The following is a 121896-nucleotide window of genomic DNA, read 5'->3' on the forward strand; positions in this document are numbered from 1 at the left end:
AACTACTGGCAACGCTTGTGGGACAGGGAAACAAATAATAAGCTCCACCTGATAAAACCACTGTTACGATTCTGGCCCTCTACTACAAAATCGCGCCGAACAGATGTCCTATTCTGTCGTCTCAGAATAGGACACACGTTTGGCACCCATAATTTTCTACTCACCGGAAGTGAGCCTCCAAGCTGTGGTAGATGCGGGGAGAGGCTGACCGCACTTCACGTCCTCCTAGAGTGTCGGAAAGCCGAATCTGAGAGGAGACATTTTTCCTTAGCATACCGTCAACACATTCCTCTTCATCCTGTAATGTTTCTCGGTCCAGAACCGCTTTTAATACAAACACTGTCCTAGGTTTCCTCAGAGATGTTGTCCTACACGTTATTAGTCCCATACATTCGTAGCGCTTCCTCTCGAGAGAGGATGCCGCTGTGATAGTCATACTGTATAGCACATGCCTCCATGCCCTTGTGTTTCAAGGGCTCTGGCGAGGCAGTAGTGCTCCAGGTAATTTTACCATCTCACATATCTTGTATAATGCATCATTCTATAACGATGGATTTTATTGCTCCTAGAACATGTCATTATCATCGACATAATCTTATAACAGATAAATTTTATGCACTCTAGAGCGACTATATTTAAGGCCCCTTTACAGCCACGTCACATCAACCTCATTGAACTCATAACTACATTGCGAATTCATCAACACTGGCTTGGCGCTCTTTGGCCATACCTGGCCCTTGCGCCAATAAAAACCAAACATTCATTCATGAAATGTCTTAAAGCAAAACGTCTGAAAACGATGTACTTACCTAAAATCCTCTCCCACAAAACATGCGGTAGCTACAGGAAGTGTTTATTGAATCTTTACAGGAGCCAGGTTGGATCACGATTGTACTTATGGTGCCGCAGTATATCACTCTGCCGCCCTGAGCGCGCTAAATATGTTAGACCCTGTCCAGGATCTGGGCATCCGCCTCACCACTGGTGCATTTCGAACAGGCCCTGTCGAAAATATATACGTCTATATAATCTATATAATTTATATCTCGTATATTCGTATCTATATAATCTCTATGACACTACCTTTATCACTGTGTTTGAGATAGCTTAGAGAAGAAATAGATGTCCCTATTCTGGAGCACCGCCTAATGCCTCCAGGTAAGATATTACCGCCTTGGGAGTTGCAGGTAACGGAAAGCGACGTATCCTTTGTAGAGGTCACACAGCACACTCCTGAGCTCGAAATCGCTGTGCATTTTCGTGAAGTTCAATCGAAGTTCTCGTGCTCGGATTTCTACACAGACGCGTCAAAGTCACATGCTGGCATATCTTACGGTGCTGTAGCCCCGTCTTTTTCTATATATGGCGTGTTTTACGCTCTAACAAGTATCTTTACGGCAGAAGCCTATATAGTATTGTCTGTGGTAAAACATAAAAAGAAATTGAAACTTGACGGAGCAATAATATTCACAGGCTCGTTAAGTCTTGTAAAAGCGTTATTTCTTTGGAAAAGCATACAAATTCATTGTTCAATGAATTTTACTCACTCTCAAGCAACATTTATTTATGACATAGACATGTAGTATGCTGGGTGCCTGGCGATAGAGGCATCGCAGGTGCTAGCTGACAAAAAGACCACATCACTCACAATGCAAGTTATTTATCCTGCGGGTGCTGTCCCTGTCAGAGGTCTGAAGCCTTTCTTGCGAAAGAAACTGTGAAGCCACTGGCAACGTTTATGGGACGCGGAAACAAAGAATAAGCTTGACTTGATTATGCCACAGTTAGGTTTCTGGTCCCCGAAAGCGAGAACACGTTGAACTGATGTCCTATTCTGTCGACTCAGAATAGGACACATCTATGGCACCCTGAATTTTTTACTGACTGCAAATGAGCCTTCAATCTGTGGTAGAGTGGTGAGAGGCTGACCGTCCTCCACGTCCTCCTGAAATGTCGGCAAGCGGAAGGTGAGACAAAGAAATATTTTCCTCTTGTATATCGCCAGCACACCCTTCTTCATCCCGCAATGCTTCTTGGTGCAGAACTGTTCTTCGACACCCAAGCAGTTGTAGGATTTTTGAATGATGTCGAACTGCATGTTTTTAGCCTCATAAATTTATTGCACATCCTCTTTCCAGAGGATGCCACTGGTCGTTGCAGTTTTGTATAGCTCTTGCCTCCAAGCCCTTGCATCTCAAGAACTCTGTTAAGGCAATAGTGTTTTTGCAAATGTTGATCTATGACATATCTTACTATATCATCATTATTTCACAATGTATGTTTCGTGTCCATTGTACAGCTCATTACCATTATCATAATTTTATCTCGTATAGGTTTTATGCACTTTACAGCGACTGTTCTTTAGGCCTCTTTACAGCTACCTAATATTTACCTCTAGTTACTCATAGTTGCACTGCGAACTCATTAACACCGGCCTGGCGCTCTTTGGTCACATTTGGCCCTTGCGCCACAGGGCACAACATTCATCATCACCATGCAGTAGCAATGGCTCGGTACAGGCAAACTGCATCCGCCGGAAGCCACCACTGTCGCGTTGCTATCAGCCCTGCGTGCTCTGCCAGCCCAACAGAAGCCCGCAAGGCACAAGGTTGTTTTCAAAACTCATTTTCGCATGACTTCAGTGACACTGACTGCCATTAGTACGAAACACTGCATTCATTTCAGCAGATCAGGCTGAAATACTGCTTCTGGGTAACCCTCTCATGCATTAGTCGGTGTCGCTGAGGCATCTTTAAATGGAAGTCGTCAAAGCAGCCTATGCATTGCGGACTTCTGATGGGAAGCTGAAGTTGGCGGTGCTTCCGTACATTCACGGCTTGTAACATCGACTAAAATTTTGGGAAAAGGGCGGACGTTCTGGTTGCTTTTTCCACACAGGACAAGCTTCAAATAGTGTGCAGAATGACATCCAGGCGTGTCACACAAGCTTCGTTGCAAAAAGAAGCACTAGGAGAAGTTCGTCAAATATCCGGAATTGACCGATTTATTGTAGCCCGACAAATATAGGTGAAAGTGCGAGATTTGTAAATGACCGCCTCCTGTTACACCGTAGAAATTTCAGGGAAAAGTGGGGAGGGTTTTTCGATGTGGACTCTACGAAGTATGAATCTACTGATGATTTAAGTGCCGTGCCCAGTCCCGGGCAAAGTGCACATCACTGCGTGAAATCGAGCTGCGTGCCAATCTGTCTAAAATGAATCACTGTCACGAGAAGCAGGATCCATCTCACGCATGATATCATCGAGGCAGAGATGATTGATAGTTTGGGGATAACTGTGTGTGCAAGCCATCGACTGCTTTACCTTCGAAGTAATTAAAATACTTGCATCGTCACTGATTCTCTTGATGTAGGGCCACGACAAGCCTTTATATTTTGCTTAGCGGTTCTTAACAAGCAGTTGCAAATTAGCGCTCCTGTGCCTCCCGTCTTCTTTGACCGTCCTCGTCTGGTTGTGCGCTCAAAGTTTTTGTTCATGCGCTAAGAGTTTACATGGGACATGGGTGAGCGATATGGAGCTGTAGTTTAATGGATTAGCTATGCCGCATTGCTTGGAGATAGATACAATCTGCCCGCCTTCCAGTCGCTGGATAGGACACCACATTCTAAAGACTGTGAAAATAGTTGTGCCCATATAATTCAGCAACATGCAGCGGTTTCTTTCAGAAATTGAGCGGTAATTCCATCAGCACCAGATACAGAGTTTTTCAGGTCCTATATTAGATAATTGGATCCACATTAGGTAAATCAGGGCAATCAAACTTAGGAAAGACGATGTTAATTTAATTAGAAACTGAAAATTGGAATACATATTTAATATGTCATAAGCCGTGTTGCTTGCGGGATGCAACATTGGGGGAAGCAACAATAAATATTATGACGGGCCTCTTGTTTGCGTCCGATTTTTGTACACTGTACTCATTATTTTACCACAGGAGCGGCTTCCTCGAAGTCTCCCGCGAACTTTTGCATCGCACAAACGGCATCATCACCCAATGGCTCAACACAGGAAAGCACACACATATCGAGACGCATTATACGTACGGCTATCTGTACCAACTCCGTAGATGTGCCAGTTGCCAGCTCTGTTGTGTACGACATTGCGCCGCAAAACAACAAACGCAACACATAAATGTCCTTACTACAAGAAAAGTCGTCATTGCTCTATGAAATGAAATTCGTCTCCTTGGCTCTTTCTTCCTTTTCATAGCGAAAAACTTTCGTTAGATTTTTCACCAAGTTCTGTACTCGAACGGCGACGTTCGTCGCTGAACGACTGTTTGAGACGCACGTGGTTTGGGTCGTCTGAAAGATTACGTCACGTTTTCGGTGACGGCGCTTGTCGCATTTCTCCTCCGCTAAGCATTTCTTACCTTCAGGCTCTGGGAGTGTACTCTACTGCCGTGGGAAATACGTATTTGGATGCCACCTATTGCTTGCTAGCCGATTTGTGACTACCCTCATTCTCCCTGTGGCACTCTGAGGCTGATCCTTCTGCGGGAACCTAGATTCGTGCAGAAATCAAAAAGTACTATTTTTTTCGCAACGCTAGTCAGCCGCTGATTATTAACATGCTTGCTTTGTGTGTAGGAAAGAAAACATTCTAATTGTGTGTTTTTTTTTCTTATGCAGCCTCACCACCACAAGTTCCATGCAACTGCACGCCTCAGTCGGATGAAAAGCCGCAACCCGAGTTGCGGCGTACTGTTAATGACCATGCAAACAGTTGGCGTGTTGCAGTGGTTGGCTGCGCTGTCATTATGTTTGCCACAGGCGTGTTTTGTACCTCGGGCCTTTTCTACGTCTACTTCATGGAGGCGTTCTGCGTCAGCCGCGAAACCGCTTCGTGGCCAGCCAGTGCAATGGGTGTGACACTTAACTGCTCAGGTAGGTGCGCACGGGACATTTATCACCAGGTGCATTTTCTTGCTGTCACGTTTCGGCAGCAGTAAACTCCTTAACCCAATCTACCGCACAAGCATCGCATATATATTTAGTGCAAAAATGCGTTCAGTGCTTTTGGCTGGACAAGTACTATTCAGTCATCTGTGGCTCACTTATTTAACGAGATCAGTAGCATAAAGTCACAAACTTTTGCAATTCAGTGCACACGTGCAGTAAATTGTCCTCATGTACCTATGGATGCGGATGTCTGTGCGAGTGCCTTAATTGCCCCGATAAAGAAATGCCTCGTACGTGTATTTGGTGTGCAATGCTCTGGCATTATTGGCGATGATGAAGTACACTACGTGATAGCATATATATATATATATATATATATATATATATATATATATATATATATATATATATATATATATATATATTGTCGCGAGCTCTGTTATGATCCACAGCTGCCGCGCAGACAACGGCGTGGAAGAAAGAAGAGAACGACGTGAGCCAAGCTGCCTCGGGACCGATAAAAACGCGCCTATGAACCAGATTCATCTGGTTCTGTATTAAACACCTCGTGTGTAACATTTGGTGGAGGTGGTGGGCACCTGAGCCCTCTAGGCTAATGCGAGTTCCGTACGTTTCTTTTTTGCATCCGAGTCACCGAAACACCTCTTGATCTCTTCAACGAAGCGTGTCCGCGTGGTTGTCGTACCATACCAACGCTGTGCCGGCCAAGAAGAAAACAACGTTCCTAAGTTGAGTGGAAGCGTTCCGGTTATTGTATTGGCTTACCCTTTCGTAATGGGTTAGCCACTCGTCCACATCCTCCTCTGCCTTCGCCGAGAACGTGCGTGGCTCTCGGCAGTGCTGGATAGGGACTGGGCTCGCCAAGGCACTGCTGGTGAGGCTATATTGCTCTGTGGCCATGATTGAGTGCGAAGGCGAAAGTCCGGCGTTCCTAGCTAGTCACGTAGTAAAGCGAATTGCAAGATCCTTGAAATTATTTATCTTGTAGCAAGATATCGACTCCTACAGGATAAAACACTACTGTTGTTCAATCGTACTGTGTGCTCCTCAATAGGATTGTTCTTTTCCTTGTGTCGGCTCGTGACAGACGGTCACAGAAGACTGCGATTGCTCTTTAAAATTTCTTTAGCGTTGCACTGCTCCAAGTAGGTTTATTAGGCATAAATATAGGCATATCGAAAAAGGTTTGGATTCGCTCGCCTTATCTTATATATATTCTATTTAATATTTCGGGCGGTGACTCTCCTCATGCTATATGTCGAAATGTGTAACTCCTTATTAACACCACCACCGCCCGCCGTGGTGGTGCAGTGGCTTTGGTGTTGATCTGCTAAGCCTGATGGCGCAGGATCGAATCCCGGCCTTGATGGCCTCATTTCCACGGAGGCGAAATGCAAGAGCGCCCGTGTACCGTGTATTGGGTGCACGGTTAAGAACTCTTGATGGGAAAGATTATTTAGTGGTCCACTATTACGGCATCCTTCACAATGACAGTGTGGTCGTGGCACGTGATACCCCGGACTATATTTTTACTTAAATTACTCGTTATGGCGTTCTTCAAACAATGCGCAATTCAAGAGTTTGGAAAGCCTGTGGCTACATCTCGAGCTCTTGCGGGGTCGTGTGTCGCTGGCTTTGGTAAAAAATGTAAACCTGAGCATGTTCGTATACATTCACTTGCAGAAGAAACCGCCAACAGATAAAATGAAGCGCCGGTGTTAGCATTCTACAATTCGTCCCTTGCCGATTAGTGCTTACTGCGGAATATCATTCTCGTAGTCGCCAAGATTCTGCGTCTTCTTTCTGCTGCTTCGTCTCCCCTCCTGTAGACAACAAACAAGGCTCAGTGAAGCCGTCCTGTAGCTGCCGTACTTTTACAAAGTCTGATTTACAAGTAATCAGACAGGTAGCACTGTTCAGCCGTTGACACCAGAGCCACAACGAAAAAAAAATTGCTTGTTTCTGTTGTGTAGACTGTTCCACGACACCCACTACCGCCCCTCCACAGCGAGCATCCCCCCTTCACTTTCAGTAGCTTTGGCTTTTTTGATAGTTAAGCCACTGAAGTGCAAATAAAACACGCACAAAAAGAAAAGCTGACAACGCGGGCGCTACGATAGCTTTACCAAATGTCGATCATGCAGCCCAAAAACAAGTTATTTTGTACGTTCATTCTCTTGATAAATCTTGAATTCAAGGTAAAGCGTGTATTTTCTGTGAGCATGCGCAGTGTCGATTCCGCACTAGTCGATTCCACTCACAGTCCAGGTCATAAAAGTGAATACATATACCCCGAAGCGTAGAATTCCGAGATATTTAAACTAAGTTGAAATGGAATTCTGAGCACCTTGAAGATCGTACCAATATATAAAAATATGTGGTTGAAAGAATAGAAGCACGTAGGAAAAATAACAGAACTGTACTGACGTTTCCACCGGGATCCGGCCTTCATCAGGGCTCTGGCGTTCATTAAATATGGGCGTATGTGATAAAGGTAACGCTCAAGGATATACCGTTCATGTATTGCCTTACGAAGGCGGGACCACGGCCCAAACGCAGGAAATAAAGTACATTTTTTTTTCCTACGTGCGTCCTCAACCGACAACTGTCTGTTCAACTACTGGATCCCGGCCTACTCTCACTTTACATATATAATAAAGGGGTTTCATCGTCATCAGCCTGGTTACGCCCACTGCAGGGCAAAGGTCTCTCCCATACTTCTCCAACTACATCGGTCATGTACTAATTGTGGCCATGTTGTCCCTGCGAACTTCTTAATCTCATCCGCCCACCTAACTTTCTGGCGCCCCCTGTTACGCTTCCCTTCCCTTGGAATCCAGTCCGTAACCCTTAATGACCATCGGTTATCTTCACTCCTAATTACATGTCCTGCCCATGCCCATTTCTTTTTCTTGACTTCAACTAAGATGTCATTAACTCGCGTTTGTTCCCTCACCCAATCTGCTGTTTTCTTATCCCTTAACGTTACACCCATCATTCTTCTTTCCATAGCTTGTTGCGTCACCCTCAATTTAAGTAAAACCCTTTTCGTGAGCCTCCAGGTTTCTGCACCGCACGTGAGTACTGGTAAGACACAGCTGTTATACACTTTTCTCTGGAGGGATAATGGCAACCTGCTTTTCATTATCTGAGAATGACTGCCAAATGCACCCCAGCCCATTCTTATTCTTCTGATTATTTCGGTCTCGTGATCCGGATCCCCAGTCACTACCTGTCTTAAGTAGATGTATTCCCTTACCACTTCCCGTGTCTCGCTACCTATCGTAACGAGACACTAGAAGTGGTAAGGAGTTTATTGGAGGTATAATAAAGGGGTCTATTGACTGGTAATTGAGAGCGGCTAACGCGGCGGTATAACAGAAGCAAGAGTCCCAGCATGTGCAGCGAAACTATGCCCACGCTGGTCATGATGATTAGCCAGAGTTCGTCGTGTTCACCACAATTACCCCCGGGGATATAAAGGAACCGCTCTCGTGACCTAGGAGTTCACCACGACGAATGGGGCGTAGTACATCTTGAGGCTCTGCACATGGACAATATGTCGTCCCCGAAGGCGCAGGTCCGAAGAGGGCACGACTGGTTCGATGACGTAGTTCACAGGAGATGTGCGCTCGATTATGCGGTAAGGGCCTTCTTAGCAATAGTTTGGGCAGTAGTTTCAAAGAGACACCAGCTGCACTGGAAGGAACTGACAGCAACACAAGTGTGCCAACAATGAAAGCGGACGCGTCGGTGTTGTGGGCCCGGTTGCTCTTCTAGTATTATTGGTTAGTTGAAGTTAAGGGCTGTGCAAGTTCGCGGCACACCTCAACATGTCTCTCAGCGACAGAACCCGGCGCACACTCGGATGCATCGGGCTGTATCTGCAGAATTGTGCGGACATTGTGCAAAGGGTGGCGACTGCCCTATACGAAAAGGGGCAAAACACCAGTGGTGTTCTGAGGGGTGGTGTCGTTTGCGTAGGTGGCGAAGTGCAGAATGAGATCCCAAGTTGTGTGTTCAGTGGCGACATAGATTTCAACAATGTCACCAAGCGTATGGTTAAAGGGTTCATTTAGCCCTTTGGTTTCATGGAGGCATGCAATTGTCTGGTTTATAAAGTGGCAGTGAACCCAGACGGCCTCAGCTACTTCGACAGAAAGCCGCGCCCGCGATCACTGAGAAGTTCCTGGGGTGGACCATGACGGAGGATGAAACTGCGAAAGAGGTTATAGCTGTCGAGTGGGCTGCGGTTTCGGCGTATCGTGTGATATGCTAAAGGGCAACGATGGCCCAGCGGTTACCAGCAGCTGTCAGGGGGATTGGCCCAAAAAATCAATACAGGCACGCCCAAACGGCCGGTTAGGGAAAGGTAGAGGCTGCAGACCGGCTCAGGACTGCTAGGCTGAAAATTTGCGACGTTCGCTATCCGCGCAACAGGGATTAAGCTTTTCTACATAGGTGTACACCCTTCGCAAATAGCACCGCTGTCGAAAGCGTTGGTAAGTTTTGAAAACTCCCGAGTGCTTACACTGTAGATCAGCAAATAAAGAGTAGCAGATTTTGGAACGCAGGCTTCGACGTATTGCGAGTAACCACAGGCGACAGTCTGAGTAATAATTATCCCCGTGAAACGGTCAACGCGAATTGCGAAATACTCAGCTTGACGACGCAGCGTGCCAGTTTTCGATTGTGCTGAGGAATCGGAGGGAAAGTCTATAATGGAGAAATGACTGTTTCTTGCGGTGCTCCGACGCGATTGTCCCAATCTCAATGGGCAAAATGGTATACTTAGACGCTGAGGAACAGCAAATGATGTCGGGCAAGGTGGAGCATGACAGGGCGTCGGCGTGAGCGTTCATTTCGGTACAAGATGCGGATATTGAAGTCTTGCAGCCGAAGTGCCAAGCAACTAAGCCGACCTGAGGGATCTGGCAATGATGAGCGCCAACAGGCTGCATGATGGTCTGTGACTACATCGGAAGGGCGCCCATTTAAACAAAGACGGAACTTAGTAAGGACACAGATGATGGCTAAACACTCTTAGACGCCGCCACAAACCTTGCCTCGTGAAGTCGCATTGGCGACGTTGACGGGCGACGCGGAAAAGGGCAACGGCGAGAACGAGCGTCGGTCCCGCAGCTGATGGGGTCAAAGATGGGTCGTGAGAGCTGCAAAATTGTCCTGACACGCCTGTATCAAGGAATATCGCGGATGACGCGGCACCAAGCGTTTGGCGCTTCGACAGTGGCGGGCGATATGACATGCGTGACATGCATGGCCACACGCAGAGCATATTTGCCGATCGTGAAACGTACGCCGCAAGTTCACGACGGCAGTTCGAGTCCACGCCACAGGGCGCGGTGTACGAGGTTTCTGGTGACAAAACGGGACGGCGACTGCCCTTTCGGGCTTGGGTACAACGTCGTCGTAACTGAGGAGCGGAGCTGCAGGGAACGGTTGCGCTCTGGTGACGACTTCAGCATAGGCGAGGGGCGCCACTACTGGGAGCTATTGGCGGTGAACCAGCAAGGGGTCGGTGATATTTCGCTCAATCGCGTGGCGGAGCGTAGGCACAAATTTTGCTGCAGGCTGCTGTATATGCTGCGGCTGAGCGATGGGCACTAAGTCAAACTGGTGGGCAAGTTCCTCGCGCACAAACGGCTTTATCTACGCGAGCAGCGTTGGCTCGTCGGAAAAGGCAGGCAATCCAGCGAGATGTTGGATGCGAAGGCGGCAGACTCTTCAAAGATCGCTGCCTTCGCAGTTCCTTGCAACTTGGGCAAATAACAATGATTTGTGCCACAGTGAGCGGAACCTTCGCAAACAGCACATTAAAAACGGAATGCCCTGTTACCTTAATTGCATGGCATGCTTGATTCTGCCCGACTTTGTAACTATCTTGCACAAGTCTTGTCTTTGATGTAGCTCGTGAATGATTCCCCCGGCTGCTGTGCTGGTTCCCGCAAAGACTGCTCTGTTCGCAGCTTGCGAAATGCAGGGTGGCCGGTAATGACGTCTGAGAAAGAGGTCTTAAACGTTGACCACCTGTTATGGTTCTTGTACTGTAGGCTGCTCACACACGCGAGATAAAAAAAATCATTCTTTTTTCAGTTTTAAGGCGTCGTACCGTTTGTTGTACACGCTTGACCGATCGTACGACAAGAGCAAGTGCTCCAGGTCGTAGCCAACCACGCCGGTGAAAACACCAGAGTCCCTTTAGCGGAGCATTTGTTCGATGGAGGAGGAGGCGCGTGCGGGGACATGTTGTCGGGCATGATTGACGGTAGTGTGCCGGTTCAAAATTACAGCTTGTATGTTTTGAAATTGCCCATGACCTTCCACCATTTGGAAAAAAGGTTTGCTGACTGGGAATTGAGAGCGGGGAAGGCGGCGGTAGAACAGACGCAAGAGTCCCACCAAGAGCGAGAAGCCCGAGCCTAGCGCTGGTGATTATTCGCCTGCGTTCGTCGTCTTGCTTACAATATATATATAACACTACCACCTCTATTAATTTTTTTCAGTGCAAGCGCGTGTTTTTCTTAATCGCCTGCGACATAGCGCGTTGCCGCTTTTCATGCACTTTTCAGAACGAAGATGAACTTCGGTGCCTCAAGAACCTAAAAGTCCTCATAGCTAGATAAAAAGATTATTTAATGCAGTTTTGAAGCGTCCGTCTAGCAGATTGAGATGATGTCACTTGGAACACCACTGCACGTTGCAGGAAATATTAGGAACGCTATATTGGCAGTCATGCTAGTCGCCGCATGTCTGCTGGGCAAACTTTACTAGACCTCGGCTCTGATTATGCAGTTGTGACACGTGCGTGAAAGTGCATAATTAAAGATTTAATAGGTGAATCGTTTAAATTAGCTAACTCGACGTTGAAATAAGTAGTGGAAGTAACGTAAGCTTCTGAAGGCAATCTACTCGTATAGACCAATTTGCACTATGCCATTTTTTAGATATCAGTTGGATATAAAATATAGTTGACAGTCACTTTAGCGTGTCCTAAAAAGGATGAAGGCGAAAGCCTGCCAGCTCACGACACATTCATTAAATTACGTGAGATTCTCATTCGAATGCGTTATTACTTCCTATTGCTTGTTTTCCTCACCGAAGGTCGTGTGTTCGACTGCCACAAATGGTCGTGGGATCGAGCATCGATGGTGGCACCATCAATTTTGTTCCAAATGAATTTGGTCCCAGCAAAGGTCGTGGGCTCAACTTGCTTCATTATCTTTGCCTTAAGTAAGACCACAAGTTGTGGGTTCGACTGCCTTGATTAACTTGCCTCTAATTAACACCAAAGATTGGGGTTCGGCTGTCTTGATTAACTTTGCCTTAATTAACCAAACGTCGGAAGTTCTACTGCCTTGATTAATTTTGTCTTAATTGGTTGTGGGTATGTGCCATGGCAATGCGTTTCATAATTTTTCTGCTGCGTGTTCGTGAATGATTTTGCAGCATTTTCTTGCGAATTGTGGCCTAATGTTTACACCAGTCGATCCGTAAAGATACCAGGACTCCGTAGACGCCTCATTTTCAGGTGGGATACTCCATTTCCTTGTGCTACGGACATTTTCCTGTGCTGCGAACGTTTTTGTGAATCGCCTGCGCCGCCCCCGCGCGTGCACGCCGGGCGCACCGGATGCGCGGCGCGCACTCGAGCGAGCTCCGTATCACCGATCAAGTTTCTCTGCCCCAGCAACGAGCGTGGACCTCGAAGTGGCCGCCGAGACGGGCTGGCGAACAACTCGCCTTCGCCAACCGGCGAAGCTGAGGGACGACTCTTCACCCCAAACTGACTCCACCCAAACCTGAAGCACTCGTTCTCGTTCCAAGACCAGGCCACCAGTCAAAGCACAAGTTCTCAAGGCTGGACGCATGCCTCCGCTACCTTCCAACCAAATCAAGATTATCATTCACCCCAAGGGAGCCCTCAACATCGCCAAAATTGGTAGTCCTATCGTGACTACAGCCGTTCTCTAAGCCGCACAGCTCAGCCCAGCTGATATTCAACAAGACACGGTGTGCCCCAACACCTAACAAAACATTGTCGTTTTGAGCACGCCAAGTCTGCAGAACCCCGACCGGTATGTCTGAATAAAATCCATTCAAGTCAATGGGGTCACGCACGATGTTAACGCGTATGAGACGGCCGCCGAGGACACCACGAAGGGAGTCATCCGCGGAATCCCCCTCTCCGATACCCCACAGCAAGTCAACGCCAATATCGTCAATACTCGCAACCCCCTCGCACTAGCCGCAAAACGCATTGGAACGACAACCACCGTTGTTATCGCCTTCACTGGCCCCGACGTGCCATATCTGGTCCGTTACGGAGCTACCTTAATCCCATGCTCATTATTCCGCAAGCAAATAGAAATTTGCTACCAATGCGGCCGCCAAGGACACCGCATGGATGTCTGCCCTTTTCCCAATAACAAGATCTGCAGAGGTTGCGGAGTCCGCAACCCACCTACCGATCACACTTGTAACCCCAAATGCTCACTGTGCGGCGGCCGTCATCTTACAGCGGACAAATCGTGTACGGCTCGCTACAAGACACCATACGTTATTCGCAAGCGCATTGGGGAACGCCGAGCTGCAATGCAAGCCACCCTTCAAGAAAGCGACTTCCCGCCCTTGAACACCAGGCCCCGCTCCAGATCCCGGACTCCATCACGCTCGAGGCAACATTGTTCCCGGTCCCCTTCACGTTCGAGACAGCACCGTTCCCGATCCAGATCTACTTCTGCCCCACCCGCCAAGTCTCCTACTAACAAGGTGAGCTTCGCAGAAGCCCTTAAGGGCGCCTCGCGAGAGGGTCGCAACACACCTTCTCCACAGTCCACGAACACCAATGATAATGCAGAAATAGCTCACCTCAAAAAAGAAAATGCCATCATGCGCGACCTAATTCACAAGCTCTCTCAAGAGGTTCGCGATCTTAAACAATCCACGACACCCGCTCCTACACCACCCGCCGAAGCGTCCCACTCCTCTAGCCACGACGCTCCACTGACACCAGCCCCCAAAAAGCGGGCCCTCCAAGAGGAAGCCACGGGCCAAGTGCGCTCAGAGGTTAAAGACATGCTAGTCTCACTTCAAAGCGCGATGACCACACTCCAGAACGCAGTCGAATCCATGCAACACGCCGTTCTCGCACTGGCACAGCGCGTAACAAACATTGAAACCCACCTACAAGCTCTCCCCATGCCCGCTCCTCCTACCCTCCAAACCCCAGCACTGCCCCTGACGGCATCCCCCAATCCCCATCATGGCCCACACTAACAGAGATACACTTATCTGGCAGTGGAACTGCCGAGGCTATCTCCGCAAACAGCCAGTCAACCGTCAACACCTTCGTACCGTCGCCTGGCAACCGGACGTCATCATGATTCAGGAAACCCATATCGATTCGGTCACCCTCCCACGTTACCAACCTTTCGTCCCGCCACATGCTTCTCGCCGTCTCTGCACTTTCGTCCACAAGAGAATCACCGCCATCGAACACAATCTCCCCGACCGAAACATCGAACACCTTCTCGTTGAACTTATCCCCACTAGGAGACGTAAGGAAAATATTTTTCTCCTTAACGTGTACAGCCATCCCTCTGCCAAAGTTCGAAGCCGTTTTCTCACCCTCTTCAAGAAGGCCCTTAACGTAGCTGGCACCAACCCCCTCGTTATCGGTGGAGACTTCAATCTCCCCCACACGGTATGGGGATATGGCTACTGGACGACGGCGGCTCAAAACCTCTGGAAAGACTCCCAAGACCTCGGCCTCACTTTCATTACAGACGCCACGTTCCCCACACGCCTCGGTAGCTCCACTTCCCGCGACACGACCCCCGACCTGACATTTACCAAGAACGTCACCAACGCCCAATGGAGCAACACACAACATGATCTCGGTAGTGACCATTACATTATTGCCATACTTATCCCTCGGATAGCTGCAGTTACTGCCAAACCCCGTGAGTTCACTTTGGTTGACTGGGATGCATTTCGCAAGCATCGATCCGCTGACCAGCACGCGGAACGCATAGCGGACATTGATGCATGGACCCGGAATCTCCACTCCGATACCAATGCAGCCACGCACACCGTTACCACCGATGCCCCCGTCGAGCGCATGGACAGTAGACTGGCCCACCTCCTCGCGGCTAAAACATCCATCCTATCCCGCTGGAAAGGGCAACGTCTCAACAGGCGCCTCCGCGCTAAAATAGCCCTCCTTTATAAGAAAATGAAAGCCCATTGCCTCACTCTGAGCCGTCAGCAGTGGAGTGAACTGTGCAACACTGCTGACAGACAGATCCATTATCCCTCTTCTTGGAAGCTTCTCAAACACCTCCTCGATAGTCAAGCCACCCGCTCTTCCCAACAAGATCGCCTCACTAAACTTCTCTATACAGAAAGGAAGAAACAGGGCCACGCCCAAGTCTTAGACTACCTCACCAACAAGTATCTCCCCGTGGGCCCAGTGCAATCTCACGGCTCCTACACCGGGGCCCCCAACCCCCATTGGACGAAGACTTTAGTGTCGCTGAGATCCAAGCCGCCCTGCATAAATTAAACAGCCGTTCTGCCCCTGGGCCCGATGGGGTCACTAACAGGTTGGATGATGAATGATGGATCTGCATGATGCCTCCGTCACCCACCTGACAGATTATATCAATGACTGCTGGCGTAATGGTGCCATTCCGCCGGCCTGGAAAACAGCAAAGGTCATCCTAATTCCGAAACCAGGCAAAGCTTCTAGCCTCGATCATCTTCGCCCCATCTCACTAACCTCATGTGTGGGAAAGGTTATGGAGCATGCCTTCCTCACGCGAATTAACACCCATCTGGAAGACACTGCAGCGTATCCTCACTCTGTTATTGGCGTTCGGGCCCACCTGTCGACCCAAGACGTCATGCTACAACTTAAGCACCATATTCTAGAAGATAGAAAACGTACTACTAAAGCTATACTCGGCCTCGATCTCGAAAAAGCATTTGACAGCATAGGCCATTCCACCATTCTTGACCACATCTCACGCCTTAATATCGGTGCGCGCGCTTATAATTACGTCAGAGACTTTCTGTCTAATCGCACGGCCTTCCTTTCGGTGGGGGATCTCCACTCCGACGCCGAGACTTTGGGCAGCGCGGGAAATCCCCAGGGCTCCGTTATCTCCCCAATGCTTTTTAATCTTGTCATGATCGATCTTGCCAAGGAGTTGCAGCAAGTGGACGGTGTCACCCACACCATATACGCTGACGATATAACCATCTGGGCCCACAAAGGCAGTGACGGCGAAATAGAAACGGCACTACAGTCCGCCATTGAAACATAAGGGTTGTGTTGGGCAATAAAAATTTGTAAAAGTAAAATAATTAAAATAGGAAACTAAGCCCTGCCTGCTGCACCGAAGTATTGCAGGCTGCCAAATTAGAAAAATAAATTTTTATTTTTTATTTAGTACATACTGCAGACCCTTTTCAGGGTCCAAGCAGGACAGGCATATATTCTTAAAACTCAAAAGATACAGAACACAATGAAAAGAAATATACATAAAAATAAGGAGACAAATATTGCAAACTATTAAGATGAAAATGACGTGGTCAAATAATTTTGTAAAGAAAAAGAATTGGGGGGGAGTCTACCACCAGGGGAACCACGGCCAAGGGAACGGATGGTTGCGGGATTTATTATTCATGAATATAATACATATTATCAATATTGTCTGTCTTGACGTACAATTGCTCTTCTTCTGTTCCGTAATATTGCATGCATACTTATACAATGTTTATTTCTTTGTTATCTTTTCTTGACTTACAATATTCTCTTTTTTCGTCTTCAATTGCTTGTGTCCTCTTGTCTTGTCGGTTATCTTCTGTCTGTCTTGTCTTGTCGATGTCTTCTTTCTTCTGGCGTCTTCTTTCCAGGGTGAAATACAAAATTTTTTTTTCTCTCTACCGGTTTCCACAGCCTACAGAAGCCCAGATTGCTTTAGCTGCCTGAATTAAATGATACCGATTGTAAAACCTAATATCTGAACTAATTCCTTCTCTGCCTTTTTTTTTCTTCATTCGAGTCTGTAAATGGTTGATTTTATGTTAGCTCGTCTTTTCTTTTCCTCAAAGTATTTAGTTTGTTTTGTTAAATGATACACCTATGTACTATGTATATATATATATATATCCATATAGATATAACAGTTCTACACGTATGTACGTATCGCATGCACGCACTCCTACTACACATATATATATTTTCTGTATTTTTTATTTTCTTACGTTCTTCATTTATTTTCTCTGTTGTTGAATAATAACTACTAGTTTAAGTGTTAATGTGTTATAGTTCTAAGGGAATTGAGAAGGTCGGATCTGGAGGAGATTGATGTGTTTATTACAGCACAATGCAGTATGGAGTATGGACCCTCCGCCAAAGGGTTAGTTCTGGCCTGTGACTTTACCTCCCTTCATTCAGTTTGATAGACCATGGAGAAGGCAGTTCTGAACTCGTTGGTGTTCAGTTCTGACATTAGTCAACCTGTTTATATGGGATGATTTTAGTTTCTGTGAGCCTCTCTTTACTCAGGTGGTAGCCGTGGCCGTCTTACCTTTTCAAGTGAGGACTCAACAGTTGGTATTCATCTGAGTTGGGTGCTAACCAACGCCGTCATACCGAAAGATGCAGTTGATGTTTTCTGCTTCGGTGGTAGCGTTGGTCGTCTTACCGATGATGTAAGATCTGCTTTTGCTTTTTGTTCCTTTTTCAAAACTTTCCATATAATCTTTTTGATGCCTTTACTTCGGTGGTGGCCGCAGCCGTCTTACCGTTTCAAGGTATCAGGGTTGTTGGACTGTTCGGTGGTAGCCGAGCCGTCTTACCGAGTTGAGAATTATTCCTCGGTGATAGCTTGGCCGTCATACCGAAGATGTCAGGTGATAGTTCCATTTTTTTTCTTGTTCTGCCTAAGTGATTGGTCTGAGGTATGATTGTTTATTAGGATGGGAGGTTGATTTTATGTTTAACTTGAAAGTATGTCCATTTAGACTTTTATTGGGCTTTTATCGCTTGCATGTGCTAGGTGCTTTGAGTCTATTTGTTTATTTTCTTGATTTTTTGCTTCTTAACCATTAATATATTTGATTTATTTCTTTATTTATTTATTTATTTGGTTTTACAAACCAAACAAACCGCCCCGCAGGGGCGTCTGCGTCAGCAGGCGTTTGGTGTGTTGCGACACCACGGACCCGAGCACACGAGGGTTGGACCCTCCCGCGTGTAGCCGTGCGCGGCTTAGCCCTCTCCGGGGAAAGGGGGATCCTGGGGGTTGAGCCGATGCCGGGTGTTTGGACCTTTAAGGCCCCCCGGCGGAGGCAACACACCTCTTTGGCCTCTGCTTCACGTAGACGGCACCCCCGGACTGACCCACCCGGGGGAAATCGGCAGTCGCCTTTTCCTGTCTCTCTCTTCGCACATCTACGTCTTTCCCTCTCCCTTTTAGTCTTTCCTGTCTTCTTTTCCTTCTGATAACTTCCAACATTCCTGGCGGCGAGGGTTAACCTAGTGTGGTATGACCTACCTTGCTTATAGCGTATGTGGTTATAGCGACGACGTACAGTTGGCATGGCAGGGCTTGTTTCACCACATACTTTGCCTTGTCCCCTTGTTGGGCTCGGTGGTGGGTGACTGGCGTTGGGTGACTGGGCTCGGTGGTGGGTGACTGGTGGGTGAGGCCTCTGCTGGTGCTGGCACCAGTCAGCCCAGCTCCGAGGTCAAGATAAACCCACCAACCACCAGGACGGTGGGCTCCAAGGCCTTGTCTTCAGAGACAAGGCCTTCGCGGAAAACACACCGCTCGCAAGAGCGCGTGTCCAGTGCCTCTCAAGAGGCCATGGACACAACACCCAGTCAGAAGGCGCAGTTGACGCCTAAGGAGCGGCGCGACTTTGTCGACCGCTCTAGGAAAGACAAAACTCCAATTACAGGGCCTCAAAAGGGCGCTGTAAGCTAAATCAAATCCATTCTCTTTGACACAGAGCACAACACTTATTCAATATGCATACACTAATTATTCAGTGGAATATTAGAGGCCTGCTTTGCAACCTCGATGATGTCCAAGAAATCCTTAAAGAACTAACTCCAAAAGTGGTGTGTGTCCAAGAGACTCACTTGAAATCCAATCATAAAAACTTCCTACGTCAGTATGTTATTTTTCGGAAGGATCGCGATGATGCTCCCGCATCATCCGGCGGCGTAGCCATCATAGCTGACAAATCTATAGCCTGTCAACACCTACGGCTACTAACACCCCTTGAGGCAGAGGCCGTTCGTGCTGTACTTTTAAATAAACTGATAACCATTTGCTCTTTATACATACCACCGCATTTTCAGCTTCACAAACAAGAATTCCAAACATTAATAGATGAGTTACCCGAACCATATCTTGTGCTTGGAGATTTAAATGCACACAGCAACCTATGGGGCGACTCACGCTGCGACGCGAGAGGTCGCCTGATTGAACAATTCCTTTTTTCTTCAGGTGCATGTCTTTTGAATGGGAAGGAGCCCACGTATTACAATCTGGCAAACAAAACATACTCCTCATTAGATCTTAGCATTGCATCTCCAACTCTTCTACCCCACTTTAAATGGAAAGTTATTAAAAACCTTTACGGGAGTGACCATTTCCCTGTTGTTCTAAGCACACCAATGTGTAATGAATGCCTTCCACAGCTACCTCGATGGAGAACTGACTCAGCTGACTGGGAAAAGTTCAAAAATCTTGCTTCTTTATCCTGGGACGACATGTGTGCATTAAGCATAGACGCTGCGGTTGAATATTTTACGGTTTTTCTCCTTGACATCTCCTCCAAATCTATCCCTGTAACAAGTGGATTGTCCACAAAACGCCTTCTTCCGTGGTGGAACGATGAGTGTCGAAAAGCGCGAAAGAAGCAAAACAAGGCATGGGCTTTACTTCGGGATTCTCCGACAGCAGAAAATCTAGTTAATTTCAAGCAGGTCAAATCCCAGGGTCGGAGAACGCGGCGACAAGCTAGAAGAGAGAGTTGGAGAAAGTATGTATCCGAAATTAACTCATACACTGATGAAACAAAGGTTTGGAATAGAGTGAATAGAATAAACGGTCGACAGCCTTACTCGTTACCTTTGGTGAATACGCAAGGCGACAGCATGGAAGACCAGGCGAACTTTCTTGGTGCACATTTCGAACAGATATCCAGCTCGTCGCACTATTCTGAAACATTCCAAAGGTACAAAAAGCAAATAGAAGGAAAACCACTAGACCGGAAAAGCACAAAATGCGAGGCATACAATAGACCTTTTTGCATGGCAGAGCTTCAGGCAGCCCTAAACAGCTGCAACAAATCTGCCCCCGGTTCTGACCGCATCTGATATGAAATGCTAAAACATCTGCCGCCTGAAACACAAGAAACGCTTCTTTGTCTTTACAATTCTATATGGTCGTCCGGCCACATTCCCTCTGCTTGGAAAGAGGCCATCAGAATTCCTATATTGAAATCGGGTAAGGACCCTTCTTTGGCAAATAGTTATAGGCCTATAGCATTGACGAGCTGCTTATGCAAAGTTTTTAGAAGATGGTAAACAGTCGCCTGGTACATTATCTAGAAATTAACAAGAAATTAGATTCATATCAATGTGGCTTTAGAGAAGGCAGATCGACGACAGATCAGCTTGTACGCATGGAAATGTACATCAGGGAAGCGTTTGTCCACAAACAGCTAGTGTTATCAGTGTTTCTTGACATGGAGAAGGCGTATGATACTACGTGGCGCTTCTGGATCCTTTGGGATCTTTCTGCAATGGGCATTCGCGGCAACCTGCTAAGAATAATTGAAAGCTATCTCTCTGGCAGGACATTTCGTGTTAGAGTTGGCAACGTACAGTCTCGACCATTTTTGCAGGAGACAGGTGTACCGCAGGGTGGAGTACTGAGCTGTACGTTATTTATTGTTAAAATGAACTCCCTCCACACCGCATTGCCTCGCACACTCTACTCCGTCTATGTGGACGATGTACAAACAGGGTTCAAGTCATGCAATGCTAGCATTTGCGAGAGGCAGCTACAACTTGGCTTGAATAGACTCTCAAGGTGGGCGGACGAGAATGGTTTTAAGTTGAACCCCCACAAAAGCACATGTGTCTTATTTTCAAACAGGAGAGGTCTACTGCCACAACCAGACATTAACCTTAATGGAGAAAGACTAACTGTTAGTCATGAACACAAATTCTTAGGTATTATCCTGGACACAAAGCTGAACTTCATTCCCCACTTAAAATATCTTAAAGAAAAATGCCTGAAGACCATGAACCTCCTCAAGCTGCTCTCTCGAACAACTTGAGGCAGTGACAGGAAGTGTCTCCTTAGCCTGTACAAGAGTCTCGTACAATCACGCCTCGACTACGGAGCCGTGGTGTACCACTCCGCAACAGAGACTGCGCTAAAGATTCTCGACCCAGTCCACAACCTCGGTATACGACTGGCAACAGGCGCCTTCAGAACGAGCCCTGTTGAAAGTCTCTACGTTGAGTCCAACGAATGGTCCTTACACCTGCGAAGAATATTCTTAAGTTTATCATACTATTCTAAGGTAAAATCAGACACCGAACATCCATGCCATTCCATCGTTAGCGACCTGCGCGCTCTCAGACTTTACAGTAACCGCCCATGTATTAGAACCCCTTTGAGCCTACGCTTGGAAGCAATGGTAGACGAAACAGACATCCATCTCCCAGAAAATATCCTGCCTCCCACTCGGCTTCCACCGCCTTGGGAATGGCAGACCATGGAGTGCGATATCTCGTTTGTCGAAATAACAAAACATGCACCTGAGGCACACATACGATCACACTTCCTCGAACCCCAAGCGAAGTACTGCTGTGCCGAATATTATACAGATGCTTCCAGGTCATCTGCTGGTGTTGCGTATGGAGCTCTTGGGCCATTTTTTTCCACCTCGGATTCTCTAAATCCTAACACAAGTATTTTCACGGCTGAGGCGTACGCGATACTCTCAGCTGCAAAACATATCAGACAAAGCAATCTCAATAAGGCCATCATTTTCACAGATTCATTAAGCGTAGTAAGAGCCTTAATGAGTTTACGAAAACATAAGAACCCTGTTTTTAATGAACTATACACACAACTATGCCTAGCATCAATGTACAACCAGAACATCATACTATGTTGGGTACCTGGCCATAGGGGCATAAAAGGCAATGTAGCTGCTGACGAAAGTGCAACGTCAGTCACCTTTAATGAAACGGATATGAATAAACCTATATAAGCAAAACAACTTAAGCCCTTCTTACGCAACAAACTGAGGAAGTACTGGCAGGACCAATGGGATAATGCAGTATTGAATAAGCTACACGTTATTAAGCCAAAATTAGGGAACTGGATAACTGAAAGAACAACAAGACATAAGGAAGTGCTTCTGTGTAGATTAAGAATAGGACATACGTACGCCACTCACTCCTACCTTTTGACGGGAAGCGAACCTCCGACATGTAGCAAATGTGGCAACAGGCTTACAGTTATTCATGTTCTTATCCAATGCACTGATATAGAGGCAGAAAGAAAAAAGCACTTTCCCTCTGCTTATATCCAACACATACCGTTACATCCAGCATTTTTTCTTAGCAATGAACCCCTTTTTACTTTTCAATCACTATTCAACTTTTTATTTGAAACTGACACCCTAAATGTGATTTGGCCAGGCTACTTGTAGCACGGCCTCCACCTGGAGGTCGTAGCTGCAATGAAAACATTCTCTAGAGCACCTGCCTCTCAGTCCTTGATTTCAAGGCTTTGCTGAGGCACTAGTGCTACAGATTACATAATTTACTGACCATCCCCATCTTGTGAAACATCTGCTGTCATCGCAGAAACGATCAATCACAGTCATTTTTTATACTATGTATATACTTGTATTTTACGTACTTTAGAGTAAATAAATTTTTAGGCCCTTTTACAGCCACATCGCACCACATGCATATACTCCGCTTTTTAGCGAATATTTTAGGCCACTATACAGCCGTGTTTCATTACTCCCCGCAATTAACACCCATATATCATTCAGAAGTACAGACCATCGACTTGGCGCTCTTTGGTCACATCTGGCCCTTGCGCCAAAAAACCCTACTAATCAATCAATCAATGAAACCAAACAAACCATTTTTTAGATTCTACTGTTTATCTCTTCTACCATCTCCTCCAAAATCGCAAGTGCTTCCCCATCCCTTAGAATTTCCACTTTTATCTTACTGTATTCCTGTCCAAATTTCATTTTTAATGTATCGCGGTAATTCCTAGTTATTTCTCATTTTTCTAAGTAATGTTCGAAGGAATCTGTCTCCTTTCCGCAAGTACATATTCTATTTTGCCTAATTCTGAACCTCTGGAGGTAGTGTGGAAACCGGCCATGGCCTGTCATGAATTGTGAACTATTATGACTGGCCAAAAATAAGGTTGGAATTTCCGTAATATTTTTGATCCATTCCTTAATATAGCTTTTATAAAAGTTGGGTTCTTGATTCCATACAGTATTCCATTTTATATATATTTGTTTATATAACTGACGATTAATAAACTTTTTGGATATGGGGAAATCTATTTCTTCCCCGTATTGAATGGCTTTTTTAGCTAGGTCGTCTGCATATTCATTTCCAATATTTCCCCTGTGGCCTTTTATAAACGTTAATATTATTTTATGGTTCTTGTTTACTTTTCTAATTGTTTCTTTAATTTTGTATATATATGGATTTAAGTTGTCTGGGTTGCTAATTCCTTTTAATGTAGATAGACTGTCGGTTAAAATTTGATAGCTAGCTGAGTTATTCTGGAAAGTTATATATTCTAATGCTTTTGTAATAGCTACTGCTTCTGCTTCGAAATTATTGCTGTAATTTGGCAAGGAGTATTGCTTAGTGTCTATTATTTTTACTGATTTTATGACTACGAAAGCTGATCCAGCTCCGTATTCATTAGAGGAACCATCTGTAAAAATATCATATTCGGCCTCTTCAGTTGGATTCTTATTAAAGCTGAATTTATATATGTTAGTGGGATGAGTTTCCCATTTATCAATCTTGTGTGTTATTTTGGTACGATCGAATACTTTATTGTTCCAAAGAAATTATTTTCCATTGTTGATAATATTGTGCATTTCTATTTCCTTTTCTATTTTTAAATGAACTGGTGGCAAATTTGCTAAAACGTTTAATGCATTATTGGATACGGTTTTATACGCCTTAGTTATTGATAATAAGGGTTTTCTTTGTGTTGATTTTAATCTTTTAAGAAGAATGTTGGTGCATTTGTACCATACTGGTGCTGCGTATGTTATTATTCTTTCGGTTCCTCTTACATATATTTCGCGAAGTTGTTTATTTTTAATTCCTCTATTATTGCCTGTAAACTTATTTAAACCCATTGTTAGGTTAGTTACCTTCTCTTTTATATAATCTAAATGTGGTATGAAGGAAAGTTTTTCGTCTATTATTAATCCCAATATTTTCATTTGTTGCACCATTTTGATTTTTTCATTTCCTAACTTAAGTATTGGAGGACTTTTTGTATACTTTCCTTTTAATATCATGAATTCCGTTTTCGCCGTATTGAATTCAATGTTTTTCTGTTTACCCCATTCATGTATTATGTTTAAAGTTTCGGTTGCTTTATCTTGAAGATTTCTTTTGGATGTTCCTTTTATTATAATGGTTAAATCATCCGGAAATGCTTGGACATACGTTTTTACTAGATACTTTTTTACTAAAATATCAGTCATCATTATTGTCCAAAATAATGGACTTAAAGGGGATCCTTGTGGTGATCCTTTCTTTAAATTATATGTCTTTTCTATGTCTCGATTTTTATATAATATTTTTCGATTCGTCATTACAGCTCTGATTAATTTTATTAGGTTATTTGGACATTCGTTTTCTTCGATGAGGTGGGCGAGGCGGCTGTCGACCCTGTGGACACGCTCGTCCGTCTCGACTTCCTTGGTGGCCTTTTCTACCTCATCGAAGCCAAGCAGTCCATCCTGTCAAGGTGGAAGACGCAGAGGACAAACAGAAAGCTACGCAAGAAGGTCGCCGAACTCAACCGCGAGATCGAGTCCCACAGCCGAGTGCTATGCACACAGCAATGGAATGAGGTTTGTAACGCAGCGGACGGCCAGATGCACTGCGGCAAGACGTGGAGTATGCTGAGGCATCTTTTGGATGCGACCACGACCAAGTCTCACCAGCACCACAAGTTGGCCAAGATCATCCACAGGGCGCTGACCGAGCACGGGGAAGACGAAGTGAAGAAACGCCTCGACGACAAGTACCTCCCGGTCACTCCCACAGACACGCACCCGGACTACCTAGGCGAAGCAAACGAGTGGCTAGATCGAGACATTGAAGTATGGGAAGTACGGGTTGCCCTGCACGATCTCAACAGCAACTCCGCCGCTGGTCCTGACCGCGTTACGAACAGAGCGCTGAAAAATCTAAACGAAGCGGCGATAGAGAACCTCACGGCATACTTCAACACTTGCTGGCGAGCCGGATCATTACCTCGGCAGTGGAAAGCAGCCAAGACCATCTTGATTCCCAAGCCGGGCAAGCCACCCAACATTGAGAACCTCCGGCCGATCTCGCTTACGTCCTGTGTGGGCAAAGCGTTGGAGCATGTACTCATGAACAGGTGGTAGAGGTACCTGGAAGATTCGGGGCTCTACCCAAACACCATCATCGGGTTCCGCAAGAAGCTCGGAACTCAGGACGCCATGATACAACTGAAAAATGACATCCTCGATGACACTACCAACACGAAAGACAAGCGAGCCATCTTGGGTTTGGACCTGCAGAGCGCTTTTGACAAAGTAAGACACTCTGCGATTCTGGCCCAGGTGTCACGGCTAAACATGGGCAAGAGAACTTATGCGTACATCAAGGATTTTATGACGGAGCGGACTACTGAAATCATCGCCGGTGACCTGCGGCTCCAAAAGAAGAAGCTCGGCAGTGTCGGGACCCCCCAGGGCTCAGTCATCTCGCCATTGCTTTTCAACCTTGTAATGATAGGGGTGGCCGAGCGCCTCTCACGAGTCGCGCGGGTCCGACACACCATCTATGCCGACGACATAACGCTCTGGGTCCCAGGAGGAAGCGACGGACACATCGAGAATACATTGCAAGAGGCGGTTGACGCTATCGAGGAGCAGCTGGACGGGTCTGGGCTCGTCTGCTCCCCAAGCAAGTCTGAGCTGTTGGTGGTTCCTCCGAAAAGGACAGCTAGGAAGACGAAAGGCAACGAGCCTGCGAGAGAGCAAGACACAATAAAGATCAAGACGAGCGGTGGTCACATGATCCCGGCTGTCGAGAAGATCCGAGTGCTGGGGATGCTGATTGAGCGCAAACGAGTCAACGGCGAGACGGTCAACCGTCTGGCGGCCAAAGTCACCACGGCCATCCGCCTCATTAAGAGGGTGTCGCACAGAACAGCAGGCATGAAGGAAGAAAGCCTCACCCGGCTAGTGGAATCCTTCGCTATAAGCCACATTAGATACGTTGCTGCTTTCTACAACTGGAGGCAGTGCGAACGCAATAAGATAAATGCGCTCATACGCAAAGCGTACAAGGCTGCACTCGGACTTCTCGACTGCACAAGCACCGACAAGTTCCTGGCCTTGGGAGTGCATAACACCCTGGAGGAAATCGCCGAGGCGCAGAGGACCGCTCAGCTCGCGCGGCTATCAGAAACAAGAACGGGCAGACAAGTGCTGCGTGACCTAGGCCTGGGACCAAAGGAAATGGGACCCGAAAATACAGAGGTGCCTGTACCGGACGCAATTAGTAGACGGCTACGGGTATGTCCGGTGCCAAGAAATATGAACCCTGAGTTCCACAAAGAGCGGCGGGCGGCGAGGGCCAAGGCGCTCATCGATCTCCATGCCAAAGACAGGGGTGCCGTGTTTGTGGACGCGGCAGAGTATCCCCATGACAGAAAGGCATTCGCCGCTGCAGTCGTCGGGGCATCGACCGGTGCAACTAGAACAGCGGCGAGTGTGCGGACTCGAGGGGCGCATCAAGCCGAGGAGGTGGCCATTGCTTTGGCCATCGCCGACCCCGAGTGCACGACTGTGCTCTGTGATTCTAGGACGGCAGTGAAAAATTACGCCAGAGCAAGGGTGTGTGGTGAAGCCGCGCGTGCGCTGCGTGTGGTCGATCTCGCGAGTGAAAGTCGGTGTGTGGTGATAAAGTGGTTTCCGGCCCACATGGGCAGTGATGTGTCGGATCGCGGCAACGCTAACCACAACGAGACGGCGAACGCGGCGGCGCGAGGACTAACCAACCGTGCCGCTGCTACTACAGCCGACCCGTCGTGGTGGTGGGAAACCAAGGACAAAATGACTTCGTACAATGAAATTGTGAAATGGTACCGACTAGAGCGCAGGACTATGCCGCCACCTCATCCGGGCTTGACCCGTAAGGAGGCGGTTTTATACCGACAACTTCAAACGGGGTCGTTATTCACCCCGGTGCTGATGAGGCACGTGTGTCCAAGTGTTTATGAAAGTGATCTGTGTTGTGTGTGCCGAAAGGAAAGAGCCACTGCAGCTCACATCCTTTGGGACTGTGCTAAGAATCCGCATGAAGCTGCAACACTAACAACGATCCCGCCGCGGCTCGAGGCCGCAACGAGATGCTATGACCAAGATCTTCAAACCCAGGCCGTCCAGCAGATCTCGGCGGCCCTCGAAAGGCAACGACCGAGCGAAACCGGAGGGAGGCTGCCACCCGAAAGGAGGGGCAGGCGCGGTCGACCAAAGGGAATAGTGCGGCCGCGGCCGAAGTAGAGGCGCCACACGCCGCGAAGACGTCATGGCCGCGTCACGGTAACGCCTCCCTAACAGGGGAAGGCTAACCGTTCTGCAGGCGTTCAGAACAAAGTTTCGTCACTCACTCACTCACTCATTCGTTTTCTTCTAAGTATTTTAAAATTTCATCTTTATCAATAGTATTAAATGCGTTTTTAATATCAATTGATATTATTAATGCTACTTCTTTGTCCAAAATAGTTTGATCTAACTTTTTCTTGATATTTTCTAATGCCTGTGTTGTTGATGTTGCATGTTTAAAACCATATTGGTTTATAAGGAATAGTCCTTTCTTGTTTAGAAAATAGTATAAGCGGTCTTTAAGTAATTTCTCTAGAATTTTGCCAAATATTGAATTTATTGCTATTGGTCGAAAATCTGACGGAGTAAGTTGGTTTTTCTTTTTTGGAATTAATATTATTTTCGATATTTTCCAAGTTGTTGGAAAGTGTCCTGTCTTCAAGCAGCTATTGAAGATATTTACAAAGAATGTACTCATGTTTTGATAAATGAATTGAATAATTTCGATTGTTAAATTATCTGGACCTGGGGAAACATCTTTCTTCAAATTTCTGACAACCGATCCGCCATTGAAACAGTCGAGACCTATATCCAAGGCACGCGGCTTCACTGCTCCCCTGCGAAGTCCAAACTCCTTCTCTACAGGCCTACTCTCCGTGGCCGCCGTCCAAAATACTCCACCGCTAAACGCCATTACGAAGACATTGCGCTTCATCTCACGGATGGCAGCCCCATACCCCTCGTCACCAATATCCGTGTGCTCGGCTTGCTCATAAAGGCGAACGGAGCGAATGACATGGCCCTCGCGAAAATCAAGATGAATACAGCCAACACCATGAGACTTTTGAAGCGGGTCTCCAACCGTCGTGGGGGTATGAAAGAGGAGAATCTGCTCAGATTAATCCAGTCATTCGTAATTTGCCACATCACCTACGTTGCTGCGTATCTAAACTGGTACAAGGTTGAACAAACCAATATCAAAATCCTCCTAAGCGGTGTCTATAAACAAGCCCTCGGCCTCCCCGGTTGCACCAGCACTGACCTCCTCCTTCAACGAGGCGTCCACAACACACTGGACGAGCTCATCGAGGCCCAACGTCGCTCTCAGCTGGAGAGACTCACTCTCACAGCGACGGGTCGCCATATCCTCACCTCGCACGGTATCACCTACCACCATCAAAACGGCCATAAGCACCAGATCCCCTCCACCATACGAGCTTGGATTCACGCCGATCCTATCCCCAGAAACATGCACCCCGAATACAGCCACGCACGTCGCACAGCACGTGCCACGGTTCTCACAAAATCCCTTACTCGGCACGACGGTGTGAGTTTCGTCGACGCCGCCGAATATCCCCACGGTACCCGCTTTGCAGCCGTCACCACGCGTGAAGGCTCTTTCCACCATGCTATCAGCCAGTAACCTCACACGCTGAGGAAGCTGAAGAAGTGGCCATCGCGCTAGCCACACTGGACCCAACATGCCATACCACCGTCTCTGACTCCCGCTCCGTCGTTATCAACTATATCAACGGTCGTATTTCACACCAAGCCTTGCGCATCTTGCAACAAGCGCCCCGCTCAACCGACCATCAGGTTACACTCGTCTGGTTCCCGGCTCATGTAGGCACCGTCCACCCGCACCTCCCAAACCTCAACGAGGTTACCCACTCCCTAGCGCGAGGCCTAGTTAACCGCGCGGGAGAAGGGGAAGCTGCCCCCACCGGTAGGGATCGCCTGACACGCTACAATGATCTTATGAGGTCCTTCTACTTAGGGCGTAGAACCTTCCCCGGCCCACACAACAAACTATCCCGAGCGCAGGCTACAACTTTCCGCCTGCTACAAACCAATACTTACCCCTCGTTACAACTTTATAACAAGATCTACCCAGACATTTACCCCAATCCCACGCGCCATATCTGCAAGACACAGCCAGCCACACTTCCAAACATGCTTTGGGACTGTACACTCCAATACCCCAACACTAACCCCACGACCCTCTGGTATAGATGGCACGCTGCCCTGCGTAGCCCCAACCTTGACGACCAACTCTGGGCGACCCAGCAGGCCTGCGAAGCGGCGGAGAGGCAACACCTCGACTTCCCCACGTGGGAGGCCTAGGCCCAGCCACCATCTCTTGCTGGTTTCAATAAAGTTTATTCAGTCAGTCAATTAGTACGAAAAGCTATGGGCTTCGGCTCCCACCAAAGGTCGAGGGTTCCACTCCCATCAACGGTCGTGGGTTCGGGGCCTTAATGAAATCTCCTAATTAGGTTCGCCTTAATTAGCAACAAATGTATTGGGTTTGGCTCCCAGCAAAGGCCGTCGGTTTGAGTGTGTTGATTAACTCTCTTAATTAAGTGTGGCTTATTTAACTGAGCCTTCCTTAACACCATAGATCGTGGATTCGACTCGCACCAACTTTCATGGGTTCGGTCATCAACGGTTCACCACCATCAATTTTCGTGCCATTGAATTTGGGTGCCATCAGTGGTCGCAGATTTGACTACCACCAAAGGCCGTGGGTTCGAGCGCCTTAATTAACCCAGGAGGCCGTGGGATCGACTTCCACCAGTGGTCGCTTGTTCGACTGCCACCGAAGGTCGTGAGTTCGAGACCCATCAATAGTTGTTTGAGCAGAAAGAGAAAACAATTTATTTGAAAGACGAAGTGGGGTTTCTGGCGTGGGGCACTCTTGTTTTGTGGGTGCCATTCAAACGGAGGTGACTGCCCTCAGTCCAGGGCGCCACAGGCAGTTGCCGCTCTGCGCTCCCTGTAGATCAAATTGAATTGATCGTCGAGGCTGTCGCTGGCCAGCAGGGCCTCCCACAACTCCACACTTGCTTTGTCTATAGGAGCAGTCCGTGGATTGCCCGGCATGTCGAGGTGGCGTGTAAAAGCGTTGGCTTCTTATAGCACCATGGGCAAAGCGCGGGGTGTGCCGTTGGGTCCATTTTATTAAGCATGTGTAGGTTGGGTTGCGTGCCTGTCTAGGTTAAGCGCCACCTGAGAGCTTCCTCCTTGGTTAGTTTTTTATGGGGAGCGGAGTAGATCCACCTTAGTCCCTTGTAGCAATTTAGGATGGCCGCGTAGTCGCACGGTACCGCGATACTCTTCGAGGGCAGGATCACGAAGTTCTCAGTCTCTTATGTATCCTCAAGCTACTGTCTGCCTCCTTATTTATTTGCAGTACCGCTTGACCCGACGTCCATATTATGCTATGCCGGATGGGAGATTTCGTGTATCTAGGGAGCCAGTAGTATCTGGTGCGCCAAGGAGAATAGTCATTGCTGTTCGGCGGACTCGCACATACAGGAAATTTCGGCAGGCCGCCTGAAAATCCGTACAGTTCTGCGACCGTTTGTGGTTGTTGTGTGGGCAAAAGATAAAGCCATGACCGGGTCTTCAGCCTCCGTGATGGAGGTGCAGCGAATATATGCGCTACTGATTTCGCGAAGATATGGTCGACTGCTGTGGCACCATTAATTATGGTGCCACAACCCCGGACAGTTATTTTTTCGACTCATGAGACTCTTATGGCTTTCGTCTTATTAATATTTCAGGTACGTAAGCATCGCGTCCTAATTGTGCTGTCACATAATGTACTTTACGAAGCGCTCATTAGTCACTCCACTCTGCAGCACGCTACTCTCACCACCCATGAAGACTAGGCCCTTCTAGGCTTAGGCTGAGCATTATTCCGCGCCTAACGTGCGTCCATGAATGCTTTATGCGGCTAGCATTGAAAAGTTCCCGTATTTCACCGCCACCGGTGAAAAAAAATAGTGTAGCGCTGTGTATGCGCATTCTTTATGTGCCTTCTTGTTAGCGCTACAACTTGCTCGTTTCAAGATTAACAACCAGTAGGCTCACATCGCCAGTCTCCTAGATGTAGCGCAGATGTCGGAATTTACGTGAAACAGCTTTAGCGAAGAGCTTGGTTAAGTGCCAAGCAACTACATCCGATGGGTAAAATCGTGTTTAGCGTCGGCACAGCGTTGCACTGAGTACTAAAGCCGTGTGCGATGTTTTTCGAGGGGAGAAGTGTAATCAGAGGTTCCGCTCGTTACGCCCACCCCACCGCGCTATTCAACGCGTTGCCTCGCTTTTGCGGTAAGATGTTTCTTTATGTCTCCAGAAATACTTTGGCTGCTTCTTGCGTTAAGGACATTGTTACCAAGACGGTGTTTATGCGCTGCTTACCCCGCAGGGGCGTCTGCGCAAGCAGGCGTTTGGTGTGTTGCGACACCACGGACCCGAGCACATGAGGGTTGGACCCTCCCGCGTTTAACCGTGCGTGGCTTAGCCGTGTCCGGGGAAAAGGGGATCCTGGGGGTTGAGCCGATGCTGGGTGTTCGGACCTTTAAGGCCCCCCGGTGGAGGCAACACACCCCTTTGGCCTCGGCTTCACGCAGACGGCACCCCCGGACTGACCCACCCGGGGGAAATCGGTAGTTGCCTTTTCCTGTCTCTCTCTCCCTCCAGCCTTCGTCTTTTTCTCACTTTTTCATCTTTCCTGTCTTCTTCTAGCTTCCGTTTACTTCCAATATTTCCAGGCAGCAAGGGTTAACCTTGTGTGAATAACCAACCTAGGTTATCTCATATTTGGTTATAGTAACAACGTACAGCTGGCGTTTGCAGGACCTGTTTTTACAGTCCCTGTAACGTCCCCTTGTTGGGCTCCATGGTGGGTGGCTGGCGTTATTGCCGAAAACTAAGTAATCTTATGGGAAATTCCTTCCCACCCCTCCTTGATCGCCCTCAGAAAAGAGGGCGCACCGAAGATGTATTCAAGTTCTTTGGTCGTGAAAGACCCAACTTCCCACGATTTCATGTTATTCACTCGGAAAAATCAGACACACAAGTACGCACAATCTCCCCATTTCTAGTTTCAAAGTCCTTAACTGAGGCTCTTGGTCAAGGTTACAAGGCAACAAGGATGGCAAGTGGAGATCTCCTCTTGGAGCTCCAGAATCTGGAACAATTTGAGAAGTTATCCAGTCTCGTGTCATTTCGGGACGTACAAGTGACGGTGACTCCGCACCGCACTATGAACACTTCACGCGGCGTTGTCTCAGATGATGACCTGCTTCAGCTGACAGAGGCAGAGCTCCTAGAGGGCTTGAACGAGCAAAATGTTGTTAATGTGAAAAGAATAAAGATGAGGCGCGATGGTAAAGAAATTGCAACCAAACACCTAATTCTCACCTTCAATTCAAGTGTCCTGCCCGAATCAATCGAGGCCGGGTACATAAAGCTCCGTGTCAGGCCTTGCGTGCCTAATCCACTCCGATGTTTCAAATGCCAGCGCTTCGGCCACAGCTCGCAGAGCTGCCGAGGCCGCCAAACCTGTGCTAAATGCAGTGCCAAAGAACACACCACTGAAACCTGTGAGAACGCTCTCCGTTGTGTAAACTGCGATGGGGAGCACGCCACGTACTCGCGGTCGTGCCCATCCTGGAAGAAAGAAAAGGAAATTGTTACAATTAAAGTCAAGGAAAATATCACTTTCAAAGAGGCACGCAGGCGGGTTTCATACCTGCCCAAGAAAAGCTTTGCCGAAGTGGCGCGTCAGGGGGCAGCGTCACAACGGCCTCCGGCGGCTGTCCGACCCACACGCAGTGAGTCGGCAGTTACGCCGTCTGCCCCTGCGGCGGTTGCAGCTAGCGCTGCTCCGCCAACCGTGGAGAAGGGACCATCGATCCCGAAGGTGGGCGCAGCCGAGGCTGCCTCAACCTCCCAGGTCCCTTCCAGCGCTGGCAACGGCCGGCGCAGCCAAATCCCTCAGGGAGCCCCAACGACCTCCGGGCTGTTGGGCGCAGCGGTCTTGCCCTCCAAGGCGGGACACTCCCTGATAACCTCTCGCTCGCAAGAGCACGTGTCCGGCGCCTCACAAAAGGCAATGGACACTACACCTATCCTCCAGGGGCGCCAAGCGCCTAAGGAGCGGCGAGGTTCACTCGAACGCTCCAGAAAGGGCAAAACTCCCGTTACAGGGCCTCGAAAGGGCTCTGTAATTTAACCACTGTAATTTCCATAAACACTAGTTCTGTTTCTGTACACACAGCACATATTATCTCCCAATATGGATACACAGATAATTCAGTGGAACGTCAGAGGTCTCCTTAGAAACCTTGATGATGTTCAAGAATTAATCCACAAACACAATCCCAAAGTGCTGTGTTTACAAGAAACAAACTTAAAACCCAAACACACCAACTTTCTCCGACAGTACATAACTTATCGCAAAGATCGCGATGATGCTGTCGCATCATCGGGCGGTGTCGCCATTGTTATCCATAAGAGCATTGCGTGTCAACGTTTACAGCTACAAACGCCTCTCGAAGCAGTGGCGGTTCGAGCTGTTCTCCTAAACAAACTCATCACCATTAGCTCTCTTTACATACCCCCACATTACAAATTAACGAAACATGAATTTCAATCCTATGTAGATCAATTGCCAGAACCTTATGTTGTTCTTGGCGATTTCAATGCACATAGCACCTTGTGGGGAGACTCTCGCATCGATGCGCGAGGTCGTCTCGTTGAACAGTTCCTTTTTTCTTCTGGAGCGTGCCTTCTAAATAAGAAAGAACCCACATATTACTCTCTTGCAAACAGATCCTTTTCGTCAATAGACCTTAGTATAGTTTCCGCGTCTATACTGCCTGAACTCAAATGGGAAGTTACGAGCAATCCTTACGGGAGCGATCACTTCCCCGTACTGCTAAGAACATCTAAAGAAAATGAATTTCCGCCACAAGTTCCTAGGTGGAAGATAGATACAGCCTACTGGGAGAAATTTCGAAATCTATCTAGACTTTCATGGGCTGATATGTCTTCTCTAGAAATCGATGCCGCTGTGGAGTATTTTACAGCGTTTATAATAGATGCCGCTTCTAAATGCATATCTGAAGGAAGCGGTTTGGCATGCAGCCGGCGTGTCCCATGGTGGAACGAGGAATGTAGGATTGCTCGTAAGAAACAGAACAAAGCGTGGGGGTTGCTACGCGCTTCTCCCACCGCAGAGAATCTAGTCAACTTTAACAAAGTAAAATCCGAAGGCAGGCGAACCCGCCGACAGGCCAGACGAGAAAGTTGGCACAGGTTTTTATCAAGTATTATCTCGTTTAGGGATGAGGCCAAAGCCTGGAACAGACTAAATAGGATTAGAGGGCGGCAAACACATTCACTCCCCCTAATAAACACACAGGGAGATTCACTAGAAGATCAGGCCAACTCACTCGGAGAGCACTTTGAGAGTGTATCAAGCTCAAATCATTATACGCAATCCTTCCTAAAATATAAACAAATAGAAGAACGTAAGCCACTAACAAGAAAAGGTCGAGAGAATGAGCCTTACAACCGTCCTTTCTGTATTGCCGAATTGAGAGCTGCCTTGAGCGCATGCAACAGCTCCGCACCAGGATCTGATAGAATCATGTATGAAATGCTCAAACACTTACACAATGACACGCAGGTTACACTACTCACACTTTTCAACACCATTTGGGATGCAGGGTACCTTCCAGCTGCATGGAAGGAAGCCATTGTGATCCCTGTTTTGAAACTAGGCAAGGACCCTTCCTCAGTGGCAAGTTACCGCCCGATAGCCCTCACAAGTTGCATTTGTAAGGTGTTCGAAAAAATGATAAATCGGCGACTCATCTTTTTCCTTGAACAGAGCAAAATTCTTGACCCTTATCAGTGCGGCTTCCGAGAAGGACGCTCCACAACTGACCACCTTGTACGTGTAGAAGCAAATATCCGGGACGCATTTGTACACAAACAATTCTTCTTATCCATATTCCTCGATATGGAGAAGGCGTACGATACGACGTGGCGTTACGGAATCTTAAGAGACTTGTCAGAAATGGGCATCCACGGTAATATGCATAATATAATAGAAAGCTATCTGTCAAATCGCACCTTCCGAGTAAAAGTCGGCAATGTACTTTCACGCCCTTTTACGCAAGAAACGGGTGTACCCCAAGGAGGCGTGCTCAGCTGCATGCTCTTTATAGTGAAGATGAACACGCTTCGTGCTTCATTACCACCCGCCATCTTTTACTCTGTCTACGTGGACGACATTCAAATAGCTTTCAAATCTTGTAACCTCGCAGTCTGCGAGAGACAGGTACAGCATGGCCTGAATAAAGTCTCAGTGTGGGCAGACAAGAATGGATTTAAGATCAATCCTAACAAAAGCTCTTGCGTTCTTTTTACAAGAAAGAGAGGCCTGGTTCCGGATCCTTCCTTAGAACTGTGTGGACAACGAATACCTATCAGCAAAGAGCAGAAATGCCTAGGTGTCATACTTGACTACAGACTCACTTTCGTCCCCCACATTAAATATCTAAAAGAAAAATGTCTGAAAACAATGAACATAATCAAACTTCTATCTCAGACTACATGGGGTAGTGACAGGAAGTGCTTAATGAATCTCTATAAAAGCCTCATTCGATCGCGACTAGACTATGGCGCCGTTATTTATCACTCTGCCGCCCCGAGCGCGCTAAAGATGCTAGATCCTGTTCACCATCTAGGTATTCGGTTAGCCACTGGTGCTTTCAGAACGAGCCCGATTCAAAGCTTATACGCGGAATCAAATGAATGGTCCCTCCATCTACAGAGAACTTATATCAACCTTACATATTTCCTTAAAATACAATCCAATCAACAACATCCATGTTTTAACACTGTTAACGATATGACCTGCACTACCCTTTTCCATAATCGCCCCTCTGTAAGACAGCCTTTCTCGCTACGAGTGAGGGAGCTTAGTGAAGAAATGCACGTTCCACTCCTTGAGCTTCGCCTAATGCATCCAGCCAAGCTGCTACCTCCTTGGGAGTGGCAGCTCATACAATGTGATATATCTTTCGTGGAAGTGACAAAGCATGCTCCAGAGGTTGAAATCAAGATGCATTTCCGGGAACTCCAGCACAAATACTCCTGCACGGAGTTCTACACCGACGCATCAAAGTCACACGACGGGGTGTCCTATGCAGCCGTCGGTCCATCCTTCTCGGAATCCGACGTACTGCACCCGGAAACTAGTATCTTTACGGCTGAGGCCTACGCACTGCTCTCGGCCGTAAAGCATATAAACAAATCACAACTCCCGAAATCAGTTATATATACGGACTCCCTCAGTGTTGTGAAGGCCTTGATGTCTTCCTGTAATCACAAAAACCCAGTATTTGTTGAACTCTACTCCGCACTGTGCAAAGCATATATATCTAACCAACATGTGATCATATGCTGGGTGCCTGGACATAGGGGCATCGAGGGAAACGTTCTAGCAGACCAGATGGCCACATCAATCTCATCGCATGCAGCTAACTCTACTGCTTCGGTCCCTGTCACAGACCTGAAGCCTTTCTTAAGAAGGAAACTACGAAACCACTGGCAACGCATGTGGGACGAAGAAATAAATAATAAACTGCATGTAATAAAGCCACAATTAGGTTTCTGGCCTCCTGTAACAAAATCCCGCAGGACAGATGTCCTATTCTGCCGTCTAAGAATAGGACACACTTTTGACACACACAACTTCTTACTCACGGGAAACGAGCCACCAACCTGTGGTAGATGCGGGGAGAGGCTGACCGTCCTCCACGTCCTACTGGAGTGTCGGGAAGCCGAACCCGAAAGAAAAAAACACTTTCTCTTAGCATACAGGCACCACATCCCCCTTCATCCTGTTATGTTACTTGGTCCAGAACCACTCTTTGACACCAACGCCGTCTTAGGTTTTTTGGAAGATGTTGTGTTTCATGTTATTAGCCCCACACGTTCGTAGCACTTCCTCTCTTCAGAGGATGCTGCTGCGATAATTTGAATAAGCACATGCCTCTAAGCCCTTGTGGTTCAAGGGCTCTGGCGAGGCTGTAGTGCTGTAAGAAATTCAACGTCTCGCATATTTTAAACAATGCATCATTCTTTTACGATGGATTTTAATTTTCACAGTCTTAGTCATTATTCATCGCCATAATTTTATAGTACATAGATTTTACGCATTTACAGCGACCATTTTTAGGCCACTTTACAGCCAAGTCACATCTTCCATAATACATCATTAACACTACCACCAGTCATGGCGCTCTTTGGCCAAACCTGGCCCTTGCGCCACAAAACAACACACATCATCATCATGCGCTGCTTACCTCACTGTATATGCATGAGCAAGGGCCTGCTCGTAAGCGCCAGTATTACTTGACGCGTTGCTTGCCATGACTGAAACATTCTTCTTGTAGTCTATGTCCTTGGTCTGTGTCTGTCAAGTGTGTAATCCAATGTTTTATCTGTCCAGTTCCTTATGTAAACAAGAAAAAAATTTGCTTTATGTATAAAACCACGGCTTCCTATTGTGTGCATCTGAGAAAATGACCTCAGAAACGGCAAAAAATAACAACACCTGTGATCGCATAAGCCTTGCTTAGGTTCTTCGAGATGCTTGGCGGCTTTTCCAGTACAAATGCTGCGATCGGCGAGTTTATTACGTTGTATCTACGGCATGCTTAAAAATGAAATATTAACTCTCTTGCGGTCCACTATAGACGACGTAGTTTAAAATTTTAACCAAAGCTAAATTAGAATTGAAAGCATTGCTATCGAAACCGAAACCGAAAGCAAAACAGGCCTATACGACGCTTCCCAAATCTCGAAAGGCAATATTTGCGGTCTGACCAGCCGCTCGGGACGCTGGCGGGAATGCAGTAGCTCGATCGCAGGGCCATGCGGGAGTGTACGCTCTTTACCTATATCTTTCTTTTTGCCCCACTCAGGGTTTCCAGGTGTGGCGATTTCTCGCCAAACTGGCTGCTTTCAGAGGCTCCTGGCGACGGAAATGTGTGCTTGGCAACTTCGCTACTTTTTGGCTATATTTAGCGGCGGCAATTGGTATATTTAATGTCCGAATGACAGTCCCCCCATGGCCCCCTCCTTTACAGCCATGTTACACCCCACCATCGCCACTCACAAATCAGCGCTTAACACAACATTATCAGTCATGGCGCTCTTTGGCCATACGTGGCTCTTGCGCCACTAAACAGCACACATCCATCCATCCCATGGCCCCCTCGAAGCAACAGCCCCAAACGCCCCAGATCTTGAAGGGCATGCTTATCTTGCAAGCTCGGGAAGCAAGTGCAGAAGCTTTACATATACCCTAGCCGCCATTTGGTGACTGGGCCTACTCGACTGGTCGTCAGCTTTCCAGGACTGCCTGAGATGCTTGAATCAACGTTTCGGGCAGTCCGGGACTCTTGTGGACGGATACTTCAACAGGCCTCTCAATTCAACAGGCCTCTTTTAATTGCTCTTAGTAAGAAAAACTGAAAAAAAATTGAAAAGAAATGCTTTTGTGTCCTTTTTACGAACGGAAGCAACACGCGGAGTCCTAATATCACCCCCCGCGACGGTTACCTCTATGAAGAATCTTGAAGACCCATGGTTCTTGGCACCAGAAGCGACTGCAACAACTGAAAACGTGCCATGGCAGCCATGACATTAAAGTTGTCAGTGTCTATGTGACTATGCCACTGCCTACCAGGGAGAGCAGTCATAGTAGTGCAGGGATGGCGTGTAGGGAGTTTATGTACTGAAACTGGGGACCCCCGCAGGGGCGTCTGCGTCAGCAGGCGTTTGGTGCGTTGCGACACCACGGACCCGAGCACACGAGGGTTGGACCCTCCCGCGTGTAGCCGTGCGCGGCTTAGCCGTGTCTGGGGAAAGGGGGATCCTGGGGGTTGAGCTGATGCTGGGTGTTTGGACCTTTAAGGCCCCCCGGCGGAGGCAACACACCCCTTTGGCCTCTGCTTCACATAGACGGCACCCCCGGACTGACCCACCCGGGGGAAATCGGTAGTTGCCTTTTCCTGTCTCTCTCTACCCTTATCTTCGTCTTTCTCTTCCACTTTTTATCTTTCCTGTCTTCTCATCTTTTCCATTCATTTCGACTTTTCCTGGCGGCAAGGGTTAACCTGGTGTGGCTGTCCTACCTTGGGTATACCATATTGGGTTATAGTAACGGCATACTGCTGGCGCTGTGCAGACTTGTTTTCATGTTCTGCCACGTCCCCTTGTTGGACTCCGTGGTGGGTGGCAGACGCCGTTGCCGAAAAACTCACTTTTTCCATGGGATCCTCCAACCAGTTTTCACCCGATCGTGCCTCGAAAAGGGTACGCACCGACGCAACCTCGCTGTTCTTACCCAGAAACAAAGAAACATTCCCGAAATTCCACGTCCTTCACTGTGAACAAACATCCACAAAAGCTAGAGCAATTTCCCCATTCCTTGTGGCCAAGTGCCTAAAAGAGACCATTGGAGCTGGTTATAAAGTAACAAAGATGGCAAGTGGGGATTTGCTCCTCGAACTAAAAGACAAAGAACAATACAACAGACTCTCACATCTCGTAGCTTTTGGTAACGTCCCTGTCTCTGTCAGCGCACATCGAACTATGAACATAGTCAAAGGCGTAGTATCAGATGAAGACTTAATGGCATTGAATGAAGAACTCCTGGATGGATGGAAGGACCAAGGCGTAATCCATGTGCAGCGCATCAAAATCAGACGGAATGACAATGAAATCGCAACAAAGCATTTAGTACTCACTTTCAGTTCAATTACTTTACCCGAGACACTTGAAACCGGCTATGTAAAGCTTCATGTTCGACCCTACATCCCGAACCCGCGACGTTGCTTCAAATGTCAGAGATTTGGTCACGCATCCCAGAGCTGCCGAGGACAGCTTATGTGCGCAAAGTGCGGCACAACCGGTCACTCTGCTGATGACTGCAAAAATAATGAGGTACATTGTCCGAACTGCGACGGCAGTCACCCTGCATACTCCAGAGCTTGTTCAGCCTGGAAGAAAAGGAAATAATTACTATAAAATTTAAGGAGAACATTACATTCCGTGAAGCACGACAAAGGGTATCCTCGTTATTTACATTGAAAACATCTTTCGCTGAAGTGGTGCAACGGGGGGCGGCACCACAACGGCTTCTGGCGGCAGCCCGGTCCACGCCTAGCGTGCCGAGGCTTGCGCCACCCGCCCCTACGGTGGGAGCAGCCAACGCTGCCCTGCCCTCTCTCGAAGTGTCCACACCAGTGGCCTCTTCAAGCTCCGGCAGCAGCCAGGGCACCGCAGAGGCCACAGGGGTCTTGTCGACCTCCGGCCTGGTGGGGACGAAGACTTCGTCGCTTGAGATGAAGTCTACGCGACGCACACATCGCTCTTTGGAGCGGGTGTCCAGCGCCTTGCAAGAGGCTATGGACACCAATTCAAGCCAAACGGCGCAGTTAGCGTGGAAGGAGTGGCGAGGTTCTCTTGACCGCTCCAGAAAAGACAAAACACCAATTACAGGGCCTAACAAAGGCCCTGTAAAGTAACGTCACTCTCCTCTCTCTCGACACACACAGCACTTTTTTTTCTCAACATGCATAACATCATACAGTGGAATGTTGGAGGACTATTAAGAAACCTAGATGATGTCCAAGAAATTCTCTCTAAGTTTAATCCTAAAGTGCTGTGTGTGCAGGAAACCCATCTAACGTCCAAGCACACCAACTTCCTCCGACAATATATGACTTTCCGAAGAGACCGCGAGGATGCTCTCGCATCATCTGGCGGTGTAGCCATCATTGCTGACAGAAGTATAGCATGTCAGCATTTCAAGCTCCAAACGCCCCTTGAGGCAGTGGCCATTCGAGCCGTACTTTTAAATAAACTCACAACCATCTGCTCCTTGTATATACCACCACATTATCACCTTCACAGACGCGATATAGAATCATTAATAGATGAGCTCCCGGAGCCCTATTTGATTATCGGTGATTTTAATGCACACAGTAGTCTGTGGGGCGATTCACGTTGTGATGCGCGTGGTCGCGTCATTGAACAGCTGCTGTTTACTTCTGGAGCATGTCTCTTGAATACAAAGGAGCCCACGTATTTTAACCTGGCTAACAAGTCGTATTCTGCCATAGATCTTAGCATTTTATCGCCGACGCTTTTATCTTTTTTTAAATGGAGTGTGCTTAATAACCCGTATGGCAGTGACCACTTCCCAATAATCTTAAGTACCACGGAACAAGATCAACTTCTCCCGCAGGTCCCTCGGTGGAAGGTTGACTCAGCCGATTGGGAACGGTACCGAGCTCTTACTCACATGACGTGGACTGAGATGTCCGGTTTAACCATAGCTGATGCTGTCAGATATTTTACAGCTTTTATACTTGATGCCGCCTCTAAGTGTATTGCTCAAGCGAGCGGCACTGGTTCTAAGCGGCGTGTTCCCTGGTGGAACGATGCATGTAGGCCAGCGCGGAGGAACCAGAACAAAGCGTGGGCACTGCTTCGCGACTCGCCAACAGCAGAAAACCTGGAAAACTTTAAACATGTCAAATCCCAGGCAAGGAGAACACGCCGACAAGCTAGTCGAGAGAGTTGGGCACAGTTTATATCAAGCATTAACTCTTACACAGATGAGAGAAAAGTCTGGAATAGAGTTAAGAAAGTTAACGGGCAACAAACGTATTCCTTACCTTTAGTAAACAGCCACGGAGAAAGCCTGGAAGATCAAGCCAACTCTCTTGGTGCACATTTTGAACACATATCGAGCTCCTCGCACTACTCCGAAACCTTCCTAAAGAACAAAACGCGAATAGAACAGCAAAAGTTAGAAAGAAAATGTGCTAAAAGTGTGGCGTACAACGAACCCTTCTCCATAGCAGAACTGCAGGCAGCACTGAACTGTTGTAATACATCCTCACCAGGTTCAGACCGCATAATATATGAGATGTTGAAACAACTACCCCCCGGAACACAAAAAACCCTCCTTTACCTCTACAACGCTATATGGTTTTCCGGCGAGATCCCCTCTGTTTGGAAAGAGGCTATTACAATCCCAATTCTAAAGCACGGAAAGGATCCTTCCTCCGTATCAAGTTACAGACCCATAGCATTAACAAGTTGCCTCTGCAAAGTTTTCGAAAAAATGGTACACTGTCGCTTACTACACTTCCTCGAAACAAACAAATTGCTCGACCCATACCAGTGTGGGTTTCGGGAGGGTCGATCCACCAATGACCATCTCATACGTATCGAGGCACGTATCCGTGAAGCTTTTGTTCATAAGCAGTTTTTCGTATCAATATTCCTAGATATGGAGAAAGCATATGACACTACGTGGCGGTTTGGTATATTGAGAGACCTCTCACAGTTAGGTATACATGGTAATACGTTCAATGTTATCGAAAGTTATCTGTCCAAACGCACATTCCGTGTTCGAGTGGGCAACGTTCTGTCACGAAAATTTGTACAGGAAACTGGAGTGCCGCAGGGCGGGGTGCTCAGCTGCACGCTCTTTATAGTAAAAATGAATTCTCTTCGTCTACACATACCACGTAACATCTTCTATTCAACATATGTTGACGATGTGCAGATAGGATTTCAATCAACTTCTCTCGCAATCTGCGAGCGACAGGTCCAGCTTGCTCTTAACAATGTCCCCAAATGGGCGGATGAGAACGGGTTCAGGCTGAACCCACAAAAAAGCTCCTGTGTCGTTTTCTCTAGAAAAAGAGGCCTGCATCCTGATCCTGAAATTGTGTTGCATGATGAGCGTCTGCCTGTAAACAAGGAACATAAATTTTTAGGCATAATTTTAGACGCGAAATTAACCTTTATACAGCACATAAAGTATCTTAAAAACAAATGTATGAAAACAATGAATATCTTAAAGCTGCTGTCACGCACAACCTGGGGCAGTGATAGAAAATGTCTTATGAACTTATATAAAAGCCTCATACGCACACGGCTAGACTATGGAGCCATAGTTTACCAGTCGGCTACACCAACTGCTCTGAAGATGCTAGACCCTGTCCACCACTTAGGAATTCGCCTGTCCACAGGCGCCTTCAGAACAAGCCCAATGGAAAGCCTGTACGTTGAATCGGATGAATGGTCACTTCAACTGCAGAGAACATATTCGTCTTTTATGTATTTTCTGAGAGTGAACGCAAACAGTGAGCACCGCGCGTATTCCACTATAAATGATTTGTTCAGTTCTCAACTTTTCCGCAACCGGCCCACAGTGGCAAAGCCCTTCTCACTACGTATTAGAGACATAGCTGAAGAAACAAGGGTTGCACTGCTTGAATACCACCTTATGCCCCCGGTTATACGGCCCCCGCCCTGGCAGTGGCAACCTATACACTGTGATACATCTTCCGTAGCTGTCACAAAGCGCGCGCCTGTCGCGCATATCCGAATGCACTTCCTCGAATTGCAGCACAAATACTCCTGTCCTGAATTCTTTACAGACGCATCGAAGTGTTATTCTGGCGTGTCTTACGCAGCGGTCGGTCCATCCTTTTCGGATTCCGGTGTATTGAATCCTAGCACAAGTATTTTCACAGCAGAGGCCTATGCGATATTGGCCGCCGTTAAACACATTAAAGAATTTAATATCCAAAAGTCAGTTATATGCACAGATTCTTTGAGCGTCGTAAACGCTTTGAAAAGTGTCAAAAAATATCAAAACCCTGTCATTGTATCTCTTTACTTAGCATTACTTACCACCTATGCGTCGAAGCAGCATATCGTCGTATGCTGGGTGCCGGGGCACCGAGAGATAGAGGGAAACGTGTTGGCTGACCAGCTAGCCACATCCGTCCACACGAGCGCTTCCAACACTTCCACGACTGTCCCTGTAATGGACCTCAAGCCATCAATAAGAAAAAAAGCTAAGGGCTTTCTGGCAGCGCTTGTGGGACAAGGAAACAGAAAATAAACTACACGTTATCAAGCCGTATCTTGGCAACAGGCCCCCGGTATCAAAGAACCGCCACACAGAAGTAACACTTTGCAGACTCAGGATAGGACACACATACAGCACACACGCATACCTCTTGTCCAGTGGCGATCCACCCACGTGTGATAAATGTGGTGAGCCACTTACCGTGCTTCACATCCTGATACAATGCAGGGAATTAGACACAAATAGGAAAAAGCATTTTCCATTCCCACATCGGCAGCGAATTCCACTTCATCCTCAAATGTTCATAGGTATAGAACCTCTTTTTAAATATCAGTCGGTGTTCGAATTTTTAAAAGATGTACGTAGTTTTCATGTTATATCACCAGGAAATCCGTAGCACAGCCTCTTAACTGAGGTTTCTGCTGCGGTAACTGCATTTGAGCCCAAAGGCTGGCGGTAACCCAGCCTTTGGGCTCAAAGGCCTTCCGGAGGCATAGGAGCTATTTCCATGTTCTTGCATTTTAGCGTCATGATCACTTATCAAGCGTACTATACCCATAGACAACTACATATGTCACTATCATAATTTTATACTATATATCATTTTACGCTTCTATGATACGCAATGATTTTAGGCCACTTTACAGCCATGTTACATCCCACCATCGAAACTCACAAATCAGCGCTTAACAACACATAATTAGTCATGGCGCTCTTTGGCCATCCCTGGTCCTTGCGCCACTAAACAATACACAATCATTCATTCATTTGAAACTGGGGACACCGCTTCCGCTATGAGAAATCAGGAAAGTGGGCGGCGAAAATTAACAAAAAACGCCAGCTGGTCGTTATGGTAAATTATGACAGAATATTATATGACAACATTTGTTTTCTGTTACTTTTCTTTGCCATCAGTGAACAGAAAACTATGTCTTTTTTGCTTTCTTTATTCTTTATGTTCGTGTGAAAAGTCGGCAATTGTTGGTTTGACGCACCTTGGCTACTTTATTGGCTATTAATTAAAGCTTTAGCCGCAGTTGGCAATTCGTTTTTCCACTTTACGGAATTTGTCGGCTTCTTTTGTTCTCCCGAAGACCTGGCACCGCTGGCTTCATTCTACGTTTGGTCCCCATTCAAAGAAGTTCCTTTTTCTGCTGCCTTTCGCGGCTCGGCCGCTGGCCTACTCCGTTGGCCCCGCGTTCGGCCACCCCGTCGAGGCAACTACTACTTATGGAAATACAACAACTGGCGACGAGTTGAACCTTTTTCACTTACCGGCCATGGTTGCTCATAGGCTATGATGTTGTGCTGCCGAGCACGAGTTCGCGGGTTCGAATCCTGGCCCCGTCGGCTGCATTTCGATGGGGCGAAATGCGAAAACAGCCGTGCAGTTAGGTGCACGTTAAAGAGCCCTAGGTGGTCGAAATTTTCGGAGTCCTCCACTACGGGGTGCCTCATAATCAGAAAGTGGTCTTGACATGTAAAACCTCTTAAATTTTGTAATCTTTCTTTTAATTCTGCGGCGTACTACTGCAAGCATGGACGACACCCTTCCCGCTACGTCTATTGCTCCTTTGTTGTTATGGCCATGGTGTTCGCGCCACCACCGCTTCTTTTCCTTCCTTCGGCATGTACACCTGCAGGACCATGGTTTCCAAACGTTTCTACTGATGGCCGGACTTGATGATTTACCGGAACAGAGAAAGAATTCCCTTTTGCTGTCGAACTTGGGCTTCGAGGACCAACGTCTTTTGTACGACTTAACGTCGCAAGCGGACCCCGCCACAATACAGTTCCAGGGTATTCCACCTACTGGATAAGCACTACGAAGACAACAGCCTCGTTCATCAAATTAGGAGACCGGCGGCAGTAACCGGGAGAGCCCTTCTAAGACTGGTACTTCGCTACATCGCTTGACTCTAGCCTGCGCGTGCGGAACTTGGCACGACGCTCCTCAACTAAATCCTGCAGGGAGTCATGTCGACAAGCACGCATGAGAAGCCTCTTTATGAGGGTCCATCGCTGACGGTCAAGAAAACCGAAGAAATTGGGCGAAGCGTCAAAGAAGTTCACAATGAACAAGAAGTATCGACCGGTATTCAGTGCAGCGCGTTCCTTCTCAGCGAGAATATGTCGTCGTTATCCGTAGCGTCCCTTCCCGGGCGCTCAAGGTGGCGGTCGTCGCCAAGCTCCTTCCTCGACCAGACGGTTTCAAGATAGCGCCCGACAACATGGAGGGAAGTTGCGAACGCGAGAAGCCGGCCAACATTGCGCTGGCAAGAATTTCGCAGGGGCAGCCAAGACGCCACTGTCTGCTGTTAGAGATACGGATCAATTCGGCACATAGCCTCCGATCCAGGCTGTCCGGCCAGGAATGTCGCATGTCGCACTTGCACGAAACTGGGACATTACGCGAAACATTGGCGTTCACGGAACCGTGCACATCGACAGTCTCCTGTAAGAGCTCGGCTGATTTCTTCGTCTGCTGAAGCAGGGTCAGCAGCCCTTCTGTGCTGAGCTCACAGGCACCCAGTCCCCGTACGGCAATTATTCACATCCAAGTGTTCGTTGCCATCATTCCGGTCAAGTTGCTCGTCGACACGGGAGCTGCAGATTGCCTGGTGAACATCGGCTTGTACCAGGAGCATTTTCAAGCTTTTTCGTTGTCCGCTCCAAGTCTCCGGCTCAAAAATTAATCACAGCAAGAAATATTACGAACAAGACGATTCTGTGTTGTGTGGTGGTCAAGTACCTCAATACAGCTGCAAGGATGACCTTCCATGTCATGGATCAAGGCACTTCCATGCTGTGCCTACATGCCATCCAAGCCCTGCGAATGAACATACAGGGATCTTCGCTCATTTATCACCAAGAGCCAGGAGCTCCGGCTGATCTAGACGCCGTCATCGCCTATGCACCAAATTGGTCCAGATGAATTTTCTTATCTATTCTAACAACTGAGAGCTTCATTAATGAAATGACGCAGCTGTAACACTCCGGCCTCTACACCTGGTGCTCGGCGAGCAAGTTTCAGCTGTACTGCATCAACAGAAAACACCTGAGATCATCGAATGGGTCCCAGTATCCGAGTGGATTTCACCGCTCGTCGTGCTTCGGAAGAATGGCAATTCCTTTCGAATTTGCGGCCATTTCTGGGGACCCAACGCGGCCATAGTGGTCAACGCTTTTCAGCTACCGAGAGCTGATCAACTGTCGCATCGACTTGCCGCTGTTTTCAAAAGTAAGTTCGATATATAATCTACCTATCATCAGGTACTGTAAGCCATGAAAAGCCGAGAGCTAACTACTTTCATTACCAATGACGGTCTTTTCTGCTTTAAGCGAGTATGTTTCGATTTGGCATCTACGCCATCCGCCTTTCGGCAGATCATGCCATCGGTCCTAAAAGGCTGTCCGGGTATATTACGCTAGCTCGACCAAGTTCTTGTTTGGTGTCACATTTAATTCATCATGACAGAAATTTGCAAATGGTCTTTTCCAGAATAAGCGATGCAGGCATGCAGTTGAACCATAAGTGTGTATTCAGTGTCCGAGAACTAACTATTTTGGGGACATAAAATTTCTGCAGACAGCATTTCGCCGGTGGGCAACATAATCAAGGCAATTCTTGTGACTCTGCAGCCAAATGACAAGGCGCTACTTTTATGTCCGGTCTCGGGATATCATGCAAAATTTATTTTGCAATATGCTGACTTGGTAGAACCACTAAGGAGCCTTCTAAGGCAAGCACAAGCTTTCGTCTGGGATCAGGATACTGAGTCTGTTAAGCATGACCTGTTTCGCGCCCTGTAGGGCGCATGTTTCAATCAAACGTACCCATTGTTGTTACAGTTGGTCCTTCAGATGTTGGTTTGGAAGCTGTCCTTCAGGAAAAATGCTGAAATTAACTCTTTACAGTGGTTCTTGCATATCATAATGTAGCCCCCAGAACTACGGTACTACGGTACGAACATGAAGCATTACCCTGCTTATAGTTTTGCTTGTAAAAATTGGCATGTACACTTATGCGGTCGTCGGTTTCCGCTTCGAACGGATCACCGTGCTCGTGTTGCATTGTTGTCTTACAAAGATTCTGGCCAGTGTCCTCTAAGAGTTTCTGGGTGGTGTACTCGACTCTTTCAATACAACTTTCACAGAGTAGTGCAAGCGCGATCAAAATTTAGTAGCTGATGCATTTTCGTGCCATCCTGTTCTTCCTGAGTATGAAATAACTCTATAGGAGGAGATAGTGTGCTTAGTTTCAGTGTGGGTAAAAAAGGCAGAGTTTCAGATAGCAACACTGGCTGATTCAGTGTTTCAGGCTTTAAGAGAAATGATAGTAAATGGTTAGAGAAGGGCTGCAGAGCTGCTGCCAAAATTCCAGGCACATGCATCCTTACAGTTCTAATTATCGTACGTGGATAACCATATCTGAAGAAAGCGTATTGTTTCACCAGCTTCGTTGCACCAGAAACTTCTGTCCTTTGCGCATGAGTGTTATTTGGGCACCACTTAACAGAAATCTCAGGCTTTGAGACACTTACTCAGGCTTTGAGGCACGTCTCACATGGATAGACAGGTTGAGGAACTTCCGAGAAACTGCTTTGCTTGACAACAAGCAAATAAGTTTTCAAAATATTTTTTCCTCCACTTCAACCTTTGAAATGTTGTCTTCCCCATGAGCAAAATTAGGATTAGACAGAAGAGGTCGTTTAGATCGTGCTCCACATTATGCACATTTTGCCTTTGTCATAGTTCACTATCATTCCAAGTGGCCTGAAGTTACCTTTATGTCTTCGGTCACATCCGAAGCTATCATCTGCTCTCATTTCTCTATTCAGTGGAGAAGGGTTTCCCCAATGCCATTGTGTCTGACAATGGACCATAATTTGTTTCTGCTGATTTGAAAACTTCCTCAAATAAAGAGGCATCAGGCATTTCCTGTCTTCCCTTTACTATCCGAAGGCAAACGGCCATGTACAGATTCAACCGCGTCCGCAAAGAAATCGTATAGATTGACATGTTGAAACAAGGACACCTTAGGTCTGCAGTGTTGGAATAGAGGACACTCTATAGGTTTCTCCACATGCGGCTACATGTGTTTCTTCTGCTATGCTACTCTGTAGTCTCCAACTGAGAACTTAACTCGATGTCGCAAACATGCCTCCGACTCATTCGGAATGTGCTTCTCCTCAGTTGCCCAAGGAAGCGCAAGGACGAGTGCTACAAAACAAGAAAATGTTAAAATGTTCGTAAAACGCCGTCGGGCAACAAAATTCCCTCAGTTTCGTTCAGAAGATTTTGTCCGAGTACGCAGCTCGGGAAACTCTTGCGCAAAATACTTAGGTCCATTGAACATTAACCGCGGGATAGGAACAAATAATTTCTAGCTTGAAAACAGCAACTGTTGGAATGCTGCCAAACTTGTGAGGTACGAGAGGATTCGCTTACGAGCTTAGATGAAAGGAGCAATTCTCATGACTACCCCTATCTTGAGAGTTTCCCGGCTGCTCTTCCAGTTCCTACTGGTACAGGTTCTCTGACTTTAAACACTTCATGTTTACCTCCTGTTTCCACCCCGCGCCAGGTTCATCGCCTGCAGAAGAATCTGCTTGCTTTCCGTCTGTTCTACCGTCCAAAGACAGGACTCCTGAAGGAACTCAGTACAGCGATACTCAGAATCCCAGCTCAACTACGAGTACTAAGTGTTCTAGTCCTACTCAATAACAGAATCAGTTCTCCGTAGGTCTACACGAAGTAGACTAACCCCGTTGCCGCTTAACGATTATGTGTTTAAATTGCTCTACGCTTTGGTTTGCTCAGGAACGTCCGTTTCACAATACTCTATCAAACAGTTTCTTTACAGTACATGCATTACTGGTGAGATCGTTTGTTTTGCCATAGCGTTTTACCACAACATTGCTGCGTGCAGCATTTAAGGAGGAGGAGGATGGAACTTTATTATTGCAGATACCGTTGCGTGGTTTATTCCTGGGCGGTTCCCTCTGACAGGGCTCCACTGGCGTTGGCGGCTCGCCGGGCCTGGTCGAGGGTCGCCAGCTGGCTTCCCAGGTCCAGTTCGGAGAATCTCGCCTCCCAAGACCACGTAGTGAGTGTGTGTGCTACGATTCGTGGCGACATTGCGTCATCCGGACGCTCGGTGCATTGGTACGTTATGTGCGCGAGTGTCGCTGTATGGTTGCTACACTAGGGACATGTCCGGGATGTATGTCTGTCTGGGGAGACTGCGTGTAGACGAGACAAGTGTGGGTATGTGTTCGTATGCAGGCGGCGCACGTCCTTGCCGGGAGTTTACTGAAAGCTTTGTGTGGGGGAGCGTATTGTCTTCTTTCGAGGCATTGGTCCTGTAGTATTTGTCGACTTGTGGTTAACAACTCGTGGGTCGCTCTTCAGTCTGTCGAGGGCTGAAGAACCCTGTGGTCTGCCGCTCGGCTAGTGAGACCTCGAGCTGCGCAGTCCGCCTCTTCGTTGGCCCGCAAACTTTCGTGCCCGGGGCACCAGACGATACCGTGGGTCAATTCTAGTGAGCGGCCCAGGATTCGAATGACTTTTATAGGGAATGTTCCATTCATGTATAAATGACAAGCCACTTGTGAGTCCGTAAGGACGCGGGCGGACCTTCCCTTGCTCTCGGCGTCGCGAAGTGCGAGAGCGATCGCTGCTGCTCCTGCGCTGCATGTGGTGCAGATGGAGGCAAAGGCTACAAGGTTCCCCTGATTGACGACGGCGATTGTGTATTTGGGCCCACGACGTGGTGACGAGGGATACGGGCTAGCATCCGTGTAGTATGTATCTGGGTCTCTGAAACAGCGTTTGTACAACATGCGGGCACTCGCTGCTCTTCTCTCTTGATTGTGGGTGGGGTGCATGTTCTTGGGGATAGGGTCTACTACAATGTTCTCTCTAATGTGATTAGGCAGGAGTTGTGTTTCTTCTTTGCAGGACTGGGATGTCAACGGGTACCCTAGCCGTTGAAGGTGCCTTGCCTGTTGTGTCTTGTTGAGGCGCTCCCTCTGCGCTATGAGCGTGGCACTTGCTAGCTCCTCAAACGTGTTGTATACCCCTAGCGCTAGTAATTTGTTTGTGCTTGTGCTTAACGGTAGCTGCAAGGCCGTTTTGTACGCCGTTCTTATAAGAGTGTCCATTTGCTCTGTCTCGCTTTTGCGCTTGACTTGATACGGCAGTGCGTGCGTGACATGGCTGAAGACGAGGGCTTTACTAGTGTTATGGTTTGGTCCTCTGTGAAACCATCTTTGCTGCGCGCTACTCTGGCGATAAGTGACGCGACACGACGAAAAGGCTGAATTCGCGTTATTGTTCCGGCATCTACAGGGAACGCTGGAATACCGCGAACGCCTAAATATAACCGGGGATTTTAATGCAAAGCACAACACGGGCTACTTGAAAGCAGACACCAAGGGCACCAAGCTCTTAGAAGCCACAGAGCGCCACGAATACACACTAATTACTGTACGAGGTACACCTACTCGAATAGGAAACAGCGCCAGCAAGGACATGGCCCGTGACCTCACCATCACCAACGATACCGTGGGAACAAGCTGGAGGTTCCTAGAAGACTCGCTTGGTAGTGATCACTACATTATCGAAATCAGCATCATTTAAGAAATTTTGTACACGAGTGAATCTCTTTTGCGCTCTACAGAGAGTTATTCCTCCTATACGAATTCGGCTCTTATGCCAAGAATATATTTTCTTAGATAATGGTTACGCAAATAGCAGCTTCGAAAACAAGGATTTTCCTGCCGCATAAACGTGCACTACGCACACCCCCAAGTCAACTATGGCAAACGAGCTTCATACAAATTCGGCTCTTTATGCCAAAAATGTCTGTTACATAACACTAAGGTCACATAGTATCCTTCAAAAGTGGGGATTTCTTTCAACATTCCCGCAACATAAACGTGTCATAAGCACACTGCCACGTGAACAACTGCCGCGTCAACGACGGTCAGGGACCCTCACTCTCAAACCAGGCTCATAGGGAATGAGCAGTGCATCCTTGTTATCCGAGTCACATAACACATTGTTTTTCACATTGTTCACATTGTCCTTCTGTTGCGTTGAGTGCTCATATTGCGTGAATTCGTATTTAATGTTGTATTTTCAATACGCATGCCCTATTTGAGTTCGCATCTTTACCTTATGTAAACAGTGTTGTGTGCAATATATTCCTTGTTCATTTCTCGGTATTACGTTTCGTGCGTTCCTTTAGGAAAGCGTATAGGGGAAACCAAAAATGTCCAATGTCAAACACTGTTGCGTTGAATATGTCTGTGATAACATAGACCTGTCCGCGAACTAAAGAAACAAAAATATGATGCTTGCTGCTTTTCTTTCTATAATGACGCCCATAGCATACTGCTCCGTCAAGGACGTGTGAGTAATACTGTCAGTTCACTATTCACATTGAGTGTTACCTTGTTTAAGGTGTTGTGCGGTCAAAAGCGTTTAATATTCACAACTGACTGCACGTAGAGTGCCTCATCAGTATAGCATTTACTTTACAATTGTCCATTTACTTTATTTTGTAATGTTAGGGGTTCACTCAGAAAAAAAATCGTTCACCGTGTAACGCATGCTATACCTGGTCTTCATATCTAAGACATTTGTTTGACTTTTAGTACTTCAAGACGATGGGCAAAACGAGAGCAAGGTAAAAGCGGGAGCCAACGTTTCGACAAGTCCACTTGTCGAAATGTTGACTCCCGCTTTTACCTTGTTTACGTTTTGCCCCTCGTTTGGATTCCATCTCCCGTCTTCCCCGTATTTTCCCTGGTTATTTAGTACTTGTTTCATAAGCGAAATAGCAGTCCACTCTTCTTATAGGGGATAGATGATGTATTATAAAGGCGATTGATGTCATATCTTCAGTTTAAGTTTCGATTTGTTCTGACTGCTAGCGCCACGTCACGTTCAATCTGGTAAGTGCACTGTGCCGTGTTCCCCTTCCTATTTCTGTAAATGAAGGTTCAGCTGGTGTTGCACTCTTGTAACACAAAAAGGCGAGAGCCTGCGGAAAATTTCCAAGCCTCGTTTTCTCGCTGTCTTGTCTCAGCCAGTTTTTGCTGCGCGCGTCGTCACTCGGCTTCATCCGCTCATTGTTCCCGTTGTTTTTCCGCGTCTCGCTTCCGCAGTTCGGGATTGCTTCGGAATTGCTTCGGAATGACCATGGGCAGGTTGCAAGTGCTAGGCGGCGCCCCGTCTTTCCGACCCCTAGCGCCATCTGACGAATAGTTGCGCGAATGTGGTAGGATTACTCACGGCGTCAGCAGCCCGCACTGCGTGTTTGGCGTGCTGTCAAACGATAGCGATGGCGCGAAACAGCGTGCCGATATTAATTTAGCCGGGTTTCGGGGAATTACAAGATCATAGCTTTTTTCGTGAAAGGAATTTAGGGAAAGGAAGTCGTCTATTTGAAGTGGGGCACGTCTACGACGTGAGGGAAGTGTTGAACTCGCACTGATCGGAAGCGACTGCTAGGTTTATTCCGCAAACGAAAAATAATGCACCAGCGAGATGCGTGAAGCTCAGCGTAATTTACTTCGTTATCTACGGTGTGGACGCATAAAATTGCAGGCGAAATTGATTCTTGAAGATGGGCGACAGCAAACAAATCCTAGCGGGGAGCTGCGATTGCCGTGCTCGCATCGCAGGGAAGTGCAAGGACGCCGCGGTAGTTTCCGTGTACATACAGGACGGCAAATACGAATCCAAAACATCTCATCCAGGAACGTGGAGCGTACGAACGACTCGTAAGACCTACCAGAGGTATTCTAACGTTGCTCTCCCCAAACACAAAAAAGGGGATGAACTTATCAGTTGTGTAAGACTACGCTGAGAAAATATTTTCGCCCAAGTTACTGTAAGTGCGATACTTTTATGTTGCGATTTTTTAGTGCGTGCAAAGGAGGTTCCAATAAACCACGTTGTCAAAAATTTTGGTGATCTCATCTGCACCTTCGTTGATATGCTGCCATGGGCGCAGAAGAGTGTATGCCAGCTCAGCCGGCTGCAACCCCTCCTCAAATCTCTCAGCAAGCCCTAGCGCTGTTTGAATATGGAAGAGGATTGGGAAAGAGTTCCACGGCTTTTCTGCGGTACAGTGTAGGAACAAACTACTTTGTTTGATGCATATCCTGGTACGTACTGCAGGCAGTGGCGTAGCAAGGGGGGGGGGGGGGTGGGCTCCGGGTGCGAGGGGCCAGTGGGGGGGGGGGGGGGGGCGTCATATACGTCTGGAGACACTCAGAAATTGTTGATGTCCTCGCCTTCCTCCAATAAACCCGGGGGAGGGGGGGGTACAGAAGACCTATGGGCCCCGGGTGCCAGACGACCTAGCTACGCCACTTACTGTAGGTGTCCCGTTGCTGCCATCATTGCTGTAAAAGCAAAGAATTCAGCGTTATAACGCACTTGGCATAACGCCGGAACTTAAAACAGCTTATGCCGTCGGACGAGCGCTATCCAGTGTTGACGCCGTTCTGCTTCATACGGTCGGCTTGGAAACCTGTAAAACTTTGCTCCTCGTGAGCTGGTGTACGTGCTGTTGCAGCCCACTACTCAACAGCTCGGGTTGCACTTCGGCATTGCTCACAAAAGGCAACCGCTACGCGCGAAACAGTGCACATACAGGCTTTCCGAACGCAAGCGGGCCGGTCGTATCCTGCCGGTTCTGCGCTCGCCGCCGCGAGGGGCGCCCTAGTAGGCGCGGGAACTACGTTCGCAACCTGCCTATAGGCAGTCGCACTCTTGTTCGTGTACAATTTTCGCTTGTGTGTTCGTCACCTTCACTACAGCGGGACAATATATCACTAAAGCAATGTCAGCAAAGCCACCGGGCTGGTAATTGTATAGTCCTCTTGTAAGCTGTCTTTAAACAGCACCTAAGCAGCCGACACATTCAGCCAGTGTGGCCTGCTGTCGCTAAGTCCCACCATAGCGCCTACGAGATTTCTCATCGCGCCGCACTCATCCGCGGAGGCCGTCTTATCTCGGCGGTCATGCTAACAAGCCGTGAGTTCTGGGTCATGCGTCACTTGTGGCGAGTGATAATAGCGGCATTTCTTCGGTTATTGTATCAAAAATGGCCGTATTCGTACGTAAGATTCTTTACGCTTACACCATCTTAAACTGCGCTTTCTACGCGGTCAACATGTTATTTCAGTTGGCCTGAAGGGTTCTGTGTGCTTTGTATGTTGATCTATGGCAAAATAAATGCACCAAGTGCATGTCGACGAAAAGAATAATTTATTACAAAGAAAATTAGTGCATTCACTGGCACTATACTGCTGGTCAGCATTCGGTGCTACAAAAGCGACCGTTATTGGCAATATAGCGCCGAAGAACGTGATACATGGGATACCGTAGACAAAAAACGCTGTTCTTAGATATGACCTGTACCAATTACAAAATGACTTCAAATGACAATTCTTTATTGATGCCTTCCTATTGCCTTTCAGGTCTCGTCGTTTCGTTGCTCCAGCGCTTCCTGAGCATTTTCCAAATTTCCCTGCTTGGCAGCATTCTTCTCTGGACAAGTCTCATGCTGTCGGCATTTGCGCCTAACGTGGGGGTCATGACTGTACTTTTTGGAGGTCTTCACGGTAGGTGTTTGAAATCAACTACCTGCATACTATATGCAAAAGGTACTCAATCGGTTTTATACCGTAGTGCGAGCAATAGCACTTGAATAGACTTAACATACTGGTCAGAAACGGCTGAGACACTTTCGTTGGTAAATAAGGAAACGCATGCGCTGAAGTGAATTTTTTATGTTGAATTTTGTACCTTTCTGTAGAATTTTAATAAAAAGTTCGGTGGCACAAATACGGGGAAAATGAGATGCTAGATGGCGTCAGCTAGCACCGGAATACAGAAACTATGCTCATATTACGAACTGTTTATTTAAACTGAGCTGTCCCCTTACCAGAAATAAATTAAAAAAATAAAGCCTGGGTGTCGCACGTGCCGAAATCCGATCTCATTATGAGGCTGAACATATAGTCGAGTTCTTCAATGTGCACCTAAATCTTGCTCCAAGAGCGTTTTTTTTTAAATTTAATTTCGCCCTCACCGAAATGCGGCCGTGCGCGACTACAATCTGACCTGCAATCTCGAGCATAGCAGCGCAACGTCATAGCCACTGCAATAGCACGGCTGGTAAGGGAATAATTACAACTGTATCATAGAGAATGAAGACCAGCGTGAACTGACGAGGACGAGGTGAACAGGCGAGACACACAAGGCGCTGACTTACAACTACGTTTATTTTTGGAAGTAAACGAAATGTACTGCATACATATGTCACCCGAAAATGAACAAACAGGCACAATGAGCACGTGCACAGGGTCTGCGCTTAATCCGAACTGATTGTTTCTCTAAAGCGGGGCAGCCCGCTGCCTATAGCGTACGGCGCGCTGCCCGCATGCTGCCCGCGAGAGGATATTTAGCGGCTCGCAGCCGTGTTTCCCCCTGAGGATCTTGACACTGTGCACATGAGAATTTTTACATTTACAATATGAATTATATATTTAAATTTGCGCCCGTCTGCAAGTAAACAGCTCGGAGCAGAAAAGAAAACATCTCGCGGGAGACCTGTCGATGTTAAATGTAATGGTTGGTTTATGTAGAACTTCGGCTTTTTTAGATGGCAACGACTCGCTGGTTATACGAAAGGCGGCGTGAGCTATCTTGCAGCGCTTGCAGTTTCCAGATGGCCCTATTGAAAAATAAGCGTGCTGCCAAAGAAGAGAAATATCGCACAGAAATGCCGGAAATTCAAAGTGAACCTGAATGCAGGTATTTCTATTGTTGAAATTGCGGCAAGTTGCATTTATCCACTGTGTCGAATTCCCCTTAAGTACAGAATGAGTACAACGTTAGACGCCCCTTCGAGCCAAAGGACTCACGTGAATTCGGCGATCTTTCGGACGCTGACAGCAAGACGAGCGCAGCGAGCTTAAACCGGAAGTCGCATGCGCAGCAACGTACCTTTACGAAAGTAAATAATGCATACTGTGGCAGCTCCGGGGGCGCCCTTCCAAATATCCCAGCTTTTCGTTGGGATATTTTGGGATAGTGACTGGTTGGGATGGTGACTTCACAAAAGAGTGCCTTGCAGCACGATGTGGCACGAGAAGCTGACTTCTTAAGGTCTCAGCTTGCCAAGAATGACGGTACAGTGACGTGTGCCTAATATTGCAGAAGTCTTAACAAAACAACTTCAAGCGCCCTGCAGCAAGCACGCCTATTACCCTCTAGCTCTGGACGAGTGCAGGCATCAAATACTTCACCCAGTTGCTTGTTTATAGCAGGAGTCTGGATAGAACTTGCAGAACTGTGTTCAATGTACAGATGAACTTCGGGGGAAGAGAAAAGCAAGGAAGTCAAAAACGTCCTCGAGGAATTCAATACTTCAACAACTCAACAGTCGTCAAGTGCCATGCATTCGGGTGGGTTGAAGCTTAGAACATTTAGCGGCTGCTTGTAGGTAGTGGAAAGCGACCACGTCGACATGTCATGTCACACGGAATCCCATTGTTTAAGCTGTAGGAATGTTTTAATCCCTACTTGACGCTTTAAGACGACACCATTAGTTTCTGATGCGACGAAGCGAAAGGCATTCCGGAGATTGAAGACGAAGAGTCCTTATGGGACCTAGCCTTGTCCACTGATGTCGCTTGTCATCTTAATACGCTCAAGACAGCTCTGCAGGGAAAGGTTCATCTTATTCCTCACACATTGAGTGCCATATTCGTCTTCTAAGAGAATCTGCGCATATTCGTATCACACCTTACATGCGGCACCATAGAGGACTTTCTTACCTGCAAGAAGCTCGTTCCTGCTGGAGAGAAGCAGAGGTGGTGGTGGTGCGTTGTAGGAACAGGCGGGTTTAGCTTGGCGATCGAGCCCTGAAATCGCTCCGCCCGAGCGTCTCTTAAAGTATCACTGTGGTGTTTCACCCCATTACCACCAGACCAGTCTATCTTATGAATGTACAAGGAGACGTGAAGTTTCTTCGCGAAGGTCAGTAAGCGCCACCTAAGCTAGCATGTGCGGCAGAGTTCCAGAAATGTTTCAAGTCATTCAAAGAGGAGAATTAGCGCTACCACATTTTTCGCGATGGATACATCGTGACACCGGAATACTGTGACTCCACAGTCAGCTAGAGCTCATCGACCTGCAGTGTTTGCCGGAGCTGAACCGCCTGCTCCGGGAGCAGCGCTTTCTTCGTTTCTGAAACGCTGATAATCAAGAATACAGAAAAATAGCTAACAATACATTGGAAGTAGCGTCTCTTCGGAAGCACCGACATCTGGGGGCACACGTTCTTTTTGATTATTCTTAAGAAGAGCCGCCTGCCACCTTCGATGGACGATACAATGCAAAGTGTGCTGAGAACGACAACAAGTGCGAGTACACCAAGCATCCAATGCCTTTCTGGAAGCCAAAGATGCAATGTTTTCCATTCACGGGGAGCCCATGGGACGCTCAGAAAAGCTGATTTTGCCCTTTGATATTATTGAATTTGTCAGCCCTGCTCGAAAGATACGCACCAAGAAATCCTTTTCAGTCTGTATCAGGAACGCCGTGCTTACACACGCGTCATCCAATTTATCTATCTTTGCTGCTTCGACTATTGTCCTATTGCCAAAATAACGGCTAAGCACTGTGGTACTGTCAAAACGTGGTACGCATCCAAAAACTCGGCGATGATTTCTAAATGCCCGGAAATGCTTTAGTTCTGTCACACTAGCGCTCTTCTGCTCCTCCCATTATGAGAATGTCTGTTTCACTTGTACGTGGTTTGACACTCTAAAGGGAACAAAATAAACTGCGTTGCCTGTGCACTGAACAAAGAGGCTGAGGCGCTGCGTAGAACTGGCGACCACCACCGCATTTACGCGCCTGCAAAGGAACGTCCCTTACTTTTGGTACGATCCTAGAGACCTAAATTTTGTATAGCCTAGTAGCGCGAATGTCAGCCGCAATACTATTCTCGACACCAGGTGTTACCTTCTGGTGAGGACTGCGGGAGCGAGGAATAAGTGACTGCATCTGCAGTGTGTGTTACAATAGTGTTGTGTTTTTTAACGTGTTCATGACGTTTGTGCTGAGGTGTTTGCTTTTGACGTATTTTTATTGCGTCTGCTGAACGGAATGTGCAAATATTATTCGTCCGAGTGGCACTGTGCCGTCGTTGGCTACATCAACAACCAGCGAACGAGGAAGCTGCTCGTGCAAGAGCCCTGCGATCCGTCTTCAGATCGACACGACATGTTTGTATTTGTGTGTAGTACATTCGCTGCACAAGTTTCCCGGGGCGTCTAAAAAACAACTGTATAAGATAACGGCTTTACATAGAGTAGACTTCATGCCCAGTAAGCCTGCTCTGGTAGATATTCGTTTTGTGGTCGAAGCAACGCGATCGCCTGTGTCTTGCCTTCCCGCGCTCCGGGCCTGTGATAACACTCTAGCAATGCCGTTTACGACCTCTCGATTCCTGAATTTTTGATGCGCTCGGTTGGTTTTGTAGACGGAAAGCCACAGAGGTGAACCCATACCAAAAAATCTAAGTGCTCTTCCACTCTCTGAAGAAGCATGACCAGCGAAACTGTGTATGTGGGCCTCTTAATGGCCATCTGCATCTCCGCCGGGGCTCGGCCCGGCATTGCACTATCTTCGGAATCGGCCCACGTATGGGGAGTGCTGAACGCCTGCTTCACCTCCGCCGCGGGTCGGCCCGCCATTGCACTATCTCCGGGATCGGCCCACGTATGGGGGCAGACAGACAGACAGCGAACTTTATTTAATCCTGAGGAGCTACTGTCAAGACCTCCTAACGGGAGGCCATTGTAGCCGCTGGCCGCGCCCAATGTCTTTTTTTTTTGCTTACCATGCCAACAACACCAAAATTTCATTGGACGGTAGAGGTACACAATTTCGCTGTAAAACTGCGTTTTGAATACGAAAAGACGGTAAGCATAGAGCGTTCAGATGCGCGTGTAGACTTCGTAACTAGGGCAGCGATTGTTCAGGTTGCGGCAAGTTAACAAGACTGCACGGAAAGTGACGGTTATCGGGTCCTGTGTTTCTCATGCACTTGAATGAGTCGCATTTGAGCACTTGTGCGCAGAAACAGGGCTACGCACGCATTAGTGTCTCACTTGCTTTTCTTTCTTTCGCGCAGTGTGCTGGTGCTTAATTGCTATCAATGTGCTATACTCACACTCCGCTACACGAGAAACACGTTCAGTCGTTCCTAACAGAGCTTGTGGCCTCTTCAGCGATGTTGTACGTCGATATGCAAATTATTGTGTGCTCGCTACTGACTGCGAGGAGAGAATATGATTACTCGCGTGTTACTGGCTGCACCCTCGATATACAATATAACACTTCTATCTCGTGCACACTGCACTGGTCTACTAATTACTTAAGTTGCTAAGTGTGTCCGTTGCGAGTGTGAAGTAAATGCTGCTCAATCTTGCTTCGTATAAGAGTCGCATGTAAGCCCACATGATCTATAGTTTTCCCTATGTGCATCCGTCGTGCAGAGCATAGAAAATAGCTTTACAGTAACGACATCGTTCATAGTAAGCTAATAGCACACGGTAATCGAGACTACAAAGCATGCAGGGTGAAAATGCAGCACAAATTATATATTACGGTAGAGTGCGGTACAAATATCATATCGGCTTTTAAAATGCACCGACAATTACAATTCTCCTTAAGGCGAATTTTCTGCGCAGTTCTTAAGGTGTTTTGAATTCGCGATGTATTGTGGCAAATAATTCACTTCTGTACGGTTGCGTCCTGTGGCGCCCGTGGCGCTGAGCCACTGCTCGGGCAGTGCGTTTAGCAGCAGGGGCAGGCGAAGCATTTCCACTAGTTGCGTCGTGAAGTAGCGCATGCGCAGTGAGTCTGAAGCCCGCACCAACGCTTTGTTTCCATAAAGTGGCTATTTGGGTGCTTTGGTAAGACATGACAAAAATTTCAAGCGAACAAACAGACGAGGACGGTGAAAGTGGAGTGAGATACACGACCGCTACATCTATCTCCATTTCACTGTCCTCGTCTGGTCGTGCACTTGGTTTTTGTTTCCATATATGGTATCCGTGGACACGCTCGGCGCATGCCTGGTCGCTGCCGTGGAGCGCGTCTCCTGCACCACTCCGCTTTCCGGCTCACCAGTTCGCCAAGCTTTTCCTCCGCTTTCCTCCTCAACTCCTCCCCAGCTTTCCACCTCGTGCCGTCCACTCTCGGCGTCTTTAACCCCCGCTGTGCTCGTTCGCTCAGTTACGCCGAGGGACACCGACCCTCAACGCAGGAACGGGCCCCTAAGAGCTGCGATCTAAAAATAAATGCTATATATAGCGTCAGAGCGCGGGTAAAAACTATTCCCGAAACCCCGTTAAGGCATGCCTCATTATGAGGTCATGGATGTGGCACACAAAATTCAGGAATTATTTTTATTTGATGGCTTCGAGCATATGCTCTTCTGGATGCCATTGAATTAGGCTGCATTGACAACTTGTCTGTCAAACAGGTAACCACCACGTTTCCGTATGTTCATGACCAGCTGCACATGATGAAAATGTGTTTAGCTGATCTCAACTACTTGCGTCACCTTCGTAGCGTCCTACACTAAATTTATATTTCGATTTTGTTCTTTTCGTAGGCTTGGGCATCGGATTCATGGAGAATACGATGGCGGTGACTGTAGCGACCTCGTTCCTGGAGCATCAGTCTGTCGCAATGGGTTTGAAAGACGGCGGGCGCACCTTGGCTGTTCTTGTTTTCCCCACCATTGTATCCCGTTTAAATTCAGTATACGGCGTCCGCAGCACGCTGGCACTTTGTGGAGCGCTTCTTATGCACGTAACAGCGCTAGTGCTAGTGCTGCGGTGCTGTCCGGTTAGGGAACGACTGTATTTTGGCCACACTAATACCGAAACTAGGAGTGGCGTGACACCTAGGTCAATAGGAAGTAGGCGCCATTACAAAGGATCATTCCATGGAAACACGAGCACAACAAACGTAACAACTAAGAATTATATGTCCTGTAAAAACTTTGACAGAGCGTCTACAGGCCAGGAAAATAATGTTGTGGCTAAGCCGATTCCACATAGCGAAATAAACATATACGCTGAGAAGAAAGACACTGGCGGCACCTCATCAGCACCAGCAAACACTACCATAAAAGGCAGCATGAATCCCGTGACCTCACAAGCACCTGATTGCGGGCCAGGCTTTGCTAATATTTTCCCGCCGCAAGCTGTGAACACGCCTCTGAAGAATAATCCAATTTCTTCGTTGACAAGCAACGTTGAAAGAGTGCGCTGTGATGAAAACAAAAAGACGGCCTTTCCGTCAGCAAGCAAAGCCGGACTGCTCCTTTTACTTACTGACCCAAGGTTTTACGTACTCGTGTTCCAAAATTCAGTGACGAATTACTCAGCAATTACATTTAGAACGATATTAGTCGACTATGCAAGGGACAAGGGTGTACCGTTGGCTCATGCCGAGCTGGTGGGAACATACTGCGCGGCCACCGACCTACTTGTAGGCCACATTGCACTGCCATACCTCTCCGACCGCGGTTTTGTGAACCGAACCTTGCTTGCGTCGCTAACGTTTGCCCTTCTCTCTGCAGCAATGTTTGCGGTAACCGTTTCTCAAGGTCTAGTATCTTTCCTCGGCGTATTTTCAGTATTGTCCCTATTCCTGGCGGGGACTTCGTCATTCTCGCCATTGTTGATCACCGGTTATCTTGGTCCTTGCCGGGTTCCCCTAACCTGGGGTGCCTCAGGACTTGTGACAAGTCCTCTGCTCTTGGCGACACCCGTAATAACTGGTAAGTGCGGTCTGTTTTGTTCCTTTCTGGTGGTGCTTTATCTTACGACTAACGGTGCTCTGAATGTTACGATTTCGAACTTCTGAAAGGTTTAGAACCTTAGCAGCATTTAGCCTTCCCATCCCGTTAATTTTTAAAAATGCTCTACCGAACAAATTCTGTATTCAACGATCGAAACAAATTTGTGTGTCAATAAGGGGCGAAATTTGCCTATTCTGGCACCTGCTATGGCAGCTTATTTCAAATGCAAACCGAGACAGAATGCTTTCATCGAAATAGCGGTAAAGCCGAACATAGTGCAAGGCCTAGCTTGCACTAGGCCTTGCATACTTCGATGGCTCGTCATCCTAATATTCCGGAACCCAACATCAGCCCGGGAGAAGCCACTCTCCTCGACAAAGGCATAACGTATGTACGAGATAACGAAGGCAGAAGCTTGTTCCCTCCTGCACGCAAACGTATGCTCCAAATACGCACCAGGTGACGACCTCTAGCCCGTGTAGCACAAGCTGCGATGGGACCTCATGAATTGCCTTAGTTTGCGCAAAGGCCAGTAGCGTCCCACCTCTGCCAGAAAATAATCTCACCTTTGTAGTCATGGCCATATCATAGTCATTTCATAGTTTCTGACATTGGTATGGCTGTTCAGCTGTTTGCCTCAACCCGGCAGCATCTCACAGCCTGTATTAAAAGACAGCAGAAGCTCGTGGTACACAGCACCCAGGCGAAGATACCACAGACGCACTCTAATTGGTAGAGCTACTCCGGCTATGCTCTTTACAACACGAAGTTCAAGCATTTGTCGCAGCCCCGGTACTCAAATTTCCGCCACTGAAACGAATACTCCATCTGTCATCACACTCGGCATCCATAAAATGTTTGTCTGGGATTTTATGTGCACGAATGAATTATGAGGCACGTCGTGTTGGTAGACTCGGGAATAATTTTGACCAGGTGGATTTTTTTAACACGCACCAAACTTAAGTACACGAGTGCTTCTTCATTTCGTTCGCCCCCATCAAACTGCGGCGGTCGCGGCGGCCAAGATGCCCGGATTAAACCATGCGAGAAATGCAAGCTTTATCACTCCGTCAACATATACATGCAACCACCACTCTCAAAACACCAACTCCAGTCACGAACTCCATGTTTTATCCTGTACATTCGCCCAACTCGATAACAAATAAAGGCCGCCACCTGCGAACCTTATAATAGCGATCATGGACTGCCACTTTAAAATAAATTGCTACCCGCATATCCCCTCGACATCTGGAAATGTAACTGGGGAGAGTACCGTTGCAAAAGGGTGCGCTCATTTAATGTCTCGCCGCCGAAGCTGAAGCACCTATCCTGAAGGAAGCCAACCGCTTTTTCCTGCCAGGCTGCACTACATATAGCAACACACACGGTGCCTCCAGCACTTGGTAGCTTCGCTGGGGACCAAGTGGATGACAGTAATCGAGAACACTCTTATCCAGCCACACGCCCCTTGTCGCACCACAACTGATCCTAACTTTCGTACTTAATGCATTCTCAACGTCAACAGCGCACCCCAAACTCTTCGCAATGCCATTGATTCTCTCTTTCCGGCGGTGACGGAATTCCTCAAGTACGTAATCATTATCAGTGGCTTTAGCACTGTCTAAGTGGCACGTGCCTTTAAGTCTGATAATCTTGTCAGCGAAAGCTTGCCTTCACTAACTCATTGAATGGAGCAGTCCAATTCGCACAAATCGGTAATGATGTATGTCGCGATACCAATGCAGTCCTGAATGTGGTGAGGGGGGTTGCGCACTGTCACTGGACCAATTTATTTGTCACGTTGTAGCGGCGGTGAACAACCAGACAGTATAGCAAGAACGGTGAGTCACTGAACTAGCTCTTTATTAGGGGACTCCTCAAGCTCGTCTGTGTCAGAAGTTCTTTGGTGTGCTGCGACACAACGCACACAACGCACACCATCACCCGAGCACATGATGGTTGGGGCCTCCCGGTGTAGTCATGCATGGCTTGGTCGTGTCTGGGGAAAGGGGGATCCTGGGAGTTGAGCCAATGCGGGTGTACGGGCATTTAAAGGGACTGAAAACTGGCTAGAATATGTTGCAAGACGTTCATCAAATGAAATGACCATGATTTATATTGATAGAGTCTAGCAGTCAGGTGGCAACGTAAATAGGAATTAAAATGTTAAGTTAGCAAAGAAAGTCTCAAAACCAGTAAGTGGCGAGGCCTGGCGGTGAAGTATTGGGACTTCGGATGTAGTCTATGGTGTTACTGTGCGTAAGTCGGCTGTTATTAAGTATAACATAATTATTGGTTAAAATTGCCGTTTCTATTTATTAGAGACACGTTTCATTCTTTGCTTCGTTAATCAAAAGCACACAAATTAGGACAACACGCAGAACTGCGTATCACGTGTTAAAGCGTGGTTTTGTTTTCGATCTGATTGGTTTCGTTTTGAGGAATTAAATACCAAAGCATTAGGACAGGAAAGCCCATAGATATGTATCTATTATTGCACAAATACTTCTCTATTATATTAAGTAGGTTACCAAAAAGACAGCATGGATAGCTTGTCCCCAGTTTCGTTTTATTTACAAGAAACAAATCTAGACACCAAAACCCGAGTTTTTTAAGAGTTTTTTTTTTGTGTTTCGAAATAACCGGGAATACATCAGCCGACTGTCTCCAGGAGTTGCCGCTGTCGTAAAAGGCGACACTCCTGTCCGACAAGTTAAATTTAGTACTCGTTTCAAAGAGGTTGCCGTGACTATTCCTTGTTTTAAAACAGTAACAGTCTGTTCTTTCTACTCCCCACCCCGAAAGTATAAGAACTTGAAAACATGATTGAGCAGCTACTGGATTCTTTTAGGCTTGTAGCTGATTTTAACGCCCATTCTACTCTTTGGGGAAATACGAAAACTAACCAAAGAGGAGAACTCATAGAATATCTCTTCCTATCTAACAATATCTGTCTTTTAAATTCAGGAGCACCTACTTATTTTTCACCTACATCTTGTAACTTTACCTGTCTTATTTATCTCTCTGTTCACCTGCTCTTTTCATTGATTTTGACTGGGAACTGTTGGACAATCCATACAGCAGTGACCGCTTACCTGCCATAATCAAAGTGGCATCATTTTACCCATCATCACCGGCAGTCCGCGTCGTTGAAAAATCCAAATGGCAGACTGGCCGCTTTGCACAGAAACAGTCAATCCTGGAAGAATATTTTTCAGCCCATCTAGGTCTCGATGAGTTTAATGAATTATTTACTAATTAGATAATCGCAGAAGCTGAAAGAGCTATACCCCAATCTACTGGAGAACATTGATAGAAACTAAGCCCCTGGTGGACAAAGGAGTGTAATGTAGCAAAAAGAAAAGAAGACTAGAATAAGGCCTGGGGCAATCTTCGTAGGTGCCCAACTTACAACAACCTTCTTAACTTGAAACAGAAAAGAGCCCATGCACTATACATTCATAGACAAGCCGGAAAACCCTTGCCAGGAGCATGTCTTCTCAAAAAATAGTTCAGCCACCTCCAAGCGCATGTGGGAACAGGTAACCACAGATGCCAAAGAGTCGAATGCCTCGTGGTCAACGGCCAGGCCTTTGAGACCAATGCATACGAATCAGCACCCGACCTAACTTCCAAAGTAGTCAACGGGGATATACTTCTCCAAGATTCACCCCGGGACATCACCGCCCCGGTCGTTAGCCCAAAGAATCCTACGGCAGTCGCTGCAAAACGACTCAGTAATACCACCACGGTCATCATGCTGTTTCCCGGACTGAATGTTCCCACCTTCCCCCGCTACCGAGGTGCACTCAGCAGGTGCGCGTATTACAGAAAACAAGACGAGATGTGCCACCAATGCGGCAGACTGGATCACCGCATAGACGTGTGCCGCAGCCCGCAGTACCGCATCTGTAGAGGCTGCGGCACGGCCAACCAAAGTCCCGACCACGAGTGCAGCCCCCGTTGCCAACTTTGCGGGGGTGAGTACTTAAGAGCCGTTAAGAACTATATTAGTCAAGAGACGACGATGCGAAAGACGACAACAGGAAGAAGAATTCCTAGCATAGGAGGCTACCAGGGAACCAGTTGGACACCCTTCCCGGGGGACCAGGCCCCCTTCGCGCTCGAGGGCCCGCTCGGGAACCAGAAAGTCCAGATCACAGAGCCACAAACGGACAGGCCCTAACCAGATCCACGAGCCATGCGCGATCGCGGTCCCGTTTCAGGGGAGACAGTCCGGTGGTCTAAGAGGCGACCGACAAGGGGAGCTGGGCAGACGCGGTCAAAGGCTCGTAGGACCGCGGCGGATCTTAGGAGACTGAATTTTCTAGGGAAATATCAGAAATGAGACGGGAAAATGCACTGTTAGGAGAAATAATCTCCCACCTCCCGAGATAAATCCAGGAACTTAAGAATAGTCGAAGGACAGAGATATCCTCCCGTCCGAGTACTTTTAGTGGAGGTGCAGCTATAGTAACCCCTTATAATCGCATGGAGGAACCCGACAGCCCTCCGCCACCTTGGATAAAGGCTCCGGCTGTTAGCAGCGAAACCGGATCGCCGCTGGCCGCCCTAGGACAGAAATTAAGAGAAAGGCAAAATGTACTCAAAGAAAAAGCAGAAGGCTTCCGTAACATCATGCTGGTGGTCTCGACCATAATGTCGAGACTTCTGCAACTCGAAAACAACGTGGCCAACCCAAGTCTTAGGGTAGCCAAACTGCACCGAGTAACCACAGGAGGGGCCCCCTCATCTGGGGTCGCATTTAATTAATTACACAACCCCGCTACACACACCGTAGCAGTATCCGGGGCCGTTCAGACCGCCACCCCACGACCGGACCGAAATCGGCAAACACGGTAAAAGAGGTGCGCGGACGATATGGCAGTGGCACTGCAAGAGTTACGCCGCGAAAGAAAGCGGTCCTGCAACAACACCTTAAAACAGATCGAAACCCGACATCATAATGTTATAAGAGACACGAATTAGTAAACCTATCCGGTTACCAAGCCATTGGTCCCCCGTTCGGGAAGAATTGCGCGGTAACTACTTTAGTGAGGAAAGGTTTAGTGGTCATTCGTCACGACATTAAGGTAGCACAGATCGAAGGAGTATTCGTAGAAATGATACCCAAAAGCAAGAGCCAATTCAGTGCGTGCATCCTCAATCTATACAGCAACCCCGCGCACATACTACAGCGCTTCCTAACCCATTTTAGGAGGGCCGCCGACATTCCGGAGTCCCACCCTCTACTACTCGGGGGAGACTTTCTCGCCCAGGACGGAGCGTGGCGCTACGCCTACACTAGAGCCAAAGGCAAGGCTTTAGGCAGGACAAACAGGAGACAGGCCTGACGCTTATCACCGACCCCAGCTCCTCCACCAGAATGGGAAAGGGGCTCACAAGAGACACCACGCCAGATCTAACATTAGGCAAGAAGACGAGAGGAGCCAGATGGAAAAACACGTTCGAAGACCATACTGGTGACCACAAAATTCTCGAAACAGAATTATCGGAGACTTTAAAGATCGAACCTTACAAAACGTTCAAATGGACGGACTGGGACCCGTTCCTCAAGAATCGAGCCGGAATGACGCACGCGCCCATCACAGACATTCAGCAATGGGCCTCAAAAGTGATGGCTGACGTGAATAAAGCAACAAAGACCGTGACGCCAGAACTCCCCGTCGAGAAGATTGACAGCGGCCTGGTGCATAAGTGGGAGTCCAAACGATCGCTACAGGCTAGGTGGCAAAAACAGACACAATAGGAAGATGAGGAAAGGCATAGCGTTACCCAACAAACACATAGGAGAACACTGCAGAACTCTTAGTAAACAGCAATGGGATGGGACATGCACCGGTCACACGTGGCAGAGGCTTCGGCACCTGCTAGGCCCGACCAAGACCAAGGCAGTAGATATAGAAACCATGCTCAAAATAAGACACACGCGAAGGCCGATGAAAAAAATCCTTTATGAACTCCGCGACAGATACGCCCCTCAGAACCTGCTATTCCACACGGGGAATGCACGGGAAAACGAAACTTCTCTCTGGACAGAGACTTTGACGAGGTGAAAATCTCGGCCGCTTTGCAAAAGCCCAAAAGCAAGTCGGCCCTGGGACCGGATGGCGTAACTGATGAGACTCTTCGTAACTTGGATAACGAGACCATCTCCGAGTTGACCAACTACATTAATGATTGCTGGACCCGAGGATCCATCCCCAACCAGTGTTAAAGAGCAAAAATGGAGCTCATCCCCGAACCAGGGAAACCCCCAGTTCTCGCCAAACTTCGACCAACATCTTTCACGTCGTGCGTCGGCGAGTTAATGGAGCATGCCTTTCTCAAAGGGATTAACGCACACTTGGACGACGTCGAAGCGTATTCGTACACCATTCTCGGGTTTCGAACTCATCTCTCCAGGCAGGATGCAATGTTGCAAATCAAACACCAGATACTCGAAAGCATGACTAGCGGTACCAGGGCCATCCTAGGATTAGACCCCAAGAAAGCCTACTACAACGTGGCTCACGCAGCCATACTGCGTAGAATTGCCGCAATCCAAAAAACCGAGCGTACAGCTACGCTGAGGATTTTCTCACAAACAGGAGTCGCCGTAATGCTGTGGAAGGTCGCATCCGAAGACAAAAATATTTGCAGCGTAGGCACCCCGCAAGAGCCGGTGATCTCGCCAATGCTCTTTGATCTCATTATGATCGGCCTCTGTGAGTGCCTCAACGCCATCGAGGGAATGCATCACACCATATACTCAGACATTACGATCTGTGTATGCCAGGGAAGCGACGGAGAAATCGAGCAGTGGTTACTGACCACGGTCGAGATGGTGGAAGAGTACCCCTTCAGAGCCGGTCTCGTTCGCTCGCCCAGAAAAATCCGAACTTCTCATCTACCAAGCGACGCTGAAGGAAAGATGGTTACATGGTTACATCCAACATGCTGCATACGAAGATATTTGCGTGCGCACCAAAAACGGACAAGAAATACCCAGGGTGAAGCAGATTAAGGTGCGCAGACTCGTAGAATCCAATAGAGAAGCGGTCAGGAATTTCGACACTAAGATCACGAATACGATGAGGCTCATCAGAACAATCACCAACAGACATCAGGGTATGAGGCAGGCCAGCGTCGTCAGACTCATACACTCCTTCGTCATTAATCGCATCGCCTACGTGGCCGCATACCACAACTGGTACATGGCGGAAAAGGCCAAACTGAATGCCCTCATTAGAAGAGCACACAAGATGACACAGGGCCTCACAGATAGCACGAGAATGGAACTTCTGCTACAGCTGGGCGTCCACAACACGCTTGAAGAGTTAATAGAGGAACAGCAATTCTCGCAACTCGAGAGACTAACGAGGACACGAACGGGCAGGAGTATCCTGCACAAGCTCGTGCCACCGCATCACAAACAGTACGGCGACGAAACATCTCTCCCTTGCTCGATCAGGGAAAAGCTCCAGGTGGCCAATCGATCCCAAAACATGAGCCCCAAATTCAATCAAGGTCAAAGACAGAATAGAGCCAAGGCTTTACCACAAGCCTCCGTTAGGGCCAAGGAAGAGCTGCTCGTAGACTCGGCATAATACGAGGGTCCACGTGCCTTCGCAGTGGGAGTCCTCAACACCGACAAATATTTGATCAGTTCGTATGGTATACACGGCGAAAACCCGGATGTAGTGCAAGAGGCGGCGGCAGCCCTCGCCATCGTTAACCCCTGTTGCAGATATGTACTTAGTGACTCGTAGATGGCAGTCAGAAATTATGCGTAAGGCAGAATTTCGCCGAAGGGTAAGGCTATACTCAAATCTAACACGAACTATATTATCTCCGAGGAGGAGGAACGACACATTATATGGTTCCCGGCTCTCGAGTCCCCCGACCCCCCGTACCCAACATCAACTATCGAGGGGATACACCCCGTAGCACGAGGTCTCACATTCCGCGCCTGCATAGAAGAATCCTCTACAGGGGATGAACATCCAACGGAGGAATGGACAGAGGGACAGAAGGACCAGATACTGTGACATTACAAAATTTTATGAGAACTCCAGGCGTGTTTATCCACCCCCTAACGCCAAACTCGACAGGGCCCAAGTGGTAGACTGGAGGCAGTTATAAACCAAGACCTTGGCCATCCCCGCTCATCTCAGGAGGATATACCCAGACATGTATTCATACGATAACTGCGAACTATGCTGCAAGGCTCACGCAAGCTGCGGCACGTGGATGGCTACGCTGCGCAGCTCAAACCTCTAAGATCAACTATGGGCCATCCAGCAAGCTCCTGACGCGGCGAGGAGACAGGATCGCCGGACTTTCTCGGGGGCGGCCTAGGCCCGGCCAACGAATTTGCCGGATTTTCAATAAAGTTGTTACCACCACCATTACTGATCCTGCACAATTCCTTTACTTTCAAGTCCTGGTTTACAACACTCGAAGAAAAAGTAAACATTCAAGGGAACACTTCTACAGAGTATCAAGTTGAGACACCTACACGGACACATTTTGAAAATAGAAAAAATATGCTGAAAAACAAATATTACCAACAGCTGTATCCGATCAACCGTACAACGCTCTTCTCACACTCCCAGAATGAAATACTGTGCTTTTTTCTGAAAAGAAAACTGCAGTTAGCATGGACCGCATCCACTGCACCATCCTTACCGACCTATCAGAAACCTCAATAAAAGCATTACTGAAATTTTTTAACATCTTGGAAACTGTCGAAATGCCGATAACATGAAAAAATGCTGTAATTTTACCTTTTCTAAAATCTGAAAAACCCCCAACACCCCGCAGCACCTACCGCTCCATTGCTCTCACCAGCTGTTTGGCAGTCATACGAATGTTTGGTGACAACCAGGTTACCTTTTACCCTCGAAACAGAAAATTCCCCAAATAGACATCAGTGTGGTCATAGAAAGGGCTGTTCTACAACTCACCACCTGGCTCGATTAGAACCTGAACTACAGAATGCCTATTTACGCAAACAACATTGCCAAGCTGTATTTTTCGACATGGAGAAGCCATATGACACCACATGGAGATACGGCATTTCAAGAGACTTGGCAGACTTAGGGATTCGGGGCAAAATGCTGAAGTCGCTTTCTGATTTTATGTCCGCTCGAACATTTCAGGTGCGTCTTGGTAGAGTTCTGTTATGTGTATTCACCCAAGAAGACAGTGTGCCTCAGGGCTGTGTTTTAAGTAGAACGCTGTTTGTAGTTGAAACGAACTCTGCTAGCAAGGTCATACCATCTACCTTTATGCATTCTCTTTACGGTCATGATATCCAAATTGTTTTCAGCACATCTAGCATAACATGTGCACGGCAGATCCAAATCACAAATGGAAACAATGGGCTAATACAAATGGCTTCCGTTTTCCGTTGGAAAAAAACTGCTGCTATGATGTTCTCTCGGAAGAGGGGCTCACAACTGGACCCCTTCCTAAAGCTATATGAAACGGTACTGCCAGTTAAACAAGATCACAATATTTTAGGGGTCATGTTCGATAAAGAGCTAAATTTTCTTAATCATATTAATAACCGAGAGGCTCGAACAAATAAGGCCCTCAGTGTCCTAAAGTCCGGTCGCGGAAGCGCAGAGGTTCTGACCGCAAATTTCTCCTACATATTTATCGTTTTTTGGTGCGCAGCCACCTGGACTATCGGTGCGCAATATGTGGTCCAGCAAGACAATCGTACGTTCAGTGTTTATATCCCGTGCAAAATAAAGGACTACGCTTAGTAACTGGCATAGGTAAGCAGTGCGGGAGAATACTCACTCACTAGCACTCGCACTCACCTACACTCATATTCACTGGCACTCCCACTCGCACTCACCTCCACTCGCATTCACTGGCACCCACTCGCAGTCTCAATCACCTCCAATCGCACTCACTTCCAATCAGTCACTGGCACTCACCTGCACTCGCAATAGCTGGCACCCACTCGCAGTCGAACTCACCTCCGGTCCCACTCTCTGGCACTCACTCACACTCGCACTCACGCCTTTCAAACGAGTGTGGGTGAGTGCACTCATGAGTGAGTGCGCCGACCTATGGTAACCGGTCCGTATAGGACCTCGCCCATTCCCAGTTTGTATTCACAGAGTAACGAGGCGTCTTTTGATCACACAAGAGCGCAACTCATGTGACGTTATAAGAGCTAGCTCATCGCCAGATAATATTTGATATAACATTATCACGAACTGCGACAAACGTCTACACTGCACAAATTAGTCAAATACTATAAGGCCACTCATACTTGAATTTGAAGAAAAATGCCGTGACTACAATATCCCTACTGAAGCACTTTCTGTCATGCGAACTAGAACAGCTCCTTAGAACGATTTCACAAAATTTCCACATTTTTCATTGACACATCTAAAAAACAAGATACGCCTCGTAAAGAGATACTACAGGAATTTCGCAGAGTGAAAGACACGTACGACACTTGCATTACTTTACACTGACTGCTCGAAGATGCCAATTTATGTCGGAAGCAGAGTAATTGAAGGTACCTGGAAACGCATAGTCAGACTACCACAGTTTGTGTCAGTTTTCACTGCTGAGTGTTATGCCTTATTTATTTATTTATTTATTTATTTATTTTACATACTTTCAAGGCCCGTAGGCGCTACAGAAAGGAGTGGTACATGCACAGTAGAGTAATGCAGAACAAACAATGAAGGAATTGTTAGATGGCAAAGAGAACAGCAGTTTTGAACCTCGATGCGTCTGCAATAGTGGCAACCGATGTGGGAAGGTGGTTCCAGTCATTGCACTTACGAGGAAAAAACGAGTAATAGTACGCGTTTGTACGATAAGCAGATTGATGGCAGTGCACAAGTTTATAAACGCCAGGCACAAAAAATCTCTAATTATACAGATTATTTAAGTGCACTTAAGGCCCTGAATACACAATCTCAGTACGAACCAATCATATGAGCCATCCTACACATGATAAGACACCAAAGGAAAGGCCAAACCGTTCGTTTCTGCTGGGCCCCAAGCCACGTGGTGATCCCCGGAAATGAAAAAGCAGATTAATGTGTAGCAAGAGCAAGAAATCTAAATGTTTGAAAAGTTTGCATACCTGTAAAGAATGGGATTAAAGCTGTTCGCAAAGCACTATACTCTCGAATTGGCTAGGCCACTGGCAATTGAAAGACAAGAAACTTCAATTCATTAAACCTGTCTTTGGGGAGTGGAAGACATTCTACCTCAAGGAACGCTTCCTAGATGTAATTCTTTCTCGACTTCGGATAGGCCACACGCGAATCACGCATAATTACTTATTGAGAGAGGAGGAACCACCAACATGTGACAAATGCAATCAATCGTTAACAGTAATACACATTCTAATTTCGTGTCCACATCGGAACGCATTGACAAAAGTACTTCCTGGTATTGTACAAGTCACACACCCCTTTTCACCCGACGTTGATGTTAGGAGATGGTGCACTGATACCTCTGAATGATGTGGTCGGCTATTTAGGCGAAACAGATTTTTTAAGTAAGCTTTTTTTTATTCCAGAGTATGCTTCATTTACTAACGAAATTTTATCACCTTGTGTCTGGCACAGCATATCCTCAGTCGCTTTCGCGCCAATAAGACCTATTTAACTAATTGTCATTTGGCACCCATGACTTGTGCATCTGCATTGTACAGGCTACCAATTTTTATTTCATGAATCATGGAAGCTGAATCGTTCTCCTACTACTACAAGCTCCTTAAAAATGATCGTTCATGTTTTCATAGTAAAGCTTAATTAGTGTAAATATTTGTCGGTATGCTAGAGCTGAATGTAAGTGAAGAATGATAGGTTTCGCTGGTCCATCATTGGGGCCATTGATAATGAAAAGAATAGATTTTTTTTGTAAAAGTGAACTTTAAAACATACTGGATTGAGCAGCTGTCCCTCACACGAAATCGCAGTAACTCTTTGTCGAGAGGAAAAGTGAGATGTAGTTGCAGTTCAGCGTGTTAAGGCAACAGGAAACGTACGCTTCATAGTTCCCACTAGCTTGAGCAAAGTGAGTCAGTGAGGCGATCCCAGCCCAGGGTTTAGAGAAAATACACTGCAAGAAAGTTTGCAGTGTACGCATGCTCAATGTTGGTATTTGTTGGTACCGCTCAGGTTGTAGTCCTTCTTTTGAACACGAAATAAAACTGACTTTCTTTCGGAAGTACCTATAGATAGCAATATCATATTGACACGTGTACTTATATTTATCGGGTGACCACGTTTCGCCGCCTAACAAATCTTATCGCACAGCACGGGACGCGCTTGCATGTATCCGAAGTTTCTGGAACGTTATCGATGCTTCTATCCGCAATCTGTTGTCCCCGAACCTTGTGTTATCTGATTTATTCGCCTGACGCGCATGGTGTAGAACTTTGTGGAAGGCATGCGGGCCCCGACGATTAGTATGGAAAATTCGATGACTACTGTATAAAAGCCGACGCGCTTGACCCGCTGATCAGATTTTCGACGATCGCCGACTGTGTTCGCCGCTATCGTTGTGCTTTAAGTGTAGCCTGTTTTGTGGACACAGGTTCGCCCAATAAAAGCTAGTTTTGTCTTTCACAGTACTGCTACTGTGTTCTTTCTTCACCGTCACTACCACGTGACAATATCACGTCACTACCACTACACTACACTACACTACCACGTCACTACCACTACAACGTGACTCCCGTTAAGTAACGGGATTACTTCATTATACACACCTTAAGTTCTACTAAGTCAGACTTAAAAGAAAAACTTGTGCTTTTGTTATACGATATGAACAGTGTTTACGCATATTAGTAAAGAAAATTAATCAAATCCAATAATATGTTTTAGTAAAAACTCTAATAGTCATTTGTGGTTAAAAGTTGCACGAGTAACCTGACTGTGGCCCGAAGGACCTTACAAAGTAGTAGATTGGAAAAAAATTTAGAATGGTTAAATCATGTGGTCATTAAAAGTGTTTTCATACCACCCGCCAAATACATTCTAATAGATCACATTATTATTGTCCAATATCAATCTAGTCAGCTATAGTAGCGCTCAAATACCGCAGGTCAATAAAAACTGAACTTACAAAGGCACTAGTTTATTATTATACTACTCACTGTAAGATATACATATATATATATATTGTAGCGGGTAATATGCATGTGGCACTGTAGTTGTAGTGGGCAATATGCATGTGGCACTGTGCGGACTGCCACCGCTGCGGCGCGAGACACCAGCGCGGGTTGTTGATGCGAAGCGCTAGGACTCGTGATCTAGAGCTACCTGCGATCCCTCGAACGAGCTACATAAACCCCATTTCATTTGGTGGAGGTGCGGGGTAACCTCGAAAACTGGAACTCCGAAGCCGGACGCTACCGACTGCTGCGACCATGCCTGACGAAACCACCCAGGAAGATGCACCACAGCCTCCGACGGTCATCGTTTCCGGTGCATTGCGCCAGCGTGATCCTGCCATCTTTAGCGGCACCGATGATCATGACGTGGAGGATTGGTTGTCATCTTACGAAAGGGTGAGCCAGCATAACAAGTGGGACGACGTCACAAAGTTGCACAATGTGCTGTTTTACTTAGCCGGCGTCGCGAACCTCTGGTTCCGAAACCACGAACACGATTTCACAACGTGGAGCAGATTCAAGACAAGTTTCACAGAAGTGTTCGGGCAGAAGTGTTCGGGCAGAAGTGTTCGGGCAAGCTTCGCGCAGAACAACGCTTACGGGGGCGCGCGCAACATCACGGTGAAACGTTCACAAGTGACATCGAAGATGTCATTGACCTGTGCAAGCGCGTGAATCCGTCAATGGCGGAACAGGACAAGATAAAACACATTATGAAAGGCATTGATGAGGACGCATTTCAAATGTTGCTAGCGAAGGATCCGCGTACCGTGGCCGAAGTTATCAACTTGTGCCAAAGTTTTGACGAGCTACGGAAACAACGCATCTTAGCTCGGCGCCCACCGCCTACGGAAGATTCGTTAGCAGCATTGGTTATTGGCGACAACCACACAACTTTGCTGACGCAAATAAAAGAATTTGTGCGCGAGGAGGTCGCGCGACAGCTCTCGATTTTGCCGACCACGGAGAAGCCTTCTCAATATTTGGCTCCAGCGATCCGACAGGTAATTCAAGAGCAAGTGACCGAAGCTCTTCCACCTCCGTGTCATCCGGCTCCCGTGGCCGCGCCTCTGACGTATGCTGAAGCCGCTGCACGGGCGCCTCGTCTGCCGGGATTCTCTCCTCCGCCTTCAGCGCCTTTCCAGCCGGTGTTCTCTCATCCGCCCTCGCCTCGCCAGCAGGTCGCTCCCTTTTTCAGCGCACAGCAGCAAGGCACAAATCCTTGGCGTACTCCTGACGGTCATGTTTTCACCCGCTGTCGTCTTCATTCGCCGCCAGCCTATATTGTTGCCTTTCGCTCTCCTCACGGTTCACCATGGGGCTGCAGAAATACTGATTTCTAACCCAAATTCGTACACTTTGGCTTTGCACTGTGGCGAGACTATTGGTACCATCCAGACTGTGGACGCTGACGTTATTGTGCATTTCCCTGTTCCCGACGACGTGGATACTGCCAACGTAACAGCACTGGCACCCCATGTGCCATCTAACCGAGTACCACCGGATGTTTTTTGTCGCTCTGTTGCCGATGACCTCGAGCCGACACAACGTGAGCGGCTTATTACTCTTTTAAATGATTTTCACGCCTCTTTTGACTGCAACCAAGCCTCATTAGGCCGCACAAGTACCGTCTCTCACCACATTGATACGGGACACCACGCACCATTACGCCAGCGTCCGTACCGCGTGTCATCCACCGAGCGTCGTGTCATCGCCGAGCAAGTTGAAGACATGCTTGAACGTGGTGTTATCAAGCCATCCTGCAGCCCTTGGTCATCTCCTGTAGTACTCATTAAGAAAAAAGATGGCTCGATTCGTTTCTGTGTAGACTATCGTCGCCTCAACAAGATTACACGAAAAGATGTCTATCCTCCCCCGCGCATAGATGACGCCCTAGATTGTCTTCATGGTGCCGAATTCTTTTCTTCTTTGGACTTGCGATCGGGCTATTGGCAAGTGCCAGTGGATGAATCCGACCGCTCCAAGACAGCTTTTATTACGCCTGATGGCCTGTATGAGTTTACAGTAATGCCATTCGGCCTCTGCAATGCACCCGCGACATTCGAAAGGATGATGGACAATCTTCTACGAGGCCTCAAATGGAAGACGTGCTTGTGTTATTTAGACGACGTGGTAGTTTTCTCTCCTGATTTCACCACTCACCTCTCTCGTCTACGCGAAGTTCTTACTTGCCTTACCACCGCCGGCCTTCAACTTAACTTGAAGAAGTGCCGCTTCGGAGCCCGCCAGCTGACCATACTTGGCCATGTCGTGTCCAAAGACGGCGTCTTTTCCGACCCTGACAAACTTCGTGCTGTCGCAGTATTTCCGCGGCCGACTACGGTGAAAGAGCTCCGCAGTTTCGTCGGTCTTTGCTCTTATTTTCGCCGCTTTGTGCGCAATTTTGCCTGCATCATCGCTCCCCTGACGAAGCTCCTGGCTGGCTCTGGTGCCCTTCGCGACTGGACTCCGGCGTGTGACCAAGCCTTCACCTCTTTGCGTCGTCGGCTTACCTCACCGCCTGTTCTACGCCACTACGACCCGAGTGCACCGACTGAAGTTCATACCGACGCCAGCGGCGTTGGTCTTGGGGCCGTCCTTGCACAACGGAAGCCTGGCTTTCCAGAATATGTGGTTGCATATGCGAGTCGTGCTCTCACGAAGGCAGAATCCAATTATTCTGTCACGGAAAAATAATGTTTAGCTATAGTTTGGGCCTTAAACAAATTTCGTCCTTACTTGTATGGCCGTCCGTTCGACGTTGTGACAGACCACCACGCGCTCTGCTGGCTTGCGTCACTGAAAGACCCGTCGGGGCGTCTTGGACGTTGGGCTCTTCGGATCCAAGAATTTGACATTCGCGTCATTTATCGATCCGGGCGCCAACATTCTGATGCAGATGCGCTCTCCCGTGCGCCCATGCGATCCGACGAAAGGCCACCTTCATCCATAGAGTGCAGGTTGCTACGCTTGCTGTTACTGACATGCCGTCTGAACAGAGAAAAGATCCGTGGATTGTGTCTCTCATTGACATTCTTAGCAGTTCTTCAACGTCTACATGCCCTCGAGCCATTCGCCGCCAAGCCACCCACTTCGTGCTACGGGACGCCATCTTGTACCGCCGAAACTATCAGCCCGACGGTCGCAAATGGCTACTAGTCATCCCTCGCCATTTGCGTTACGACGTATGCACGTATTTCCATGCAGACCCACAACAAGCTCATGCTGGCGTCCTGAAAACCTACGAGCGGCTCCGCCAGCGGTACTACTGGCGCGGCATGTATTCTTATGTCCGCAAATACATTCGGTCATGTGCAACCCGGTCAGCGACGCAAGACATCTTCTCATACGACAGGCCCTCTGCAACCTTTACCGTGTCCTGCACGTCCTTTTGATCGGGTTGGCATCGACCTTTATGGGCCTCTTCCATGCAGTGCTACCGGAAATCGTTGGATAATTGTCGCAGTAGACCACCTGACAAGATATGCTGAAACTGCTGCACTTGCTTCGGCTACTGCTCGCGACGTCGCCGCATTCATCTTACGGCATTTCGTCTTACGGCACGGCGCACCGCGACAACTGCTCAGTGACCGAGGCCGTGTCTTCTTGTCCGAAGTTATTAATGAGCTACTCGCCGCGTGCCGCACGATTCACCGCACCACTACGGCGTATCACCCACAAACTAACGGTCTAACGCAACGATTCAACCGCACCCTTGGGGACATGCTCACCATGTATGTTGCGTCGGATCATTCCAATTGGGACGATGTCCTCCCTTTTGTGACGTACGCATACAATACCGCCGTTCAGGCTACCACAGGCTTCTCACCATTTTTCCTTCTTTATGGGCGTGAACCATCCACTACCCTCGACACCGTACTACCATATCACCCGGATGCCTCTGAATTCACCCCTCTTTCCGAAGTTGCTCGCCATGCTGAAGAGTGCCGCCAACTGGCTCGCTCGTTCACGTCGGATACCCAAGGAATCCGCCAAGATCGCCACGACAACGATCAGCCCACACAGTCCTTCGCCGTGGACTCTCACGTCTGGCTTCGGCTGCCCTTCCAAGCTCCAGGCCTTAGCCCAAAGCTTGCCCCGAAATATCAAGGTCCGTACCGGATCGTCGCGTGTACTTCGCCTGTGAGTTATGTGGTCGAACCGGTGACGCCATCTTCGGACAAAGGCCGCCGTGGCCGCGAGACTGTTCACGTCAGCCTCCTGAAGCCGTACCACGACCCCCTTATCGTATCATCGCCTTAGGTCGCCAGGATGGCTCCTCTTCGCCCTGGGGGAAGTTGTAGCGGGTAATATGCATGTGGCACTGTAGTTGTAGTGGGCAATATGCATGTGGCACTGTGCGGACTGCCACCGCTGCGGCGCGAGACATGAGCGCGGGTTGTTGATGCGAAGCGCTAGGACTCGTGATCTAGAGCTACCTGCGATCCCTCGAACGAGCTACATAAACCCCATTTCATTATATATATATATATATATATATATATATATATATATATATATATATATATATATATATATATATATATATATATATATATCGCAGTTTTAAGAATGCTGCCTGGCGGCACGCCACTGCAAATGGATCTTAACACTACCGCGCTGGCCTCCAACGTAAGGACGCCTAAACATTGAATGTACGCTGTAAACATGGACCACTGACTGTCACCTTTCACTGACGGCATCTCATGCGACTCTGCAAAACATTAAAAAAACAACTCATGACATTCATAGTGTAGTGTGCTATGGTTAATTCTATGTAAACATTTGTAATAGTCAATACATATTTCGATTGCATAAAGTTCAGTTTCGATTCTTTACAGTATGATTTCTTTTTGAAGACATGATGCAATTATTGCAGTGTGTTTCATAGTAAAACCGAAGGAAAATGCGCTTACGATTGCGGGCAGACTAAAGAAACGGTCATCTTAGTGTAAATAAGTCATTTGGTGCCCTTCAAACAGACAGGATAGAGATTACTTTATACTTAGATAACACGTTGTTTTTATGACCGCCAAATTGCGGTTACTTGAGCGACCTGCGCTGAACATTGAAATAATTCTGATAGAAACTTAATTTATTCACTTGTGCCACTCAGGGGTGATCATTTCACGCGCAAATATGATTAATAAATTTAAAACCCATCAACGTCAGCGCAATTGTTGTCCTTTAGCGATGAAAACACTAATGCAACGGTAGGTTCTGAGTCTGTGCTCAAAGTATTAAATGTCCCTCGTACCAGACCCTAGTGCCGGGCCTTAAGTAGTTTGTTAAATAAAAGTAAATGAATGTGATGAAGACACTGAAAATATGACTGGCGAGGAGAAATAATGTATGACGATGACGGCCTGAAGACGACTGTGTGCCGACTGTGTGACGCCGACGGTAGGACGAGAATCAGATAATAAAGCTGAGAATGGCGACGACGGAACGACCATGATGGAATCACAACGACGGCATGACGACGAACATAAGACGACGACTGTATGACGGCGATGACATGGCAACGCGTTATAAGCGCGATTGAATGACGACAGCATGATTACCATAAACTGACGGAGATGCAATGCCGTCAATGGAACGAAGAAGGTGGAATGATGATGACGGCATGACCTGCTGTGGGATGGCAACGATTGTCTGACGGCGATGGCCTAAACACTGTACGCCGATGATGGCGTGAAGACGACAGCGTGACCACGATAGCACAAACCCAGTGCACAATGACATATCCAGTTGCATATGCCAAGCGGCACATGCCAATGGGAAGTGTAGACTGCACTATCTCCGCGATCAGCCAACCGTTTTGGAGGGCGCCAATGACACAAACATGAGCAAAGAGCTAAGAAAAAGGGTCTAACAGGCAGCCTCCATGCTTCCACATTCCAACTGAGCCTCATCAGCCACAGCAATGTCCACTCTTCTGAGGCCACCCAAACTGAAAACTTTCTCCACCGAACCATCGAGACTGCTTCGGGTATTTCCTTTCACATGTACTGCTTATTAGGTTTTCTGCATTGCCAGGTGGTTGCTACTGAGTGGCTGCCCTTCTACGTTTTAGGCTTTAAAATAGGTTATTCGCTTGGGGTTGCTTTGTTCATGCTCAAATTTCGCAGCAATCTAATTCGGATTCTTCGATACATTACATGGAATGGAATGAAATGGAAAAAACTATAATGCTCTATCTCTCAGAAAGATTGGCGGTGGGTCGGTGTCTTCATGTCTTGAGTCCTGGCAGCTTCACAAGGTCGGCGCCCTTATCCCAGGGCACCGCTGAGTCTTGCTGCCTCGCAGGCGTGCTGCTCAATTACCCGTTGGGCTGCGAGCTCGCTGCTGGTGAGCAGACCCTGCCATTGTTCCGCACTTGGGTTATTTGCTTTATGGAATGCGAAACTACGCTTGCATTCCCACGTGATGTGGTATAACGTGGAGGTTGCCCCGCACCACGTACAGGTATCCCTGTACTGGATAGGGAACATTTTGTGTAGTGTGTGCAGGTTGAAGAACGTGCCTGCTTGCAGTCTTCGCCAGCTGATTGCCTCGTGTTGTGTGAGCGATGTGTGGGGTGGGGGTATTTATGTCTCCTTCCTCTGTAGTGATTAAGTATTTCTGCCAACGTCGGCTCCACCGTTAAGGGGGCCTCTGGGGTTTCCGACTGCCCTGCTTGATGCGTGAGTTCGCGAACTAGGCTTTCCACCCTTGAGTTGTCCTCTATGCCGGTGTTTGCCGGTATCCAGAAGATCCTATGTTTTATGTTATTGTTAGGAGGCTCTGTTTCGAGGAGGATTATCAGTGCTTCCTTACTAACTTTTCCTTTTATGTAGTTCCTGCATGTTGCTTTGGAGTCTGTTAGAATTATCAGAGATTTGTTCCGGCGGTAACCTTCAGCCGCCGCTAGAGCTACGGCGAATTCTTCCCCCTCCGTTACCGTGCAGTTTCTCAGGGTCGCGCAGCTAATTGGTTCTCCCGTGTGGTTTACCGCTGCTGCAGCGCCTCTAAACATTCTAGTGTTGTGGTCCCATGGGTATACGGCCGCGTCTGTGTACACTGTATTTTCTACTTTGGCTAGGTTTCATTCTACGTAATCTGCTCGTGCCTGCCTTTTGGCGGCGTGGAGATGCGGGTCCATGTTTCTCGGTAGGGGGCTAATCCCCAGTGTCTGGCGAGCGCTGTCTGGGATGCTAGCTGCCCGAGCCTCTATTCCGTCTGTGTTATGCCATATTCTTTTTAGTAGCTTGCGGCCGGTGGCAGTCTCATTGAGCTGCGCTTCCGCGAGTTCTTCGAAGGTGTTGCTTAGGCCGATCTGTAAAAGTTTATCGTTGGTCGTGCTTCTTGGCAGGTGTAGCGCCGTCTTATACGCTTTCCTTAGTAGCGTTTCCGTCTTTTCTTTATACATTACATGGAACAGTCACTTGCCTGCTTTGTCAGACAAACAATTGAATTTGCTTTAGTATGCGCCCCTCGTGGAGTCTAAATCACGAAGGGAGCAATGATTGGGAACAATACTCGAAGGCCATGCTTTGCCGTAGGACAGACGTCGAAAGCGAGCAACTAACCTCATAGCCACCATGGGACGCTATAACATCAAGCTACTTCCAACTGGTGCCATTTCATTTTAACCATTAGCCCTCCCCGACTAGTAGAAACTTTGTGGGCCGCGCCCACTGCACCTGTCGGTCACATAACGTCAGTAAAACTGCAAAAATTTCCCATCTAATGTAACGTTCGCAAACGGATTACGCATAATTAGGCCGATGAAAGCTTTAAACGTAATTTGGATTCTGGTACTTTCTCGTCATTATCCACCCGCTATTGGCAACTGAAATGGACTTAAGGGGGCGCTGCAACGTCTGGCTAGACTGTGCAGCATGGTTCACGAACCGAGATTACCGCGTCCTCAATGCCGCTGTCTTTGTTAGTTTTCTGGCAGTGTGATGTGTGATGTCTGTTGGTACTGTTTTGGGGAAGGAAATCGGGTAGTTGACGCCGAGAACGTCATTTTATTCAGTATACGAGAGGTACAATGGCTTCGATGAAAACACGCTTACCTTACCGGACCTTTCATTGTCCTGTAAAGGTTTCAGACTGTGCCTTTTCCCCAAAATGTATCACCATAACCCGCTATTAAAGGATGATTTTGTTCGTCGCCCATCATACATTTCATCCCGCTCCGTTCACATGTTTTAAGCTGGTGTTCCATTTTTTAGAATGAAAATGTGTCATCATTCTTTTATTCCCATGACTAGTGCTGACAGGAACGACGTTCCTCCCTCCAGCGCTGCCCATTTTGACGTTGACAATTTCGTGACTACCGTATTTCCGGCCGCTTTTTAAAACCTAGTATTGCATAGTTATGTACTGATTTTTTTTTTGTACTTACCATCCCTTTCTGTAATGCCTCCGAGCCAGGAAAATAGTCGAAATAAATAAAAAGTAAATATATAATGAGGCTCGCGTGGTCGCGCTGCGTCTGGGCAAACATCTAGCATGACGGCGGATGTGCATGAGATTCCAATGAAAATCACTGATATTTCCTGGCATCCATTGGTGGTGGAAGCGAAGTACTCGTGCACTGCTGGATTGTCGGAAAAGTGCAAGCACGTGTCTGTGGTTTTCATTTATTGTTAAGGCAAGGAGTAGTCAGGCGTTTCTAGCGTGCAATGCTTCAACCTGTCAAGTTGGATGTGTTATGCCGGATACATTACTACCTGTACATTTCGGCACGTTTAACGTGGCCCAGCTGTGCAAGCGCATATGTGCGCGGCGAGAGAATTTTGTTTCGTTTGCACTTTCTTTTGAGTCTAAAGAACGAGCTAATAAGTGAGCAAGCCTTTTTAAATTTTCGCGAGCCCTAGTACTTCATGCGCCACGAGGCTATTGCAAAGCTTTCCTGGTACTATTACGGTACTAAAACTTTTGGTACATATTTTACGTTCAAGATATGCGCAAGGTGACTGCTGCTTCCCTTAGTCGGGGTTACTGCAGTAGGTTGCGCTTCGTATGTCTCGTAGAGAGTAGAAACGCGAAAAAATAAACGAATCGCTCCACATGCAAGATGAGAACACATATGCACAACATGTGGAGGTTTGGCTAGTAGTACATGACCTGATCCTACCTGATTACTCGCTGCTTTTTTCGTGTTTCCGCCTATGGCTGCTGTGTGAACTAATGAAATATAAACTTCTGTTTCTGTGTAAATTATAGTTACCTATTGTGAGTCTGAACTAATTTTACATTTTCCTTATAGTTGCAGTATCCTGCATTTTAACTGGCCAAAACTGAGTTCGCCTCTCAACTGTCTATTTCCTCCAGACGCCGTTATGAGATACGATTGCTTTGATAATTACACACTTTGAAATGAGTACCAACTGATTTGTACTAATCAATTGGATAGCCTGTCAAAGACGGAAAGAAGGAGAAGTGCTATGTCTCCCCCTATTTATCTCATAAGGTGGCTCGTAGTTGCTCTGCTCGCACAGAATGCTTTGCCGACACTAATGAGGAGCGCATGAAACTTCGATAACCTCATTTTCGCTGATGCATCAGACGCGATGTCCTGCGGTTGCGCGCCGCATGCATCCGATATAACAGTCTCGTTCAAAGAAAGATTCGGCGTCATGAAGAGATGTGCGACAGAAACTGCATTACTACGCCGGCTATCACACGAAACTGTTACTACTTGCATACGTTGAACGTTATCAACGATGGCGCAAACTTATACGCTAGCTCCATAACCTTGCGTTAGCACTTTACTGTAAACTTAGTGCAAGCAACAGGTTCATGTTCTTTTCGGCCAAAAAGCAAACTGATCTTCGGCTTCAAACAACAACAAAAAGAAAACCTAACTCGAGCAAATGTCATGAACACGGTCAGTGTCGCTGCGTAGCTTTTGAATGCGGATATTCACAATTCGTGTGATCTTTCGGCGCCAATATATTGGTGCAGGTGGAAGTTGCTTGATGGGAACAGTTTTGCTTTCCCAGCTTGCCGATGAACACTGCAAACAGCAGAAAAATTGCTTTGTTGGACATGCGGAGTCTTTTCAGCGGCGGGTCCATCGTTCTAGAAGCGCGCCAGATACGGCTACAGCAGCTACGGACACAGCCTCCATTCCAATCTTCGTTCAAGGTTCCCTGCACTCGTGCACTCGAGAGTTCTTTATTGTGCATAATTATAAGGTTGCAAATTAGTTTTACGCATGAACATAGACGGAGGTCCCATAGTCAACAGACTGTAGAGGGCACCTCCCATTACATATGAGTAGGATATGTAAATACAAAGCAGCTATACGCAAATACACAATACACCGTATTAAGTTAATGACTAGCTGACGCTGTAAAATGGTTAATGACGCAAAGCAATTATTATTATAATTACGATGACATTGTATTGAGTGCAAAAAATTAGGAAGGTTTGATTTGAATGTGTAAAAATGAGAGGGTATCTTAAAATTACACGGTAATTAGTTCCTAAGTAATGTGGCTGAAAAATTAATAGTACATTTACCATAATTCGTTCTAGCTTTTGAGAGTAAATAGCCGTTGGTAGAAGCGAAACGGGTAGACGTGGAATGTGGACACTGGCTGTTAGTAATTGTAGGGAAAGGGGGCTTTCCGTTAACAAATTTATGAACAAATATTCCAAGTAAATATTTATTTAGTTTCTGTAACGATAAAATACAGTTAGACTTGAGCAATGGAGATGTTTCCGATGTGTAGCTGCTACGAGTAGTGATGCGAATTGCTTGATATTGGGTAAGCTGTAGTGGGGAGAAATGCGCGGGATACTTAGCCCGCCGTGATGAAATGCAACAATTAATGTGCTTGTGAATAAAGGCGGAGTAGAGGGAGATGAGTGTCTTCACATTAAACAAAATTGCCAACTTTAATTAATATTCTAATCCCATATGCTGCCTTCTTTGTTAAGGATAAAAATGCTCACCAAATTTCAGGCGTTTATCTAACATGATGCCAAGGACCAGTAAACAATCAGTAAGATAAAGTGTGCTGCAAGCAAAGGCTAGCGATGGAGACAATGAGATAGGCTTTGTTTAGCTGAGAAAATGCCGAAATTAGATTTTGCCGTATTAATATGTCGCCTGATTAGTCGGCACCAGGTTGCAATATTAGCCGCATCGTCGTTAAGCTTGCACAAAAATGAATCAAGACTTGTCCGAGGAGAAGATAGTCTTGTCAGCGTAAAGGATACAGTCAGCGGACTTTAGGCACTGTGAGAGTCGTTAATGTATATTAAAAAACAAGATAGCTCCTACTACAAATCCTTGTGGTAAACCGATCTTAGCTATTTTAGGGTGTGAGTATGTGCTAGATATTGATGCTGTACATTCTCTATCTCTCAAATAGTTACGTAACAATCGCAGTGCTAGGCCAGTTATAACAAGAGTCTAATTTAGCAAGAAGTATGTTATGAACAAGTGAACTGAACGCTTTACAAAGGTCAATAAATAATGCGCCAGAAAAATTTCCAGTGTCAATGACCTGCCGAATCTTGTCTGTTCAAAATGTTAATGCCAAATCAGTTGAGAGTCCCTCCCTAAACCCAAATTGGCTTGGTGATTGGATACGAAATTTTGATAAATACCTTGATAAGCATATTACGATGATTTCGACAATTTTACTAAAGAACGAAAGTACAGCACTAGGGCCGTAGGTAAACGTTGGACGCTTATCTCCTTTCATGAAAACAGGGATTATTTTGGCCATTTTCAAAGAACTTGGATAGATTCTTGTCTTAAAGCTATGGTTAACTAATTGACAGCATATTTCAGATATTTGGTGCATTATCATCTTTATGAGAGATGGGATGTAGTTATCAAGACCAGGCCCTGTATTTTTTACACTTCAAATGACTGTGACTTCAGGTGCCGCGGGATGAACGAAAAAGCTATCACTCAAAAGGCAGTTTAAGGCTCGGTCATTGGATCGTCGCACCCTTCATTATCTGCCCAGAAGATTATCAAGGAGCAGATCCCCTGATTGTATCATAGTTATTTCGTCATTATTATTAGATCGACCAAAAAAAGAGTTTAATATTTTTCATTGCTTTTTGACATCATTACCTACAGACGTAATTTCATTTTAATGATACGTAGTTTTAGCTTGTTTGAGTAGGCTTCCTAGTAAGTTAGACTATTTATTATACATTTCGTGAAGTGCTGTCCCAAATGGCTGTTTTTTTTCTGTAAAGGTTATCTTCCGTAAGTAATTGAGCACACTGGTGGATAACCATGGGTTACGAGGAGCTGAAAACGTTTTTTTTACAATTCATTACTACCGTAGAATCTCAAATATCATTACATATTATTTTTGAAAGTGTGTTACAGGCAGTTTTGGGGTTATCAGATGCCATTACTGGGGACCAATCTGAAGCGGCAAATAATTCAATAAAAATTGACGAATTAGACTTCTTTCTGGGGGAGTCTGCATTAGTAGTGCCAGCAGTAGAAGTTAAGCGCACGAGTGTTGGGAAATGATCGGTTATTGAAGCTTCGACAACACCACAGTCAGAGTTAGTAAGAAGACTGGATAATATGTGTTCCATAAGTGTGCCCTGTTTATTCGCGGGACAACGAGTTGGAGGAGTAATTAGGTTTTCATATGGACACCCATTTAGGCAGTTTATCTAATCATTAAGTAGTTGGTTGGATGTGTCTAAAAGGTTGATATTAATATCGCCATTGATAATGTCATTTTTTTCTGCTTGAATGGTAAATTATACAGCAAATCACCTAGGTCTAAGCAAAACACCCTTCCAGATAATGAAGGTGAGCGATAGATGCAAGCAACTATTAGGGTTTTTTTTCATCTTGTCAAAAAAATGTGTCGTCATATTTGGCCCAAACAGATTGACAGTTCGCCACGTTGAGTGTCAAGTCAGATCGCCTATGGAAACGCAACTGTTAGGATACAAATATAGCAGCACCACCATGATTACTGTTATGATGGTGGCAGCATTCAGAAGAGTACGAAGGAAAGCTATAAAATTATAGTGAGATGCGCAGAGCCAGGTTTAACTAACTCAATAAAACAGAAAAATTATAGAAAAAATTTGTGATGACATCCCTGTTTTTTTGACAGTGCGATGAAAAGTAAGCAAGTTCTTCAGGTAAAAAGTACGACGCTATTGGACATAACTTAAAGTAAAGACTGAGAGTTGGTAAGTTTAGACAAAGTTAAGTAACAATAGACAGATTGGAATCCGAAATACCCGACTGTCGGGAGATTTCGCTTGACCTCGCCGCTAGACCTCGCATGAATTGCTGGAATCGCAAATTTGTGAAAAATTTTCAGCGTTGCACTCGCTTAGCCGCTCTGCCAGACGACGTAACAAAAGCGCAAAACCTTGCGTCAAAGACACGCCTAAACTAAAGCTGCATTAAGATGTCCAACAAAACTGAATTAAAATTTGCAGCAGACGCAGACTGCCCGTTTCTGAAAGGAACAGAAGATGGCTCCACCCCGGTCGTTGGGGCACTAGCTACTGGGAGCCTTCGAAGGTCGCTCGACGCCAGCGCAAACACAACGCACCGCGAATACGGTTTCCAGTCAATGATGCAGACTTCACACATTGACTACGATTTCAGTGGAAAACTTCCACGTCGGCACGCTCTCGCTCCGTTGATTGTCAAGTCACTGCTTATATCGTGCATCTAATATTATAAGACGTGGAACATCGTTTACAAAGATAATAGTTAGGTTTCCTGTCTCTAGACTTGTATCTTTCAAGTATCGTATAATTATAAGTATCTATAACATCTATCGTCTTGTTTCTTGCATCTTTCTTGTATCCGATAGTATATACTCTATACTATAGGCTTTCTAAGCTGTACCAGTGCGAAGCGAACTTGCACTTGCAGTTCACGTTTAGCTTTTCTGACTGGCGCCGTCTCATACCGAGCGTTTTGGGCACAAATGCACACGAACTATAATTCATAAGAGGGTGAATCAGAAAGTCTTTGCCCCTATGTTTATTAGCCAGAATAAGGTGCATACACTCTAAGAAAAACGGGAGTAAAAAGTGAGTCACGGCAACTTGACTCTCTTTTTTCTTACGAAGACCCATTTTCGCGCGGGAAGAGTCATAAAACAAGTGTCAACATTTGTGTCTGGGTCGTTTGACTCTTAATAGCACGCGAAGAGTCATCGTGCAAGATCGCGACTCCTCTGATATTCAAGATGAGTCTGGCGAGAGAAACATTAAAATGCAGGAGAAGAAATACCAGATAACGTCTTCTGTTTTAGGCAGGCCCTCGGGGTCCTGTCCTGGTTGTAATGCGGTGTATCATTCTTTCGTCAAGTTTGTCATGTTCTGCAATTACATCGAACTCTACATATCGATTTTCCTTGAACATGTTTGTTAATATCTCACACGCTTAAGCGATAGCTGGGTTCCTATTCTAAGGAAGACCCGGATTTGTCACACTGGATTCTGAGCATAAGTAAATCTAAAAAATGTAGCATTGCCTACTAAAGAGAGCACAGTAACGAGATAAAAAGTTCAGTAGGCGCTCTCAACAGTGTCGATTGTAAATGTATTTGCACTACATAAAGTTAAATTTTGAGGATTTTGGTTTCAAAATCAAGATCCTGTTATGAGGCGCACGGTAATGGAAAACTGCAGATTTATTTTCAGCAGCTCGGGTTATTTAACGTGCACGGAATGCTCTATATACGCGCGTTTTCGCATTCTGCCCCCATTGGAATGCGACTGCTGCGGTAGTGGTCGGACCCGTTACCTCGAGCTCAGCAGCGCAACACCAAAGCCACTGGGCTACCGCAGTGCGTTGCGTTCCGCGACCAGAAACAAACATTAGTGTACGCAACACTGCTTTTGAACCCCCTAGAAATTTAAAAACAAAAATGTAGCAGTTTTCCCCCAATGCTGCATGAACCACTGCACGAACAACTGCACGAACCAAGGTTCGTAGTTTCATCGCCTGAATAAACTGCAGTAAACAATCGCTTACTCCGTAAATTAGCAAGTACGGTGTCACGCGCGCACGTGCAAACATGAACAGATTTCACTCAATGACCGCGAACACTCGCTGTCACAGCGTCGGCGTGATGAAGGGCGCGAACAGAGCGGAAAGCACCCTTCTTCTCTCCCCCCCATTTCCGCTTTGCACCCATCGGAAATTATCTCCAAGACAGAACGAGATTGAGGCGAGACCGGGCTAGAGCAACGGCCAGAGGAGAAGCGTGCTAAACCAGCGCCTCCTTTCCCCGGCTTGCGCGCGTTTTACCACGTGACCACCTATAGATACTTGGGGCACCCATCCAGGCAGTATACATCTCGGCTCGCCCTCGTACACTTCCTTTAACGCGCACAGCTAACGGCGCAGGATAGGAACTTATCGCACTTGACTTTATACGTAAGCTCACGGCAACAGCGACAAATATATTTCGGCGGTTGTGACCATATATTTGCTATCGCAAAATTCGCAATTAATAGAAAATTTTTCTAAGGACCAACCACGCTGCTTCTCCATGTCGTGATAGAGCGGTGAACGATAGTTCTAGAAAATGTGTTGCTAAATCTCCGCCAAATGGCTACGCTCGCATTTGGTGACAGCGGCACACAGTCGCAAGAACTTGTGGAGGAAATACCGGAGTTCTGGCAGCTTCAGGTGCACTAGATCATTCAGTAACATTAGCGGCTTTGTAGTTCTACCGTACATCATAGCAAACTGCACTCGACAGAAATCAAGGGCAGCCGCACCGTTATAGCTAAGCAAATCAAGGATAATTACGCCGCGTCTTCATACTTCGAGCACGCTCCGACAGCCCAGCGATAGATATTTCAAACACAACCACACTCGGACGAGCAAATTTTGCTTCTGCTAAGTGAACGTAGCGGGTATTTCAGGACGCGTGTTAAATTCATGGCTGTTTCATTCGTGAACATTACTTAAGTGACGTAAAATTATCAGTGAGCAAAACAGTTTTTATTTCAACGCAAGGAAACAAAACCGAAACTAGCGCAACTGTTTTGCCCAGTTGTGCAGATACAAAATGATCCAAAGCCGAAGCCGTCAATAGCATGACGCCATTTTAAAGTTTCGCTGCGTCACGCGTGAGTATGTTGTGGTTGAGTGGTTCTGAAATCGCTGCGTTAGGGGCGACTGCAACCAGGCGTTGCGGCAAGTTACGGTGGGAGCTTCTGTCCGTGCTGTGTGATTGCGACGAGGGGCACCGCCGCCAGCAACAGCGTGTCGCCGATTCCGTCTTCGCCGACATCTAGCAAGTGCAGCTCGCCGGACCGTCACAAGCGCCCGAAGTGCTGCGGTTTGGACTGCATCTTTCATTGTGATAATGGAGATCGCAACGGACGGAGACGACCAGATGCATACGAACGACTACCAGCGGGGAGTGACCTGTGCCATATTTCTCTTAACGTCTCAGGTAAGCATATCAGCTTTTGTTCCGAGTTTACAAACGGCGCGCACTCGGCCCTTTCGGTATGGCTACATTTTGCGCCACGTTTCTCTTGGCAGTTCACAGACGTTTCTTAGGCATGCGTGCGCGTATGTATGCGAAAATACTACTGGCAGACGGAAGCCTCAGGAGAGCATCTGAAATTATTGCAAAGCTGTACTGCCAGGAGAAACACCGTTCTTAACGACTCTAGTGACGAGTGGCCTGTCGCGTCGAAAAATCCGTAGGATATCAAGTACTGCGTAACTTGAAGTGTAGATACAATACTAGCACCAGTCTGACTTTTGCATGGCGAAGACAGGCAGTCGAAAAGGCAGCTTGTGTATTCTGAAGATTTACTAGCGCTTTAGGTATATTACCGCGAATAATAAAAGCGCTACAACGCTGTATGGCAGTGTGAGGCGATGTGGCAGCACAGATATTTTAAGAGCGGTAAAGCGGCTGCATGCACAAGCGAACAGACACAGCGCTTTAAAAGCGCTGAAAGAGAACAAATTTTTTGTGCATTTGGCTGTAAGTAGAAAACACAGCTCACAATCTAAGCTTATATATAATGTATTATTTTTACGTAATCTTTATTTTCATGGTTGTAAATATTTAAAAGCATGAATATGCTGCAACATTTATATAGTAAATCCTACTAGGCTTACAAAACCCGACTGTGTTATGTGGTGAAATTGTAATATTGCTACTGGATTTTTTATATTGAGTCCGGTGGTTCATGAAAAAAAAAGGTCCTTTTATGTGTAGTTTTATGTTAGTGTGTATATTTGCCAAGCAGAAATGAGGTGATTGCAAAGTTGTACCTTCCAGTGAGCTGCATATGAACCCAAGTTTATCCTGTCTTGGCTATTGTAATGTGCATACAACAATTTTAAGTATATACAGCTGTAGTTGGATTAGTCGCTGCAGCATATTTTGTAAAAGTAGAAGGCCATTTATTATTTTGCTGCTTCCATGCAGAAATACCTTTCTTCTTGTAGCAAGAAACGCTGACAGTATTGAATGAAATCAAGTGTGTTGTATTTTTCTACTAACTTAATAAAGAAAATTTAGTGTGCCGTGTATCGGAGATTAGTTTACCTTCTTGTACTAAACAATGTGTTATGTCCTCGGCTACTGCTGTTGTCCTGTGTATTTTTATAATTTTGAGATGTATTTTATTTTAGGTATTCAAGAAATGCCAGAAGTCACCATTCAAAGGTATTCAAAGCCAGAAGCACGTTATGGGTGAGACAAATCGTAGCATACACTTTTGCATATCTCATTAGCATATGATGCTATTTGTTGGAATTTTTGTGTCCACTTTCCTGTCTTTATGCATTTTGCTATTATTGTGCAAAGGGTAACAGTTTTACATTGAGACACAGTCATCGCCCAAAGGGGAGACATGGCTGGAGGAGACAACACACACCAGCCTCCTTTATCCGTATCTCTGTTGCGCAGTTACTCTGTCGTTATCTACCAACAAGCCCAAGTTCCTCGTCAGCTACATTTACTAATGATCCGTTATTACAGTTTCATTGACATAACATTGAAAGTACAGAGGTACACAGGAAGACAGAGACTTGAACTGATGAAGAGCCGTAGAACAAGGATCGCTGGAGCCAATATTTCGACAGAGAAGGAGATTTTTCTTCTCAAAACGTTGGCTCCAATGAATTTTCTTGTTCTATCACTATTTACGGTTAAAAGAAAGCATTATTGCTCTTGCTGAAGTATTATGCATCATGGCATAAAAATTAGCAGGGTGAAATATCAGGAATGTCAAAATTCTTGTATATTCCAGTGTTAGAGTGAAAGCCAGGAAAACAAGATGTAGAGAACCACATTGTTACTTTTCACTGCCCAGTTTGGCCAGCTTCATTCCGAGCTTGCACTTTGTTGCATTAACGACCACTGGAATTCGTTAATTGAATTAGATTGGCGATTTACTTAAGAGATTTTGAACTTGTAATAATGCAGCTTAACATAATGCATGTAAAAAATAATTTACAATGATATATTAAGGTGGCAGGCTTGCAGTTGATTAGCAGATCACTTGATGGTATGAGCTCAGGTTTCAACCGAGCTTCCATGCACAAACCGGTTACACATTTTTTGTTTCATTGTTTGGATTTTCATAAACATAAGTACCGTTTCTTTTTGTCGGGCTTCTAGTTGTGTCGTAGGACCTAACTGTTTACCTTTATTTATTGGTAGCCATATTACACAGACAGTTCAATTTTTATTGTAAATCGTGACATGGTAGGACTAAGAACATTTGTGCAAATTTGTTGCAGGTACACTCTGGCGGCTCCTACCCCTGCATCGTACCACCACCCTGTCCTGACTACGTCCACTAGGTAGTTGGGACCCTTGGCGGCTTCTGCCACTGCATCCTGCCACCACCATGTCCCGACTATGTCCACTAGGGAGTTGGCAGCCTTAGTGATGATGCCAGCAGGCTGACAGCCGACAGAAAGATTCAGGTAAATACCTGTAATTAAGCGGCGTCTTTTTGAGTGAAATGGCTTGTAGTCACTCAGCAATGAAAGAAGTAACTTCGAAGCAGTTTAGACTCCCTGCTATCTGTGCAGGGATGTTCAAGTCCAATCATTTTGTCTTAGCCACCAAGAGGCTATGTGTATTAGACGAAATGCGATGCAAATTTTGAAACTACAAGAGACCACTTGTACAATTTTTTTCTTTCTTAACACAAAAACTACTTTGATAAAGCTTTACCAATTTAAAAACAATACAATGTACTCTCATACATGGTATTTGGCATAAGTTTACTAGGGCTGCCTCAATGCTAAGTAGGTCGATAAACGTACACCAAAACTGACTTCTTTGCCAAGTTCATCCTCCTCTCTCTGCACTGCTGCATAATGTATCTTTCTGATACCATTCTTGCACACAGCACAAGTTCTAAACACATGGATTGCATAAATTTGCAGCTTTTGCTGTAGGTCACTTCTGTGAAAATAAAGTTAATAAGCCATTTTGTCCATTTTTAATCAGCCATAATAAATTGAGCAGTGGCTAATGAGCAGTTAAGTTTTTGGTGTAAGGCCTCTCTTCATTGTCGTTAAAAATTTGGCCCTCTTAATGAAGGAACCAAATTTTTGGCTATGCCATTTTATGATGCATACTTTGGTACGTTACACAAAATTTGACATATTGTTTATGCCAGTAAAAATTTTTTTTGCTTTAAGTATTGCGTGAAATTGAGATTTGTTCTATAATGAAGGGCCCTCAGTTTTCAAAATGAAATTCCAAGTTGTCGTGTGCGAGGTTGGAACAGCTGGCATGGAATAGCCTACTTACACAAATAGGGAGGGTCATGTACACTTGACTATGTTACGATACTATTATTGATTCACAAAAGACAAAATGAAGGATTCCATACTATAAGCAGCGCTTCACATTCATTTCAACTTTTGCACATTTAGATGCCTTGAGTCTGGTGACTTGTGTCTGTTTTCATCATCTGCTATGTGCAGATGGTAAACTTCAAATTTGCCCTATGGTACAGAATATTCTGGTGCTAAATATATGGATCTGTGTTTTTCAGGTTGCCTCAATATTTTACCCAAGCCATGCCGCACACTCGTGCCAGGCCTCTTGCGAACGACGTATAACCAGGCTCAACGCATCAGGGTCGAGGGAATCCGGAGATCAAGGCAACCTGCTGTGCAACCAGTGTGCGACCTTTGGTGACCCCTCTACATGTGCCCCCGCAGGGGCGTCTGCGTCAGCAGGCGTTTGGTGCGTTGCGTCACCACGGACCCGAGCACACGAGGGTTGGCCCCTCCCGCGTGTAGCCGTGCGCGGCTTAGCCGTGTCCGGGGAAAGGGGGATCCTGGGGGTTGAGCCGATGCTGGGTGTTCGGACCTTTAAGGCCCACCGGCGGAGGCAACACGCCTCTTTGGCCTCTGCTTCACGTAGACGGCACCCCCGGACTGACCCACCCGGGGGAAATCGGCAGTCGCCTTTTCCTATCTCTCTCTCCCTCCAGCCTTCGTCTTTCTCTCACTTTCCGCCTTTCCTGTCTTCTCCTCTTTTCCATTTACTTCCTTTCTCCTGGCGGCAAGGGTTAACCCTGTGTGGCTATCCAACCTTGGGTACACCATATTCGGTTATAGTGACAGCGTACGACTGGCGTCGTGCAGACTTGCATGCAAGCTCTGCCGCGTCCCCTCGTTGGGCTCCGTGGTGGGCGGTCGGCGCTGTTGCCGAATGTATACATTTTTCATGGAAACTTCTTTCCCCTCCCTTGCTGATCGCCCTCAGAAACGAGGGCGCACCGAAGATGTTTTCAAGTTTTTTGGACGCCAAACTCAGAATTTTCCCCGCTTCCACGTTATTCATTCCGAAAAGCCAAACAAAGCAGTGCGAAACATTTCACCATTCCTTGTTTCAAAGTCCCTGACTGATGTTTTTGGTCCAGGATACAAGGTGTCGAGGATGGCAAGCGGCGACCTCCTCTTGGAGCTCCGCGATGTAAAACAATATGAAAAACTACCGCAACTAGTGTCATTTGGAGAGACCCCCATAACAGTTACCCCGCACCGTACAATGAACACCACCCGCGGCGTTGTGTCAGACGATGACTTGCTGGAGCTCACTGAGGCTGAGCTCTTGGAGGGCTTCAGTGAACAGAATGTAATAAATGTTAAGCGAATTAAGATCAGGCGAGACGGTAAAGAGATCAACACGAAACACCTGATACTCACGTTCGGTTCAAGCGTCCTCCCCGAGTCCATCGAGGCCGGTTATATCAAGCTTCGTGTTAGGCCATACGTGCCAAATCCTCTCAGATGCTTTAAGTGCCAAAGGTTCGGCCACAGTTCACAGAACTGTCGAGGCCGGCTGACATGTGCCAAGTGTAGTGACACTGAACATTCCTCCGAAACATGCCAGAAGACTCCACATTGTGTCAACTGTGATGGCGAGCACACCGCATACTCGCGCGCCTGCCCGTCCTGGAAAAGAGAAAAAGAGATTGTGACAATCAAAGTCAAAGAAAATATATCTTTCAAGGAGGCACGTAGGCGGGTGTCATACCTGTCTAAGAGCAGCTTTGCCGATGTGGCGCGTAAGGGGGCAGCGTCGCAACGGCCTCCGGCGGCTGTCAGACCCACAGGCAGTGAGTCGGCAGTTACGCCATCTGCCCCCGCGGCGGTTGCAGCTAGCGCTGCTCCGTCAACCGAGGAGAAGGGACCATCCACCCCAAAGGTGGGTGCAGCCGAGGCTGCCCCAACCTCCGAGGCCCCTTCCAGCGCTGGCAACGTCCAGCGCAGCCAAATCCCTCAGGGAACCCCATCGACCTCCGGGCTGGTGGGCGCAGGGGTCTTGCCCTCCAAGGCGGGACTCCCTCTGAAAACCTCTCGCTCGCAAGAGCGCTTGTCCGGCGCCTCACACGAGGCAATGGACACTACACCTGACCCCAAGGCGCACCAAACGCCTAAGGAGCGTCGAGAATCGCTCGAACGCTTCAGAAAGAACAAAACACCTATTACAGGGCCTCGAAAGGGCTCTGTAATATAAGGCATCCACTCCGTCTCCGTAAACACAGCACCAATTCACCTTAAACATGGATACACAAATCATCCAATGGAACATCAGAGGTCTCCTTAGAAACCTTGATGATTTGCAAGAACTCATCCACAAACATAATCCAAAAGTGCTGTGTTTACAGGAAACTCACTTAAAATCTAAACACACAAACTTTCTCCGTACGTATGTTACGTTTCGCAAAGATCGCGATGATGCCGTCGCATCATCGGGTGGTGTTGCGATTCTTACTCATAGAAGTATTGCGTGTCAACCTTTACAGCTACAAACGCCCCTTCAAGCAGTGGCGGTTCGAGTTGTCCTACTAAACAAACTCATCACCATTTGCTCCCTTTACATACCCCCGCATTACCAACTGAACAAACATGAATTTCACTCCTTGATCGATCAATTGCCAGAACCTTATGCTGTTCTTGGCGATTTCAATGCGCACAGCTCCCTGTGGGGCGACTCTCGTATAGATGCGCGAGGTCGCCTTGTTGAACAGTTCCTTTTCTCTTCTGGAGCGTGCCTTCTCAATAAAAAAGAGCCCACATATTACTCTCTTGCAAACCGATCCTTTTCTTCAATAGATCTCAGTATAGTCTCCCCGTCTGTACTGCCTGAACTTGAATGGGAAGTTACCGACAACCCTTACGGTAGCGACCACTTCCCTATACTGCTAAGCTCATATAAAGAAAACGAATATCCACCATACGCTCCTAGGTGGAAGATTGAGACAGCTGATTGGGAGAAATTTCGATCTCTAACTAGTATCTCATGGGCTGAGCTGTCTTCGTTAGGAATTGACGCTGCAGTCGAGTTTTTTACAGCATTCATAATAGATGTCGCATTTATATGCATATCAGAAGTAAAAGGCTTGGCCTGCAAACGGCGTGTCCCATGGTGGAACCACGATTGTAGGATTGCTCGTAAAAAACAGAACAGGGCGTGGGGGTTGCTACGTGCTTCTCCCACCGCAGAGAATCTAGTCAACTTTAAAAAAGTAAAATCCGAAGTCAGGCGAACCCGCCGACAGGCCAGACGAGAAAGTTGGCACAAGTTCTTATCAAGTATTAACTCGTTTAGGGATGAGGCCAAAGCCTGGAACAGAGTAAATAGGATTAGAGGGCGGCAAACACATTCACTCCCCCTAGTAAACACACACGGAGATACACTGCAAGATCAGGCCAACTCACTCGGAGAGCACTTTGAGAGTGTATCAAGCTCAAATCATTATACGCAATCCTTCCTAAAATATAAACAAATAGAAGAACGTAAACCATTTACAAGAAAAGGTCGAGAGAATGATCCTTACAACCGTCCTTTCTGTATTGCCGAATTGAGAGCTGCCTTGAGCGCATGCAACAGCTCCGCACCAGGATCTGATAGAATCATGTATGAAATGCTCAAACACTTACACAATGACACGCAGGTTACACTACTCACACTTTTCAACACCATTTGGGATGCAGGGTACCTTCCAGCTGCATGGAAGGAAGCCATTGTGATCCCTGTTTTGAAACAAGGCAAGGACCCCTCCTCAGTGGCAAGTTACCGCCCGATAGCCCTCACAAGTTGCATTTGTAAGGTGTTCGAAAAAATGATAAATCAGCGACTCATCTTTTTCCTTGAACAGAGCAAAATTCTTGATCCTTATCAGTGCGGCTTCCGAGAAGGACGCTCCACAACTGACCACTTTGTACGTGTAGAAGCAAATATCCGGGACGCATTTGTACACAAACAATTCTTCTTATCCATATTCCTCGATATGGAGAAGGCGTACGATACGACGTGGCGTTACGGAATCTTAAGAGACTTGTCAGAAATGGGCATCCACGGTAATATGCATAATATAATAGAAAGCTATCTGTCAAATCGTACCTTCCGAGTAAAAGTCGGCAATGCACTTTCACGCCCTTTTACGCAAGAAACGGGTGTACCCCAAGGAGGCGTGCTCAGCTGCACGCTCTTTATAGTGAAGATGAACACGCTTCGTGCTTCATTACCACCCGCTATCTTTTACTCTGTCTACGTGGACGACATTCAAATAGCTTTCAAATCTTGTAACCTCGCAGTCTGCGAGAGACAGGTACAGCATGGCCTGAACAAAGTCTCAGTGTGGGCAGACAAGAATGGATTTAAGATAAATCCTAACAAAAGCTCTTGCGTTCTTTTTACAAGAAAGAGAGGCCTGGTTCCGGATCCTTCCTTAGAACTGTGTGGACAACGAATACCTATCAGCAAAGAGCACAAATTCCTAGGTATCATACTTGACTACAGACTCACTTTGGTCTCCCACATTAAACATCTTAGAGAAAAATGTCTGAAAACAATGAATATAATGAAACTTCTATCCCAGACTACGTGGGGTAGTGACAGAAAGTGTTTGATGAATCTATATAAAAGCCTCATTCGATCGCGACTAGACTATGGTGCCGTGATTTATCACTCTGCCGCCCCGAGCGCACTAAAGATGCTAGACCCAGTGCACCATCTAGGAATCCGGCTGGCCACTGGCGCTTTCAGAACGAGTCCCATACAAAGTCTATATGTAGAATCAAATGAATGGTCTCTCCACCTACAGAGATCATACATCAGCTTTACATATTTCCTTAAAATACGCTCCAATCCTGAACATCCATGTTTTCATAACGTTACCGATATGACGTGCGCTACACTTTTCAGGAATCGTCCCTGTATAAGACAGCCTTTCTCGCTGCGTGTGAAGGAGCTTAGCGAGGAAATGCATGTCCCACTCCTCGAGCATCGATTAATGCACCTAACCAAGCTCTTACCTCCTTGGGAGTGGCAGGTGATACAGTGTGACATATCCTTTATAAAAGTTACAAAGCACGCTCCTGAGGCCGAAATCCGAATGCATTTCCTAGAGCTCCAGCACAAGCACTCCTGCGCAGAGTTTTACACAGATGCTTCGAAGTCAAATGCCGGGGTATCCTATGCAGCGGTCGGCCCATCGTTTTCGGAATCCGATGTACTGCATCCGGAGACAAGTATCTTTACGGCCGAGGCCTACGCACTACTCTCTGCTGTAAAGCACATAAGAAAATCGAAACTTCCGAAAGCAGCGATCTATACAGACTCTCTCAGCATCGTGAAGGCCTTAATATCACTCAGCAAACACAAAAATCCCGTATTTAATGAACTATATTCGGTCTTGTGCAAAGCGTGCTCAACTAACCAGAACATCATAATATGCTGGGTCCCTGGCCATAGGGGAATCAAAGGTAACGTTCTGGCGGACGAGATGGCCACGTCAATCACATTGCAAGCTGTTAACCCTGCCGCTGCAGTGCCTGTAACAGATCTGAGGCCTTTCTTGCGAAGGAGGCTGCGAGATCACTGGCAACACATGTGGGATGCGGAAACGGATAATAAGTTCCACCTGATAAAACCACAGTTAGGATTTTGGCCGTCTACTACAAAATCGCGCCGAACGGATGTCCTATTCTGTCGTCTCAGAATAGGACACACGTTTGGCACCCACAATTTCCTACTCACCGGAAGTGAGCATCCAGCCTGTGGGAGATGCGGAGAGAGGCTGACCGTCCTCCATGTCCTCCTGGAGTGTCGGAAAGCCGAATCTGACAGAAAGAAACATTTTCCGTTAACATACCGGCAGCATATTCCCCTTCATCCTGTAATGTTACTCGGCCCAGAACCGCTCTTCGACACTAACGCAGTCCTAAGTTATCTGAAAGATGTTGTGTTGCATGTTGTTAGCCCAACATGTTCGTAGCGTCTCCTCTATTCAGAGGATGGCGCTGCGATAGTTTTTTCGTGTAGCACGTGCCTCTAGGCCCTTGTGTTCCAAGGGCTCTGGCGAGGCAACAGTGCTCCAGGCATTTTTACCATCTCATATATTTTCTATTCTGCATCATTCTTTTGCGATGGATTTTAATGTTCGTAGTATTCGTCATCTGTCATCGCCATAATTTTATAACAAGTTAATTTTACGCACTTTACAGCGAATATTTTTAGGCCACTTTACAGCCAAGTTACATGTTCCATAATACATCGTCAACATTACCACTTGTCATGGCGCTCTTTGGCCAAACCTGGCCCTTGCGCCTCAAAAAACCACACATCATCATCATCATCATCCTCTACATGTGCTACCTATTTCACAGCTGTGCCTCACCTTCCATCTACCCAAACAGCATTACCGGCTGTGATCGCTTATCGAAGCATGGATGAATGTTGGGGTGGAGTGATTCGAACAGGTATTCTATTTGTCTCTTCAAATTCTTTGCAAATATTGCTGTTATTATAATTCATATGTGTCTTTAGTATCTGGTTTTTAATAGTTCCCTTCTAGAATCCTCACCATCAGCTCCTGCTATTCTAATGTATACCTGCCTTTAAGCCCCGTTTCTTGTAGTTCTTTTGTACTTGTGGATGTAGTTGATAGGTTCTTAATTCTTGTTGTACAGAAGGCTAAAATGCGAACTTACGGCACTTTTTCTTCCTTTGATAATCTACAGCACCGTAATGTGTTCAAGAAATGTAACATAACACGGGCTCTGGTGCAGGAGAAATTTAAGAGCAATATAGAGTATTTATTTCAAGCACTTATTATTTTTGAAAAACTCAAGGATATAGGAGCACAAGAAAGAAAATATTGAACTAGAGAAACATGGGTTCCCCTCATAAGTCTGGTAATAATGTGACTTCCTTTCACTGCAAAGATACTGGTACTCGCATACAAGGTTTGAGACATGAAAGCTGATACCCGTCGCATTTCTCAGTGCTTATTTGCCACACTGACGAATGTCAAAGGCAGCATAGGTTTCATGCACACATTGGTTGTATTACACCTTTTCAGTATTGCATTTCTCAAACACACGGGTTTGCAGCAGTGCTTTAAATAGCAGATGTATTTCCTAATTTTCAGAATTTGTTAGTGCAAGAGCAACGCTACAGATCGTGTAAAAATAATCTTACAGACTATATGTCCATGGATGCGTGCTTCTTCTGATGACGTAGCAGTGCCATGTGGTCAGGGGATGAATGTCTATTTCAGATTTAAATATTGGCTTCCAGGCTTGGGTTAGTCTCCTACACTGAGTATTCTAGGTCAGAGCCCAGTTACTAGAGGAAAGTGAATTAAATTGGGAATTATAAACATCAAAAGATCTTGTTCGGGACTCTAATGTAACAATCAGCAAGGTTCTTTGTGCATTCATTTCCAGATTTGCGAGAATATATTTTGACTGGTTTCATTAATGCAAGAACAAATATTTGTTTATTCTCATGCTAGAGTTGGCTGCCCCCATTCGCATACAACCACTTTACAGGCAAAAAATTAAGTGTAGTAATAGGCTGTTTTTTGGTTTTGCGCCCTCAGTGTTAAGGGATGCAAACGGTGACATACAACAGAATGCAGAAATATGTCTAAGGAATGCAAGCAGGGCATGGGGCTTTTTAGGGAGATGCTTGCGTGTGCTATTTATAAAACTCCCTATGGTATGCCTCAAGGCATTTTGTAACCCTTTGGTAGAAACACTGACACCCACTTATTAAGGGGAAATGCTCCTCGAAACAACTTTTCTAAGTTTTATGTAGATTTGAATTGTCATTGGTTTTTGTGTAGCTGGTATTCTTTAGTTATGTCCTACATAGTGGCAACATATTTTTATGGGCACTTGTGTATAAAAGTTTCGCAAATAGTTTCATGCCGTATCTTATTTAGCTAGTTGTATACCGCAAAGTGGCGATACCTATCCAAACAGCTTGTACACTTACTGGAACTATGCAAAAGATATTAGGCCACTTTAAATAATTTTTACAGATTGCAATTTCAATTAGATATTGGTATTCTGCTTATCTTGAAGAGTATGTATGCCAAATTTAATTTGTATAGGACAATTATAAGTGCACAAGGTCATTCTCATGCTATTGTGAGCAAAAATTATTGAAGTGTTCGCAATATTTTTTTTCAGAGTACATGAGAGGTATGCAAGATTAGTAGGCAGGTCTGCCTGCCTGCCTACTAATCTTGCATACTTCTAGTAACATTACTTGCTGTGTGAATAGATATCGGCACCTTGCAGTCTACAGGGAGCTCAGTTAGCTGCAGCACACTGCTTTTTGTGAAAATGTAATACACCAGAACGTGCCCGCAAATATCACTATGTATTTTGCCGTTGTGTAGGACATAACTCAAGAAGCAGCTAAACTAATGGAATATATGAAATCTGCATGCAGAACTCTACAATTGGGTCTCCTTTCAAACCTCTAGTACAAATAATAAAAATATTTCGAGTAATATTCAATCAGCAAAACGTTCCCCTTGCTACAGTGACCTACAACATAGCGACGCAAAGCTTAAGGCAAGTCCTCTTGTCGAAGCGAATCTGGGCTGTCTTCCCAAGGGCTTCTGTTAAAGACGGTGAATTTTCCTGCATTTGCCAGAAGTGCAATACTAAAATGTTTGTGAATGTGCAATTGGTATTGGCACACTAACACAATAAAAGACAGCTCTGTGAAATGTAGACTTGAGACCAGTGGCGTAGCTAGGTCGTCTGGCACCCGGGGCCCATAGGTCTTCTGTCACCCCCCGCAGGGGCGTCTGCATCAGCAGGCGTTTGGTGTGTTGCGACACCACGTACCCGAGCACACGAGGGTTGGACCCTCCCGCGTGTAGCCGTGCGCGGCTTAGCCGTGTCGGGGGAAAAGCGGATCCTGGGGGTTGAGCCAATGCCGGGTGTTTGCACCTTTACAGCCCCTCGGCGGCTGCAACACACCCCTTTGGCCTCGGCTTCACGTAGACGGCACCCCCGGACTGACCCACCCGGGGGAAATCGGCAGTCGCCTCTTCCTATCTCTTCCTCTCGAATCTTCGTCTTTATCTCTTACTTTTTTACCTTTCCTGTCTTCTCCTCTCTTCCATTTACTTCATTCTCCTCGGCGGCAAGAGTTAACCCTGTGTGGTTATCCAACCTTGGGTACACCATATTTGGTTATAGTGGCGGCGTACGGCTGACGTCGTGCAGACTTGCATGCAAGCTCTGCCGCGTCCCCTCGTTGGGCTCCGTGGTGGGCGGTCGGCGCTGTTGCCGAATCTTTATATATTTCATGGAAACTTCTTTCCCCAAACTTCCTGATCGCCCTCAGAAACGAGGGCGCACCGAAGATCTCTTTCAATTTTTCGGACGACGAGTCCACAACTTTCCTCGATTCCACGTGATTCACTCAGAAAAGCCAGACAAACTAGTGCGATCCATTTCACCCTTCCTTGTTTCCATGTCTGTGACCGAAGTTTTCGGTACAGGATATAAGATGTCGAGAGTGTCAAGTGGTGATCTCCTTTTGGAGCTCCAAAATCAGAAGCAGTATGAGATGCTACCGAAACTTGTGTCATTTGGGGGAGACCCAAGTAACAGTAACCCCGCACCGTACCATGAACACAAGCCGCGGTGTTGTCTCGGACGATGACTTGCTGGAGCTCACGGAGGGCTTCAGTGACCAGAACGTTATCAATGTTAAAAGAATTAAGATCAGGCGTGACAGCAAAGAAATCAAGACCAAACACCTTATATTGACTTTCCGCTCAAGTATTCTGCCCGAGTCTGTAGAGGCCGGGTACATCAAGCTCCGTGTTAGGCCATATGTGCCAAATCCGCTTAGATGTTTCAAATGCCAACGCTTCGGTCACAGTTCGCAGAGCTGCCGAGGCCGTCAAACCTGTGCGAAGTGCAGTGCACACGAACATACTTCTGAAGCTTGGGTGAACACTCTCCATTGTGTAAACTGTGAAGGCGAGCACGCCGCATACTCGCGGTCGTGCCCGTCCTGGAAAAAAGAGAAAGACATAGTCACAATCAAAGTAAAGGAAAACATATCATTCAAAGAGGCACGCAGGCGGGTAGCATACTTACCAAATAAAAGCTTTGCCGAAGTGGCGCGTCAGGGGGCAGCGTCACAACGGCCTCCGGCGGCTGTCCGACCCACGGGCAGTGAGTCGGCAGCTACGCCATCTGCCCCCACGGCGGTTGCAGCTAGCGCTGCTCCGTCAACCCTGAATGAGGGATCATCGACCCCGAAGGTTGGCGCAGCCGAGGTTGCCCCGGCCTCCCCGGCCCCTTCCTGCGCTGGCAACAGCCGGCGCAGCCAAATTCCTCAGGGAGCCCCATCGACCTCCGGGCTGGTGGGCGCAGGGGTCTTGCCCTCCAAGGCGGGACCCTCTCTAGTGACTTCTCGCTCGCAAGAGCACGTGTCCGGCGCCTCACACGAGGCAATGGACACTACACCTACCCTCAAGGCGCACCAAGCGCCTAAGGAGCGGCGAGGCTCACTCGAACGCTTCAGAAAGAGCAAAACCCCGATTACAGGGCCTCGAAAGAGCTCTGTAATCTAAGGCATCTTTCCGTTTCCGTACACACAGCACCAACTTACTTTAAATATGGATACACAAATCATACAATGGAACGTCAGAGGTCTTCTTAGAAACCTTGATGATGTGCAGGAAATCATCCACCAACACAATCCAAAAGTGCTGTGTTTACAGGAAACACACTTAAAATCCAAACACACAAACTTTCTCCGACAGTACATAACTTTTCGCAAAGATCGCGATGATGCCGTCCCATCATCGGGTGGTGTGGCGATTGTCACGCATAAAAGTATAGCATGTCAACCTTTACAGCTACGAACGCCCCTTGAAGCAGTGGCAGTGCGAGCTGTTTTGCTAAACAAACTTATCACTATTTGCTCAATTTATATACCCCCACACTACAAACTAAGTTACCATGAATTTCAGTCCTTCATAGATGAATTGCCAGAACCTTACGTTGTACTTGGGGATTTCAATGCGCACAACAGCCTGTGGGGTGACTCTCGTATAGATGCGCGAGGTCATCTTGTTGAACAGTTCCTATTCTCTTCTGGTGCATGCCTGCTGAATAAGAAGGCACCCACATATTATTCTCTCGCCAACAGAACATTTTCATCAATTGACCTCAGCCTAGTTTCCCCGTGTATACTGTCTGAAATCGTATGGGAAGGTATGAACAATCCTTGCGGGAGCGACCACTTCCCCATACTGATAAGAACATCTAAAGAAAACGAATATCCTCCACAAGCTCCTAGGTGGAAGATAGACACAGCCGACTCGCAGAAATTTCGAACTCTCTCTAGGATCTCATGGGCTGACCTGTCTTCTTTAGAAATTGATACTGCTGTGGATTATCTTACAGCATTCACAATAGATACCGCATCAAGATGCATATCCGAAGTAAGTGGTTTGGCATGCAAACCACGTGTACCGTGGTGGAACAGTGAATGTCGGACCGCCCGTAAGAATCAGAACAAGGCGTGGGGGTTGCTGCGAGCTTCTCCCACCGCAGAGAATCTTGTCAACTTTAAAAAAATAAAATCCCAAGGTAGGAGAACCCGCCGGCAGGCCAGAAGAGAAAGCTGGCACAAGTTTTTATCGAGCATTAACTCCTTTAGGGATGAGGCCAAAGCCTGGAACAGAGTTAATAGGATTAGAGGGCGAGAAACACATTCACTCCCCCTGGTAAACATACAGGGCGATATACTGCAAGACCAGGCAGACTCACTTGGGGAATATTTTGAGAGCGTGTCAAGTCAAACAAATTATACACAATCCTTTCTGAAATACAAACAAACAGAAGAACGTAAGCCATTAACAAGAAAAGGGCGAGAGAATGAGCCTTACAACCGTCCTTTTAGTATTGCTGAATTGAGAGCTGCCTTGTGCGCATGCAAGAGCTCCGCACCAGGATCGGATGGAATCATGTATGAAATGCTCAAAAATTTACACACGGATACGCAAGTTACACTACTCGCACTTTTCAACACCATCTGGAATGCAGGGTACCTTCCAATGGCGTGGAAGGAAGCCATTGTGGTCCCTGTTTTGAAACAAGGAAAAGACCCTTCCTCAGTGGCAAGTTACCGCCCAATAGCCCTCACAAGTTGCATTTGTAAGGTGTTTGAAAAAATGATAAATCGGCGACTCATCTTTTTCCTTGAACAGAGCAAAATGCTCGATCCTTATCAGTGCGGCTTCCGAGAAGGGCGCTCCACAACTGACCATCTTGTACGTGTAGAAGCAAATATCCGGGACGCATTTGTACACAAGCAGTTTTTCTTATCCATATTCCTCGACATGGAGAAGGCCTATGACACAACGTGGCGCTACGGCATCTTAAGAGACTTGTCAGAAATGGGCATTCATGGCAATATGCTAAACATAATAAAAAACTACTTGTCCAATCGTACATTCCGGGTAAAAGTCGGCAATGTACTGTCGCGTCCTTTCATACAAGAAACTGGTATACCCCAGGGAGGCGTGCTTAGCTGCATGCTCTTTATCGTGAAGATGAACACGCTTCGTGCTTCATTACCCACGACCATTTTCTATTCTGTCTATGTGGACGACATTCAAATAGCTTTTAAGTCCTGTAACCTCGCAGTGTGCGAGAGACAGGTACAGCATGGCTTGAACAAAGTATCAAAATGGGCAGAGAAAAATGGATTTAAAATCAATCCTAACAAAAGTTCTGTTGTTCTTTTTACACGAAAGAGAGACCTGATCCCGGATCCTTGCTTAGAACTGTGTGGACACCAAATACCTGTAAACAAGGAGCACAGATTCCTAGGTATTATACTTGACGGTAGACTCACTTTCATACCACACATTAAATATCTGAAAGAAAAATGTCTAAAAACAATGAACCTAATGAAACTTCTATCTAAGACTACGTGGGGTAGTGACAGAAAGTGTCTAATGAATATCTATAAGAGCCTCATCCGGTCACGATTAGATTATGGTGCCGTGGTATATAACTCTGCCGCCCCGAGCGCGCTAAAGATGCTAGACCCTGTTCACCATCTAGGTATCCGCTTAGCCACAGGAGCTTTCAGAACGAGTCCCCTACAAAGTTTATATGCAGAGTCGAATGAGTGGTCACTCCATATCCAGAGAACATACATAAGCCAAACATATTTTTTGAAAGTACACTCTAATCCCGAACATCCCTGTTTTAACACCATTAATGATATGACATATGCTACACTGTTTCGTAATCGTCCTACTCCTCGAGCTCCGCCTAATGCATCCAGCCAAGCTGCTACCTCCTTGGGAGTGGCAGCTCATACAATGCGATATATCTTTCATGCAAGTTACAAAACACGCTTCAGACATTGAAATCCAAATGAATTTCCGGGAACTCCAGCACAAACACTCCTGCACGGAGTTCTACACAGACGCATCGAAGTCACACGACGGGGTGTCCTATGCAGCCGTCGGTCCATCCTTCTCGGAATCCGACGTACTGCATCCGGAAACTAGCATCTTCACGGCTGAGGCATACGCAATATTGTCGACCGTGAAGCATATAAGGAAATCAACACTCAAAAAATCAGTTATATATACGGACTCCCTAAGTGTTGTGAAGGCTTTGATATCGTTCTGTAAGCACAAAAATCCTGTTATAATTGAACTCCATTCCGTCTTATGTAAAGCATATGTATCTAACCAGCATGTGATTATATGCTGGGTGCCAGGTCATAGGGCCATCGAAGGTAATGTTCTGGCGGACCAGATGGCCACGTCAGTTGCATGGCATTCTGCTAATCCCACCGCTGCAGTTCCTGTCACAGATCTGAAGCCCTTCTTACGGAGGAAACTACGGAACCACTGGCAACGCCAATGGGACGGGGAAACAAATAATAAGCTGCACGTGATAAAGCCACAGTTAGGATTCTGGCCCTCCGTAACAAAATCACGCCGAACAGATGTCCTATTCTGTCGTCTCCGAATAGGACACACATTTGGCACGCACAACTATTTACTCACTGAAAATGATCTTCCAACCTGCGGTAGATGCGTGCAGAGGCTGACCGTCCTGCACGTCCTCCTGAAGTGTCGGGAAGCCGAACTTGAAAGAAAGAAGCATTTTCCCTTAGCATACCGGCAGCGCATCCCCCTTCATCCTGTTATGTTACTCGGCCCAGAACCTTTGACACCAACGCAGTTCTAAGGTTTCTGAAAGATGTTGTCTTGCATGTTTTTAGCCCTACATGTTCGTAGCGGGTCCTCTCTCAGAGGATGCCGCTGTGATAGCTCTTTAGTATAGCACATGCCTCTAGGCCCTTGTGTTTCAAGGGCTCTGGCGAGGCAGCAGTGCTCCAAATAATTTTACCCTCCTATATATTTTTATTTTGCATCATTCAACGATGGATAATAATGTTCACAGTATTCGTCATTAGTCATCGCCATAATTTTATAGTACATAGATTTTACGCACTTTACAGCGACTATTTTTAGGCCACCTTACAGCCAAGTCACATCTTCCATAATACATCGTTAACATTACCACTTGTCATGGCGCTCTTTGGCCAAACCTGGCCCTTGCGCCACAAAACAACACACATCATCATCATCAGCTTCTGTCACCCCCCCCCCCCCCCGGGTGTAGCCGGCGTAAAGAGGGATGTCTTCAGACGTATGTGACACCTCCCCCCCTCGACAGGCCCCTTGCACCCGGGGCCCACGGCCCCCCCTATTGCTACGCCACTGCTTGAGACGTGACATTGTTGGACATTTAAATTTTGACTCCATATGTTTATTTGTGTTTTGTACTGAGTGTTTCAGCGCTGACTGCCACTAATTATTGAACATAACTGCTTCATGACAGTGCGACAATTTTCACTAACAGAAATTTATAGCAGCGGCAGGCATTAGAATTACAGTACTCAATAACGGCTACTTTGTAAGACCTCAGACTCCACCAGTTCTGAGATACATATACCCAAAAAGTAATGATCAAATAGATTTCTCTTCCACACAGAATTGTTCCACAAGGCTTACAGAAGGCTTTTCGGCAAATTAATAGCTGAAAGAGCAAAGCATGTTCCACCAAATATGGTGACAAATATTTCAGAGCTGCCAGTCTGAGGACTCCTACAAACTAACAATACCTTCAGCACTGACTATCTTCAATAATGTGATGTCAGCGTTTTGCTGAAATTAATGAAACTTCAATTATTGTGATGTTGTTAAAGAATACATTTGAAATTAACATGCAGTTCTAATCTCTGTCACTTTTGTAAATATTTCCCAATTATTTTTTCAGGCTACAATTTTTGGTAATAATGGTATTCATTGCAGAAAGAGCTAGTACATGGCATTTAATAAAAAAGGTACTGGTCATTGTAGATTTTCTGTCCAGCATTTTGTCTGTTCCACAGCTGTTTCTTGAAATCTGAAATGATGTGCCCATCTCTTTGTTAGCGATAAACAGGGAAATCTGTCAGTATGTTTTGTTTAAAATGGAGCTCATCAATCTAATAGTTAGGCTATTTGCTAATTATAAATTACAACGATAATAGAACAGGACCATAAAAACAGACTGATGCTGAATAATAGCTGTGCCCAGCTACATCCACGCAGCTGTGCCACACAATGTGCATGTGTTCAGGAGAGCCAAATGCCCCAGAGAGAAAGCAACAGTAACTCATTGTTCGTCATCTTGTACAAGCAGATTATGCGCAGGATGTAATTTATGCTCAGTAAATACATAAGTCAGTCATGTGAGGTGTCTCACTTTAGATTGCGAGTCGGAACTTCTTGCAATCTTGCTTGTTTTTATTTTGTTTCCTTTGTGAGCATGAGTGACTTAGTTGCCTTGGCACATATTGTCAAAACTGTTCGTCACTAGGAATCACAAAATTTCAATTGCACATAAAATTCCCAGTTACTGATAAGGTGGACTTCGAGCTTAATTCTCTTCTCTTTCATATGTTTATCTACTAATAGTTTTATCGTTCATTGGAACATATCCATGCAATGCACAGTGGGAACCCAAATTATAAATATCTGTTCTTGCTTTCTACCCTGCTGTACAACATTTTGAAGATACAAAGCAAAACTATAAGCTTGCAATTGTCCCCCATAACCAGAGTTTGAAAAACAAAATTGACATCCTGCTCTGGTGTGAGAGTTGCTTTGAGCACCAAGTGAACTGCGTAGCACCTGTGCTAGAGTACACAACAAAGCAGGAAATCGCACCAGATTGGAATGGCAGTGGTAAGTTGAGAACAGATGTTTTATTTCACGCACCATTAATGTGGCTTATCATCTGCTCCTGTTTTGTTTTGTGGGAACGCATACATTAAGAAGACAACTTTTTGCACCAATCTCACCTTAGCGGGACACCAGAGAAAGGTGGAAATCAAGAACAGGTATTCACACTTTGTTACCCACAGTGTATTATCTGAATGTGTTTCACTCTACAAAAGACTACTGTGGTAGGTAATCATAAAGACAAAGACAAAAGAATTAAAAGAGGTATGTGTCAGTCATCCTTCCATGACCTCCAGTCAGGCACGTACCTAGGGGGGGGGGGGGGGCCGGGGGGGCCCGCCCCCCCCCCCCCGAAATCAAGTGGCATACCCCCCCCTCCCCACCCACGCCACCACTCCTCACACATTCCTAAAGCGCCACCAGATGAGACTTGACAGCTGTTCATCGGTCAGCATTATGCTGCCTTCTTCACTCGTTTTAGACGGCAGTAGTTATCGGCACCTCTTGTAATGTGAAGGACAGTTTTCTCATAGATTCCGCACCCCCGCGATGAACTCGCGATGCGTTCAGTTGTCACCATCTATTTAACCGTCACGCGCATATCTGTTGCTTTTGTTAGTTCAACCTTCTTTGTTTAGGCTGATCCTGGGATCACGAGAGGGATGCGGTTGTTACTCAGTTGGTCTGTACTCTCATGGAACGAGTTGCGGCCGGAGAAAACGCCAATTGCGTTTAACTTTTCCCTTTACTTCATTATTTTCTTGAGTTACGGCTGGCCGCGACGCTGGCAGATGCCCGGAACCATATACACGTGATATGGGTTAGATAAGGTGGGAAATAAAATAATGTGAAAGAGCGTCCATCATGAAACCCTGCAATAACCCTTAAACCAATAAGCAAGATGACTGTCGCCCGTTACCTCGTCCGTTTTTCCCTAACTGTATAGCACTTTTCGTGCAAAATTGGCAACTGGAAACAAAAATCGCAAGGAGTTGAGAAATTAAGCGATATACTAAGAGAGAGAGCCAAGGCAACAACCAAACTGCAAGCAAAAGCGAATAATAAAAAAGTTAAGCGTTGTTTATGATACTATTTATGGATCAACATCTTTTTATTGAAAAAGGAAGTAGAGAAAACGCCGCCGGAAGTGGAGAAGAATTACTTGTTTTGAATGACGCTTCTACAGTTATCGGTCGAACCGCCTCACGTAGCCACTTCCATGCTGTGCTTATGTGGGTCTTTTTCTAACCTTTCGCGGTGAGCGCAGTACGTATAGAATCGCAGAGTCCTGCGCTCTAGGCGGTTGTATGGGACTGGCGGCCGCACAGCGTTACGCAATTCGCGGAACTGTCAAAACTGATCAACAAGGCGAAAATAACTGATATTCGAAACTAAAACATGAGAAACACTGAAGAAGCCGTAAAAATGAAAGCAGCCTGAAATCAGTAAAAAAGAAACCTGGTGTAGGACAAACCATGATGTATGCACTAAAAGATAAAAAGGGGAATATCATCAGCAATCTTGAAGATATAGTAAAAGCAGCGGAAAAATTCTAAGCTGACCTGCATACAGTCCCAAGAGGAGTCACGATACCTCACTTAGAAACAGTAATGAACAGGATACAGAAACTCCTATTTCACAGAAACCACATTTGAAACCCACAGAAACCCAGAAACCCACATTTGACAGCTTCTCCAGAGTATAAACACCTGGCAATTCCCTGGCATAGCGAATCTTGTTACACAAAGATGCTTGAGGTCTGCCTCACCAAATTACGCTGCCGCATTCCCTCCCTAAATTTCAATTTATGCAGGTCGGGTTTGGTTCCCTCTCCCCTTTGTTCTCTTTGTGAGAAAGAGGAGACGATACAGCACTTTCTTCTATCTTGCCGCCGCTTTGCTGCGTTAAGAAAAAGATTGTTGGAGATGCCCTTTCGAAGAATTGGCCTGGACTTCACAGAACCTGCAATTCTTTTATTCGGGGCGTCCACTTTGGGATTCAGCCACAGGGATGCATGCTTCGCTGTCCAAACATTCCTTACAGAATTTAACGAATGTCCTGCTAAATTCTATTTTTTATTACCTTTAAAATAATTATTCCTCATTCAACAGCACCTTCCTGATTTTATGTTAGCCGGTAATTCAACCCTATTCAATGCTATCCGCATAGATATTAGGAAATTTATGCTCTATATTATTTTGGAATAATCCACCCATTTCTTGGCCAATCCCCCATCGTAGGTAGGAGCCACACGTGCCAAAGGCTACAACAACAACACCAACAAAGGAACAAGAGATCAGGATCGCCAGTCGGCCACTAGAGACTGTGAAGGAGCACGTTTACCTAGGCAAATTAATCACAAGCAACCCTGATCATGAGAAGGAAATTCACAGAAGAATAAAAATAGGTTGGATCGCATACGGCAGATATTGCCAGCTCTTGACTGGAAGCTTACCATTATTATTGAAAAGTAAGGTGTGCAATCGGTGCATTTTGCCAGTGCTGACATATGGGGCAGAGACTTGAGAGCAAGTTAAGGACCGCGCAAAGAGCGATCGAACGAAGATTCCTAGGCATAACGGTAAGAGAGAGAAAGAGCGGTTTGGATCGGAGTGCGAACGGGTATAGACGATATTCTAATTGACATCAAGAGGAAAAAATGTAGCTGGGCATGATGATGATGATGATGATGTTGCTGCTGCTGCTGATGATGATGATGATGTTGGAGGTAGTGGGCCCCCCCCGGAAAAACAATCCTGGATACGTGCCTGCCTCCAGTGTATATAGAAACACTTCTTTCTGTATATGTGCCATGCTGTAGAGAGACTTTACGTAACTCAGCCATGCTTTCCAAGTTAAAAATCGGAATAAGGACAATCACAAGAACATTGTATGAGTGATTTGTAAATGTGGCACCTAATATAACTTATTTACGCATGTGCTGAGGGTAGAGATCAGCCAGTGCATAATCTGCTCTTACAGGATAGCTTGTGATGAGTAAAAGAAGCCTTCCTCACATCTTCCTCTTTGTTTCTTTTGGATCTTGGTGCACCATGTGTATTGTTACAGCTGCGTGCATGCAGCTGGGTATAGTTTATGTGTTCTGCATCCTACCTTGTCCTCATTATTCATGTGCTATTTTCGCCGTAACAAAATACAGCTACCTGTGCTACATATTTTGGCAGCGTGTTTGCATAATGGCAAGTTTTGTATTGGTGGTTATTGCAATCTGTGAAATTGTCTGTGTCAGATACTATACTTCGTCTTCGAAATGTATGTTTGTCAACATAAATAAACAATTAGTACAAATTTTGCTGTATTTACTTTTGTAATATCTGATTGAAGCTTTTATACACTGTTGCATGTTGTATGTCAATAAAATTGATGCACAACTTTTTAATGTGGTATTTTTCAGATCAATTTTCAACTGACGCTAACACGCACAAGTTGAGGGGGAAAAGTGCCAACAAGAGTACCATAAGGTAAGACAGCTGTTCTTACTGTTAGATTGGATTATCAATTGCCAACCAGTTGTTTTCAGCAAGCATAGTAGAACGCATAGATTATGTAATCTAAGTTGGAATATTGTTTTTATTGCACTTGATTATCTGGGTCTCCTTTGTACCTAAGTGCGGCCTTTTTTATTTGTTATGTGTTGCTTACTTGCTTAAAATGTTAAATCGTAAGTTCTAAATAAAAACACGTCTCAAAGAACAGTGAAATAGGTTTAACTTAAAAATGTTTTGACATTAGAGACTTGTGCTGTGCTGAATTGAACTTCTACATGAGTTACATAATATTTTGGGGTCTCATTACGGTTCTGAGTTGCATTGCAGTGTCATGCATATGCACCTGCAGGCCACATATTGGATGTTCATTTAAGACTGTTTTGCTTGGTTGGCTATTGATTCCAGTTTAATGGTAATGAGAACTGTCTTGCTTTCATGGTGATTCTGTGCTGACTGATACATTTGAATTTTCCAGAAGACAACAAAGGGTGATGAAATGTTGACTTCTTGTTGCTAACCTGCAACGTTCTTTTTGGCAAGTTTGCTATGGGTTCTTTCTTATGTGTTGTCTTTTCACAGTAGTCATCTTGAAAACTAGCCGTAGTCGTGGGTACTTACAGCAAAAGTTGGTGACACATTTTGAAAAGCGGCTCGACACTGCCATCCGTGAGTCAAACAACTAACATGGACTAGTTATTTTACTCTATTTGCAAGAGTCCTGCACCATTCACTAAGGGTAACTTGACACACACTGCTGGAGTCATCAGACTCATCAAGAATAGTTACCCGAATCTTTCAGCAGTGGTCATGTGACCCTTTATCTTGAGTCGTCTGACTCATGCAGAATAGTTAACGGACTCCCTCAGCAGTAGTCATGTAACCCTTTTGAGAAGGTTAGGAGACTACTACAAGAGAGTCTGCATGACTATTGTGTGTGGAGTCACGTAACCACCTTGTATCGAGCCCAGATAGTCTCGGGACTCTGCCGAAAGAGAGCTCGGGTGTCTCCCACAAAGTGTGTCGTATACGTGGCGAGTCCAGACTCTCCGAAAAGAGTAAGCGATACTCTTTTTTTTTCTTAGTATGTACCAATAATTACAAATATACATACTGTTCTACGTACCTTTGAATATTTTCCCATTTAGTCCCCACACCCGTTCAGACATTCGTGTTGGAGAAATGCGGAAACACCCGTGTACTTAGATTTAGGTGCACGTTAAAGAAGCCCAAGTGGTCCGAATTTCCGGCGTCTTCCACTACGCCGTGCCTCATAATCAGAAAGTTGTTTTCTTGCTTGGAACCCCATATTTAATTTTAAGACATTCGTGTTGTCCTTTTTTTCATGTCCTTGCGTTAACTGCCCAAAATCATTTGTCCTAAGATGTTCGCGGCATAGCCTAGAGCACTTCACGGGCCTTCGTGCCGGACGCGCTGCTTGAAGCGATTTCTGACGGGTCCGGGCCGGGCTCAGGCTTGAAGCCGTGGGCTTGGGTAAGGCCCGGGCTCGTTTACTGTTCAGCCTAGGTCAGAGCTTCGAAATCACGCTGGAACTCTGCATAGATATAAGGCATTTCGTTGAAGGCTCAAGTGGCAATTTAGAAAAACTAGCTCATCATTAACTTAGCAAGAAAAATGTGAAGGTTTTCTAATCTGCATGCTCCCATTGTTTGTAGAAACCTGTTATAATTCCTTTTGCTGCTACAAAAACAAGTTTTCATTCGAAAGAAAATATTACAATAGAAAACGCTGTTTAGGTGATCTAAATTTTATCAGTTTCGCAATTGGACAATTTCATTGCTGTCGATACAATTAGTTTATTGCAGTTGCGTCATTTTACCACTATTACTTATTGCACCCTAATGACTTTTCCTTTAGGGTCACCACAGTATACATAGATGGCTTGTGCTTTAAGAATAGACGCAGTGTTCTTTCTGGGCCTTCAATTTTTACATGACAAATTTTTCTTTGTATGCTCGCAGGGCTGGTATGGCAGTACATTTCCCACCTTCATTTTTTTTCGTGCACAAATTAGCATAGGCACGTTCCAATTTTGCACCTACCATAAGTTTTTATCTTGCTGTAAGGGTCGTTTTAATCGACAGCAATTAGGTCACTGAAGGGGCGTTCGCGCCACCGCTGTCGGGCTGGCATGGCATTGACGACCATGCATGGCGCGTATGTAGTGTTACTAGGGCTATACAGAGACCTGGATTGCATTTAGCCACAAACGCGTCGAAGCCACGTCACCATTACACAGGGTGTGGAACCAGCCTAGCTAGTGCTGCATCTTTTTCGGCGCAGTGTAACATGGTTGATCACCCTGACACTCCGGGCTATCGGCTTTGCCGGAGCCAGGGCAGCATTTTGGCTTCCGCGGCTGCCTGCAGCGTTGTGCACAGACACATTCGCGTTCCCACGAAGCAGCTGCGCGCTTGCCACACTGCGGTGCATAAACTCTTCTCGGCGGAAAGGACAGTACACGTCAAGCAAAATCTAGCGCTGCCTAAGGCCGAAGGATTTCTCAGATTTCCGTCTTACTGTACACGTCCGCCATCGTGATGTCGGTAGCAGTGACGCCGTTACCGTAATTCCTGGCGCGACAGCGTGTTGATTGCCTGGGTGCTGTTATTGCTATGGTGCTGTTTCTTCCGTGCAGCAGTAGTAGTCTCGCGTGCTACGTCGTGCCGTGCCGCCTCCACGCATTGCTGGAGCACCGTAGCAGGAGCTAGTACGCAACGCTAAATCGTTGTATCGTTGCCACTGTCTCACCTTCAGCTCAAACTGTCAGATATTTTACAAGTGTGCACATTGTTGGGGTTTATAGCATCAGTCTGCTACGCAAGAGTTCCAAATAAGATGTCTCACCAGCAATTAGTAACCCAAGTTTCGCCCCGCTCAGCCTGTTCATGTTAGCTGCAAACGTACCCTCTCGGTGAAAGCTTTTCTGAATGTTTTATTATCACTGCGTGGAGTTTTATTGTAATATCTTAAAATACACCGCCTAAGCAATCTCAGTTTTAAGGCATGCATAGACAAAGTTCCTGAGTCAGGCGTCGACCGCGCCTTTGTATGCCTGGCTTCATACCGTGGGCCCCGGCCAGGCATGGGCAGAAAAATTAGGCGCGCGCAATGATCCAGTATAACCTGACGGTGTCGGCATCGTAAAAACATGTTATTAATTATTTCTTCTTCCGAAGTCGCAATGTGAAACCCAAACGCAACATTTCAGCACGAGTGCAAACGCGACACGCAGTAGTTCGCGTGGGTGCTAAAGTGCAGCGCCGCGTAGCTTTCTGCGTTACACGCAAGCCTAACCTAATATACGAAGTACACTTTGCTTTCCTGTTTACTTCCGCGCCTATAGTATTGAACAGTGATGCTTAACTCATTCCACTGCATTTTTTTTATACTATTTCCTAACAGGCTATTTCAGGGACACCATGGGCTCGTACGACAACCTCGTGCGCCTTATTGCAGGGTTGGCTGCCATCTCCGCAATACTGATTCTCCTGTTTAGAATAAGAGAAAAAAGGTGCCGGACTTCTTCAAGCTTCCAATAAATGTGAAGTCGTGAGCCCTAAGCAAGCTCTGCCTCACTGAAATCATGTTTGCGTTCATTTTGTTGCAATAGCAGTTGTACGGACTGTGGAGGTGCGTTCGCGCGACCACAGCCGCACTCTCGTCTCCTGGATGTCGCATGCGCGAACCGCCCATGAGGTGGTATGAAGTCTCCTGAGACGTGCATTGCGTTTGACTGCATAAATGACGAATTGGCGTTCTTGAATAACATCTGCGTGCTTACTACTCCGTGGTGCGTAGAATGGTGAATATGAAATGGATAGTGAGTTGCCAGGTAAATCTATTTAATCCTTTCGTTGAGAGCTGGCAAGTGCTGACGCCTTTATGTCGGTTTCATCTCATTCACCATCGAGGTGCGATGTTGGTAACGTTGCTGCCGGTGTACGTCATTGAGTCTGCATTGTGAGATGCCTGCTATCTGCCAGGGATGTTCGTGCTGCACATCAGCAGTTATCTCGCGGGTTGTGCTGCGCCATCAAGCTTCGCGTGCTGTTGGGACAGCGTGCGAGCTCAATTACAACGCAAAACATTGCTAACGCTTTCGTTGCTTCGTCCTGTGGCGAAATTTCCAGGTTTTCCTACAACCAAATGCGTTGAAATCGATGTTTTCACGGAAACACGTCTGGTCGGGAGGCAACACGTTCAAAGGACAAAAGACAGTCACTGACCAATAAAAGAATACAAAAACTTGTTTCGGCTACCCTGACCCCCTGACGAGAGCATTGTTCACAACGTAATCAAGGACGTGTGATACAATCTTTATAAGGCTTTAAAATACGAACGCAAGCCGCGCACGTAACTGAATACATTATACGTTATTAGCAATTACTATTGAGTACATGGTCCGGCGTTTCCAAAAGTACCTACCTTGTTTTCCTGAAAGCTACAAAAAACATATGGAAGGTTGGTGTTCTGTCTATCCTGCACCGAAGTAAAAACAATGACTCCTTTCACGCGAATGATGCCAAGTGCATGTTCCTTACAGTTTACAAATCTCCAATAATTTTTAATCCCTGACATATGAGTATTTAAAGAAACGTATTTAGCAAACTGTTCAATTGAAGTTCTGTTTAAAGTTCTTCATTAGATTGAAGTAGATAATCGTAAGGCTGGCTAGAATGAGGCGTTTACATCAAGGAGCACATCGGGGGTTACTTTTTTCGCAAGTACAGAAAGCCCGCGAAATATGAAAGATACAATGTCACTGCGCACCTGTGGCCACCCGTGCGCAATAGCAGCGCCATCAAAGTCTCAATGGAAAAATGCCCCGCAGGGGCGTCTGCGTAAGCAGGCGTTTGGTGTGTTGCGACACCACGTACCCGAGCACACGAGGGTTGGACCCTCCCGCGTGTAGCCGTGCGCGGCTTCGCCGTGTCTGGGAAAAGGGGGATCCTGGAGGTTGAGCCGATGCTGGGTGTTTGGACCCTTAAGGCCCCCGGCGGAGGCAACACAACGCTTCGGCCTCGGCTTCACATAGACGGCACCTCCAGGCTGACCCACCTGGGGGAAATTGGCAGTCGCCTTTTCCTGTCTCTCTCTTCGCACATCATCGTCTTTCCCTCTCCCTTTTAGTCTTTCCTGTCTTCTTTTTCTTCTGATAACGTCCAACATTCCTGGCGGTGAGGGTTAACCTGGTGCGGTATGGCCTACCTTGGTTATAACATATGCGGTTATAGCGACGACGTACAGTTGGCATGGCAGGGCTTGTTTCATCACATACCTTGCTTTGTCCCCTTGTCGGGCTCGGTGGTGGGTGACTGGCATCGTCGCTGAATACTCAACATATTTCATGGGAACTTCCAACCCTTTTTCAACCGATCGTCCCTCTAAAAGGGGGCGCACCGACGCTACATTTCAGTTTTCTCTCAAACCCACTCAGACTTTCCCGAAATTTCACGTTGGGCACAGTGAAAAACCTGACAAGATGGCAAGAACGATTTCACCATTCATTGTGGCGAAGTATCTCACAGAGACCATTGGAGG

The 121896-nt window shown here is 46.6% G+C and overlaps 1 long non-coding RNA gene across 1 annotated transcript; it reads left to right on the forward strand.

Annotated features, from left to right (window-relative positions):
• The first annotated feature begins 4789 nt into the window (after positions 1-4789).
• Positions 4790-119839, forward strand: LOC135904320 (uncharacterized). Its single transcript, XR_010565094.2, has 4 exons — positions 4790-4906; positions 56159-56302; positions 62377-63552; positions 119758-119839. It is a non-coding gene; the product is annotated as an uncharacterized lncRNA (long non-coding RNA).
• Positions 119840-121896: the final 2057 nt, after the last annotated feature.

This window comes from Dermacentor albipictus, chromosome 2 (genome assembly GCF_038994185.2).
Source record: "Dermacentor albipictus isolate Rhodes 1998 colony chromosome 2, USDA_Dalb.pri_finalv2, whole genome shotgun sequence".
NCBI lineage: Eukaryota > Metazoa > Arthropoda > Arachnida > Ixodida > Ixodidae > Dermacentor > Dermacentor albipictus.